The sequence below is a fragment of the Schistocerca serialis genome, chromosome 3, assembly GCF_023864345.2.
Source record: "Schistocerca serialis cubense isolate TAMUIC-IGC-003099 chromosome 3, iqSchSeri2.2, whole genome shotgun sequence".
Taxonomy (NCBI): Eukaryota; Metazoa; Arthropoda; class Insecta; order Orthoptera; family Acrididae; genus Schistocerca; species Schistocerca serialis.
This window is the reverse complement of record NC_064640.1, coordinates 95,356,972-95,501,150: the sequence shown is the minus strand read 5'-3', so window position 1 is coordinate 95,501,150 and position 144,179 is coordinate 95,356,972. Positions and strand designations below refer to the sequence as shown.

Sequence of the window (144,179 nt, the reverse complement as noted above, 5' to 3'; positions counted from 1 at the left end):
GACTATCAGTAATTTACAGAACTCTAACTGTTCACTACGCACTGGCATTACCACATTTTCATTCCTTTTTTTTATTTAACGGCTTTTATCAACTCGTGGCCATCGCACTGAATATGAGTGGCGCACACATTGTAAATTCTGGATATCATGACAACATACAATTCGAAGGAAAAGGCCACCAATCTTTTTCTTTTCACTATCTTATTTATTCCAATAAGTTCTATAACCTAAACACACAAATTCTATAACCTACAACAATAACACATGAGAAATTCCGCCCAGTGGGCATGGCTTAACATTGGTGATTCTCTACCTTATGGTCTCGTAATTATTTAACGCTACAGTGCACTTTCTGGGTAGGATGGTGGATCTTTTATTATTTCTCACACTACGACTCCCACAATCATCATCACGAAACTTTCCTCCAGACCGAGCAGTACAAAAGGAACACGCATAACCCACTAATCTTTTGAAACTACCTCGCTACTCTCCCATGCAAACCACACATACCCAAATTACATGACATACACCACACTACAATATGAAATACTATACAGGGAATAGTCACAACATTATCACTTTCAGCTTTCCCACTTCAATTAATATTTATCCCAGTTTCACACGACACTGCCCCACTTCGTAATTCTACTTTCCTACTATGAACTCTGGAGATATATGCACGTCTTCCTGTGCAATGCAAGCCAAGTGGCGTTGCTGGATAGACGGCCGACTCACCTTGCTTCTCTCTCAGAGTTTGAATCTAGCGTCACACGGAATCATATCACGCAAAGTAATATTAAGAACGTATTCATCACACACGCGAGTCCTCAACTGATACCATGGACGAGTACTTCTCTTTATCTTTTGTGTCATACACAGTTTGAGACTCACACGGTACTCACCACGTGGAAGTACTCGCCTCTAATTTCAAGTCCTGCACACGCCATTTCTTAAATATTTCAACTTATGGTACACACGCTATTTCTTAAATATTTCAACTTATTGTACACACGCTAGTAATTCAGCTTAACTTAAGCACACGGAATTATTTCAACTTTCATTGCTACACGTGGTTTCATTGTGACCGTTGGTCACTTCCAAAGATTACTACAATCCCATTAATATTACCTGCCTGACATTTAATTCTCCCCACAAAAGTTCCTGAAATTGAGAAATTATTATTTCAAACTACTCTTAAATATTCCACATGCATACCATGTCTCCACTCTTTTGTCTCTACGGAGCACAACTAAGACAGGTCTTAACAGCACAAGATCCAGCGGCAGAATGCTGAAACATGGCCATTCTTCAGGTCATCTCGCACCTCTGTCGAGGTGGGGGAAGACCATGCTACTGTATTGGTCAGCCACATTTCAGGCGCTCAAAGGTTCTTATGAGCAGTCGCCAGCGGGCTCGTGTGCATGCGCAGAGCTGAATTCGCGTATGAGCAGTGCCTTCCTCCCGCTTCTGGCTACTTGGAGCGTGGCTGTTTGGTGTATGAGCAGTAGCAGCAAGTAGCCAGAGGCTACCTGGAAAAATTTTCCTGGCGCGCCCAAGCTGCCAGATTCGCACATGCGCAGAGCAAGCTGAGTTATAGTGGGGGGTCCTTCCCCACGTAACCCGTGGCTGTGTATATGTTTCATGTCTTCGTTTACAGCTCCCACGTCAAGTGAAAACAAAACAGATTTCTGTGGCTGGGAGCCATCAAGTGAATTAATATACATTCTCATACCCACCAAAGACCAAAATAAGTTAGTAGTTTCAATTTTCTGATTGTATATTATTTCCACGTTATTAGCAACCAACCATTAATGTCTTAATAAAGGTATTTCTGTCCGTTTTATAGAGAAATTTGCTTCAGTTAATTTTTTTTCCGCTGAGGCAGTTAGTTTATTTGAAACAAAGTGTTTCATTCCGCGCTGTTGGCTACTTTCAACGTCGTTCAATTTAAAGTGCAAATTTTCATTTTCTGGGACTAAAGACGTTATACCACAATAAAGAACCAAACATGAGAATACAGTACTGGACCTACAAGAAAACTGGTATCACTAGAACCACATGAAAAGCTGAATATTAGGTACTTCAGAGTCGATCTGGACATAGAAACGTGCAATTAGAGCGGAATGAAGCATTTTAGTATGATATATGAAATTCCAATGCTGCCGGAGTGGTCTCTGATGTCCTGTTCCTTTTATGACACTGTAAGATCTCTTAATGCTATATACATACAAACATACATAAACATTGACTTGAAGCTAAGTGGGCAAATTTGGTCAGTAGTTTTGAACTAAATATTTTGTTTTAAATATAATGACAGCTGTAGCAGAATTTTATAGATCTGCCTTCTGTGAAAGTGTTTTTCGATCACAAAGCACTTGTCTAGTACTTCCTCTGGGCCTGAAGTTATTTCTTAATTTGTGTTTACGTCTTAAATTTATAGAATGCCGTTCTATGCTAAATTTTAGACTGGCAGCAAACCATGTTTTATCGTTTTAACTCGCCACATGGCTTCATATTTATTCCTAGAGTAGAATATAAACTGCCAGTTGTACAGTTTCTTTGCCTCACAGACAACCATGTTAATTTTTTCACATTTTGATATATTCCGGTGTAAGCTACACAAGAAACTGTCTCTTTCTTTGTTGCAAGTAATTTGTATTCCATCCTAGTAGCTTTTTGCAGTGCTGTGTAGAAAAAAAAAACACTCTATTTTGTTGAAAGTCGACATGTTAAGAAACGTGGCTGTTGTACTTAAGGTTTATAATTTATATAATAAACAGCTACCAGCCGCATGTAGCTGGCTGGTAGCTGTTTATTATATAAATTATAAACCTTAAAAAAAAACTGTCAGTCGCCCCTTAGCAAAATTTTACGGTACTTCGAGCTGTGGAGTCTAATTTTGAAATGACATTTTGCCAAGAACTGCTTCCTTAATTGCATCCTTTATCTGTGTGGGATATGATAAAACAATTGCTCTAAGTACAACTCAGTATGTCCTCTCAACAACATTCCGCACGGGCGGCACGGCTACGCATGGTCACGTGATGCCCCACCAGAAATACGACGAAAAGCGTATGAGCAGAGCAAGCACCAAGCACAGGCTGCCTACGTCATCGTAGCTGTGCATGCGCAGTAGAGCCTGTTGTCTGGCGCTTTCTGCTAACTGCTCAAACAAACTTCAAAGCTCCGGTAAGTTTCATCTCCTTGGTTCCACCGAAGGTGGCCAAAAGATCGTCTCAAAGATGATCATATATACACATTCACTATCTGCGGTTAGCAGACGACCATACATTCATTCATTTCACAGATCTCATAAAACTGGATGTAGGGATTTATTTTGTGGGAGTGCACATGTGATCAATTAAATAAATAAATTGTCATTCTTTCCCACACTGGTATCCGGCTTCGCTGTATTAATTGAAATTGAGTTATTATTAGAAAAAATATGTTGTTTAGACAAGAATAATGAAGTATGTTGTACCTATTTTCAATGTCGGTCGGTACTGTACCCTTTCAGTGTATGTGTTTTATTTTATTAATAATCTCATGTACATAGTTACAACTACAGAATTTTAATAGCTAAAAGCATACTTTTCATTTTGTCTTTTCAGATCGGAAGCTTGAGACACATATAATTTCGATTAAGTGGAACATTTAATGGCTTCGTTTCCAAATTTACTTCTTTTTTCAGATTTTTCTAACTGTGCATATGTTAGACTAATTTTTTTGTTGAAAATAATAGACTTTCAGTACCATTTATCAATAGATCAATGTAATTTGTAGTGTTTCATACCAAGTTTCTAAAATATCGCTGGAATAAAAGCAAAATAGGACCATTAAAATATGTTGCAGGCGTTGTAGTACATTATCGTCTGGCAATACCCAAGAGCTGAAAATAAACATAATAATCCCCCCCTCCCCACCCGCCGACATATCTTTGCCCTTAAGAAAGTTTAGCGACATGTAGCGCATTTTTAGTGACCGTTATTTTACATATCTAGTGGATTTTTAGTAACCGTTATTTTACATATCTAGCGGATTTCTTAACGCCAGCTAGCGACTTTACATATTATGCAATGGCAACTCTGGTTGCCAGTGGTGGCATGCTGATCCGTACCTTTTGAATACTCGGGTGCGCAGAGAACCGCTTCTCGGTGGTGTCGTGTGGAGAGGCCTTTTACAGTTACCTCATAAAGTCAGTTCCGTCTCTTTCTTTCTGCATCTACTGATTACTTCTCTGTAATCAAACTGAAACACGAAGCGCGCTTGAAAATGCCAGTGAAACTTGTTAAGCACTGTAATTTGGAAAGTAATTCTGAATCTATACGGAATGTAGGCCTAACTGCTGTTGTGATGCTGCGTGAGGCCAAAACATTATATTCAACTATTGACAGTACTGTCTACCAAATCGTTCAATAAACATTACCTTTTGTTCTGCTCACGCTATTGAATATACATTTTAAATAAAATTACTTCTATATCAAAACTGTAATGCAGTTAAATTAGAATATGCCTGACCATAAAATGTGCACCAACGGGTATTGTTTCTAAACGAAAACAATAGTTGTGGAAAATGCCGTGTAATCTAAACATTTCAATAGCTTGCTTCCCACAGTGAGCATAACCAGAGAAATGCTTTCTCTGTCTATAGCACTGATTCACACAAAAATAATTTACTCCAATATATACAGAAATTAATTGCTGGGAAACAACTAAAAATTGAAGGATCGTGGGATTTTGTTGTTAGAAACAGAAATTAAAGAGAGATCTGATAAAAAAATGACCAATTTTATTCAGAACTAACCATTAAACTGGGAAATTCTGTGACGCTATGCATTACGTTATAATAATCAGATAATGATAAGCTAGTCATGGAGATGACAGATTTGTTCTTTGCTATAAGCCCACACTGTCTTTTAACTGAGAAAAATATATTTCATGAGTAGCCGCTGCAAACTGAATATTTATTTATTAAACCACAAACAATCAATAGGGACCTGTTATCATAAATGTTAACACATTTGCTGCAATCTGACCGAAAAACGTTTTACACGTAGAATACATCTTGTAGAAAATGCAGTCAACGCATTTGGCATTGGGAGAGAATTATTACAAAAATAAACATGCACTTAAATTAAAATCAGCTTCACAGCGAAGTCGATCATTTCAATCAAGGTCGCACTTATAACAATCATCCATCTTTGGCGAATATTTTACAAAAATATCAAAGCTTCATGATTTCCATTATTGCTCTGTTAAAACCACTTTTTCGTTTCCAATAATATACTGTGTATATAAAAAATTGGTTAGTACATTAAACCATTATTTAAATAATTTTACTTCAGTGGGCTGCACGAAGATGTTACACTGTTTCATGGACCAGTTCAGAATTTTAAGAATCCCTCATCTCAGTAGAGTTTTGGCTCGATTTGCCGTTCAACAATTAAAACTCTAACGACCAATAAACTGAATCGGCCGGATAGAGTATCGACTTGTTGACTCATTTATGATAAAATTACAAATGATTCCAAATCAAGAATATCACATTAATAATAAATCGTATTCAGCGCTAATTTTGAGATTACAATTTTGTAGTCTACAATATGAATTTAATTTCCCTTCACTCATAAAATAACAAGTCTGTCAACATGCAGTATATATCTTTGACCTAAGGGTATAAAATTTTGTTTAAATACTTCCCTTTAAATTTTATTACACTTTCAACATAGCATATTAACTTAAAATGACAAACATCTGATATTCTGACAAAAGTCAGTGGCATATGACCAGTCAATTTATACAGAATATACGTTGTATATTTATTGTTAAATAGTACCTTTTATGACGTATTGAATTTTAAATGAGCTTATAGTTTTAACTAAGTTCATACTCAGTGGCTTAAACAAAGGAAGAAAAAGTAAGCATTGCGAAATTATTTCAAACACAATCAATCACAAACAGTTTGAGATGGATTAAGAAAAACATTTCCATAATACAATATTGTCTTCACTTCGTGCTTTTGACTGTGTAGCAAATGCAGAATGATATCCCTTTGTCAGCCAAGACTTTACATAACGCCCAGGTTCATATATAGCTACTGTTGGTCCCAGAAGTCTGATGCGTAATAAACTACAAACAAGGCTGATGTAGAGTGAAGATCTCAATGGTAATGCTGTTTATTCCTGACAAGAATTTTTTGAACGTTGGTGGCTGTACAAGAATAGTTGGCGTTTTCTTCGCTTAGTACTGGTTTCTGACCCTGTTTGTACTCCCTGAAGTCCTTTATTGTTTCACGAGGTCTATTAATCTTAAATCGTTCACACATTCGAAAAATCTCATTTTCTCCGTAAGTGATCGATATGTTTTTAGGCCAGAATTTGGGGTGAATGACCTTCATGTCATTCATAACAACCTCGTAGCTTCCAGATGCATTCACTGTTGATAACAACCTGGATGACAAATTATTTACCAAGCTGTGATAAAACTATTTATCAGAAATCTTAGAAATACTTGTTCTTTGAGAAAGTTCGACACATTGAAAGTTCATATTTTCCAGTGCAATGTTAGCTACATTTGCATGTTGTCCCATGCATCAACCAACCTTTCAAACACTTTTATTAAAAGTTTAATGTCGTTATGAGCTTGAACAAGGTTTACACTTCATCTTTAAAGCTGCAGGGATAGATCGGCCAAGTCTTCTAAGGCATCATACACTACAACTAGGTTGGAGACAAAAGATGTAGATGACAATGTATTACAAAGCCCTTTGTAAGCAGACCGTTGTTTTGAGTCCCGTTCCGTGTCCTCTGATGCTTCTAAAAAATGATTGTACAGAACCCTGTAATGTTTCCATACAGCTTTTACTGCCAATAAACTGGAGGCTACCCAACGAGTGTCAAGCACACGACCGATTTTTAAAATTTCTTGCTGCAAACCTTTAGCAACAACTGCCAGCTCCCTACTGTTTTTTGGACAGCAGCTGAAGATATTTCTAACTTTATCCATGAATATTTTAAAGTGATTATTCCCGTCACTTCTTCTATCGTGTCGCGCACGGCGAAATCTAAACGATGATTCAAACAATGCCAAATGAATAAGTTTGGAAACATTTCCATCATCTGCTTTTGAGAGGCCAGACTTTTTCCTAACATGACAAAAGCTCCATCGCAAGTCAAAGCGATTAAATGGTCTTTCAAAGAGTCCTAGCCTAGACCTAGTGATTCTAACTGCTTTAAAAGCTCTTTCAAGATACCAGATGCTGTTATGTCATTTAGGTCAAAAAGCGTCAAAAAATTGTCATGGGGTTTTCCATTCCTTTTAAAATTGTTCTAAGTTATACAGTCAAGGCGTTTTTGTTTGAAAGAGAAGTGGCTTCATCGAAAAGAAGTGAAAATTTGAAGTCACTCTTATTAGATCTAACATTCTGCGTGGTGTCTGTTTGTTCTATATCGTGTCTCTCTACCACTTTCGCGCAACGACGCTCTGAGCGTGTTTTTTAGGGAATTGACTAGTTTGAACCTGGGACCTGTTGCTGGTAAGGAGACGCCAGATCACACATGACATGTAGAGTTCAGAAGAGTTCAGTGAGGCTAGCGATGATATAACCAAATACCTAATGATTTCAGCGTCAGCTCCACTGCACTCCCTGTAAAAGAATCTTAATACTAACTAAATTTAGTGGAAGGGGTTCAAGGCTTTCCTATTTTTAGTTAGCTGGTAAAATAACGTCGAAAAAGCAGTTAAGTTTACCACTGGAAATTTTATTCTACTCACAAACCATTGTTTATAAATTGCACTATTGAGAAAAGGAAATGTTTTAATACAGGATGATAAAAACCAACTGCGTTCAACAAAAATGTGAACGAATATTCCCTGAGTGGGTTTCCAAGTTCTACAATGGATCGAAGGATGACCTATGCCATATCACATCTATAATCTAGGTTTAAATTAAGTTTCACAAGAGAGAAAACTATCAAAATGGTCGACAGTGACCCTCAATTATATTTAATTACTTATCTAACTTGTCGTAAATTACAGTGGCTGATGTGGCTTCTCAGTAACTATATAACAGAAAAATCATCGCGTTTCAGATTTTTACTTCAAGTGGCAAATGTGAACACCATGAGCTTTAACTGACTATCGACACTAGTATTACGCAAAAAGGGGGTGTAACAGATGAGACTTCTGCAGTTCTGAGTGAAGCTTTATGCGCTGTTATGCGGCATCGCGTGCGTTCATTACCTTGTCGGTGTTCGTCAGGGGGCGGCGGACAGCACAGCTCCGCCCACCTCGCCGTCTCGGAAGCAACTCTCTCCTAACTTCTCCTTACTACAATTTACCGAAGTTGGTTTAAAAAAACTATCTGGCTGTGTTTTCATCTGACCAATCAGGGTCTCAATGTTAACCTTAAGCTCTGTATACAAAAATTCTGTCTATCCAATGAGAAACGTTATACTTTTCGTGGTGGGGCAATGTTTTTAAAGTTTGCAACGTAACAGAGACGCGAAAAAGTCTCACGCTAAAACTTGCAGCTGGTGTGGTCCTTTTAGTGTTATCGTAAGATCTATACTGTTCTTCTGGAGGGCTCTATCTTTTAACATGGGCTGGGGGGTGGTCCTAGCGGTTAGCAGGAAACGTGGGTGTCCGTCCCTTATCGTAGGGCCTTCTAGCTTAACACGGTTCTGCTCTCGGCTTCTGTTCTCGTTTCTCCCCTCGGAACTGCATTTAGGCATTCTTGTGTTAGTCTGTGGTATTCCATTTGCTCACTCGTTACTCGTATTACTTTGGTTAATTTAATGTCACGATTTATTCAGAGCTATGTGACATACTACTGGATTTGCTTATCATGTCAGGGTTTTCATGGAAGGTGTTGGATTTGCCTGACACCTTACATAGAGATGATGTCATCTGTTCAGAAATATGAAGCACTATATTAGAGCAAGCTACATTTGAATGTAGTATTCGGTCCATATCCAAACCATTATTAATATGGAGATCAATTTCTGTCTAAAACTCATAATACGGTCTATTTAACTTTGTTTGCTTATAAGCTGTGCGAGATACACGCTCAGTAACAACTTGTTGCTCCTTTACCAAGGAAGCCACTGAGTTCTGAATGTGATGTTTTTCTGCGTTAGTCTGGATTTTGTCTGCTAAACCGTGAGCTTGAGATGTGCGGAATCTACATCTAAACTGCGGTTTTCATTGCTCTCACTAACTTTTTGTCTTGTAGGTTTAAAGAAGTCACTAATATTTATATAGGTATACACTATTAAATTCTCTGTCCACTCACGGTCACAACGTGTACATAAATACTTCGAACAAACCAAAACAATGCTGTCGGTTCTGAGCAGAACAATTTAACTGCAAGCGACTGACGAACATAGAGTTAGTGAGTAATATTATTGAATATGAATTCCGAAAGTGCCTGTTGAATTGTTTGTTGGCTTCTCTGTGAGGCAGCGATGGCTAACAAGGTAAATCGATTCAAATTTAAAAAGCCGTAGACACGACCTGTTTGAATCGTGGACTACAAAGACTGAATTCAGAAACAGACGTACAGATAGGCAATTATAACTCGAGAACCATTTATGCGATTTACATGTTTCTTTCTTTAACTCACAGATATTTCATTTACTACCTATTATTATATATTTAGGTACTTTACGTAGCACAAGAAATAAGCTGTGGCTATAATTGTAAGTCAAGTCGCAAGAAAGTGGGCTGCCGTCGCGCTCTCTTGCAGTACGCTGCATAAACTATTAGAGCAAAATCATTTGATTTAGTAGTGAATTGTAGACCTCAAAAAGAACCACAAGAAGTCGGCCAGAGCGTATGTTTGTCTTCCACAGTTGAGTCACAATCACACTTTTTCTGCTCTGTAGGTGCTGAAACAGGCGACTTCAGAAGACAAAAATCATCATTATCAAATGGTTCAAATGGCTATGAGCACTATGGGACTTAACATCTATGGTCATAAGTCCCCGAGAACTTAGAACTACTTAAACCTAACTAACCTAAGGACATCACACAACACCCAGTCATCACGAGGCAGAGAAAATCCCTGACCCCTCCGGGAATCGAATCATCATTATCGTTCAACCGTAATGTTTTATTTAGGTACATCTTTTTGAGCTCTACAATCTGATACTACATAACGTGTTGTAGTTCTTATGCACTATGTAACGTATTTCAAGAAAGCATGCTGGCGGAAAACATTTTTACTTCATACAGCTGATGAAATTTAAACGGCTGAACAGACTTTCAGAAATATAGCTAAGAACCGTCCCGATTAAACCAGCTTTCAAATAAAAAAAACGGCTTTAAAATTTGAACTTTCGTTTGAGAACTATGTTGGGGCAGGCAGACAGATTTACGGGTCAAGCATATACACCTCCGTTCTGCATTGGGAGTTCAAATTTGCCCCCGTGGAAGCTCCCCTCTACAGTATAGCGTCAACCATGTTCTAACAAGGGTGCGGGCAGTTAAAGTTGAAAGGTCAAGAGTGCCGTTGACAAAGAGACGTATCGGCTCGAAAGGCTGCCAGCTTTTAGTCATGCGTGCTCCATACTCACATTTGATTAGTAGCTATGACATACATTACGACACGGAATAAAATGATTTCGTGAAAGCACATTATACAGACGTTCACATTCAAACACGGCTTACGTTATTTATTTCTCATTGACACACACAACATGAGACGTCGCCTTGCTACTACATCGCTGAGGTTGCTGGCAGTCGTAAACAAAAGGCGATATGTACCGATCACAACTTCGGAATGATACTCAACTTATCTTGGGTATACTCCCCATTGTCACGTTCACTTGTGCTGGGGCAGCGTAAATTATAGTTACGTTGTGATTTAATACACGTGTACTTTTTCTAATCTCCAGTGCTTAAATGGTAAAGAAAAGAAAGGTACCGGAACGCGTTCCGGCCGAAATTAAGCCCTGCCTTCACTACCAACAGCGTCAGAGCCTAAATAGCGTCATAACAAAGGCGGCAGCCGCCGAAGGCACGAACTCTGTCGCCAGTAAACTAGCACTAAAAAGTTTATTAATTTGGGAATGGTTATTTCGTTCACAGTGTTCATATTTAATTTGAACTTGAGACGTTGCAATTTTTTGTCCTCGACTGGAATTCGAATTCGGATCTCTAGGAATGGAACATATCTGGGTTGCAATCCTGGTCCAGCGCAAACATATTCATAATTTCATTTTACGCCCTAGCATGTGCACACTGACCCGCCACCGAAGAATAATTTACGTATTTGATGTCTGTTCATGAATAGTCAACAATGACGATAGGTACCGTTATTTCTAGTGAAACATGCGAGCATCTCACTACTGGTGAGCAAGCAGTTGATACTTAGCGTCTATTTATGGATGGGAAACAGCGACAGTACGCGCCGCGATCGATTCCCGGGCAAGCAAAACAAATTGTACCCTCATATTGATACAGCTCGCTGCTGCTAAATAACTTCGATTTCTAACATTTAAATTGACTTAGTTAACAATCCGATAACATGCTGGGTAGAAAATCCCGTCACAACATTTTAAATCATAGCATTCTAATTTTCAGCACATGCACACTTGGTTACCGAGCGAGGTGGCGCAGTGGTTAGACACTGGACTCGCATTCGGGAGGACGACGGTTCAATCCCGCGTCCGGCCATCCTGATTTAGGTTTTCCGTGATTTCCCTAAATCACTCCAGGCAAATGCCGGGATGGTTCCTCTGAAAGGGCACGGCCGACTTCCTTCCCCATCCTTCCCTAATCCGATGAGACCGATGACCACGCTGTCTGGTCTCCTTCCCCAAAACCAACCAACCAACCACACTTGGTTACTTGTGAATGAGAGTACATTAAAAGTCTTTCGTGGTTAGTTAACAGGGCGATAATGGTTTTGATGTAGAAGAAATAATTTCGTCATTTCGTTTCAATTGCAGATGTGTTAACTAATGCTGGTGAAAACCTTTATATTTCACGTCTCTTTACGGCTAGTCAGCATTGATGATCGTTGCTTTGATCAAGTCCCGGGCAGGTGTGAATGTGTATTTTAGTTAGTAGTGGCTACGGCTGCTGGGTTTCTGTCCAGATCCAGAACAAAAATTTTCGTCTTGTCATTTATAGTTCAAACATGTAGGCCAAAAATTCTTCATAAATAATTATTACAGTGACGTTACTGATTATACTCCATTAATATTGCGGTTTCTATAGAACGTTTGCCGCTGTTTATCGCGTTTTCTTTGACTAGTTCCTTTAACGACCAGTTTATGCAAAAAAACAATCGTCACTTGGACATTTAGCAGGTGCGGGAAAACCTTATAGGTACAGAGAAAAATACTTCGAGCTGTCATAGACCTTTATTAGTCCAGACATTTTCCCAGAATATCTTTTTCATGCAAACATTTACATTATTTAAGGATTGCTACACAGTTTATGTGCCATAGTTAGTTGTTTCAGATTGTATTGAGATGGTAACGCCTTTGAAAATCATTGTAACCTGTACAAGCATTAGGGACTAACTCATCTCTAATTACGTGCTTTTCTAGTTTTTGCAGTATCGTGGTATGATGTTACATCGCACTGATTGCCTTAAAGAACAGTGTTGTCTAGTGGTCTCTCGTGATACTCATTTTGTATAGTCGAACGACTGTACCGCAAAGCGATTAGAGGACCCGCTAGACAGCTACATTATGTTTGTTGCATGCAAATCACGCGGATCACAATTCAGGGCGTTCGGATACTTTTGCGCACGATAGTACTTCACCAGTATTCTTTTGTAGTCTGTACAAGTATTTTTATGTTGATTCTTTCCTTGGCAAACCACAGTTTCCCATTATTCTTCGTAATAATCGAAGTCTGATACCTACATGATCCACCCACCTACCTGTTCGTTCCTCCGCATATCCACTTCCACCTATTTGTATAGGTTTCCCAGCTCCAAAAGCAACTCATTAATCCTCTAGTAAAATTACTACTATGTTTTTGCGTTTACTGAAGCTTTCAGTCTTCCATTTCTATACCTTAAGAAATAATTACCAGCCTTTGTGACAAGTTGATAATTTTTGTTAGTCACACTAGATATAAATACAATTTTATTGGTTAATACTTTTTGATAGAGAACCATACCATGTGCACAAATTCCATTACTGTAAGTAATATTACTCACAATGTCATTCAAGTATGCCATGAACAATTAGGGTCCTACTATAATTCCTTGGGGCACATCTAATTACTTCTGTAAGATGGAATAAAGATAAGGAATCAACGAGAATGGATAAAGAAAGAAGTAGTAGAGTTATACAAATTCTACAGCTTCCTGTATTGTTGCCCGATCTCGTCCCTGCCTCTTTCTCCAATTATATCGTCAATGATGTCATGTATTGTTGCCATATTTTTCATCCCCCCTCCACCAACCATCTCATGTAGGCCAAATTCTCTATGAATAAAATGGCGAGAAATAAAAAAAGGGCAGGAAATTCAGAATAGTCCAATTGTGCTACAGATTTTCTCCCTACTCCAGTAACATTCCTACAGAATTAAATTTAAAATGGCTGGAAATTTAAAAAATCCACCATGGGGAATTGTCCTGTTGGTGATAAAATTAAGAATATTCAGAATGACAGACCTGTGGAATACAAGCACTGCCCTGCGACACCAGAATCCACGATGGCGATGAGGGAATATGCCTGCGGCCCAAAGGTTTCAGAATCCCTGGTGGCGATTCAAGATCTACATTTACATTTGCATATAAACACATACTTTACAAGATATTTCATGGTGCTATAAATAGTCATGTCCCCTACTGTTCCACTCACAGAGAGGGTAAGGGAGGACTGACTGTCTATATGCCTCTGTATAAGCCCGAATTCCTCCTCTCTTGTCTTCAGGGTCTTTAAACGTAATGTATTTTAGCAGCAGTAGAATCATTCTGTAGTCTGCTTCAAATGCCAATTCTCTATATTTTCTCAATAGTTTTTCAGGGAAATAATGTTGTCTTTCTTCCAGGGGTCCCCCTTTGAGTTCATGCAGCATCTCCACACTACTTACATGTTGACTGAGCCTACCGGCAAAAAATATAGCAGCACAGCTCTGAACTGCTTTGATGCTTTTCTTTAATCTGGCCTGCTGGGGCTCCCATTCATGTGAGCAGCACTTAAGAGCTGGTCGTACTACTAAACTTTCCTAAAATCCTCCCAGTTACCCAAAGTCGACCATTCACCTACTTACTTATTTAATTTCATATTGCCTTAGAGCGTTATGTCTAAATGTTTAACTGATATCACTGTGTTAAGCAGTATACTAGTAATGCTGTACTCGAACGCCATGTGATTGTTTTTCCTACTCATCTTCATTAATTTACATTGTTATCCATTTAGAGCAAGGTGTCATTCATCAAACCACCAGAAATTTTATATAAGTCATCTTGTATCTTCATACACTCACTTCCCATAGGACACAGTGTCATCAACTGGCAGCCACAGATTTCTGCTCACCCTGTCAGTCAGATCATCCAGTGTCTCTTATTTACTGAACACAACAGGACTGTCAGTGGCTAGTCTTCCCTTCTACTAACCGAATCTGATAAATCTATTAAAACTTGCAAAGCCAGGAAGGATAGAAATAATGAAATATTACTTATTTTTTTATACAGGGAAGTAGGAAGAACAGATGGCTGAATGTGAAAGTGATTTGGAGGTATGCAGAGTATAAAATTTAGTAGTCAGATCTACCACATCTGGCACCAACAATGGCTGTAACCTGACTGAGCATCGAGCCAAACTGAGCTTAGATGATAGGTACGAGTATGCGATTCCACCAGCTTCAACACATGAACAGATGTTTTTCATAGGTCAGAGATCTTGAGGATGTGCAGACCAGAACAATAGTTAAACAAACCCTGTACTAAGGTAGGCTAGGACAGCAGAAGCTGTATGCGTTACCTTCTTGAAAGATAGCATCACAGATACCATGAAGATACGGCGCATACACCTGACTTAAGGCGTCAGAAATGTAACAGCACCTGTCCAAATAAATGGCTGTGCAAACCTCAGGTAATCATGTTGCATACGCAATAGCACATCAAGTAGTGGAGCAAGTGGAGTTGCAGATCAGACAATAGGTTTTATAGTGTTTCTTTTTATGGATTTAATGGAATTCATGTGTTTTGAAAACATTAGTATGAATTGAACTAAAAACCCTTCACATATGAATCTGGTTAAATGTGAAACACCAGAATCTAATGTAATGCTTCGCCGGAGGCTCTACTTCTGCAGAATAAAACATGAAACAGAAAAATTTTCGTTATCGTTTTATTCCCTCATTTAATTGTTATGATTTCTGCACTCCATCTGTATCACTGCCTCAGACCAGCGAAATTTTACATGGAGACATTGTTAGGCAGCTAATGACCGATCTGAAACATTACACTTTTCGCATGTAAACATAGCTCAGTTCATGCATAGAAAAGATCGGAAAAATGATCTCAGGGATGTATGGATTTGACATGATGGATTAAGTGAAGAATGGGTGCTATCAGTGTTCGTTCATAGCCACCCATCAATGCTCCTGCAACTTCTCTCCAATGAGGCATGAAATATTACCTTAAAAAACTTGTAATGAGAATACAGTTTCACAAGGACGGACTAGAAAGATGCATCGAAATAATAGCATGGCTGCTTAACATAAATCCACCATAATTATTCAATTGAAATAGAAAAGCATGATCATCACTTAGGAAATACATCGGCTATGATGACTAAGGAGAGAGAGAGAGAGAGAGTTAGTGAGGAACATTCCCTTTTTACTTAAGACAAGAGAAGGAAGTTAGCTCTCTTGTTCCAGAGAGAGCAAAAATTAATTACCTATCATTGCTTCTCAAAGACGAGCCGATAACATATAATGAAATCTTTCGCTGACATATAGTTTCATACTATTTTACACATTTATTTACACAGATAAAATCATTTATCGTTCTCAAAGAATATCCATCACGTTTGAAGCTATTTTCATTGCTTGTCCTTACACGAGATTCTTCAGTTTCTGTCTACATGTTTCACATGAGGGTCAAGTTCAACGTAACTCTTATTTTCAGTCCTCCTCCCCACCTCTCTACTCCCCTTCTCCTTCCCCCAGACGAGATGTATGTAATGACAGTGTCTATTCCACTGGCTTTGTAAGTCAAGGCTGTTGGTCAGTCCCCTTTGAGCAGCCCTTCTATCTATACTTGTTGTTGTTGTTGTTGTGGTCTTCAGTCCAGAGACTGGTTTGATGCAGCTCTCCATGCTACTCTAGCCTGTGCAACCTTCTTCATCTCCCAGTACGTACTGCAGCCTACATCCTTCTGAATCTGCTTACTGTATTCATCTCTTAGTCTCCTTTACGATTTTTACCCTCCACGCTGCCCTCCAATGCTAAATTGGTGATCCCTTGATGCCTCAGAACATGTCCTACAAACCGATCCCTTCTTCTAGTCAAGTTGTGCCACAAACTCCTCTTCTCCACAATTCTATTCAATACCTCCACATTAGTTATGTGATCTACCCATCTAATCTCCGTTATGCGATTTTTCTGTTCTTGGTTTGGGAGGGGACCAAAATACAGGATCATCAGTCTTGTCCTTGCTTTGTCAGTTATTCTCACAGAGAGTTACAGTGTTGATTAGTGCTTTGTGTGTGTGTGTGTGTGTGTGTGTGTGTGTGTGTGTGTGTCTGCATGCCAGGGCAGCTACTCTGGCCACAGTCAGGCAGCTCGGGTCTTAATCACCTGTATAATTAATAATGCAGTATTACTCTGACCAGACGTAATCGCCTCGGATACTTTCCCATTCACAGACAACCACTCACACACTCACACACACACACACACTCACACACACACATTTACAATATGTGATCCAGCACTGTAAGGCTCTGTCAGAATAATTTGCATGACAAGACCGGAAAAATCGCATAAACGATACAGATCGCAGACCTCCTCGAGGGAACAAACAACCCAGATTTATGCTGCTGATACCAAGTTCTGTAGGTTAGTGATGTATACTATTACTCTCCCCAGAAAAATATTCCAAACATCTACTTAGGAAGGAAATTTAGTGTCACATACACATTAAGGGACAAATCTGAGGTGGTATTTAGGCATTTCCAACATTTTGGGCACTTTTTCGTAAATCGTAATGTAATTTAGTTTGATAGCTAGTGTCTACACGAGTTATTTGAGACATATACTTCATGACTTGGTGAACAGCTTGCTTCACGTGGAATATTTCGTCTTTCCTCTGTTGTAAGGATTTTAATACGTCAGTGTTGTAGAGAGGTCAGGCGAATGTGATAGCTTGTGTATGACACACTTTGATTAAATGTTCGTCTAAGAGTGTACATCACTTTTATACGTTGCAGTCCACGCTGAATTTCCGAGAGAGGTGGCCATTTCCTCTAGCACTCTGCCATATGTGATAGTGTTGTTCTCACAATTGCTGTGTCAGTCTTCCAGCAATAACAAATTCTAATTTAATGTTACCTCTGTTGTGGGCTGCACCTTCTGTTTGTATGCAGTTTTATTCGTCAACTAGTGCTCCTGATAATTTCGCCAAGTTATATTGGCTGTAGTATTCAAGTTATCTCTGATACACACGCATTTACTCCACAGTATTGTGTAAACCGATTTAAAAATGTTGCAGTCGATTTACCATGAGAATGGCGGTAACGCTGTGAGCAGAAATATCTGAACAACAAATAGTAATATCCTGGATGGATGCCAGAAAGATGATGGAATAAGGAAATTCTCGTTCAACGCCCTTATTTCTGACAACAATTCGGGATGCAAATTAAGAGCCGTCGTATTGGTTGTCTTATCTATCATGCTATCGAAGCAAGTTGGTCCAGACAGTTATAGGAACGTGAACTTGTTCATGTGAAAGAGTACAGCTATGTCTGCAACTGATTTTGGAATATCAACATAGAAAAGTGATAAAAGGAAATACTGTCATGATCAAGTGCGACAGTTTCGGTTGACGTTTGTAAGTTAGGTAATTACTAGGGAAATGGAAAAGAAAATACCAGTTTAAATAGTGACACAAAACAGTTTTAAGATAAATATATTTGAAAGTCGCAGTATTCTTACTTTTCTTGTGTCTTTGTCCCACATCGACACATGATTAGCAGGGTTAGGAACAGATACGGCATAGTTAATTTAAGGGATGATCAGATGACCTTCCTGCTATGACCCCGTTACTTCCTGGAATGGGATATGTGTAACCCAACTATCTGCTTCAGTAGCAGCGCAATGGCAGTACAAGTACAATTTGTTAGTGCACGTTGTATACATTCAGAGCAAAGCACACATTCAGGGGCAGACCTGGGGTTCTGTTAATTGACTTAGGGGCTTCTGAGGGTTGATTTATGCCCTCCTGGAGATAGTCTATCCTTCTGAGAAACCCCTTCATCCATCCTCCTACTCCTTCCCACCCCTCTGGGACATCCCCAACCCTCCCCCTTCCCCATCACCAATACAATAACACTTTTGATATCATTTTAATTGACTAATTAATTAAATTGATCCATTAATAAGGCCATCTTGGTAAATCCCACAGCCCTCCCGTCCAGCCCGCCGCGGTGGCCAAGCAGTTCTAGGCGCTCAGTCTGGAACCGCACGAATGCTACGACCGCAAGTTCTAATCCTGCCTTGGGGATGGATGTGTGTGATGTCCTTAGGTTAGTTAGGTTTAAAGAGTTCTAAGTTCTAGGGGACTGATGACCACAAATCTTAAGTCCCATAGTGCTCAGAGCCATTTGAACCATTTGAATCGCCCCTCCACTCCCCCCACTCCCCCTACCTCATCCAAAAAGAAAATAGGTTTAACTTGCTCAGTCATGCAAAGTTGTTGCCACGGAAAGTGGAAGTATTACCATGTACAGCAACTACATGTCCTAATTATGTAATTACGCTGCTGCAGATTGTAGGTGTAGTCTTGTTGGAAGGTTTTCATGTGTGTGCTCACCTTGACATGCAGGGATCGACTAAGCTACTGCACTATACCACCGCCAGAAGACGTGTCACCACCTCCCTTCCCACGACTCTCAGAATTAACTGGGGGAAAAAAATGCTGGTGAACTGGAAGCATCCAATGACAGGAATTTCAACTACATCACAGAGAGAGTAATAAGATATAGTTTATTTATAAAATTCAATTTGGGGGGGTTGGTTCTCTCTTTATCTGGCGGGAAAATCTCACCAGTCACTGCTGTTTTGGAAGATGAAGGTCTTGTAAAATACATCAAAATGAAGTAAATAAATCCAAAAACGCTCAGTCCGTGCTAGTGTGTTGGACTGGAAGGCGCAGGTATTATTTTGTCCAGCAACTACACGTCCTAATTACGTAATTACACTGCTGCAAATTGTAGGTGTTGTCCTGAAGTAAGATTTTTGTGTGTGTGTTCACCTTGACTTGCAGCAATCGACTGAGCTAGTGCACAGTGGCACCACTAGAGGACATCCCCCTACCCACCCTTCGCCCACTCCCTAATCACTCTCCCAGAAAAAACTTGTGGGAAGAAGACACAGTATGTGATGGAGAAAAGGATCTCACGACACGAAATTCAAATCAATGTCAATAATACATTGATGCATTTTTCTTTATTTAATTAGTTTGCGAGAGACAGGACTCTCCCACTTGGGTGGAGCTCACATCTGCAGCCACCATCCCAGCTTCCCATGACGAAATAACTGTAAGCACAAAGGAATGGAATAAAGTGCGGTATAGTAGCCGCCATTTGGGGCAGTATAGAGCTCACTTCTGAAACCCCCTTTCGTCAGAGTATCGCTTACCAGCCTTATTCTCATGAATCTTCCAGTCTTTTACATATAGCATTTGAATCCACATGATTTCCATGACTAACAGATGTGCTCCGTCAAGTCGCAGACTCCTGCTAATTCTCTGGAAATCCCAGCACATCCCGACAGCACTTTCCCGTTAGTTAGAAGGCTGTCTTGTCCTCAATTAGTCACTGAGTAGGTACAGGGCTATCACAATGAGTAAAACAGCTCACTAATGTACAGGAGGAAATTCACACCCATGCAGAGTATACACAGTCTGCACTAAGAATTTCAGGAATTCATCGCTATCGAATAACGGTCTAAAATATCACCCTATACATGTCCTGATCACCTTTAATGCATTCTGATAGTTACTATGTTAGAAATATGACACTTTAATGGTGTCATCTCTCTCTCTCTCTCCCTCATTATTTTTATAACATCCAATGCAGTAAAACTATGAACTATAAGAACATTGCTAATGTCAAGTGGTAGAGAACTCAATAAGATATTATATCATCTCTCTCTTTCAATATATCGAAAACAATTTCCATCTGATTGTTGACGTCAAGCATATTAAATGTAGACCTATCGGTCCATTGGAGACAGACTAGTGTAAAGTTTTGTCACCCATACTGTAGGACGACCATATCCCATAGACTATCAATCACAAGAGAGGGTTACTCTTATGCCCTTTCATAAGCAGTCTGACACACTGTTTTTCTGCTGTAATACAGCCAAGCAGTGTATGACTACAGCTTTGTACACCGCCATACAGTTTGTTTTTCTACTATGACTTTGAGGTCAGAAAGCTGGACATCGCGTGGTTTAAGTTGATCTGCTCCCACGACACGCACTAAGTTTGAAATAAAAGACAGAGGCGGTGTTTCTAATTGACAAAAGTGTGGAACACATGACAATATATGGAAACTGGAAGACACTGCAGCATTGTGGAGCATTTTCAAACATTTATCTGAAGTTGATGACCTCTACATTTAATCTTGTCTTCCACAGTGATGGGGTAACAGATGTCTTGGTGTTCCGTTTTTGAAGAGACTCAGCGCATTGGTTCCTCATATTGGTGATGCGTATTCCACTCAGGTATGTGATCTCCATTTCGGAGTCCTAGGTGGTAGTCATCCTGACCCCCAAATCTTTCGATGTTGTGTCTTTCAATTTTATAACTTACACTGCATAACCACGTGTGGAACAATGGATATTCTACAGGACTTAAACCCATAGAGCACGGATAGTATGCACCATCAGTTGTCATTCCCACCGGTGGAGGAATGGAACGATTTTCATACATCCTGGCAAGCATGTAAGTACCCTTATCACTCTATTTTTTATCGTATTTTCATCAATTTTACTTATTTTCCATCCGTTCTCGTAATTTTATCGTGTTTTCCGTAATATCAACTCATTTCACTCAATTAATCGATATCCAAAACCACTCTCGACGAGTTGTCACGTTTGCAGAACGTCTTAATGTGTTTATCGTCATTAAACCTGTTGGCTAAGGACCCTGAGCAAAACTCTAGATGGCCTCTCTCTCTGCATCTCGTAACTCTTTTCTGTCTTTAACCAACCCTCCCCGCAACATTGTCTGTGATTTAATTTGGAACTTACCAGAAGTAGGAGGGTACTATAACCACGACATCTGATGTCTCGTGAAGGAGCAGAACGAGCTGAGTTCCACATGATCAACACGCTTCGATATTTTGTTTTTTCAAAGTGTATAATACGTGTTCCAAACTTTTACTGACCGATGCTAGTGATATAGACCAATATTCTCATTACAAACAGTAACTGCCATTCTGCAAAGACTGGTAGCAATCTGACTCGCTTCACTTGTCCAGTTACACATAATCTCTCTAGATGCTTGTACACTGAGGAGATTAGCAATGCGTATTGGTGTATAGTAGATATAAGCCTAATACATTTGAGAGTACTGTGGCGACATAACAGATGATTAAGAAGAACAAGAAGAAACATATGATTAATGCATAATGGAGGTCCAGAAGGAAGGAGTTTGAAACATTTTATGTGAGTCACTTATGCTACCAATTCTGCAAAATAGTTGTAGTATTTGGATTCCATACCAGTAAGTTAGTGGGAAGCACAGGCACCGACTCCATGGGGACTGAGGGGGCCCGAGCCCTCTCAAAAATTCATTTGTGAGGGCGGAGCCCCCCCCCCCCCCCCCCACAATAATGTAAGAAAATTGTTAGTTACATTATGCTTCGTAAGATCACAAAATTATCTTGGAATTTTTTATTTTCCTTGTTTGACGATAGTTTTACCTTTTAAAATACATTCAGTAATGAATTAAAACAAATAATTATTACGGTAGTGAGCAGGTTAACTGAAAACGAGTGGTTCTAGGCGCTACAGTCTGGAACTGCGCGACCACTACGGTCGCAGGTTCGAATCCTGCCTCGGGCATGGATGTGTGTGATGTCCTTAGGTTAGTTAGGTTTAAGTAGTTCTAAGTTCTAGGGGACTGATGACCTCAGAAGTTAAGTTCCATAGTGCTCAGAGCCATTTGAACCATTTTTTGAAAACGAGTGGTGTGAATCATGATAGTGTTACGGTGCTCCGGGCACGTTTAGAATTTGTCCCGGTGCGCTAACCTTCCGGTAAAGTCTGGCGCGGCAGGCCAGCGCTGCGGCTGCGGCGACATCAAAAGGACTGGAGCAGAAGCGCCAGGAACCCTCCTTTTCACGTCGCCTTGGCGCTTCGAGACATTACGACGCCACGGCTATATGGAGCACACCATGCTGTCGGAGTCATACAGTGTGGATAGTTTTGTTCAGTGCATGCTGCAGACGTATTTAGTGTTCCGACTTTAGTGTCTAGTGGACTATTTTATATGACTATATTTTATTCGTTTACTTTAGTCTCTTAGTGTATTGTGAACTAAGTTTGCAATGGACAAATTTGTTATCAAAAAGGCGCCCTTGTAAGTTGATGATACAGCAAATCAACCTCCAACAATTATTGTGTCGTCAATTGCTTCGTCGTCTTCAGGTGAGAACCATTCACAGCCGAAATCTGGACAATCTGGTAAGGGAAGATCATTTCAGAAGTCTTGGCTAGAATATGAAGCATCTACCGGATTTCCGATTAACCCTCTGCCAGGCACTTAAATGTGATTTGCAGAGTATCCATGTAGATGTAGATGTAGATAGATGTACCGAAAAAGCTTTTTGCAAAACCTGCAAAGAGGCGGATGTTAAATCCTACTACAATTTTCTTCAAAAAAAGAAAATGCATTTACTTCCGTAGGGTTTTCTAACTGGAAAAAGGCTCTGGAAAAATTCCGACTTCATGAAAATACGTTTACGCATAAAGAAGGTGTTCTGAAACTAAATTCTATGACTAACCGAGGTGTGGCATCCAAACTGAATGAACAGTTAGATAGTGATATAAAGAAAGGCCGTTTAGCTTTTCCGAGACAATTTTTGCTACTGTATAATTTCTTTGCCGATAAGGATTGCCGCGCGGGATCAGGCGAGCGGTCTCGGGCGCTGCTGTCATGGACTGTGCGGCTGGTCCCGGCGGAGGTTCGAGTCCTCCCTCGGGCATGGGTGTGTGTGTTAGTCCTTAGGATGATTTAGGTTAAGTAGGGTGTAAGCTTAGGGACTGATGACTTTAGCAGTTAAGTCCCATAAGTTTTCACACACATTTGAACATTTTTTTGAACATTTGATAAGGATTAGCAATTAGAGGGCACGAAGATGTAAACTCAATTTTTTTTTGAATTGTTGGAACTCCGAAAGAATAACATACCTGAGTTTAAAGATTTGTTAGGGCGTTTTGGGTATAAGTGGATGTCCCACGAACATTGATCTACTAGGAAAGTCTGTTGAGAAAGGTATTGGCTTCAGTTAAGAAGACTCAACATTTTTCTATTATGGTTGACGGAACAAGTGATTCTTCGATTCACGAACAAGTGTCATTTTTTATTTGTACTGTCGATGATTCCTTAATCGTCAATGAAGACTGTATTGGCTTATACGAGACCTCCAACGCTGAATCGCAGACTCTGTTTAGTATTTTAAAAGACGTTTTTGCTCGTCTTGATTTGACAATGGATAACGTAAGAGGACAGTGCTATGATGGTGCCTCGAATAAGAGAGGTAAGTTCAAGGGGCCCAAAAAAATTTAGTTTTGGATTTAAACCAAAAGCACGTTATGTGCACTGCACTGCTGAAAGTTTAGACTTGACAGTTGTAGACAGTCTCCACCATCTTACGTCTATGAAGGATATTATAACTTTAGCCAAGGATTTAATAAGCACTGTAAGGGAATCCAACAAAATGATGGCACTTTTCAGATGCATACTCTGTGAGAGCGCCAACGACCAAGCTGGTCTACGACCATTTTGCCCGACTCGATGGGCTATGCGAGCTTCTAGTATCTTGAGAATATTGAAAAACTTTGAAGAACTTCTAGAGTGTTTCTGAAACATTTTCTGCAGAGGACAAAACAGAGGGAGGTTACAAATGTGCAGGCTACCTTGAGTCGCTGTTACAGTTCAAGACTTATTCCTTTTTGCGACTTTATTGCCATGCAGTGAACCCAGTAGAGGATGTCAATGAAAAAATTCAATGCCCTCAGCTAAATGTTGCTGATCTGGAAATAAATATGAGGGCTTGATTTGTACAATTGAAGGGAAGGCGTGATAGTTTTGAACACTTTTGGGAACTGTGTTTAAAAGGAAAACCTTCACAAGTTGATGATCCTGTATTAGTTATTTTCAAATACTTAAATATTTTTAGGTTGTAAGACCCAATTAAAACCCGCTATTTGCATACTTTCTGACTGAAAGTATTAGTCATACTGTATTAACTTTATTTACTGTACTAAAGCATTACCTTTGAGATGCTGTTTTTATTTAATGAAAGCTGAGCCTTATTCAAAGTAAGCTTGAGTTAGCTATTTCACTTATTAACCAAGGTGCTGTTACTGTGCAACAGCAATATTTTATGTTTTATTCTTTTAGTGATAGTTTAGGATTTATTTAAATATGATTTCAGTCTTTTCAGAGCTATATATTCACTGCTCCGTAATAGTCTGTATGCATGATTATTACTGTAAATTAAATTAGCTTTTTACGAAAATACCGTGCGTGTTTATGTTTCGTTTCTTTTTTCAAAGCCAAAAAATGAGTCAGGCTTGTCGAGTCTCCCGGAGTGTCGAGTAATCGAGAGTCCAGTTTTCGGGGTTCTAATGTTGATCATATGACTCTAAAATGCTTAAAAACACTTTAAAACTCACTACTTTTCATCTAAAACTCAGAAAATTTCCCGGGGCAAGACCCCCAGTATGCCCCCCCCCCCCCAATATTTTTTATAATATAAGAGAGAAATGATCGTACAACATAAACACACACTCCTAAGGCTACATGGTTCTGCATTTAAGCATGCTATAATGTTAAGGCAGTGTAGTTTACGATATATTAGTTGTATAGAATGAAACGCTGTTAATACTCCAAAGAAGGAAATATATTTCCAGCACATGACATACATTCATCCTGCAAGTTTTCTCTCCCATTAACTACGGTGACAAAACTTCAAGATGATAAAACTACTTCCTTCTTTATTACAGAAAAACACAGATTGTTTGTGATACGTGCACAATATACCTTCCAGAGGTGTATAGAGCCCAGTGCTCACATCCGATTACAATTCAGAAATTATGCTATACTTCCATCAGTCCTATAAAATGATCGTCGTCAATGGAAAATGCATAGTTTATGAGGAAACAGAGAAATGCATAGCAGCGGTGTTTGATAGGTGAAATTACACATCACGCTGCACTAACTCCACAACAAAGACAACTGTCAAGCAAATGTACACACACAGGATTTGCAATACTCACAAACCTCTGTCAGTGACTTTGAAAAGGAGTTTGAAACATTATACGTAAATCACTTGTGCTAACAATTCTGAAGTATTGCTCTGGTGTTTGGTGTCCATACCAAGAAGATATAGGAAATGGAGAAAAGATCGTGGAACATAAACACATTTCAAGGCCGCAAACGGTTCTGCACTTACACACGCTGTAATGCGGTTTTTTTGGTGGTAAGTTCCTGTGGGACCAAACTGCTGAGGTCGTCGGTTCCTAGGCTTACACACTACTTAATCTAACTTAAACTAACTTACGCTAAGGACAACACACACAGTCATCCCCGAGGGAGGACTCGAACCTCCGACGGGGAGAGGAGCTCAAACTGTGGCAAGGCGTCCTAGACCGCGCGGCTACCAAGCGCGGCGAAATTCCAGTTTCCGACCTATTCGTTGTGTGACATGCAGTACTGTTAATGGGACGTGTACATGAATAACTGTCAAAAAATCGATTTTTTAATTTTCATCTTAATAAATTTTCTGTAGTTTTCTGAACGAAAAAAAGTTTAGTTCCACGAAAATGGACCACAGGAAGTACCAAAATTAGAGGAATTTAAAATTGGCTGCATGCACCACGACGTCACCATGGCACACAGAGAGCTCTGTTAAAAATAATGTTTTGCTCTCATTTGTTTCGTTTTTATGACTTTTTAGTCCCTTAAACTGGCTAACCTGCGAAAGATTTACAGTTGCTTATCTTTTGCTATACAGAGAGTTTAGTAATTGTTTGCTCTTGTTTTGGCGCGAAACTTTTGTTTAAAGTGATGAAATTGTGTGTGTGGTTTCTTATTCAGCTGCTGCTCAGATTTTTTTCCCATAAGTATATGCTCCTATTGCTTACCAGATGTGCTTCGTTATTTCTGTTTATACTTTCACCTGTGATATATACCGACAACGCTATCAGGCCATCTACAAACTATAGCTTTTGGATATTTATTTTTCTCACCCCAGTAATACGTTATTCGTTATTTGACAGTGTGTCGCGTGCAGGTAACATCTTGGGCCATAAGAGTTTCTCTTCTCTACCTACAGAATGCTTCTCCCCAGCAGCGTCATTTATAGACGACCAGCTAGCAAGTTGTGCGTCCGAACCGCAACTATCCACCACTGACAGCTCTACACACATAAACATAGGGACTCTGCAGCATATTACCAATCCCGAAGTGTCGATTTCAACCAATTGTACGTTATTTTCGACAGTGCTACAGCTCTGCAAATAGCGAAGTACTCTTCGCAAAACGGTTCTGCAGCAGGTGTAAGCACATTTAAATTCATTCTCCTAAAGAGCGTAACATCTTTGATATAATTTATATTACCAATATTTGTAACAAGATTGTCTAGATTCTCCAGTAATAACAATCATGCAAGGCGTCTCGCTACGCTTATCACACCCCACTTTATATTCTAAAGATCCACATGATCACCTCAATCGCCCTATTTTGTGTGCTATAAGTCCTTTGGGTAGAGGGAGACATTTCTTCGTGAGTATCTCTCTTATGTACGAGACAGAACAGCTCATTAGTCTGACAATACAGTATACCACTGTACCTGAATCCATACGGTGGCTTCCTACCTCAAATTTTAAAGTTACATTGCATTTGCTCTGTATTCTTTATGTCCCCCTCCTCTCTATGTCCCTCTCCTTCCCTCTGGAGCTCCATTACGGATAAACAACACCTTTTATTCTTAACCATCTGTTATGTCACCACAACACTCCCATATCTACTATGCCAACCTCGCACTTGGATGGGTGCCGTCAGTAAGATTGGTGCGGAACAGTCTTCGCTGAATAGCAGTTGCACGCTGTTTCTTCACGAGGCGTGGAATGTAGCGGGTACAGTACCCTCCTACTTCTGGTCAGGTGCAAATTAAAAAGACGACAGTGTTTCAGGAAGGGTTGGTCAAAGACAATGCGGAGGATCTTTCGATATCCAACTTTATCCTATGAATGCAAGAATATTCTGTGACTCCCAACCACGCGCATGGTCTATGCACGCTGGATATGTATGTATGTACGTAAGAAGAATTTGTGGAAGGAAAGGAAGGATACTGCTTAATATCCCCTCCATGACTGCGAAATTGGAGATAAAGAAGGTCTGAGTGGACAAGTATCTGCTACGTAATGTCACGTCCTTTTCGAAGGAACAAGACCGACATTCACCGCAAGTGATTCAAAAAAGAAGAAAAGCACGGAAGACGAAAATCATGATGCACGAAAGAAGATATGAACCCTGTCACTCCAGAATGCAACTCTAATACGAGTATTCAGAACGTCGTGTGTAGAGGAAAGGTGCCTATTATGCGATAGTTCCCTAATATGAGACACCCCAACTGTGCTCTTGTTTGGGGTTGCACTCTGGTGGAGAGTTTCTTAAACACTTCTATTGTGTGCCAGACGACGACACAGCGAGTAGGAAACCATAGTTGAGCCGGACACAGTACGTAGAATGAGATTTTCACTCTTCAGCGGAGTGTGCGCTGATATGAAACTTCCTGGCAGATGAAAACTGTGTGCCCGACCGAGACTCGAACTCGGGACCTTTGCCTTTCGCGGGCAAGTGCTCTACCAACTGAGCTACCGAAGCACGACTCACGGCCGGTACTGACAGCTTTACTTCTGCCAGTACCTCGTCTCCTACCTTCCAAACTTTACAGAAGCTCTCTTGCGAACCTTGCAGAACCAGCGCTCCTGAAAGAAAGGATATTGCGGAGACATGGCTTAGCCACAGCCTGGGGGATGTTTCCAGAATGAGATTTTCACTCTGCAGCGGAGTGTGCGCTGATATGAAACTTCCCGGCAGATTAAAACTGTGTGCCCGATCGAGACTCGAACTCGGGACCTTTGCCTTTTGCGGGCAAGTGTTCTACCAACTGAGCTACCGAAGCACGACTCACGGCCGGTACTCACAGCTTTACTTCTGCCAGTACCTCGTCTCCTACCTTCCAAACTTTACAGAAGCTCTCCTGCGAACCCAGCAGAACTAGCTCTCCTGAAAGAAAGGATACTGAGGAGACATGGCTTAGTTCCGCAGGAGAGCTTCTGTAAAGTTTGGAAGGTAGAAGACGAGGTACTGGCAGAAGTAAAGCTGTGAGTACCGCCTCTGAGTCGTGCTTCGGTAGCTCAGTTGGTAGAGCACTTGCCCGCGAAAGGCAAAGGTCCCGAGTTCGAGTCTCGATCGGGCACACAGTTTTAATCTGCCAGGAAGTTTCACAGTACGTAGAAGTTGATAGAAAATTTCTTGTGTTTTGAGTTTTTGCGACATCGGTGTTGAGACAATATTTCAGCTTAGAGGTGAGTGGATATTACTGCAATATTTTAATGTTGTTATTTGTAACGGTATTACCTATAATTATTGACAACTAGGTTCATTTTCCAACGAACGTTGTTAGCAAGTACGTGATTCTTTGTGTAAGATGGCGAAATTCCTAATATGCGATAGTATGGGGATCCAAATACGCGACAGTGTCGCATATTACGATACCTATCGCATATTGGGAGCACTCGTTCTCTCACGATTTTTTGTGATGTGTTGGCAAATATGCCAACACCTTGTAGATAGAGGAGGCCGAAATGCACGCTATCTAACGCAGACGGGCGTGAATTCTGAAACAGGATAAGTAGTGAATGCTAATAAGAAAAGTATGCAGCTCCTCGAATACTTAACTTTTATTCCTTCATGTGAATACAGCATTCTTGATGAGACATTTCATACGATAACTATCAAACTATGTAAGGCTAATGGCGCCTTGCTAGGTCGTAGCCATGGACTTAGCTGAAGGCTATTCTAACTGTCTCTCGGCAAATGAGAGAAAGGCTTCGTCAGTGTAGTCGCTAGCAAAGTCGTCGTACAACTGGGGCGAGTGCTATTCCGTATCTCGAGACCTGCCTTGTGGTGGCGCTCGGTCTGCGATCACACAGTGGCGACACGCGGGTCCGACATGTACTAAATGGACCGCGGCCGATTTAAGCTACCACCTAGCAAGTGTGGTGTCTGGCGGTGACACCACATTCCTCCCCCGCAAATCGGCGAACGGTCGTGTTATAAGGCTTCCGCCCGCCGTGGGGAGGACCCCATGTTGACGTATGCGATGAGGTGGGGAGCCTAACAACAGGCGAGGCTGTGCCACCCGCACCCGGCAATTTGGTCCGAGGGGAGCTAGGAAACGCCTGAAAACCTAGTCCAGGGTGCACGTCAACATGTGGTGTATGCGCCCGTAAAGAGACAGGAGGGGCCGAAGGGTCGACCTCCATTGCGTCGGGGTATCCGACGCGCGATGACGTCATGTGGTCCGGAGCGGGCAAGAGTTCCATGGCGGAGGACAGCTGGTCACGGGAAGCGATCGGCGGCGCGTGACCCAGGGAGGCGCTTGGCGGCTGCAGCGAAGCGTCGAATGCGGGCGGCGCCGGCGGGAGAACAGGCGGCGGCGGCTGTGGCTGCGGCGGCGCGTCGCCATGGGGCAAAATGGAAGGCATCGTCGGTAACACCTGGGGATGAGGCGAGCCAGTAGATGGGTCCCCAGGGCGCTGACCGGACGGCACCGTCGCTGAAAGCAGACGGGGAGCGGCAGAACCCGTGCGATGACAGAGGCGCAGCTGATTGAGATGCCGACGCACCTCACCAGAGGCCCCCAAAACCAAATACACCGCGCGGCCGAGGCAGCGAAGAATGCGCCCTGTGAGCCAACGCCGTGAACCTCGATAGTTGCGATAAAATACAACGTCGCCTGGAGCAAAAGCAGAAGTCTGCCGCTGCACAGGAACCTGATGCGGCGGGTGCAGCAAAGACATCAAGGTACGATGAGGACGACCGTGGAGCAACTCAGCCGGCGAGCGACCATCTCGGGGCTGAGAGCGATACGAAGACAAAAAGAGCAACAACGCGTCCTCCCGAGAATGCGACTCTTTCAACTTCAACATCTGTGACTTGAAAGTCCGGACCAATCGTTCAGCGGCACCGTTTGAATGAGGCGAAAACGGCGCGGATGTCAGATGTTGAATACCATTGGCCTGGCAGAATGACTGAAATTCTGCGGACATGAATTGTGGGCCATTGTCGGAAACAATAGTCTGCGGAAGACCTTCAATGCAAAAGATAGCAGACAACGCTTGGATGGTGGCAGAGGACGTCGTGGAAGACATCCGGACAACAAAAGGAAAATTACTGAAGGCATCGACCAGAACCAACCATCGAGCATTCCAGAATGGACCAGCAAAATCGATGTGCAAGCGTTGCCAAGGGGAAGTGGCTTTTGGCCATGCAAAGACTTTCCGCGGCGGTGCGGATTGTTGTTCGGCACACGCCATGCAAGAAGAACACATATTCGTAATCGCAGCATCGATTCCGAACCAAGTACAGTGCTGACGAGCAAGTTGTTTCGTTCGCACTATACCCCAATGTCCTTGGCGAAGAAGCCGTAAGACAGAGGACTGTAACGAACGTGGGACCACGACTCTGGACTGATCATTATCAGAACGCAACAACAAAACACCACGTCGTACAAAAAGTCTCTCCCTATGAGCAAAAAATCTGCGAACCAACGGATCCTCGATCCGAGACTTTGACAAAGGCCATTGCCTAGCAACAAAACGCAAAACGGTAGCAAGGACAGGGTCAGCAGCTGTGGCTGTAGCTACACGACGAAAATCAATCGGAAACGATTCGACCACTTCATCGGTTTCCGAATCAATGAACATGCAAGCAAGGTCGGAAGAATCGAATGCTTTATCCTCAGCAACAGGCAAACGGGACAACGCATCGGCGTTTCCATGCTTAGCAGTGGACCGATACAAGATATCGTAGCGGTACTGCGAGAGGAAAATAGACCAGCGAATGAATTTCTGCGCTGTACGCGGAGGGACAGGCTTGTTCGGATGAAAAAGCGACGTCAAAGGTTTGTGGTCTGTGATGATGGTAAAGTGACGACCATACAAGAAATCATGGAACTTAGTAACACCAAACACGAGAGTCAAAGCTTCTTTCTCTATCTGTGAATAATTTCTTTGCGCAGACGAGAGCAATTTTGACGCAAAGGCAATAGGGCGATCATGCGAGCCAACTTTGTGCGCAAGCACAGCACCGATCCCGAATTCCGATGCATCTACCATCAACAAAAGGGGTTTCTGGGGATCGAATGGCGTAAGGCAAGTATTAGAAAGCAACGCTGATTTCAACTGGCGAAAGGCGCGTTCGCATTCCGTCGTCCAGACGAACGGAACACCCTTACGGCGTAAGCTATGAAGCGGAGCTGAAATAGAAGAGGCATTGCGCAGAAAGCGATGATAATAGTTAATTTTACCCAACACACTCTTTAGCTGTTTCATATCCTGTGGCGAAGGCAAATCTTGTATGGCACGGAGGTGCTCTGGACTCGGATGTATGCCTTGGGCATTGATGACATGGCCCAGGTAGGGTAAGTCACGAGCAAAAAACACACATTTGTCCTTCCGCAAGCGAAGACCATGTTGGCGCAATACCTGAAATAATGTTCGTAGGTGTGCTAAATGCTCGTCTGCCGTCTTTCCGGAGATCACAATATCGTCCAGATAGTTCGCAGCAGTAGGGACGGACGCACAAACAGTTTGTAAATATTGCTGAAACAATGCAGGGGCGGATGCACACCCGAATGGCAGTCTTTTGAATCGGTACAAACCAAGATGCGTGTTAACCACCAAGACGCGCTGGGATTCGGCGTCCACTGGGATTTGCAAGTACGCATCTGCTAGGTCCAACTTGGAAAAGTATTGACCCGGGCACAGTTTATCAAAAAGATCTTTCCTGGCGGGGTAAGGGAAAAGTTGCAATCACGAGTTGTGGATTCACTGTTGCCTTGAAGTCCACACAAAGTCTCAGTTTTCCGGAAGGTTTTGGCAAAATTACTAAGGGTGAGGCCCAGAGAGACGCTTGCACACGTTCAATTACACCCTGTGATTCCAAATCGTTTAATGTTCTTGCGACCTCATCACGCAATGCGTGGGGAACATTGCGCGCTCGGAAAAATTTCGGTTGCGCGTTTACTTTCAGTTCCAAATGTGCTTCATAGTTTTCAGCGCAACCTAAGCCCGTTGCAAAAATGTCTGCAAATTCTTCACATAGCCGAGAAACACTGTCTGAAGGCACAGTCTGATTCACTGATAGGACCTGATTTACTATAGACATGTTAAACAACTGAAATAAATCTAAGCCAAACAAGTTCACTGCAGTAGACGAACGAAGAATGTAAAATGACACAAGTTGTGTTTGTCCCTTGTATGTTGCAAGAAGGCTGCACTGTCCTAACACAGGAATTTTCTGTCCTGAATATGTAGTTAGCTTAACATTTGCGGAACGCAACGGAGGTGTGCCCAGATGTTTGTACGTGTCGTGATTGAGCAATTAAACTGCAGCTCCGGTATCGAGCTGGAATGGTATGACCTTGCCATTAAAGTCCAAATCCACAAAAAGTTTATTAGCCTGCTGACGACAAGAGCGACTGTTTTGTGCAATTTGAACAGACACTGGCACAGAAGCACTTGCTGATTGACGTGATTTCCGGCGGCGTCGACGCACACTTTTTGCGGGTCGAATACAGGCACTGTTTGAGAAAGAGGCACTGGACGAAGTGGAATTAACTACATGAATGTCCATGGGCGAAGGTCCACGAGCCTGAGTGTCCTTGGTTCGATTCCGGCGCGAAGCAAAGGGCCTGGAATGATTGTGATTGGTTGATCGGAGCTTTTTCTGGCAAACACTTTGAACATGTCCTTTCTTATTACAGAAAAAGCAAATAGCTTGGCGTGACGGGCAATTTTCACGCGAATGTCGAGTAGCACACCGCGGACATGATTTCACTGCATTTGTATGCTGGCGCGGCACACCTGGTTTAGAGCGTGGCGGCAGCTGTGCGGACGTGCGCGAGGGCAGTTTACCGGGCCGTGCTGCGCGCCCGGCGGGCCGGTTAACGTTACACACGGCTGGCGAAGTTGCAAATGATTCCTGAGCAAAGTCAAGCGTGTCTTGTCTATCCAATATGTCTATCACTTGTTGAAGGGAGGGATTGACTAGTTTCAATATCTGTTCCCGTATGCGAACATCAGAAACGTTCTGTGCAATTGCATCACGCTCCATTGTATCTGAATAAGGGAGTCCACATTCACACTCAAAAGCACAATCCCTTGTAAGGCCTTGCAATGTTGCAACCCACTCCCTATTAGTTTGACCTGCCGTACGTTTTGTACAAAAGAAAGTATACAGTTGTGCAACGACATTGACTGTTTCTTTGAAATAGGTGTCCAATGCCGACAAAATTTCCTCGTAGGACAGAGTGGCTACGTCGCGTCGGGGAAACAATTTCACTATCACACGGTAGGTGGACACACCGACACAGGATAATAAGTGAGGCTGCCGCTCATTACCTTGAATTCTGTAGGCGGCGAGATGAAATCCAAACTGGCGTGACCACTCGGTCCATGTCTCTTGCGTTAGGTCTAACGGCCTAAAAGGCGGTGCAACTGCGAGTTGTGGCTGCGGTAGTGGTGAAGCAGCGGCTGCCGCATCGGGTTGCAGTGCACGTTGACCCTGGACGAGCTGTCCAAGGGCATCCAATAACGCCTGCGTCTGCTGATTCTGCAAGCGATAAAATTCGGACAGTACATCTGGAGATGGTGGCGAAGCCATGACACAAGTAAATGTAAGCAATTAGAAAGAACAAGACCCTTTCCGTTAAATCGTCGCCAATGATGTGTTGGCAAATGTGCCAACACCTTGTAGATAGAGGAGGCCGAAATGCACGCTATCTAATGCAGACGGGCGTGAATTCTGGAACAGGATAAGTAGTGAATGCTAATAAGAAAAGTATGCAGCTCCTCGAATACTTAATTTTTATTCCTTCATGTGAATACAGCATTCTTGATGAGACATTTCATACGATAACTATCAAACTATGTAAGGCTAATGGCGCCTTGCTAGGTCGTAGCCATGGACTTAGCTGAAGGCTATTCTAACTGTCTCTCGGCAAATGAGAGAAAGGCTTCGTCAGTGTAGTCGCTAGCAAAGTCGTCGTACAACTGGGGCGAGTGCTATTCCGTATCTCGAGACCTGCCTTGTGGTGGCGCTCGGTCTGCGATCACACAGTGGCGACACGCAGGTCCGACATGTACTAAATGGACCGCGGCCGATTTAAGCTACCACCTAGCAAGTGTGGTGTCTGGCGGTGACACCACATTTTGTATGTAATTTACGCAATACTATCATAAGATAACAATATTTCATCATTTATTGTAGTAAAATTTTGGCAACTGCGTTGATTTTAATTCGATTAAATTATGATAAACAGGGATTACTTTGACTAGTCTTATGATCAGAAATTGGAATGTTTTCTGCAACTTGATGGATGTTGAACCTGCAGGATCAATATGAGCTTGTCATCCAAGTGGCTGGATACAAACTCACATTTTTACTCAGTGGTTTGATCATTTTGTGAGTCATGTAAAGCCATCTTCAAATGACCCTGTCATTTTGATTCTTGATGGGCATTATTCCCCCACACAAAGAATCTCGATATGTTAGATAAAGCACGTGAAAACAATGTTTATGTTGTATGTTTTCCACCTCACTCAACGCATAAAATGCAGCCACTTAACGTCGGATTTATGGGGCCTTTGAAAACCTACTATGCCCAAGAGATAGAAACGTGGTTGGCAAGTAACCCAGGTCGTGTTATCACTCCATTATTAATAGCCAAGTTATTTGGGGCAGCTTACAACCGACCAGCAACAATGGAAGCATCTGTGAATGCCTTCAGAAAAACAGGTCTCATCCCATGCAACAGAAACATCTTTAGGGAACATGAATTTTCAATTCATCGCCATGCTAACGCTCTTCAGGAAAGAGATGCCAAAAACGAAAACGAAACTACTGGTGGTGATGGTCAAGCTGTCAGCCCGGCAGACATCAGACCTCTCCCACACATCGCAAAACCACCTGGAGTTAGTCAAATAGGTCAAACATCGCGTTCGTGCTCTGCTGCGTTACTAACTTCAAATCCTTATGTGAAGCAATTCCAAGAATGTAAACAGAAGAAATCAGAGGCTGAAGCTAAGAAAACAGCAAGAAAGTTATTTGGGGAGAAGAGTGGAAAATCTTCCAGTCGTAGACCTAAAGCAGAAGAATCGTCTAGTGACTCGGCATCTGATGTCCATCTTGATGACAGTGGGGATTCAGACAGCAGTGATGACGATGATGCCGAGTGTCTGTTCTGTACTGGGCGCTTTTCTGAAGGCAAACACGGGGAGAAATGGGCACAGTGTACGAAATGTTATCGCTGGGCTCACGAAGATTGCGGTGTCACAGAAGACAATTTTGATTTCCCCGGATGCTGTAAATATAAACCTAAGTAGTGTGAAATGAGTGAAGGATAACAGAAATGAATGAACATGTAAAAAGTTTATTTTCATACGTCATTATTATGTAATAAAATAATTACAGCAAAATATTATTACTGTCTCATATTAGGAACCTTGATCTCATTTCTACGAAATGCCTTGTTTGTGAAGATTTAATAGCTACTCTGAAAGATTGTTTATTATTGCAAATACGATAATTCTATGATAAAATTAAATAATGCAAGATCTTATTACCATCATAAAAAATACAATTGCATTTACTTTTAGGTCTTTCAAATGGGCTTACAAAAGTGTGTCTCATATTAGACACCTTTTCTCTATCTCATTGTGTAGTTTCTGGATTTAAAATTCTGTCTTCAGACGCATAATACTACGCCATTTCTTGCACTTATCAGCCAACATATGCATCAGATGACGCAGTCAACAAGACTCTATGTATGTAACTCGCTTGAAAAACGTCACCGTAAATTACAGTTAAGAGAGTTTTGGGCCTGAAACGAGATTATTAAATTATGGAAATAGTCTAACACGGAAAATAAAAATTGATCTATTTGGAATCACGACTTTTGCTTAGACTTATTCAGCGAATAAAAAATATTAATAAAGTGAAAAAACCGCTGGATGTCAGATTCTGGCAGTGATTCGTTTAGGAAGCGCGAAACACACGAGTAAATATTTCTCGTAAGGCTTGTGAGGTTTAGAGGGCGTGGAAACATGGGAGGAGGAGGAGATTAGTGTTTAACGTCCCGTCGACAACGAGGTCACGTGTACAAGCTCGGATTAGGGAAGGATTGGGAAGGAAATCGGCCGTGCCCTTTCAAAGAAACCATCCCGGTGTTTACCTGAAACGATTTAGGGAAATCATGGAGAACCTAGATCAGGATGGCCGGAGACGGGTTTGAACCGTCGTCCTCTCGAATGCGAGTCCAGAGTGCTAACCACCGCGCCACCTCGCTCGGGGGAAACATCAGAATCAGTTGCTTGTAGAAGGTTACCCGTATTCATATACGCTCTTCAGATTGTTTACAGTTAAGAGACTAGCGGGCAACCCTCAAAAGTTACTGATTTCGGTGGAAGGGTTGACGCGAAGATTAGAAAGAACAGACGTTTCACAATGACGACATTTGTGTTTCAATCACGGTGAAAATAGTGACCGAAACAGTCACCTGTTGGCTATTACAACAGGCGGCAGACATCTACCATGAGACTGTGAAGAAAAACTAGGATGGCGCTGCTGCAAATGTCCCAACTGAGCGAGGTAGCCCACTGGTAAGCTACTGAATTCATATTCTAAGGACGATACTTCGAATCAGCGATTCAAGTTTTTCGTGGTTTTCTAAATCACTTCAGCCACTGTCGATTTCCTTCTCCTTTATTCCCCAATCCGAAGTTTACTCTGTCCCTCATGACATCACCGTCGACAAGACGTAACATATTAATGTTCCTCTCTTCCTTTTATAAATTCCTGAGCTACGGAGGTAACTGTAAGAAAAAAAATGGTTTAATTGGCTCTGAGCTCTATGGGACTTAACATCTCAGGTCATCAGTCCCCTAGAAATTAGAACTACTTAAACCTAACTAACCGAAGGACATCACACACATCCATGCCCGAGGCAGGATTCGAACCTGCGACCGTAGCGGTCGCGCGGTTCCAGACTGAAGCGCCTAGAAACGCTCGGCCACCAGCGTCCAGCGTAACTGTAAGAAATATAAATAATGTTATGCACTTGCATGAACGAAAACTACCATTGTTGTAGCGAATTTCGTGTTAAACTTATTTCCTTACATCGAATCGGATCTCCTATTATTGAAGACTCTGATACTTAATGGGACAGGGCGCCTGCAGTCCCGGACGGCAGAGGTCACATCAATCGCTTTAATAGCGCAATTTTCGTGGAGCAGGCGACGCGATTGCCGGCACGGTGCCTTGTGAAAGACTGCATCCTAATTCTCTGCCAACCCTTGTTAGGCTCGATTAAAGTGACCTCAGTGTCGAGTGGATGCCGGCCGCTGACAAAACTAAAATGGCGAGGGAGGCTGGAGCAGTGGCGTGACAATTCTGCCAACTGGCGTGAGAGCGCCAGATTGGAGCATTATCCTATCACCAGCTGGAGGGTGCCGGCGGGAAGTGCAGTTAGTGTCGTTATTGAATAGAAGGGCCGCGGGAGCGCAGGAGGGCACGCCGGCACTTCACTGTGGGCCATGGAACGACCTGCAGCCATCATGCTTCTCGTCCTGCAGCTCTGCGCTGCCCTTGTTCACAGTTAAGTCCCACATTCTACTCACAATTTAGTATTTAAGGTGAAATTTCTGACTGACGCATGTTCCGACGTTAAGCGGTATGATATTGGAAATTTGCCTGATACGTGTTTACATGAGACGAGACATCAACAGAATAATACTAAATCTACAATTCTTAGTCTCTTCCAGCATGCTGGATAGCACTGGGCAACAACTTACTACGATCCAACGAAATAACAAAGTCGTCAGAGTTGCACAGAAGTTTGTTTTTGTTTAAATGGCGACCATGCAGCGCTAGACCATCGTATGCAAATAGTACCTTGCACCTGGTCACCCATACAAGCAATATAGCCAGTGTACAAACATTATAATGTTATGGTATGACTTATGTGGATGTTTTGATAATGGACTGAAGTCCGAAACTGGTCGCCAGTTGAATAAAAACCAAGTTCTGTGCAATTTGTTCGGTTTTGTAATTTCAATGTACAATTCTTACTCTACCTAGCTCACCTGTACATAATTTGTAAAAGTTGTCCATAGCAATAAATTTACCCTAAGTGTGAAATTGTTGATGTGCAAAGACATTACCCCAAGACAGTTTCAGAAATACCAGCGTCAGTAATTAATTCTAAGCGAAACTGTGCAATATGAGAAGGTAAATAGATACCTCCTTATTACTCACTTTTAATTTAATTGCGGCACAGTTGCAGCCTAAGATGCGATTTTCTCCACAAGTGCAACAGCCCTTCCCTTACAATAATTCATTGCCTGGTATTAACATTTTCTGCTTTGGTTAAGTATGAGCTATGTCGTCTTTATCTGTGACAGTCAGTTACAGATAATGCCATTCTTCACTCGACAGTGTTTCGGGACTTTTTTTTTACGAAGAACGATATTTCATTTGGGAACCTGCCTAACATTTTCAGGCAAATGTCGTACCGGTCTTGGACGGCTCACCTGAAGTTTTCTGGCAGATTCCTAGCTAAAATATCGTGCGTTGCAGGAAACAAGTATCGACTTCACTCCTGGAAATGTTATCACCGTGAAAATTTCAAGATTCGTAATAAGGTTACTGATCGAAATCTGGGTAAAAATAACAAGAAAATCTTCAGGGCATTCGTGGATTGTGTTTTCATTTATAAATGTCAAATATTTTCGGTTAAAATAAAGTTACCTTTGTTTTTATAACTGTTAAGTGAGAACTGAAGGAAGTGACCGAACCATCTTTCAACGTATGAAGATAGACCATTATATTATGTGTGACATTCTATGTGTCCCACTGAGAGGGGTCGCTGACATGCGGAAAGAAGTCAAGAATTTAATTTAATTGTAATGCAGGGTCATGAACGATTATAGAATTAAAATGCTAATGTTAATTTATTATAAACTGCAACACCAGCTTTTAAGAGATCCTGTAAAGACACTATTCAGTGGAGAGGAAGGCGTTGCCCAAAAGAAAGGTCAAGACTTCGGCGTTAATCTCGACTACATATTTCATGCACTCTGACAGGGTGTACCCAAATATCTGACTCCGTTCTACGCAAATATAAAACCTCTGAAAACTTTTGAAAACTTTATTTGATCCTAGTATTATATTCACACCTTGATCTATTTTTTAAGAAAAGAGAATATTGATAACGAAGAAGAATATTAATGATTATACGTATTGTGAAACGGTTGCCAGAATAACAAGTTAACTGAAGAAGTCTCTGCAGTATGATCTTAAAGTAATACCAACTGTAATTCTTTCAGCATCCTTCTATATTCTGTTAATATTATTGTTGTATGTCAGCTTTGACAGTGGCAGAATATAATTTTCTTTTTGATATTCAAATATTGGCTGCCGAAACGTGTTATCTACTGCTACACTGCAGAACAATAAATATACCTCCATATCAACAGATTTTCATGCATTATTAATCAGCCGCATGTGTGCTACTTCTTGACTCTGTGGACGAAGAAATCGGGTAGAGTTGCTGATTTCCGAACTTCTGCACGCTGTTTCAGCGAGACACCACACCTTTGATGCTAACTGATGAGACGTTGAGGTCAGCGACCGCAAAGGTGATAATTTAAGTCAGCGGGCTATATGCAGGCATCCTTTCTCGTCATTATCACCATCATCATCAACAACAACGGCAGCAGTAAATTAAACCCGACACTCTAGTGCATGGTCAGGTAACACAATACCATTTTCTAATAGAATTACACTTAAAGACATCTGGCATGCAAGTCGTCAACTGGAAAGATTTATAGCAGGCCATGCGCTGACAGAAAAAATTATATGATATCGGTCTGCACAGATACCTCTGCCCGCTTAGAAGAGTTGCCGATAACGAAAGGATCACAGGTTCGTACCTGCCATTTTTTCATGTTCTGCAAGTACTTCGATTTTGTAATGTTCTGTGGTTTCTCATGATGACCGCATTGTATAATGCAAATAATGTTCCCATATTACTTCCGTCAGCCGGACTGCTAGCGTTGGCTGCGTTCCACAGAAAATACTTGGATATTTGAAGAATAATAAATGAAGATTAACTACGGTACGTAAAGTGTTGACTAGCAAACTGTATTAGACTGGGAGTCAGATACTTGTCTACTGGATATTTTGGTCAACGAAAGGAAATGACACATTCGCCATGACTTTAATGATACACTACTGGCCATTAAAATTGCTGGTCCCGAGTTCGAGTCTCGGTTCGGCACACAGTTTCAATCTTCCAGGAAGTTTCACATCAGCGCACACTCCGCTGCAGAGTGAAAATCTCATTCTGGAAACATCCCCCATGCTGTGGCTAAGCCATGTCTCCGCAGTATCCTTTCTTTCAGGAGAGCTAGTTCTGCTAGGTTCGCAGGAGAGCTTCTGTAAAGTTTGGAAGGTAGGAGACGAGGTACTGACAGAAGTAAAGCTGTGAGGGCGGGGCGTGAGTCGTGCTTGGGTAGCTCAGTTGGTAGACCACTTGCTCGCGAAAGGCAAAGGTCCCGAGATCGAGTCTCGGTCCGGCACACAGTATTAATCTGTCAGGAAGTTTCATATCAGCGCACACTCCACTGCAGAGTGAAAATCTCATTCTCGTTCATGTTTCTCCGACAAATCTGCTCACGTATCACACCACTGTTGCCGCTCTGAAAGTCACTTTATTTCTTGCACACTCACAGTCACACCACTGCCACGGTGGCTCGCCGCCTGCGCGTGTTCTCCCCGTCAGCTTCACTGCTATTGGCGGCACGGAACCGCTGTCGGTAGGCAGATAGACGACGGTTGTGCTCGCAGTCTCCCCAGATGTACTCGTGGACTCTAACTCTGCAGTCGGGACTGACAGCCAACCCCTTACTGCAACTGCTACCAAACTGCACCTGTACCGATTAATCTGGTTGCGGATGCGAGATATCACTCGCCACCCACAGTCGCTGCCGTACTAGGTCCTCCTACGTCGCCCACGCAGTCCACACTGTGTCGTGCTGTCGTAACGGGCGAAACGATATAGTTTTCACCCTTCCAGATACAGTCTCCGGTTCGTTGCTGTTTGCGACAAATTTTCGTAATGTGTAAGACTTGTAATGATTCGTTGATTTGATAATGTTAAGACCGTGTTGTCGGCAGCCGCAAGTGGTCATACAACACCGGAATCCGTGCTTCTCCGTTTCATAATCATATCTTCCTCAAATTAGTGGGCTGCAGTTCCTTTTTGTGAACCAAAAGCAATAAAAAAGTCCTGGACGTAAAGTGCATATCAAAACTGGTGGACTGTAACTGGGAATTTTTTGAAAAACAATAAAAATTGTTGCTAATCGTTTATCGTCCCTCTGTTAATATCTGTGCATCCGTCAACACGTAAATTACCTTTCATTTGCGGCCCTCTTGCCAGTTCAGTAATTAATCACACACTAGACGTTTAGAGGAGAGTGAAGCCTACACCAGTCTTAACATTCCTAACATACCACAGTCAGCCAGCGAAGATGTTGTACGTCACAAACACACGAACGCGTTTCTCCATTACTAGTTGTTAATACTCTTCAAAGTTTCTTTGTACTACTTGGCTACGGATATTTACTAGGATTTAGGAAATCTGGAGTCTATTAGCAGCAAATTTTACTGATGACTCATGAAAGTAGCAATTCCCTGCATTATTCTCGGCCAACGAGAGTATGTACTTTGTCTCCAATGACGCCTTTACAAATATTCATTTTCTTCCCCTTATTTAGTATGGTACGGCCTGTGAACAGCCTCGAAAATCACCGTTGTTGATTTATTCACGCACGATGTCTTGCAAACAGCACAGGAAATTGCAACAGTAGATTAATTTTTTTCCTAGGTTTCCTAAGACGTTCGACATTGTACCACACTGTCAACTAATAAATAAGATTCGATCATAAGGAATCTGTTCACAGATATGTGTTTCACTCGATGAAGTTTTGACTACTAGAGCCTAGTACGTTGTACTAGCTTGCTAATGGTCAACAGAAACGAAAGAAAGATCGCATGTGTCCCAAGGAAGCGTGATAAGACAGCTAATGGTCTCAGTGTATATACAAATTCTATCAAATACAATCAACAGAAATATCAGAGTGTTCGCTGACGACACTGCTGTCAACAGTAAAGCAACGTCATTGGATGATGGTAAGGAAGGATTGAAGGCTCGATTTTAACTCCCCGTCGACGTCGAGGTCATTAGAAACGGAGCACCAGCTCGGAATGCTTCGAGGATGGCGAAGAAATTAGGCCGTGCCCTTCCCAAGAAACCATCCTGACATTTAACCGGAGTGATTTAGGGAAATCACAGAAAACCTAAATCTGGATGGCCAGACACGGATTTGAACCGTCGTCCTCCAGAATGCGAGTACAGCGTGCAAACTATTGTGCCACCTCGCTCGATGATGAGCGTAAGGAGACGGAGAAAGATTTGTAAAAATTTTCCCCAATGTGCAATGAATGGTTCCTCTCCATAAATAAGGATAAATGAAGAGTACCTCCTATTGCTTTTGTCCCACACCGGCTCAGTGCCGGCCGGCATGGTTGTTAACGGATGTGACATAATTAGTTATGGCGTGACTGGATAACTTTTCTGTTACACCTCCCCCCCCCTCCCGGACGGAATATACGTATCCCAACTGTCTGCAAGTAGTGCTATTCATGTGACTGTGAGTGAAAGTTTCCCAAATGTTAGTGAAAGGTGTAACTGAGACAGGACTTGGCTAACAGTCCGATATTCACCTAGTGGGATGTGGGATATCGCCTATGAACTGCATTGGGGCTGGCACATCGTCTCTTGTCCTTAACCCACCGGGCGGATTCGCTCCCTGACTAATGCACCTCCCCATCCCAGTAGCGGCGCTTTTACACGCACGTCTATTGGGGCGGGTGGGTAAATGTGAGAGTACATCCATAATAAAGATAAATAACCTGGTAGTATTCGATTACTAGACTAAAGGTAAACATCTTGGTCACATCACAGTGTTTAAATACATTACTGGCCATTAAAATTGCTACACAAAGAAGAAATGCAGATGATAAACGAGTATTCATTGGACAAATACATTATACTGCAACTGACATGTGATTGCATTTTCACGCAATTTGGGTGCATAGATCCTGAGAAATCAGTACCCAGAACAACCACCTCTGGCCGTAATAACGGCCTTGATACGCCTGGGCATTGAGTCAGACAGAGCTTGGATGGAGTGTACAGGTACAGCTGCCCATGCAGCTTCAACTCGATACCACAGTTCATCAAGAGTAGTGGCTGGCGTATTGTGACGAGCCAGTTGCTCGGCCACTATTGACCAAACTTTTCAATTGGTGATAGATCTGGAGAACGTGCTGGTCAGGGCAGCAGTCGAACATTTTCTGTATCCAGAAAGGCCCGTACAGGACCTGCAACATGCGGTCGTGCGTTATCCTGCTAAAGTGTAGGATCTCGCAGGGATCGAATGGTGGGTAGAGCCACGGGTCGTAATACATCTGAAATGTAACGTCCACTGTTCAAAGTGCCGTCAATGCGAACAAGAGGTGACCGAGACGTGTAACAAATGGCACCCCATACCATCACGCCGGGTGATACGCCAGATGACGAATACACGCTTCCAATGTGCATTCACCGCGATGTCGCCAAACACGGATGCGACCATCACGATGCTGCTGTAAACAGAACCTGGATTCATCCGAAAAAATGACGTTTTGCCATTCGTGCACCCAGGTTCGTCGTTGAGTACACCATCGCAGGTGCTCCTGTCTGTCATGCAGCGTCAAAGGTAACCGCAGCCATGGTCTCCGAGCTGATAGTCCATGCTGCTGCAAACGTCGTCGAACTGTTCGTGCAGATGGTTGTTGTCTTGCAAACGTCCCCATCTGTTGACTCAGGAATCGAGACGTGGCGGCACGATCCTTTACAGCCATGCGGATAAGATGCCTGTCATCTCGACTGCTAGTGATACGAGGCCGTCGGGATCTAACACGGCGTGCCGTATTATCCTCCTGAACCCACCGATTCCATATTCTGCTAGCAGTCATTGGGTCTCGACCAAGTCGAGCAGCAATGTCGCGATACGATAAACCGCAATAGTGATAGGCTACAATCCGACCTTTATCGAAGTCGGAAACGTGATGGTACGCATTTCTCCTCCTTACACGAGGCATCACAACAATGTTTCACCAGGCACCGCCGGTCAACTGTGTATGAGAAATCGGTTGGAAACTTTCCTCATGTCAGCACGCTGTAGGTGTCGCCACCGGCGCCAACCTTGTGTAAATGCTCTGAAAAGCTAATAATTTGCATATCATAGCATCTTCATCCTGTCGGTTAAATTTCGCGTCTGTAGCACGTCATCTTCGTGGTGTAGCAATTTTAATGGCCAGTAGTGTATGTAAGGGCTAGGGATAATACTTTGAAGCTATATGAAGTGGGACAAACACGTAAAATATTTAGTAGAGGAGGTGAATAGAAGACTCTGATATATTGGAAGCGTTCTGGGAATGTGGTGTATTTCTGTAACGGAACCCACTTACGAGTCGTAAGAACGACTAATTTCAGAGAATTATTGCAGCATGTGGATCCCGTATCTATTAAGTGTGGCATAAGACACAGAACAAATTCGGATCCATGCTGCTAGGTTCACAGCAGACCGATAAAGTACACATGAAAGAACCTGAATGGGAATCTCAGGAAGGAACGAGATGTTGCTCCCGTGAAACTTAACTGGGTAAATTTGGAGAATCTGTATTAGATGGGTGCTGGTCGACAGTTCTGCTGTCGCCGTCGTAATTCTCAGACAAAGATCATGAAAATAACATGAGGGAAATTAGGACACGTACAAAGACATTTAGAGAGTAATTTTTCCGCAGCACAATACGGGAATGCAAGTGGACATAAAATCGCGGTTTTACAGAGTACCGTCCGCCATGGACCGTGTAGTGGTTTGCGGAATATACATGGTATTCAAAGTCTTTGTATCAAACGTCTGGCGGTGACAAATCACGTCACAGAGAACGACTTCTGTTAGAGAAAAGATGTTTGCCGGCGCTTCCTTGAGAGGCGTCAGGACGTAGGCACTCTGTGACGTGAGTAGGAATTGCGTGTTGCCTATAATCCAGTCAAAAATGGTTCAAATGGCTCTAAGCACCATGGGACCTAACATCTTAGGTCATCAGTCCCCTAGACTTAGAACTAATTAAACCTAACTAACCTAAGGACAGCACACATATCCATGCCCGAGGCATCATTCGAACCTGCGATCGTAGCAGCAGCGCGGTTCCGGACTTAAGCGCCTAGAACCGCTCGGTCACAAATGCCGGCGATATAATCCAGTCATCGGCTACACTTGAATGGGTAGTGGGTCGAGCAAAATTGAAGCTACTGGTTCACTTCTAAAATATCCCATTGATAAGGTTTTCGTGTTGAAAATCGCTCTTTCACTTTACTGGAGTAGGGGGTATGCAGGTGCTGCACACCTGATATGTACACACTACTAGTTCTGTGTAGACCTAGGACTGATGAGGTCATTGAAAAGACACCTAGAGTCCCCGGCAGCGTCAGCAGACATTTTGTTTCGAACAAAAGAGTTTCTGAGGGCGTGATCTTTCCCACGTAGAGCCGGCCACGGTGGCCGAGCGGTTCTAGGCACTTCAGTCCGGAATCACGCGACTGCTTCGGTCGCAGGTTCGATTCCTGCCTCGGGCATGGATGTGTGTGATGTCCTTGGGTTAGTTAGGTTTAAGTTAGGTTTAAGTTCTAGAGTACTGATGACCTCAGATGTTTTGTTCCATACTGCTCAGAGCCATTTGAACCATTTTTTTCCCTCGTAGACGTTTGATGCATAAACTTTGAAACAAACTACAAATGTTTATCTGCACTCTCATCTGATTAGCTGCTAAACAGACTCCTGCCATCCTGCATCAGACACGTTAATCACTAGTCTCGGCACTGTGATATGCTAACACAAAATATTCTCATCATTTTTGCAACCCCAAAAACCATTACTATTCTGATTCCAAGAAGAGATCGCCATCATACCCCTACCAAACACGAGCGATGTCTGATATTTACCCATCTTTTCGAACTTTAATTCAGCATCATTTTCTCGAAGGCTGGTTTGAACATCCACGTTGGCATGCTTCACCTAAAGACTGTATCTTCTCGCCATCCGAATATTTATTAATAAAGTAACCCTGCTAGTTACATAGCCAACAAGAATTTGGTTCGGATCGAGACCTTTCAGTGGAAAAACATACATATCACTATTGCTCCAAGGCCCTTCTTCCTCCTCGAGGATATTATGAGCTGAAGGCATTGACCTAAATACCTGCTATCAGTGAGGAAACATCTTTACATCGCCATTAATACCCAATTATTTTTGTTGTTGTTTTGGTCTTCAGTCTAAAGACTGGTTTGATGCAGCTGTTCACATTAGACTGTTCGATGCAGGAGTCTTCGTCTCTGCATAACTACTGAATCCTGCATCCATTTGAACCATCTTGCTGTAATCATGTCCGCCTCCTAAAACTTCTCTTCATTAGCAAACTGACTATTCCATGATGCAACAAAATGAGTCCAAACAAATCATCCCCTCTTTGGGCACTATTTTTAGTACCTGCAATATCTTAACTGCACCCACTGCATGACCTGTAATTTCCCTATACGTATTTGCTATATTAATCACTGTCTTTTGCCTCCTTTTCGAGCCTTCAATTGGTACATTATCATGTTTCTTCCACCTACACTCTTGTACATTAGCAGCATATTTATTGTTGGCCATTTCTTTCAGGAGCACTGCACGCCGGCAATTTCAGTAACATTACATCAACTGGGCTGTTAGGTGGCCTGGCCTTCCTGCTTCAGACATAGTCAAGTCTCCATAATGTGACTTTTACAGGCATCTGTTCATTTTTCATCACTGGTGAGTCTTTATATTTTTCTATCCAAACATGTGTTTATTCCATATAGTTTTCCTCTGCGGGCTTATTTCAGCTCCTTTTTTAGGTCCATACCCATAGCTCACAGTGCTCATGTATACTGCCTGCATCTGCTACCCATAGGAATTTTTGAAGTTGTCTCTTGTAACCATCAAATTTAGATTTTTCTGGCAATTTGAATGCCATCTGAATGTTGGGAGACCATACATTTTAACGAAGCAATCTTAAATTAGTTATGTGAGTAATTTTTACCTTATCTTTCTGGTTAACTGCCCTATTTTTACCATTATTATACCTTGTAATCCATGTTATATTTTTCATAGTTGTATGCACTTGTGGATGCAATCAAATCATCACAAAACCAATTCTGTATGACCCTGTAATAAAGGAGCTGCTAGCAGCTAATATGACTACCAAAAAGTTTTTTAGAAGATTTAAGTGGCATTTAAATTTTTTTTTAATATTTTGTCATGCATCTAAGCTGTGGATGCCCAAACCTTTAAATCGTAATATCCAAAAGAGAAAACATTATATCTGTATATTGCCCTATATAATGCGCTTTGTTCTCCAGGTGATGAGTGATGTGTCAGGGGAGTATCTTATCAGTACATTGTAATTTAATGGGTGCTGCCATTAGTAATATCCACACTTAATGGTTAATTGTTGTTATATAAATGTACAATATTAACAGTTTCACTACATTAAAAAACATACAATCATCTTTGTAATTTATTTCCTGTTGCCTGTACAACCACTGAAATTCTAGATTTTGCATATTTTGTTTTAAACAGAGCAAAGCTGGAAATCTTGACACTTGTTGATATTGCATCAGCGTGCAAGTCGCCCAATGTGGTGTCGACTGAATTAAGACTTGCACTTGGCGGCCAAACTTCCCGGATAGGGGCCTCCCGGCCAACGATGCCATACGCTCATTTCATTTTATTCCTGAGACACACAATTCAGCCACTTACATTAGAGCAGTTATGGAAAATACAAGTGAAACAAATGGATGCTATGTTCTCACACAAGATACTGATGTCTGGAGACAGTCAGTGCACGGAATTCGAGATTTAGACCTTACGATTTGTGACTACCCTGGTACCAAGGCAGCTAACTACCTATGCTCCTGCCACACAAGACGATGACTGGTACGTACAGTAGTATAAAAACTAATTAAGTAGCTTCATTAATTACCTGCATTATTAAATGTTTGTAGTGAAGGACATTCAGGAAGTATATGCCATGAAATAAATCCTGTTTATCTAATGAGTTTTACATTTTTGTGGCTTAGGTTTTGTTCATCTCATGATGTACACCTGAAAACCACTTGGTTCATGTGAAGGAAACATGTTAAAAATTTGTATTATATTTGCTGTAATATACGTAATATAACACCAAAATGATATTTCTGTGAATAAACACCTAGGCCTATTTGTACATAGTTGGATAATTAATCAATTTGATCCAGTTTAAATTTATGAATTCATTCACTGAGGAATAACATTCCTGCACCAGTGGCTTGGGTAGCTTTATTTGCAGTGGGCCTAATTTAATTTGCATTAAAATGCTCCCTTTCAAATTTATTATAAATCATCCTACTCATACAGAGTGGAGCAAGGATATACAGTTTGAGATAGTCCATGGGCTGCATTAAACTTTCGTTGTTTCCTATATCATTAATTTATAGGACAGCAGTTCTTACATTGTCAGATGGTGAAGTTCCTGTTTCCCTCTTTATTATATTCAACAACAAAAAAATTAACAATTCATAAATAGTTGATGGTATACAGATATCAGAAACATTTAACGAGCACTTTTTAACTGTCGCTTCTCAAATAGGTTGCAGTGGTGAACTAAGTGAAGCTGCAGATAACCTGAAACTTTATCTCCCTGAAATTTCTAATGATATAAATGTATCACCCATAACTGTCAATGAAATCAAAAAAAATAAGTCACTCATTAAATAGTAAAAGATCTTCAGGTATAGATAACATATCTAGCAAGCTGTTAAAAGCCTGCAGTAATGAAGTAAGTGTAGTATTGGTCTCATTTGCAATACATCCCTTTGTGAAGGAGTTGTTTCAGAGAGGATGAAATATGCCATTGTGAGACCTCTTTACAAGTCCGGCAATGCTACAGATGTCACAAATTATAGTCCTGTCACTTTATTAACAACATTTTCAAAGGTTCTTGAAAAACTGTATAATAGTATTATGGCCCACCTAGATAACCATAATATTATTAAAAAGTAGAACGTCTGGTTTTCAAAATGGGGTTTCAAGAGAGCGAGCCATATACTCATTCACAAATTATATCTTGGAGTCTATCAACAGTAGGAAGTCACCAGTTGGGGTTTTCTGTGACCTTTCCAAGGCTTTTGATTGTGTAAACCACAAGATACTGTTAGAGAAGGCTTATCATTATCAAATCAAAGAGCCTATAGGTAAGTGGTTACAATCATTTCTCAAAGGCAGGAAACAAAAGGTGGTCCTACATAGTTGCAACATAGGATCTCTTAATACATTGGCATCTGATATCACCATTTTAAAATCAGCTTATTTTGATTACTTTCACTCATTAATGAGTTATGGCACAATCTGCTGGGGTAATCAAAAAGTTTCAAAAAAAATCCCATGAGCTCAGAAGATAGCAGCCAGTATTATATGTGGTATTCTCCACAAACCTCTCCATACAGTTACGAATACTGACAACAACAAGAAATTTTGTCATTATAAAATGTGCTCAGTATGAAATAAATTGTTCATACCACAACTATAACAAAAGAGGTAAGGATGATCTCTATTCTTAACTAAAAAATTTGTCATTGTACAGAAGAGAGTAAGGTATGCTACTATTACGACCTTTAATGCACTGCCTAATTATATTAAATGTACAAAAGAAAATTAAATGCTATTCAGTTGTTGTTGTTGTTGTTCTTGTTGTCTTCAGTCCAGAGACTGGTTTGATGCAGCTCTCCATGTTACTCTATCTTGTGTAAGCTTCATCTCCCAGTTCCTACTGCAACGTACATCCTTCTGAATTTGCTTAGTGTATTCATCTCTTGATCTCCCTCTACAATTTTTACCCACCACACTGCCCTCCAGTACTAAACTGGTGATCCCTTGATGCCTCAAAACATGTCCTATCAACCGATTCCTTCTTCTAGTCAAGTTGTGCCACAAATTTCTCTTCTCCCCAGTTCTATTCAATACCTCCTCATTAGTTATGTGATCTACCCATCTAATCTATTTTGCTACCATGTCAAAAATCAGAAGAGTTCTCAGAAGATATGACATTAACTGTGTTTTTTGACCAACAGCAAAACTGAGGAACCCATTGGGACATTCTTCTGTAGAAGCAAATTTCGAAAGCTTCTATTCTCTTCTTGTCTAAACTATTTATCGTCCATGTTTCACTTCCATACGACTTCCTGACGCTTCAACCATTATCAGTTACTTTGTTCCCCAAATAGCAAAACTCATTTACTACTTTAAGTGTCTCATTTCCTAATCTAATTCCCTCAGCATCACCTGATTTAATTCGACTGTATCCCATTGTCCTCGTTTTTCTTTTGTTAATGTTCATCTTACATCCTCCTTTCGAAACTCTGTCCATTCCATTCAACTGCTCTTCCAGGTCCTTGGCTGTTTCTGACAGAATTAAAATGTCATTGGAGAACCTCAAAGTTTTTATTTCTTCTCCATCGATTTTAATTCCTGCTCCAAGTTTTTCTTTTGTATCCTTCACTGCTTGCTCAATATACAGATTGAATGACATCTGGGATAGGTTACAACCCTGTCTCACTCCCTTCCCAACCACAGCTTCCCTTTCATGCCCCTTGACTCTTATAACTGCCATCTGGTTTCTGTAAAAATTGTAAATAGCCTTTCGCTCCCTGTAGTTGACCCCTGCCACCTTTAGAATTTGAAAGAGAGTATTCCAGTCAACATTGTCAAAAGTGTTCTCTGAGTCTACAAATGCTAGAAACGTAGGTTTTCCTTTCCTTAATCTATATTGTAAGATACATCATAGGGTCAGCATTGCCTCACATGTTCCAACATTTATGCAGAACCCAAACTGAACTTCCCCAGGGTTGGCTTCTACCAGCCTTTCCATTCGTCTGTAAAGAATTAGTGTTAGTACTTTGCAGTCGTGACTTTTTTTTTAATAAAATAAGAGAAATCAGAGCTCGAACGAAAGATTTAGATGTTCCTTTATCCCATGTGCTGTTCGAGAGTGAAATGGTTTGACGAACCCTCCGCCAGGCACTTAAGTGTGAACTACAGCTTCCCTTTCATGCCCTTTTACAAATTGTAAATAGCCTTTTTCTCCCTGTATTTGACCCCTGCCACCTTTAGAACTTGAAAGAGAGTATTCCAGTCAACATTGTTAAAAGCATTCTCTGAGTCTACAAATGCCAGAAACATAGGTTTTCCTTTCCTTAATCTATCTTCTAAGATACGTCATAGGGTCAGCATTGCCTCACATGTTCCAACATTTCTGCGGAACCCAAACTGAGCTTCCCCAGGGTTGGCTTCTACCAGCCTTTCCATTCGTCTGTAAAGAATTAGTGTTAGTATTTAGCAGCCGTGTTTTTTTTTAAATAAAATAAGAGAAATCAGAGCTCGAAAGGAAAGATTTAGGTGTTCATTTTTCCCATGTGCTGTTCGAGAGTGAAATGGTTTGACAAACCCTCCGCCAGGCACTTAAGTGTGAATTGCAGAGTAACCATGTAGATGTAGATGGAGATATAGGATCTACACGTCATAACCAATAGACAGTGGTCAGAGTCAACATCTGCCCCTGGAAATGTCTTACAATTGAAAACCTGGTTCCTAAATCTCTCACTTACCATTATATAATAAAGCTGAAACCTTCCAGGCTCTTCCATGTATACAACCTTCTTTCATGATTCTTGAACGAAGTGTTAGCTATGATTAAGTCATGCTCTGTGCAAAATTCTACCAGGCAGCTTCCTCTTCCATTCACAACACCCATTCTATATTCACCTACTACGTTTCCTTCTCTTCCTTTTCCTAGTATTGAATTCCAGTCCACAACTCCTGGTATAGTTGCGAGCGTTGCTGCCTCTGGATCACGGGGACCCGGGTTCGATTCCGGCCGGGTTGGGGATTTTCTCTGTCCAGGGACTTGGTGTTTGTTTTGTCCTCGTCATTTCATCATCATTGTCATCATCATCATCATCATCATCATCATCATCATCATTCGTGACAATGGCTAGATTGGACTGGGTAAAAAAAATGGACTGTGTAAAAATTGGGTCTTTGAATGGGCGCTGATGACTGTGCAGTTGAGCGTGCCACAAATCAAACATCGTCAACATCATCATCATCGAATTCCAGTCACTCATGACTATTAAATTTTCGTCTCTCTTCACTATATGAATAATTTCTTTTATCTCATCATACATTTCATCAATCTCTTCGTCATCTGCGGAGCTAGTTGGCATGAAAACTTGTATTACTGTGGAAGGCATGGGCTTTGTGTCTATCTTGGTCTCAATAATGTATTCACTATACTGTTTGTACTAGCTTACCCACACTCCTATTTTTTTTATCCATTATTAAACCTATTCCTGCATTACCCCTTTTTGATTTTATATTTATAACCCTGTATTCACCCGACCAGAAGTCTTGTTCCTACTGCCACCGAACTTCACTAATTCCCACTATACCTAACTTTAACCTATCCATTTCCCTTTGTAAATTTTCTAACCTACCTGCCCAATTAAGGGATCTGACATTCCACACTCTGATCTGCAGTTCGCCAGTTTACTTTCTCCTGATAACAACGTCCTCCTGAGTAGCCCCCACCTGGAGATCCGAATGGGGGACTATTTTACCTCTGGAATATTTTACCCAAGTGGACGCCGTCATCATTTAACCATACAGTAAAGCTGCATGCTCTCAAGAAAAATTACGGCTGTAGTTTCCCCTTGCTTTCAGCCGTTCGCACTACCACCACAGCAAGGCCGTTTTGGTTAGTGTTACAAGGCCAGCTTGGTCAATCACCCAGACTGTTGGCCCTGCAACTAATGAAAAGTCTGCTGCCCCTCTTCATGAACCACACATTTGTATGGCCTCTCAACAGATACCCCTTCATTGCGGTTGCACCTACGGTACAGCTATCTGTATCGATGAGGCACGCAAGCCTCCCCACCAACAGCAAGATCCATGTTTCATGGGGGGGGATGTACGTTAAAGTAATACCTGCTTGACCATCCACTGTACTCCTCAGATGAATTCTTCTCCAGAAATAATTAGAAGTTCCCATCTATACTTTTAATGCATTTCTTGAATAAAAAGATATATCTTGTTATTCAGTTATTAGGTGAAAGATACAATACTATGTTAATGTTAGACAGTGAATTACAGTACTAGATAAATGTTAGCTAGTAAATAAGAAAAATTGATACTTACTATTATTTATATTATTGTACTATGTTACTATTATTCTGTAGTGTTGGAATTGTAATACATTTATATCGGATATCGAGTATGTTCGAGAAATATCGATCGTGGTGACAGATGTTTGTGTATATATATGTGTGTGTGTTGAGGCGCATTAGTCAGTCTTCGTGCGCCTATTTTAATAAAGTCAACATGTGTATATTTTAAATAAAGTGTTTTAAAAAGTAAAAGTGAGAACTTGATTTGAAACATGGTAGCAGTCCGTGGTTCTTGAAAAGAAAAGTAGAAGTTAAATATTATATTGTGGCCGTCGCGTGTTATTCAGAAAGTTCGACATGGCTGATATAACTATTCCTGTATTTGATGGCGAAGACTATGGGAACTGGAAGCAGCGGATAATCATGTACCTAAAAATGAAGAAATGCTATACAGTGACTACGAGGGCAAAAGTGAGTTCAGACAACGAAACGTGGGATGAAGAGGACTTGAAGGCTATCAACTATATTTATGGTGCAATCACAAATAAGCAACTAGAATTCGTGAGTGACAGAGAAAGTGCTTTCGAGATCATGAAGAAATTTGATGAATTATATTCGAAAGAGTCTACAGCCCTTCAAATATTATGCAGAAACAAGTTGGACAAATTGAGGTTAAGTGATTACAGTGATACGGGGACATTTTTCAGTGCATTTGAAAAAACTGTAAATGAGCTGAAATCTGCAGGCGCCAAAGTAACGGAAAAGGAGAAGTTAAATTATATGCTGCGAACGTTACCAGAGTCAATGAGCTATATTGGGGACTTAGTGGACGTCTTGAAGGAAGAGGACCAGACAGTTGAATACGTTAAAAGTAAGATTCAATTATTGAATGCAAAAACTGGAAATGAAGAGGTAAAATCAAATGCATTTCACACAGAAAGAAAATTGAATTCAAGAAATCAGGAGCAAGTATGTTATCGATGCAGCAAAGCAGGTCACTTCAAACGTGATTGTACCCAGGGAAGAACAAGTAACAGAGGCACATGGCATCGTGGAGTACATTTTCAAAGCAGCGACAGAGGTAATGGAAATATGCAGCGTGGAGGCTATAGCAATGTACAGCGTGGATATTACGGCAACATGCAGCGTGGAGGTTATGGCAGCAGGCAACGTGGTCGAGGAGAGCAGCATGGTTTTAGCAGCGGTCGGCATCACAGCAAGCAAGGTTACCATCAGAGTGATCATGGTATGAGTAGTTTTATAACAGAGGTTAATTCTATGATAGGTCAAAATAGAACAGTAGAGTCAAGTAATAACAATCAAATTCAAATCAATTGGTTATTAGACAGTGGCTGTACTGATCATGTTATTAATAATGAGGAATATTTTTCTAAGAGTATAACTTTAAAACAACCTATAAATGTAAAAATTGCTGATGGAAAAATTTTGCAAGCTACTAAAGTTGGTAATGTAATTAGTAATTTTCCTGTCTATGATCAAATGGTTCCAATTAATATGCGAAATGTTTTCTTTGTAAAAGACATAGACAAAAACTTGATCAGTTATGCTAAAATTACAGATAATCACAAAATTGTATCGGTAGGGAATAATGCAAAAATTTTTGATAAAGCTAATGGATTGATTGCGATTGCATGGAAAGAGGGTCGGTTGTATAAAATGAGTAGTACTATTAATAAAGGAGAAGTTAATGTTAATGTTATGAGTAAAGACAATAATATGACAGCAAAGGAAAAATGGCACCGCATTTTGGGACATGTTAATTTCAATTATCTAAATACTTTATGTAAACATCAATTGTTAGATGGGGTTCCTTCAGAACTAGAATCAGAATTTATGAAATGTAAAATCTGTATCGAAAACAAAATGCATAATGTTCCTTTTAAAAATAATAGAACCAAAGCAAAAGAAATCTTAGAAATTGTTCACACAGATCTAAATGGGCCTCACTCAACTACTGGAATGCATGGGGAAAGATATTTTCTTTCTTTCATTGATGATTACAGTAAGGCAGCTCGTGTTTACACCATAAAATCTAAAGATCAAGTATACAAATGTTTTGTAGAGTATATTAATGAAGTTGAGAATCTCACTGGGAAAACTGTTAAAAAGATAAGATGTGACAATGGGAAGGAATATTTAAATGAAAATGTCTATGAATTTGTGAGACAAAAAGGAATTGTATTGAATGCTTGTCCACCTTATGTGCATGAGCTTAATGGTACTGCTGAAAGGTATAACAGATCCATCATGGACATGTCACGGTGTCTGCTAGCCGAAGCGCGAGTAGACAAGAGATTTTGGCCTGAAGTGGTTTGTGCAGCAGCATACCTCAAAAACAGAACTTTAGCTAACACCATTGAAAAGAAAACTCCTTATGAGATATTACTGGGAAAAAAACCTAATGTTAATCATTTGAAGTTGTATGGGAGTAGAGTTTTTGTAAGAGTACCTGAGCAACTGAGAAAGTCGAAATGGGATAGGAAAGCCGATTTGGGGGTTTTAATGGGTTATTGTGAAGTAGGCTACAGAGTGCTAATAAATAATAAGATAGTTGTTGCTAGACATGTGGACATTGTTGAAAGTGGTGTTAAATGTATTGGGTTTAAAGATTATGATTCAGTAAGTGAATATTCTAGTGATTCTGAACACGAAAGTATAGAAAATGAAACTGAACTAATAGAAAAACAGAAGGAAATTGAGAAAAATGAAAAGCTTTCTGATAATCATGAATCAGAGAAAGTACTTGAGTTGAGGAGATCATCTAGAGAAAGAAAACCAAAAATATTAAATGATTATGTTTACAGCAATTTTATTTATGTAAACTTTTGCAGTGCAAATAGTCCGGAAAGCTTTGAGGAGGCGATTAACAGTGCCGAATCAAATTATTGGGAAAAAGCGATGAATAAGGAAATTGATTGTTTGAACAAAAACAAAACATGGGAATTAGTAGATAAACCAGTTGATAAAGAAGCCATTGATGTAAAGTGGGTTTTCACAAAGAAATCAGAGGGTGTTTACAAAGCAAGATTAGTTGTCAGGGGGTTTCAACAAAAAGAAATCGTTGAGGATATTTATTCTCCAGTAACCAATATGCAAACATTAAAGATTTTGTTGTCATACTGTTGTCAAGAAGGTTTGGTTATAGAACAAATGGACGTAGAGACTGCGTTTCTAAATTGTAAAGTTTTATCTGAAGTTTATGTAAAGCAGCCAAGAGGATATGATGATGGTACGGGTAGAGTCTGTAAATTGTATAAAGCATTGTATGGTTTGCGAGAAAGCTCACGAGCTTGGTACAATTGTCTTGACGAGTTTTTAAGAAGTTTAGGTTTTAAAAGGAGTAAATATGATTATTGTCTTTATGTATTGAGAGATGGAGATGTCTTGATTTATTTGATTATTTTTGTCGACGATTTGCTCATTTGCTGTGTGAGAAAAGAAAAAATTGTTAAGATTAAGAACTTATTGTCAAAGCGATTTAATATGAAAGATTTAGGTGAGGTAAAAAGATATCTTGGCATCGATATTAATTATGATTATGAAACAAGAGTTATGAGTTTGAGTCAAGAAAAATACATTGATTCGTTAGCTGCGAAATATAAAATTGAAGATTCGATCTTGTACAAAACTCCAATGGAAGTAAATTTAAAGTTAGAACCAGCGTATGAAGATTGTAATGACGTTAGATATAGAAACTTGATAGGTGCACTCTTGTACATAAGTTCGGGTACTAGACCAAATATTAGCTATAGTGTGAATTACTTGAGCAGATTCCAAAGTTGTTACAGTAGTACTCATTTTAAATATGCTTTGAGAATTTTGAAATATTTATATTTAACTAAAGATTTGAAATTAAACTATTGTAGGAATGAAGGTGCTGAGATATTAGATTGTTTTGTGGATTCAGATTGGGCAGGTGATAGTGTGGATAGAAAGTCAACTTCTGGTTATGTAATTAGATTATTTAGTAATGTTGTATTTTGGAAGTCAAGAAAACAAGCGAGTGTCACAAAGGCTTCAACTTTTGCAGAATATGTAGCATTGTCTGAAGCTGTTAGCGAGGTGAAACTTGTACATGATATTTTAGACATTTTTAATGTTAAATTTGAAAAACCTATTGTCATATATGAAGATAATTCAGGAGCATTAAATATAGCGAAGTTTGGTAATTTCACAAAGAATTCAAAATATATAGAAGTACATTACCATTTTGTGCATGAGTATTATTTACAGGGACTCATTGATATTGTTAAAGTAGATTCGAATGAAAATGTTGCAGATATATTCACAAAGTCGTTATGTAAAGAAAAATTCATTAAAATTAGGAATATGTTAAACATCGCGATATAAATGTAAGGAGGCGTGTTGGAATTGTAATACATTTATATCGGATATCGAGTATGTTCGAGAAATATCGATCGTGGTGACAGATGTTTGTGTATATATATGTGTGTGTGTTGAGGCGCATTAGTCAGTCTTCGTGCGCCTATTTTAATAAAGTCAACATGTGTATATTTTAAATAAAGTGTTTTAAAAAGTAAAAGTGAGAACTTGATTTGAAACATGTAGTTTAATTTTATTTCTATAATTGTACTGACATGTTCCTCCTCCAAGCAAATTACTTGCATATACAGCTCCATGGAATGGAATACCAAACAAAATAAAATAAAAAAATATGTATGAAAAAATGATTTTTCTTACATAACTCATGTCTAGTTGTAATGGGGTCTTCAAATGCTTAACATTCAATGATTGGTCTTCAAAACAGTTTTTAATCACTTATTTTAAGCAAGTTGCAGCAAATGCTTTGTCTACACCTAAAGTTATAAAATATCACTTATCTTTTTACGTATTTTATCGGTGGCCTCATTGTCTCCTGTGGGCTATGGTGCTAGTCTTGAATCCTATTTCTGATAAAAAGAAACATCAACTGATGAAAGAATGTGCTATGCATGTGGATGCCAATCATTATTCAATAAAACAAAGCTTATGACCTTTGAAAACAACTATATTCACTAAAATCTGGACACACTAAACTATTAATGAAAGATACTTCTACCCATAGCACTATTACCAAAACACATTTTCTCCATTTACAATTGCTCTTCTGTCAAGACAGTGCATTTCAACTCACATCCTTGTCAAGACTGTACAATTGAGAAGAATGTAGATATAATATAAAATCAGTTTACAACATTGTCAATAATAATCAGTGACAGATCTTTGAAATATTGATAAAAATGAATTGACAGGAATTTAAATAAAATGCTTCAACTTTAATTCAAATATTCACAATGTGACTATTTAAATATGAGACAAGCAAATTTTTTTATAGATATATGTATTCCCAGAATTCCATCCATATGCATGTATGGGAGGGATTCTGCTAGTTCTGTGATGCAGCAAGTTAGATATTAATGAGAATGAAATTTCTTTCTTTTGTACAAAATAAACTATAAAATTATACAAAACTGAATAGTACAAAAATTTTATAATGTACAGTGTCTTACATTCTGCTGTATGTTCTGAAGTCCATCCTTCAGTGCATCAGTACGTCATTGTAGTGTCTTACTTCACTGAGTCAACACTTCTTTGCCTCACAACATGTATTTTGGCATTTATTCATATAATTTTATTTTGGTCATGTGACAAACGGTACAGATACAGGACAAGTCACTAACGAATACTAATATATATATATATATATAAAAAAAATAGAGGGGCACATTCTACGTGGGGAAAATATATCTAAAAACAAAGATGATGTGACTTACCAAACGAAAGCGCTGGCAGGTCGATAGACACACAAACAAACACAAACATACACACAAAATTCAAGCTTTCGCAACAAACTGTTGCCTCATCAGAAAAGACGGAAGGAGAGGGAGATGAAAGGATGTGGGTTTTAAGGGAGAGGGTAAGGAGTCATTCCAATCCCGGGAGTGGAAAGACTTCACCCTAGGGTAAGTCCTTACCCTCCTTACCCTCTCCCTTAAAACCCACATCCTTTCATCTTTCCCTCTCCTTACCTCTTTCCTGATGAGGCAACAGTTTGTTGCGAAAGCTTGAATTTTGTGTGTATGTTTGTGTTTGTTTGTGTGTCTATCAACCTGCCAGCGCTTTCGTTTGGTATGTTGCTGCTCAGCTTCTCCTGCAACAATATTTTGTCTTTTGTATGACTGCAGAAATGTTTTCTTTGCACTGGAGATTTTTATACCTGTTGTGATCAAATTTTTGTTTCTAGTCGGTTTTAATTTACGTTTCTTAAACAGGAAGGCTATGTCAAAATAATATTGATATATTCCATGAAAGTTATTATACATTCTATTTACATCTGTTTCATTGAGCACTTCATCCCATGTTTCCCAGCTTAATAGAGGCAAAAGTTTACTATATTACCATCACTGTGATCCCAGCACTGAATGCACAGAACTAGGTTCCGTACTATAACGCACAACAATTTACAGTCTAACCTACTAACTGAATTAAAAGTACTTGAATTAATTGACAACTATCTCAAAATTCGTATGAGATGAAATTTCTCAACAATGTTAGACAAACTTTATAACAAAAGAGACTTTATCATTCAGCAATTATAGAGAATTCATACTGCTACTGAAGAAGAAAAATGAGCTTTCATGTATCCCACACTAAGCAGCAAAATGACCACTCACTGAAAATAAACAACAGGAATTTAAAATTGGTTGATGATGTGAAATTTCTAGGAATATATCTGTCAAGTGACTTAAAATGGAACACACATATTAAAGCTACACTGTCATCACTCCGTTATTTGCTACAGATACTTAACACAAGCTGTAACAAGTAACAGATATGTCATAAGCATTTCCAGTCAGCAATCAAATGTGGAATTATATTTTGGGGGAATGCACCTTGTAGTCAATCCATATTCGAAACCCAAAATGAGCTATCAGCATCATTTGGAATATAAAGAAACAATATTCATGTCATCCACTTTTCCCAACATTAAAGATACTGAACATTCCATGCTTGTACATATTTGAAATGATTGTCTTTAAAGAGAATATTTAGGAACCTCCAATACATATCATCATAACAGCTCTGTGCACACTCATGCAACAAGAAACAGCAATAACATCCATGTGTCGTATGCCAGGACATCAAGTTATCAGAAATGTGTTCTTCGTAGAGGTGCGCTATTATATAATGACCTTCCTAACAACATCAAATTATTAAAGGAAGAAAGCTTGTTGAAACGAAAAGCTTAAGTCACTTCTGTTGGATCACAGCATCTACTCTGTAAAGAAATTCCTCACCAGCTGAAGTGGAAGCCTATAATCTAAAATTATCAAATGCAGTGTAGGGGTCACATGTGTGATAAATCACACTAACTACATGTATGACATTGTATTAACATAGCCATTTGAATTTACGTCAAACTTGTGATATGATGATGTCTATTCGTTGTTATCATAATTTGCATTCACATCAGAACTGTCCAGAGCTGTCACATGTGATACATTCTATTACTGTATATTATTATCCTCTGCATTATTTAGTGACAAGTGATGTATATGTACCATATGTCACATGACCAAAATAAATGCCAAAATACATGTTGTGAGGCAAAGTTTGACGACTCAGTGAAGTAACACACTACAATCACTGTACGCAGCAGAGAAGCACATACTGATAGAGTAAAGAATGGACATCAGAACACTGCTTGACCTCACAGAGGTTCCAAAGAAATAAACTTATCATAAGCACTAAAAAATCAGTATCCATGAGCTTTCATACATACCACTCTAAGACACTATATATTATAAAATTTTTGTAATATTCAGTTTTGAAAAATTTTATAATTTATTTTGTACAAAAGAAAGAAATTACTTTTTCATTAATATCTAACTTGTGGCGTCACAGAACTAGCAGAACTACTCCCATACATGCTTATGTGTGGAATTCTGGAAGTACATATATTTATAAAAAATTTACTTGTCTCATATTTAAATATTCACATTGTGCATATCTGAATTAAAGTTGAAGCATTTTATTTAAATTCCTGTAAATTCATTTTTCTCAATATTTCAAAGATCTGTCACTGATTATTATTGACAATGTTGTAAACTGATTTTATATTATATCTACATTCTTCTCAATTGTACAGTCTTGACAAGGATGTGAGTTGAAATGCACTGTTGTGACAGAATAGCAATGGTAAATGGAGAAAATGTGTTTTGGTAATAGTGCTATTGGTAGAAGTATCTTTCATTAATAGTTTAGTGTGTCCAGATTTTAGTGAATATAGTTGTTTTCAAAGGTCATAAGCTTTGTTTTATTGAATGATGATTGGCATCCATTTGCATAGCATATTCTTTCATCAGTTGATGTTTCTTTTTATCAGAAATAGGATTCAAGACTAGCACCATAGCCCACAGAAGACAATGAGGCCACTGATAAAATACATAAAAAGATAAGTGATATTTTATAACTTTAGGTGTAGACATGGCATTTGCTGCAACTTGCTTAAAATAATTGATTAAAAACGGTTTTGAAGATCAATCATTGAATATTAAGCATTTGAAGACCCCATTACAACTAGACATGAGTTATGTAAGAAAAAACCATTTTTTCATACATATTTTTTTATTTTATTTTGTTTGGTATTCCATTCCATGGAGCTGTACATGCAAGTAATTTGCTTGGAGGAGGAACATGTCAGTACAATTATAGAAATAAAATTAAACTACAGAATAATAGTAACATAGTACAATAATATAAATAATAGTAAGTATCAATTTTTCTTATTTACTAGCTAACATTTATCTAGTACTGTAATTCACTGTCTAACATTAACATAGCATTGCATCTTTCATCTTATAACTGAATAACAAGATATATCTTTTTATTTAAGAAGTATGTATGGAACTTTTAATTATTTCTGGAAAAGAATTCATCTAAGGAGTACAGTGGATGGACAAGCATGTATTTCTTTCATTTACATCTGAATAGCATTTGTGTTTGATTTAAAAGAAATACAAGTATGCTTACTATCTGAGACGCAGAATTTTTTATTTAATTACAAATTATATTAATATCACAGAGAATATTTTGTTTCTCAGACTTTAAACCAATTTTAAGTAAATAAAACTGCCTGAAGCAGAAACATATCTGTTATTGCTACCTTTTGTGTTCACGAGACAGCACTCTAAACAATGTTACAAAGTGAAAATGCAGATTAAAGTAACTCTAGGGCAAAATTATTTGTCCCCAGTTAAACACCAATAAATCCTTTCACTCTCCATCAACGTTAGATTGTTACTACATTGAGTTCAGTTGGAAGTATAAGCTCACTGCAGTGTTTCTTCCCCACAGAGATATTGGAACTTTTTAAAAAAATAAAGTTAACCAAAATGAGATATCAGATATTTTAATTTCCTGTATTCTAACCTTGGTTGAAAATGGGTTTATATCATTTGGTGAGGAGCTCATGAAAACCATCAAAACATTTTTAATAATGTATGCAGAAACTGATTGCTCTAGCTAGCAAATGTTGCTGTAAAGATATATATTTTACATATCTTGTTTTCATTAAAACAACTCTGTTTGTTTTTTGGGCATAGGAAACTAGTTAATGTTGAGTCTGTGAGAGATATATTAGAAGAAATTGAGGATTATCTGAATAAGGCAAGTTCTGCGATAGCCATCCTGCCTATACATGAGTTCCCCTCTGGGTTTGAAGGGCATGTCAGCAATTATCACCAGTTTGTTTCATTGGTATATTCAGTACTTGCTGAATTTGTGTTGCTGTTCAGAAATATAAGCCACAGTTCTATTCTAGCTTAATTCTGGAAAGCTGGACAGAATATAATTGTGGCACACAACAATTCTGAGACAATAAAAGGTAACCAAACATTATTAATACTTCTGAGTGGAATTTATTCCACAACTTGATTCTAGACTAACAGTGTAGAGTGACACATTTACACAAAATATATTACTGATACAGATCACAAAAGTTCTTTTTTTATATAAATACAAATAAAAATGTTTTATTCCTCTGTTGAGCATATTTACATTCAGTTGGTGTTGCCAATGTTAACTCAATAATAATAACAATAATAATAAAATAAACTTCAACATGACAAATTTATTAACTAAAATATAATAATCCAAGATGGATACAATACATATTTGTACAAATGTCAATAACAACAAGAAGTTTACTAGTAGATCAATTACAGGATAAATGAACTACATAGTTCAGTGGATGACAAATAAATAATCACACAGATAATTAACAATAAGTGCATGAAACAGTAATAAAATAGTTGCTCAGTGTGTCATGTGTACAGTTTGCTGTTAATTTATATAGTTTGTGCTCATAAGGAAAGTGGGTCATTTATCACATACTCAAGGAACTCTTGAGCAGAGTAAATTACTTTACTTTTGATCCAGTTTGAAAGATCAGCTTTAAATTTATTTACTGGCACTGTGTTGGCATTTTCAGACAATTTGTTGAAGTAGACAGGACCAAGATATTTGCACCTGTTATGTGTCTTTGCAAGCCTGTCATATGGCATATTAATTGTATGTCTACTTCTTATGTTATGGTCAGGAACTGTTCTCCTTAAGTCAAATTTACTCAGATTCTCTTTAACAAAAACAAGGCAGTTGTAAATATACAGGCTAGGCACTGTCATTATATTTAGTTTCTTAAAATAATCTCAACATGAGTCATATGGGCTAATTTCTGCTATGCACCTTATGGCTTTCTTTTGCCATTTAAACATGACTCATATACAGTGAGAGGATGTTACACTCAAATCTTTGTCTACACATACTTTTACCAAATTACCCACACACAGTAATCAGGCAAAATGCTATGGATCACTACTGTTCTTCATCCCTGTGGTGAAAGCCATAGAATAATTTACTTTCACAGCTATTACGGCATTTAATTTTCAGGCTGTACTTTTCATTATGATGTAATACCGTAAAGAAAAATTTGTGTCAAAAGTCCAAAAAATACACTTCATGCAATGGTTTTTGTGTTGTGTACAGGAAATTTATCATGGTTGTATGAAAAACATTTTCCAAATTTTTTCCACAGCATTCATTTTGCTATTTAGCAAAATTTATGGTCTGAGTGAACCAAAAGCATCACTTCATATCCAAAAAAAGTCATCTCCACCTCAAAATACTCCTGTAAGTACCACTGTCAAAGTATCTACCACGCACACACACACACACACACACAAACACACACACACACACACACACACACACACACACACACACACACCGAGTGCAACACAGCATGTGTTAGGATTTATAAATTCACAAAATCATCTTTTACTTCCGCCAAAAATGATAATGTTTCCATCACTCTAAGCTACATCACACATTCATCCTCCTCACCTTGGGTTTAGGATAGCAGTACAGCCTTGAAAACGTTTCAATATAAGGTACTGTCACTAGGTTCTGTATGTCAACTGCAATGGAAGTATTCCAAAATAGTTCCACAAGAATGTCTTAAAATTAGTTTTTACATTAAAGGTGTTTAGAGTTCAGTTATTTCTCTCAGAAAAATCCAAAGAATACCAGAAGAATAATTGTTATTCAGTGAGTGTCTGAAGTTTACACTTATCAGTACCTTTGTTAACAAGGGATCAGGGCAAATGTAAACCACAGAGAATCTTTCTTACCAAATGAATGAACTTATTGATCCCTAGAACCATGAACTGTTAAGAGTCACTCAGGCTTTTTCTCTTTTACTCATTCTAATGGAAAATTGGTATGATGCTGGTGAATTCTGCATTTTTTAAACTACTCATAAGTATTGCCTGGCATTGCACAGGGATTATTCAATGAGATATGAAGACATTTGGTGATACCATGTAGATGTGAATTCATTTGAAAAGTAATTAGTGCCCATCACATATTAACACCACCACACATCACAGGTTCTCTCAACAGAGGCCAGTTCTCTAAATTTTCTCAATAGTGTTTCACAAAAAGAATCTCATCTTCTCTCCTGGGATTTTCATTTCAATTCACAAAGCATCTCCATAATACTCATATAGTGATTGCACCTACAGATAACAAATCTATCAGCATGCCTCTGAATTGTCTCAATATCTTCCTTTAATTTGTCCTGGGAGGGGCACCAAACAGTTGAACAACACTTAAGAGTGGGTCACACTAGTGTTCCATACACAGTCCGTTTTACAGATGAGCCGCACTGGCATAGAACTCTCCCAATAAACTGACGTCTATGATTCTTCTTCCCTACTACTGACCTTATGTGCTCATTCAGTTTCATATTATTGCAGCATTAACCTTAGATATTTAATAAACATGATTATATCAAGCAACACGGCCTGATAGGTTAGCTGAGAGTACTAATGCGCTGCTTCCTGGATTTGGGTAGGTATGCTGGCCCCAGATCGAATCCACCCAGTGGATTAATGATGTAGATCAGTGTGCTGGTCAGCCTGGATGTGGTTTTTAGGCGGTTTTCCACACCCCACTAGGTGAATACCAGGCTGGTCTCCACATCCCTTCCCAGTTACATGACTCACAGACATCTGAAACACGTTCACACTATTTCATGCTTAACACTAGATGCAGACAACTGCGATACACTGATTCCGTCCCGAGGGTGGCGGCAGGAGGGGTATCTGGCCACCCCTTTAAATTAACCATGCCAAATCCTTTTGTAACACTGCAGGACAAAAGCAAAAGCGTAAGAAGAAGAAGAATTATATCAAGCAGCACACCATTAACATTGTGGTCAGATATTACAGTGTTGTTATTGCTTCTCATCTGTATTAACTTTCATTTTTCCACATTTAGAAAAAAACTGTCATTCATGATGCCAAATAGAAATTCTGTCATCCTGTATCCTCATACAGTCACTCAATGATGACACTTTCCTCTATATGGCAGCACCAACAGCAGGTCTGCTGCTTCCTGGATTTGGGTAGGTGTGCTGGCAACAGATCGAATCCACCCAGTGGATTAACGATGTAGATCAGTGTGCTGGTCAGCCTGGATGTGGTTTTTAGGCGGTTTTCCACACCCCACTAGACATTTGAAACGTGTTCACACTATTTCATGTTTTACACTAGATGCAGACAACTGGGGTACACTGATTCCATCCCAGGGGGTTGTGGCAGGAAGGGCATCCGGCCTCCCCTTTAAATTAACCATACCAAATCTGATTGTAACACTGCAGGACAAAGTTACATCTTGTTACTCATCTGTCTGTCATCTCATTTATGTGCAGAGAGTACAAAAGCAGTTTCACCACACTTCCCTGGGGCACTGCTGACAATATCCTTGTCTATGATGAACAACACTGTACTAACAATAGAATATCTCTATACTCCTACATGTTAGTCATCTTATGCCAACAAAATTTAATCAAGTAATTCTTTTTTCTCTGCATTTTCTCTTTGCTGTTCTATGCCATCACACTCTCTCTCCCTCATACCTCTCTCTTCATATTTTATTTCCTATGATTCAGTACTTCATCTGTGTGTGACAAGATGGTTGCAGTGGTTAAGGAACTACTTATTATTTAGGAGGAATGTGTGGAATGTCGACTGTAATCTGTTGAAGTATAGAAGGTACAGTTTCCAACATACAGGGTGGTCCATCTGAAGTTTTGGATGAGATTATCTCAAAAACTATACCTCAGGTAAAAACAGTTGGTAAGACAAATGATACATCAAATGATACTACACGTGACCTCCAGCCCCCGCCCCCTTGGGTGGGGCAGGGAGCAACTTTTAAATCTTATATGGAAACACCCATTTTTTATTGCAGATTCGGATTCTCCATAAAAAAGTAATCAAGTTTTGTCTGAAACATTTTTTTTAAACTATTGACAGAGAAAAATTAAAATAGGGGAAGAACTCTAATTTATTTAGAATTATCAGAGAAAGACACATCAAATTGATAAAAAAATGTGCACAAATTCTTTCGTTACACCAAATTAAGCTATTTTTGTACAAAATGTACTGTATCCTACTTTTAGCGTTATCCAGGAACAATGACATGGACATAGTAGAATGATGTTCCCATGGGGTGCTTCATTCGTGTGAGTCCCCTTGCCTCTCATAATTTGGGGTGCTTAATTAATGAAATTGGCCACGAAGTAGTTGTTCAATATTATTCCCATTTGCTTCAATGCATAAAGTCAATCTTCTACAGAAGTTGTCCACAGTTTTGAGCAGCTCATCCCATGGTATGGCTGCACATGCTCTTCGAATGAGTTGCTCCATATCATTTCATGTTGTGGGCTGTCTTTCTTAAACAATATTTTTTAAATAACCCCATAAGAAAAAATCAGGAGATGTTAGGTCTGGTGAACGTGGAGGCCACTGAATTGGTCCGCCACGCCCTATCCACCGACCAGGGTACTGTAAATTTAAAATGTTCCCCACATTTTTAGCATAATGGGGAGCTGCTCCATCCTGTTGGAACCACATTCGTTGCCTAGTTTCTAAATCAACATCTTCCATTAGCTCCAACAAATCATTACAGAGAAGTTGTAAATAAGATTCCCCAGTAACATTTTGGTCAAAAAAATATGGTTCTATCAAGTAACCATTTAGAATTCCACACCAGACCATTAACGACCATTTGTGTTGATTGTCAATGGGTCTGTTCAAAATGGCTCTGAGCACTATGGGACTCAACTGCTGAGGTCATTAGTCCCCTAGAACTTAGAACTAGTTAAACCTAACTAACCTAAGAACATCACAAACATCCATGCCCGAGGCAGGATTCGAACCTGCGACCGTAGCGGTCTTGCGGTTCCAGACTGCAGCGCCTTTAACCACACGGCCACTTCGGCCGGCTCGATGGGTCTGTGCCAGTGTGGATTGACAGGGGACCAATAATGACTATTTAATTCCCCATTGGTTTTGAATGTGGCTTCATCAGTGAACATAATGCATCTAAAAAAATCATTGTCACCTCTTATCATTTCCAAGGCCCATTTGCAAAAATGCACACATATTTGCATATCTTTCGGCATTAGTGTCTGTGTCGGTGTGTTATGATATGCATGATAATTATGTGCCTTCAAAATCCTCAAAACAGTTGATTTTGGTATTCCAGTTTGTCTCTGAATCGCACAACTACTAATTTCAGGATCCAGTTGAACACAGGCGAGAACAGTAAGGGTATGAGCAAGATTTTCAGTGTATTTGCGATGACGAGGTGGACAGTGCATGTATCCATTTCGAGCTCATTGAGTGCAATTTTGAGTAATAAAATTAACATCATATCAACAATCTCTGTAGGAGGATAGTAAGCCAGGTTTCGCTAAAGAATAATTTCAGATGGACCACCCGGTATATATTATCCTCCTGGAGCAAAAAGAAACCTTGCAATAAAATTATACTTTATGGGTATTTTGTTGTAGGATTGCAGGATCCAATTATGCTCACTGTACATCATATCATATGTAGGATTTTATTGGTCTGAACCGGTACATATGTGTTTACAGTTTTGCATCAAGACTACAGATTACTCCAAAAAGCTTACAAAACAAAGATGATACGCGACTTGGTCGATAGTCGCCACATTAGCCCCCTGCTGTGTGGGGTAGCCATGCGGCCTAAGGCACCTTTCCACGGTTTGTGCGGCTCCCCCTGTTAGAGATTCTAGTCCTCCCTTGGGCATGGGTGTGTGTGTTGTCCTCAGTGTAAGTTAGTTTAAGTTAGATTAAGTAGTGTGTAGGCCTAAGGACCAATGACTTCAGCAGTTTGGAGTTTGGTCCCATAGAACTTTTCACGAATTTCCTAAAATTCCCCCCCCCCTCCCCCCGGCCCTACAGTGTGGAGCACAAAGACAAATATGAGAGTGCATACATGTAAAGGAAGCACTCCAGGGAGGGGGGGGGAGTTTGTTTATACAGAAACAATACATGACATTTGTAAATGAAGTCCTCGAGCCAGAGAGGGGGGCAGATGGTCCTGCCTGACCAGGCAAATCCTTGTACAGCAGTGGAGGATCCAGGGAGGGGACAGTGGATTGTGAGGAGCCAGGGTAGTAAATCTGAATGCCTGTTGCGGTATGAAGGGCTTTGACTGTTGATGGTTCAGTACCAACAGGCAAGGGGATAGAATGGAGATGGTGAATGTGGGTCAAGTTGTCATTGGGGAAGCTGCCTTGTTCGTAGAACACATTATCGGGGTACACAACAAAAAACACTTTAGAACTACAAATGAAATCAGTGTTGACATCAACTACCACTCCTGTAGAGGGGGTGACAGAATCTCCATATGAATCATTGTCGGTGACGTCACACATTCTGAGGTTGGCCCATGATACATCACTAAATCCTAACAGGGGAGAGGCGGAAGGTTGCCTGCAGGAGAGGAAGTCATCACACACGTCACTCTGTAGGGTAATGTCACATGCACCTGTAGCACTGGCACATGACTGGGAGTAGGTAACAGCACATGTGTGGGAATGGTTCTCACTTACCCACAAACCATCAGTAGATACCTCATGTGAGGCAGGTGTAGCAGGAGGGGAGGCTGGCTAGGTGGAGTATCGAGCAATTCTCCTAGAAACCATGCCAGTTTGAGGTGGCAGACAATACAGCTTGAGGTGTGCCATTAATGTGCATTTCAAATGTGTTGTTATGCCCCAAGATGACTTTGTGTGGGCCCGAGTATGGAGGGCAGAGCGTCCGTCGGATTGTGTCATCATGCACCATGACGTGAGTGCATGATGCTAAGTCCTTGGTAAAGTTGCAGATTTGATCCAGAGTGAGTGAAGGCTCGACTATCTCTACCTGGAGTGTGAGGGGTCCTCAGTGTAGTACTTCCACCAGAGATATGACAAGATCTTCTTTGTACATGGCCCAAACATCTAACATTACCTATGGTACGGCGTCAGCCCACTCCCCTCCATTGCACATCTGTGAAGCTTTAAGTGTTCAGTGCTAGCATTTGACAAGCCCCTTGCTCTGGGGGCAGTATCCTGTTGTCCTGAATCATTTCACCTCGCACAGTTCACAAAACTGCCAGAAGAGAGTGGACTTGAACTGGCAGCACTGGTCAGTGGTGATAGAAGCTGGTCAGCCAAAGTGTGAGATCCACATTAATAAAAGGGCTCAGGCCACCGCATCAGCTGTGATAGTAGTGAGGGAAATTACCATCATCCAGTGGGTAAACCTGTCGATGGCAGACAGTATGTAATGAAAAGGGCCCAAGGGGGGTAGCGACCTGATGATATCGATGTGTATGTGTTGAAATCTTTATTTTGCCACGTCAAAAATACCCATGGGGGCTGTGCACGATGGCCTAATTTTGCACACTGACAATCCACACATGCTCACGCCTAACTGCGACATTGTTTTATCATCCTGGTACAAACAAAACATTTGGATAACAGACATGTGGTGGTGCATATGACAGATTGTACTAAGTTGTAAGTACTATTAAAAATGTTCTGGTGGAATGGTGCAGAAATCACCGGACGTATGCGTCATGTTGAAATGTCACACGAGATGGGTGACAAGAGTCCGTGAAGCATCCGTAACTCAAGTTTGAGTCCTGTTTTAGTATGAGAGTGCAATGTGGCAAGTCCAGTATCATTTGTTAGCAATCTAGGGAGTTTTCTGAGGTCCAGTTGTGAAGATAACACTGAGACACAAGATAACAAATCGGCAATGCCATTGTCTTCCCCAGTGTGACATATGTTGGTCGTAAACTGGCATATGAGGTCCCTATGATGGAAACATCTCAGGGATGAGTCCTTGACTGGGTTGCAGAAAGTGTATATGAGTGGTTTGTGGATGGTAAATACCACAAGATGGCAACCTTCAATATCATCTTGGAAATGTTTGATAGTGGTGTAAATAGCAAATAGTTCCCAGTCGAAGGTGAACGGAACTCAGAGATTGCTGAAGTACCACCCCCACTGCTGTATCACTCATGTCTGTAGTACGCAAGATCAGAGCATCAGGCGTGGGGTGAGCAGGCATAACACCCATCTGTAAAGCTGACTTGCAGGTTGCATGTGACTGCAGTCCATGTGACTGCCTGAGACCCTGAAGTGTTTTTGCCTGTGAGAGTGTCTGTCAGTGGGGCTTCTATATTGGCAGCATGGGGAATGTGTTTACATAGCAATTTACAGTTCCGAGGAAGTGGCAGAGGCCCTGAAAGTCTTTGGGCAGAGGCACCGTACTAATAGTCTCGACCTGTTTGGGTAGGAGTGAATGTTGTTGGCACAAACCACGTGGTCCAGAAAAGTGACACTAGTGTGGCAGAGTTGTGACTTAGCATTGTTCACAATGACACCATTTGCTTGTAAGAGTTGTAAAACCGTATTTCAGTGGAGTTCATGTTCCTTGAGTAAGGAAGAAAACGTAAACAAGTCGTTCAGGTATGCATTCATGAAGTTCACTTTTTTAACCAAGAAGTCAATGAACCATAGGCCAAGTCTGTGTGGTGTTTTTAAGGCCAAATGGCATAAACAGATACTCGAACAATCTCAACAGGGTGATGATGGCAGTTTTTTCAACGTCGTTGGATGCCTTTGGCTGTTGGTGGTACACCTTGTGACAGTCAATTACACTGAAAATTTGTGCCCCATGCAGTTGGGAAGCAAAGTCTTGAATATTAGTGATGCAATAATTACCTAAAATTGTTATGGTGTTAAGTGCTCGATAGTCTCCACAGAGACGGAAAGTGTATCTTTCTTAGGCACCAAATGAATGTGTGACGACCAAATACTAGATGAAGGGTGAATAGTTTAATTGTCTAAAAGTTCCTGAATAATGACTTTGGCATGTTTAAGTTAAATCAACAAGCTACATCAAGAGCCACCAGCTCTTCTGAATCTGTTCAGTAGCTGACATCTCCTCCATACAGGGAAGAATTGAAACAATTCAAAGAGAAGAAAGCTGTAGTGGAATCAAAACAGACAGAAGCTAAAGTTTTCTTCTTGAAAAAGAGAAAAATGCAGGAAATATAATCTTCAAAGTGCTTGGAGTCTAATACAGGTTCAACTGAGGACAGTGTTCAGATGAACAGTGTGAAGAAGAAGACACTGAATACCTCTCCTGCAGTGGTCATTCCTCTGAAGACTAACATAGAGAAATGGGCACAGTGCATGGAATGCTATCTCTGCACTCCTGCAGAATTTTAACTTGAAAAAGAACTTTTGTGTGCTATCTCTCATGACCTGCATATACTGAGATATCCTGGCAGTAAATGACTGTCTTCTAACCATCTATGACACAGTGTGTAATCATGTTTGACATACCTCAACTATATTCTCTTTACACTTGCCAATGCTTTGAATAGGTAAGTCTCAAATTGGTGTCCTTGATCTGTTGTAATGCATACTGGTATACCAAACTCAGTGATCCATCCATGGAAAAACATTTTTGCTACCATCTCGGCTGTAATTTCTTTCATACGGAAAGCTTCAGGCCATCTTAAAAACTGATCCACGACTGTGAGGCAGTAGCTGTAGCCTTTTGACACTGGAAGGGGACTCACAATGCCTATATGAACATGTTCAAAGTATTGACTTGGTGGCATAAATGCGCCTAATGCTGCCTTGATAGGCCGAGTGATCTTATTTTCTGGGACTCCATGCAATTCCTGACAAATATCTTACACTCTTCATGCATTCATGACCAGAAAAACTCAGTTTGACTAATTTTGCTGTATCCATGACCATGGGATGAGCCAGGTTGTGCACTGATGCAACTGCTTGTGATTGAAATTGGTGAGGTGTGAATGGTCATACGTTTGTGCCAGATGCTTTGCAGTACAATACAACATTTGTTTCTGGTAAAGTCATGTGTGGTAACTTCGATCCTGTTGGGTTATCCAATAATGTGCATAACTCATCATCATGCTGCTGAGATTGAGCTAGGATCTCGTAATCAGTTGCGGTGGTAATAGCGTCAACATGTGAGAGAGCATCTGCTGACACATTTGACTTTCCTTGAAAATAGAGTACGTTAGTCATAAACTGGCTAATATAGTCCAAATTTCAAAGTTGTCTTGGTGATGCTTCTCTGCTTTCATACTGAAAGCATATGTCAATGGTTTATAGTCCATATAAATGTTAAGGTGTCGGGCTTATAACGAGTGCCGGAACTTCCTAACTATGGCATATGTGGCATACAGTTCTCGATTGTAAGTTGCCCAGCATTGTTGTGAAAAATGTCAGTGGCTGCCAACTGTGTTCCACTTGTTGCTGAAGTATGGCACCAGTGGACGTAGCTGATATATCTACCATGAGCACAAGTGGCTCATGTAATACTGGATGAACAAATTTTGTAGCCACTGCTATTGCTATTTTTACAACTTGGAAATCAGTATCAATTTTGTCTGTCCATTGTACTTCATTATTTGGCTGCAGTGCACCTTTCTGAAGTTCATTCAATGGAGCTGTTATTACTGCATGATTGCATATAAACCGATGATATAAACTGCCGATGCCAAGAAAATGACATAGCTCTCTAACTGCATCAGGATGGGAATACTTGGCTATGGCTTCCACCTTATATTTAGGAGACTGGATGCTAGAAACTGAACCTCTGTTACCCCAAGGTACACTTTGCAGGGTTAAAACCAGCCATTTCATATGTAAACAATCAAATATCTTCTTTAAATGTTCTAGATGTACCACTTCTGAAGCAGACATCACTAAAATGTTGTATATGTGGACATAACAGAAATCCAGATGTCTTGTGATTTCACTCATAAAGCATTGAAATGTATGCACCACATTACACAGTCCGAAAGGCATTCTCACAAACTCAAAAAGACAAAAGGTTCAGTTTCTAGCATCCAGTCTCCTAAAGGTAAGGTGGAAGCCTTGTGTATGTCTTCAGTTGGAACAGAGGTTTGCTAGTATATTTATGTATTTATTTACATGTCTAGTTATGAAGGACCAAACTGAGGAGAAAAACTCCAAGGTCATGGAACGTGTCAGTACATGAAATTAAAACATAAAAATAATAACAGATAAAATAAAATGTTTATGAACCCAAAAAAGACAAGCTATAAGTTTAAATAAACAGAATCAACAATATAACACAGGAATCATCTTAATTTTTCAAGGAACTCCTCAACAGAATAGAAGAAGTGACCCATGAGGAAACTCTTCAGTTTCCATTTGAAAGTATTACTGCTATGATGTTTGAATTCTTGTAGTAGCTTATTGAAAATGGAAGCAGCAGTATACTGCACACATTTCTGCACTAGAGTTAAGGAACTGTGATCCAAATGCATACTGGATTTCTACCTATTATTAACTGAGTGCAGCTGCTAATTCTTTGGAATTAGCTGATATTGTTAACAAGAAATGACAATAAAGAATATATATATTCAGAGGCCAATGTCAGAATATCCAGACTAGTGAACAGGGGTCGACAAGATGTTTCTGAACTTACATCACTTATTGTGTGAACTGCCCATTTCTGAGCCAAAAATGTGCTTTGAGAATGGGAGAGTTACTCCAAATATACCATATGATAGAAATGAATGAAAATAAACAAAGTAGACTAATTTTCACGTTGAATGATCACTTACTTCAGATACCGTTCGAATAGTAAAAATGGCAGCATTTAGTCTCTGAACAAGATCCTGAACATGAGCTTTCCACAACAGTTTACTACCTATCTGAACACTTAGAAATTTGAACTGTTCAGTTTCACAAATTATGTGCCCACTCTGTGAAATTAAAACGTTGGCTTTTGTTGAATTGTGTACTAAAAACTGTAAAAACTGAGTCTTTCTGGGATTTAGGGTTAGTTTATTTTCTATAAGCAATGAACTTATGTCATGAACTGCACTATTTGAAACAGAGCCAATGTTGCACACAGCATCCTTTTCTACCAAGCTAGTGTCATTAGCAAAGAGAAATATTTTAGAATTACCTGTAATACTAGAGGGCATATCATTTACATAAACAAGGAACAAGAGTGGCCCCAACACAAATCCCTGGGGCACCAACCATTTGACCCTACCCCACTTGGATCCCACATCACAGCCATTCTCAACACTGTGAATTATGACTGTTTGCTATCTACTGTTAAAGTAAGAGGTGAACCAGTTGTGAGCTACTTCCAGTAATTTTCGGGTTTGCAGCCAGATCCCATCAACATTCTGCCACGATATTTCAACCCAGATATATCCAGTCATCCTCAGATGAGTAGACGAAGTACTAAAGAGACCTGATGCAGTCATGATATTTATAGTGAATTCTGCACATGGGAATCGTACTGGTGATTTATGGTGCTTACGTTAAGAGGTGAAATGCGCGAGGTGCCCAAGTTGTGTGTGCTGCCCTTAGTGGTGGAGTAAGAGCAAACTAACAGATGAGTATCAACTGAGCATGTCGATTCCATTGAGACCACATAATTTTAATAATTGGATTCCAATTTTTATCCAGCTGATGCCATTATCATGATTCATTAAATTATCATCAAGATGTGTTTCCATGGATTCTTTAATTACAGAGTCCCAGAATCTGTAAACTGGTGCTAACATTTTGATATTATTGTATTCCATTGAATGTCCTCCCATGGAAATGCAATGTTCTGCCACTGGTGATTTTAAAGGTTGCTGCAGATGGGTGTGACTTTCATGTTCTACACAGCGTTTCTGGACTGTTCGTGTCGTCTGACCTATGTATGCACAGTCACACTCGCAGGGAATTTTATAAACACCTGCCTTCCTCAATTGTAAATTGGCTTTAATGGATCCAACAAAGGCCTTGCTCTTCGCTGGTTGACAGAAGATGACATTAATATCATTTTTCCTAAGCAATCTGCCTATTTTAGAAGACACGTTCTCAGCATATGGAAGGAACGAAGTTGATTTATAGTCGTCATCAGTCTCCTCAGAGCGTTGCTTCCTGTTATTATAACTGTGCATGGCCTTCCGTATGTAATGCAAAGTATAGCCATTTTCTTTAAAAACCTTCTCCAGAGACACTAATTCTTTGTGAAGCCTATCAGCATCTGATATTACATGTGCCCGATGAATTAAAGTACTGCACTGCACTGGCCATTTGTGCAGGATGATGGCAGCTGGACGCCTGAAGATATAGATCTGTATGTGTGGGTTTTCTACACAACGAATGTCCCAAAGACCCATCATTCTTATGGTGTACTAACATGTCTAGAAAGAGTAAAGTCGCACCTTTCTCAATCTCCATAGTAAACTCAATGTTCTCATGTAAAGAATTTAAATGACAAATGAATTTTTCCAGTTCTTGTCTGCCATGAGGCCATACAGTGAAAGTATCATCTATGTAATGTCAGAAAACTGTAGGTTTTAAGATGACAGACTCAAGAGCTTTCTCCTCAAAATCTTCCATAAAATGATTGGCCACCACAGGGGGAAAAGGGACTCCCCATGGCAACACCATCAGTTTGCTCAAAAAATTCATTATCAAATAAAAAATAAGTTGAGGAGGGAGTATGTTCAAATCATCACTGAACAAGTTACCAATCAGATGTTGCGAGTCAAATAAAGGCACTTTGGTAAAAAGAGAGACTACATCAAAGGTCATTAGTATATCCGAGCTGCTCAGCTTAACAGTCTTTAAACGATTGATAAAAGCCTTGGAATTAAGTATATGGTGGCAGCACTTCCCCACATATGGCTTGCGTAAGGAGGCCAGAAGTTTTTCAGTCGAATAAGTAAAGCCACCAATATTACCCACTATCAATAGTAGTGGAACGCCATCCTTATGAAACTTAGGCAGCCCATAGAGTCTTGGTGGAACAACATTGTGTGGTCTCAGCCTCTTGATAAGTTGTTCAGGTAAAGAGCTATCGTTCAAAAGAATAACAGTTTTTTCTGGATATACGTCTCATTGGGTCCTTATTGATTTTGCGATACATAGAATCACTTAGTTGACTATATATCTTCTTGTTGTAGGCTTCCCTTGTCAAAAGGACCATAGCATTACCCTTATCAACAGGAAGTACGACTGTACCAATATCTTCACAGAGGTTGTGAAGAGCAGCCCTTTCTGCTGGAGAGATGTTACTCCAGTGTGTCGCACATTTCAGCAAGGTACGACACGATTTCTGACAAACTTCATCTGCAGTATCCGCGGAAAGACATCTAATAGCCTCCTCAATAGAACTGACGAAATCCATTAAAGGGGTGAAGAAGGCGTAGGAGCAAAGTTTAAACCTTTCGCAAACACTGACGTCATTGCACAGTCAAATAATTTCTCCATGAGATTCACAACAGATCGTCCAGAAGGGGCTCCTTGTGGTTTATGTATTGCGAGACAATTAAAATTCGTACTTTGTCTATTTGTAATAGCCCTGTAGACCCATGCTGCCTTGGCCCAAGTTACATACACCACACACCAAAATATCATGGCAGAATATTGATGGGATCCAGCTGCAAACCGGAAAATTACTTGAAGAAGAAATACGCTGGGAAAATTTCAAGAGTCACAATTGTGAGCTACTCTCCCTATTCCATAGTGGTCCAACTTATGGAGCAACATTTTGTGATCAACACAATCAAATGCCTTAGTTAAATCAAAAATTTGCCAAGCACTCGAAACCTTTTGTTTAATCCATCCAGAACCTTACAGAGAAAAGAGAATATCACATTTTCAGTTGTCAAACCGCTTTTGAAGCCAAACTGTACATTTGCTAGCAAATTATGTAATATAAAATAATCAAGGTGACATTACATATTGTTTCTAGTGAAATATTCCAGTAAAAGTTTCATTCACTGTTTTAATGTCATTGAGTGTTCCAGTGGCCACTCAAATTTTTTATTTTAGCTAAGAAATTGTGTGAAGTTTTGGTGGTATCGGCATTCAGTATTTTTGATGGAGTATTTTTGATATACATGCAGAGCCTTTTCAATAGCTTTAGCAAGCACTGATGGCATAGAAATAGGTCTAAAATTGTCTACATTATCCCTTTGTCCCTTCTGGCTAAGTACAGGGCTAACATGAGCAGCACAGTCCTTTAATATTCTGCTAGGCACTCCAACATATCCACGAGAGTTCTAAGCCTTCAGTGATTTAATTATTGATTCAATCTTCCCCTTGCCAGTATCACACAGGAGTATTTCAGACATCACTCTCAGAAAGGCATTTTCCAAGAGAGTCATATGATTCACTGTAGTTTTTATTTAATTCAGCAGCAATGCTCACAAAATGATTTTTAAATACTGTACATATAGCTGACTTATCAGTAACAAATATTTTTACTATAAACTGACTTTATATCGTCGACCTTGTGCTGCTGACCAGACACTTCCTTCACAACTGACTACATGGTTTTATTGTTGTCCTGTGAATTATGTATTCTATTTGTGTACCACATACTCTTTGCCTTCCTAATAACATTTTAAGTGCCTTACAATGCTATTTGTAATGGGCTGCTGTAGCTGGATTGCGACTACTTCTAACATTTTGATATAATTCCCACTTTGTTCTACATAATATCCTTATCCCACTAGTCAGCCACCCAGGCTGCCTTTTACTGTCAGTACCCTGTTTACAATGTTCTAATGGAAATCAACTCTCAAAGAGAGTGAGAAATGTGTTAAGGAAAGCATTATATTTGTCATCTATGTTATCAGCACTATAAACATCCTGCCACTCTTGTTCCTTAACAAGGTTTAAAAAAAGTCTATATTGCCATTGGATTAACTTTTCTACATAATTTGTAATTGTATATAACATATATAACATTTGTTTGACTACAAAAGCCTTTTAGTGTCAAAATTTGTGCATCATGGTCCAAAAGGTCAATCACCCTTTTAGTAACAGAATGCTCTTCTAGTAATGAAGAGTGAATAAAAATATTGTCTATGGCTTTGCTACTGTTCCCTTGCACCATGGTTGGAAAAACACAGTCTGCATCAGATCATATGAGTTTATGAGATCTACCAACATCCTTTTTTTGCACAGTCATCTACAAAATTAATATTGAAGTCAACACATATAACTAATTTTTGGTACTTCCTGTAAAGTGAACCAAGAACCCTCTCTAGCTTGAGCAGAAATGCTCTGAAGTCAGAGTTAGAGGACCTATAAACAACAACAATTAGAAGTTTAGTTTCACTAAATTCAACTGCCTCTGCACAGCATTCAAATACCTTTTCAGTGCAGTGCCATGATACTCAAATGGAATACTGTTTTTTCACATACATGGCCACTCTCCCACTCCACAAAGAACTCATTGAGAAACAGCCAGCTAATCTATATCCTGGTAAAGAAAGCCTCCAAATTATCAAATTATTTAAGTGATGCTCCGATATACCAATAATGTCTGAGTCAACATCTATAAGCAGTTCACTAGCTTTCTCTCTAATACCTTTTATATTTTGATGAAATATGCTAATTCCATCACTACTTGGATACATGACCTTTTCTGAAGGTGATTCCTTCATTAGAGAGACATGCTTTAAGCATGTATACCCATCAGCTGACTTCAGTCTAAAAAAGGGGCAGCTCTAACACCAACTACTACAGGAATTTTTCCATGAGTGATCCCACCACCACCACTACACTGTTATCTACAAGCTTTGGCAGCATCCCCTTCCCATACCTATTGAGGTGCAGGCTATGCCTAGTGAAACCCGATCAATTGGTAGTCTCAACTGGCACCACTGGAATGTGACCCATGCCCTCCACCATCAGTGCCTTCTCCAGCCCCATGTTAACACACCTATCAGCAGCATTAAGATGAGGTTAATCATGATGCTGCAACAGTTGCATGAAGTGCACATTAGTGCCACCAGTATGAGTAGCTGTCTTTACCAGGTCACCACTTACGTCATAGTCCCCATTCGTATCAAGACTATTCCCTGCTCCAGCCACAATCATACCTGATCCTCTTTCACGAAATTGCTACATAGCCCCCCTGTGTTGTCAGTCACCTGAGTCAACCCTGCACTAGGCTTCACAATGCTGGTGACCTGGTACTCACTACCCAACTGTTACTGCAACTGCTGGCCCACATCTATACTGTGCGAACTACCTAGCTACAGAACCTTCTCCTTTCTGTTAGAATTTGCAACTGACTTAGGCTTCCTAAGTGCTGAGTACTGCTGCATGTTTCCTATTCCTACAGCTACAAGAGGCTCCTCTCCACTCATCTCTGACAGCTGGTCAAATCTATTGCATATATGCAAAGTACAGGGCTATTACAAATGATTGAAGCGATTTCATAAATTCACTGTAGCTCCATTCATTGACATATGGTCACGACGCACTACAGATATGTAGAAAAACTCATAAAGTTTTGTTCGGCTGAAGCTGCACTTCAGGTTTCTGCCACCAGAGCGCTCGAGAGCGAAGTGAGACAAAATGGCGACAGGAGCCGAGAAAGCGTATGTCATGCTTGAAATGCACTCACATCAGTCAGTCATAACAGTGCAACGACACTTCAGGACGAAGTTCAACAAAGATCCACCAACTGCTAACTCCATTCGGCGATGTTATGCGCAATTTAAAGCTTCTGGATGCTTCTGTAAGGGGAAATCAACGGGTCGGCCTGCAGTGAGCGAAGAAACGGTTGAACGCGTGCGGGCAAGTTTCATGCGTAGCCCGCAGAAGTCGACGAATAAAGCAAGCAGGGAGCTAAACGTACCACAGCCGATGGTTTGGAAAGTCTTACGGAAAAGGCTAAAGCAGAAGCCTTGCCGTTTACAATTGCCACAAGCCCTGACACCCGATGACAAAGTCAAATGCTTTGAATTTTCGGTGCGGTTGCAACAGCTCATGGAAGAGGATGCGTTCAGTGCGAAACTTGTTTTCAGTGATGAAGCAACATTTTTTCTTAATGGTGAAGTGAACAGACACAATGTGCAAATCTGGGCGGTAGAGAATCCTCACGCATTCGTGCAGCAAATTCGCAATTCACCAAAAGTTAACGTGTTTTGTGCAATCTCACGGTTTAAAGTTTACGGCTCCTTTTTCTTCTGTGAAAAAAAACATTACGGGACACGTGTATCTGGACATGCTGGAAAATTGGCTCAGGCCACAACTGGAGACCGACAGCGCTGACTTCATCTTTCAACAGGATGGTGCTCCACCGCACTTCCATCATGATGTTCGGCATTTCTTAAACAGGAGATTGGAAAACCGATGGATCGGTCGTGGTGGAGATCGTGATCAGCAATTCATGTCATGGCCTCCACGCTCTCCCGACTTAACCCCATGTGATTTCTTTCTGTGGGGTTATGTGAAAGATTCAGTGTTTAAACCTCCTCTACCAAGAAACGTGCCAGAACTGCGAGCTCGCATCAACGATGCTTTCGAACTCATTGATGGGGACATGCTGCGCCGAGTGTGGGAGGAACTTGATTATCGGCTTTATGTCTGCCGAATCACTAAAGGGGCACATATCGAACATTTGTGAATGCCTAAAAAAACTTTTTGAGTTTTTGTATGTGTGTGGAAAGCATTGTGAAAATATCTCAAATAATAAAGTTATTGTAGAGCTGTGAAATCGCTTCAATCATTTGTAATAACCCTGTACAGCTGTCTGAATATCTCCTCCTCCTAGTTGCCTTCTTATCAGTTCCCATTCTCAAGCACTCTTCACCCTCCTCAACCTATCTAGTTCCTCCTTTGTGTCTTCTAACTGCACCTGAAGGACACTGATTTTATGCTCCTGCTCCTCTATCATCTTATTCCTGCCACATATTCCGCATTCTCAAGAGAGGATCTCACTGGCTTCCCCACCGCATTCCCCCTGGGTGAAAATACTTTGAACAAATCTCACAGCATAACCCACTACTCACAAACCTACTACAAAGCCTGCACTTTTCACTCATGGCAAAGTTTTAACAGTTACTGTAAAAACTAAACATCTATGTTACCTAAGTTCAGTAACAACAGTAGAACTATTTAAAGAACTAACAATAGTGGTCTCAAAAGTCTCTTTCTACTAAAAAAGCAAAAACTTTTATTAATACTGCTAAACCACAACTAATGCCGATACCACCAAAACTTCACACAATTTCTTAGCTAAAATAAAAAATTTGAGTGGCCACTGGAACACTCAATGACATTAAAACAGTGAATGAAACTTTTACTGAAATATTTCACTAGAAACAATAGCTAATGTCAGCTGAAAACTACAGCTCAAAATTTACTAAACAGCTTCACCACACAGACACCTCTAAAACACAAAGTGCACTAAGTCAATAGTAGAGAATATTGTCTTACTGTATATGTTGAAGGTGAAATCTTCTATGTGTGGCAGCAGATACCGCTCAGGAGTGGTCTTTGCCTTGAGTTCGCTGTAACAACACAAGGGCACTTTTCATTATTCTTCTTTGGAATCACATGTAACAGGGCTGCCCAACTGCCACTGGAAGCTCGACAGATGCCTTCTGTCAGCATGCTACAGAATTCCTGCTTCATGACTTTTAATTTTTCCAGCATTAGATGCTGAGGACATGCATAGATTGGTGGTCCTGATGTGGTAAGGATATCAGTTCTGTGGTGTGCTTCACTGTTGCCATGGTCTGCGACTGTTTTATGATCTTAGGGAACCTCCATAACAGGTTTATTTATGGAGTATCTCCTGAAGTTGTGTGTACTGTTGTCTGAGTGACACACCATACCTTTCCTTAGCTATCCAGATTAGCAGCAGAATCTATCAGCTGCAGATGTTGTAGGTCAATGACCAGACTTTAATAAGATAAGAAATCAGGTCCCAGAATAGACTGCGATACATTGGGGTGTAAACTGCCATTTGAATCTGCGACATAATCTGAGATTAAGTACTAGTGTCACGCACCCATATGTCGTGATCTTGGAGTCACTGGTGGTGAATAGACAGTAATTATCACAGTTGCAATGTGGTAGTTGGGTTGCCAGGTACACTGACTCTTCCACCCCTGTGTCTACCAGATAATGTATTTTTGTGTTACAGTCTGTGACATAAAGGCAACATCTGCTTTTGCCAAGAGTAGCTGCTGCAGATATGCACTCTGTGTCATGTTACCATTTGCATGGTGGCAAATATTTTTGGGCATTGCTGCCAAACTTCTTATGGTACCAGCAGACATAAGACATTGTAGGTGATCGACGATGTAGCCCATGATGAGTGTGCGACGTTTGCAGTGTAGTGATTTGTGTGGCCAGTTTAGCTAACTGTGACTGCATGGATGAAAGAGTCACTGCAGGCATATTGTCTTGTTGTGACACTAATGATGACACACTCACAGAGAGATACATTTCCACTAATCTGTCTGCTGTCTGTGTTAGTGCATTTAAATCATCAGTGCAAATCGTTAAAATTTTCTGTGTATCAGAAGGTAGGCATGACAACCAGGTTTTCATAGTACATCATCACTGACTGTATTACTTGTCAGTATACGTAGACTTACAAGAAGCTCCAATGGGGTGCGATCGATGAATTCTTCCATTCATAGAAGTTTTTCCAATTTCTTTGCCACTGACTGGGATAGCATTTTTGATGGACGCATATGTTTGGTATTCGGCTGTATAGAGAGGATGTCTTTTACTTCTGCAGCTAGATCTTCATTTAGTGCTGTGACAACATAGCTGTTTTTGGTTTCATCTGATGATATCTGTGGTAACACGAACTGGTTCTCCAGTTGTACAAATCACAATACAGGGTTATGTTGCAATTTGATTGCAGTTCTGCTCATCCTACTGCCTGCAGGTGGTTCCACATTTATTGTTCAGCCTGTCATTCCAAGTGCGAAAATAAGTTCAATGCAGTTGGCAGGGAAGAAACAAGCCTGTGAGTTGTGATGCAGTATGGCATGATGGAGACGGTATGATTGTACTGATGTAACACCATCACCAAAATTTGTGGTTAACTTTAGAGAGTTAATGATTTATTTCCACATATTATATTACATTAATACTTGCATGTATAGATACATCAGATTCCTTAGTACATGAAGCACAGTAGACTAAACTAGTTGAAAATCAAATAATAACACAACACATAGAATTGTACATGTCACGGAGTATTTACGCACATTGCCATTGTGCTTGTCATTGTGGTCTGATGCTCTACAAGGATATGTGACCACTAACTACTTCAGTAGAATTCCAGAGTCTCAAACATTGTCTTGCAGCCACCACATAATTACACAGATATGCTATTATTTGTTTATTCGAGACAGAACCACCTCAGCATTTTGAATAGATAAAATAAAGTTTTATAATGTACATATAAAACAATATGCAGTAATTGTATGCAAGCACAGAAAATCAAATCGATCTGTAAATGAAATTTTTACAATAAGATGGAAAAAAATGTGCTTCTAAAAGTGTGTTAGATGTGGTGCGGTGCAGTTCCCAGTGTGTGTTGCATTACCATATATGTGAGCTGTACGTGATCAAAAGCATCTGAGGTTATCAACACATGTAGACAGTTTTGTTTTGCCAGCTGCACGTGTAACTGTAATTCATCTAATTATGGCAGCATACTGCTGAAATGAGGCTTGCTATTAAATATTATTACAAAGTGACTGAGGCAGTGAAAATTAAATCCCTGTCTAGGTATTCTATTTTATGAAATGCATGTTTTACGAGTGTATTCCAGGAGAACTGCAGCAAATTCTTTTTTGTTATTTCTGTTTTTGCTACTAATTCCAAATCATGGCTCATTTTCAAGAAGTACCTGTGTAAAATCAAGAGAACTATGATGTATGGACACTGTTTACTTGCATTTATGGGCCTTTAATGTTATTTATCAATGATAACATTATTTGGCTTTGTCATATTTATAACTAAAGTGTGCAGTTGTCATATTGTCAATCTATTTTTATGACAGAAATGTAGTTTGTGACTAGACCTACATTACACAAACCAAAAACATCAAAGGGAAAAAAACCTTATTACAGTTTTTCACATTCAGCCAAATAGAAATATACAAACTTCTCAGTCTCATAGAAATAATGATAGCCCCAGACCTGCAGAATATTTCTCAAAAAATAAGTTACTCATTCATTATTACTAGTCTTAAAAGTAGTGTTTGTATAAAGAATAAACTACAAACAGTAAACCTAAGACACTGAATAGGCAGAACTCAAAAACTATAATTAGGCACACATGAACATGATGACATGCATTAGACAGGAGAGAGAGATATAAAGCCGGTCACTCAGACCCTTGGTTGAGAGGCACCCACCCCATCATCATTGTAGTTGGAGTCTGAGTGACCTGTTTTCTATCTCTCTCTCCTGCCCAAGGAAAGAATTAATAGTTCTGAAAGCTAGTAAATTATCATACCTTGCACTTTTGTGAAGGTCTATTGGTAGTATTACACATTTCGTCTCATGAAGGTAAGCATGAGCCCGCAATTCTGTCTCTTAATTTAGTAGTTTTCTCAGTTACTTTCTTTTGATACTATTTATATGAACACTGGTGATCCAAAACATTATGACCACTGCTTGCTGTGAGATTTGTGGTATGAGAGATGGTAAGGAAGGTGCAGGGATAAATGGAAAATTGTTCCAGTGATGATATGGGCTGCAAGTCTACTGACAGACTGTGTGGGGTGGCGGGTAAAATTATTAAGTTGTTAATTGTACAGTTCACCATCTTTCTCAAGCGAGCCTGGCAACTAATTTTGTGATCAGCCAAAAAGCGAAGAGAAACATACTGACCTAAGTTTCCAGTCTGCATGACCACAATCTGGTCCAGCCCAGGAACCTCTGAGAGGCCATAGCGTACGGATCTCCGTGCTGGCACGTTCACAGGAGCTCAGTCTGTAAGTTCACCTGATAATGGTGACATGTATGATCGCCGAAATATTGTGCCCATTGGACACTGTAGACCGGCAGTACACCCATGGATATTTTGATTGAAAATAAATGTTCAAAATTAATGTTCACCATAGAAGTGGAAATAATAGTCACCACTTGCCACGCAGATTTATAATTCTCACAGATGGCATACTAACAGTTACTTAGTGAATTTTAAGTGATCCAGGATGGTGTTCAATCCTTGCAAGTTCACTATTCATTTTTACCGCAAATACATGATCGGTCACAGTCCAGCTCTGACATCATCCAAGACAGAGCGCAATCTGACATTTAACAGACTTGAATATTACAGTGGCTGAGTGCAAAGTGAACCTTCCTACTGCCTCTCAGGCTGTATTTATATAGGTGATGGAGCAGATGGCTGAGGGAACATCTGTTGTCTACTGCTTTCTGCATACTGAAGCAACCTCAGAATGACCACTTTCTCGCGTACATAATCTTTAATATCACAGTTATAAATTAATTCAGAAATTTCTTAATTTTTACATACATTCAGATAAGTTGTTTAAAAGCACAGAAAAAGTTTCAGCTTGCTTGAATGAAAACTTTCCCTTCTAGAATTTTTATACTGGAACTAACGGTAGATCATTACCTCTGAACCATACATTTACTAGAACTTGTATTGGCTGTCATTAACACTACAACTCTAAAATTTAGTATAGCTCTATTAATTGGTAGGTTTTCTCATCTGTCTTAACCAAAATTTTCTACTCTTAAAATTACAGGTGCTTAATCTACTACATTTAGATATATTTTAGTTACAAAATTAGTTTTTACTTTATTACTCAAGAACTATAAGAGGTAGCTTAACATGGTCTCTCAGTTATTATTATAAGGGTGAACTGAAGCATAAAACAAATTTTTACCCTTTTAAGTCCAATATTTAGCACTTTTGATTTTTCCTAAAAGCATGGATTCTGGTGTTAATTTTTGTTCTATAGTTTTTAAACTTGTACCACTTATTTATGGGTTCTAATGACATATTGTGACCAAATTCTGGCCTTCTAGCTTTATTATTTAGCGCCACTTATTTTTCTATTAAAACAGCATGTTTACATAAACTATTAAGTCTAGAACATAAAGACTTACTATTTGAAACACTAACATATATTTTTAACAAAGTTTTAAATGTGAATTTTGATTTTTAATTTCATACTTAATTGTGGTGCAATACTTGCATGCTACACACAGACACGTTAAAGGTGACGTGGCCCTACCAGCAGTGAACTGGGGTAAGTCCTGGCCCACTCGTTCACCTCTGTATCTCACATACGATACAGAGCTTGCTTTGCTTCAACTGTTGTGGCCCAGTTGCCTGGAAATGAGAATCTCAGAAACAGTGAAGTTGCTTAGATGCTGGTAAAATACTGTTATTATGATCTATGCAAACTGGCTGAATGACAGTGAAACAGGGTGTAGCTGAAAAGGAGTCGGATGTCAGTACCTCATCATAGAACTTGGAGGTCAGAGGCTCTCTCACTCTGTAAAGCTGTGCATGGGACAGACTGTGGCAGATCTGGTCACAGAGTACAGTGCTGGTGCAGGCACAAGCATTTCAGAGCACATCATTCAGTGCACATTTTTGAACATGGGGCTCTGTAGGAGACGATCTCTATCTGTTTCTGTATTGACCCAATGACACTGTCAGTTTTGATTGTAGTGGGCACAATATAATTGAGATTGGACTCCTGATTGATGGAAATGTGTTGCCTGGTTAGATGATTCACATTTCTCCAGGTTGATGGATGTGAATGGCTGCACTGTTGTCCAGAGAAAGTGCTGCTCCAAATGTGCAGTGCGCCCTGGGCCCAGGTCAATTAGGGCAGTATTTCATTATGGAGGACATTCACTTGGATGTCCATGGGGCCTGTGGTAGTAATCAAAGGCGCCATGACAGCTGTGGACTACATAAACATTACTACAGATCATTTGTATCACTTCATGATAAATATCTTTCCTGAGAGTAATGGTATCTCTTGGCAGGATAACTGTATGTGCCACTAAGCCAGAATCATGGTTTAATCATTTGAAGAGCGCAACAGGGAACTCACATTTAGTGCTGGCCACCAACTTTGCCTGATTCGAGCCAGATGGAGCATATTTGGAACACCACCAGATGCTGTAATTTACTGGAATTATGTGGTTTCTGCATAGTCCATGGTGTCATAACCCTCTGGAAACCAACAAAAAACTTGTAGAATCTATCTCATGCAGAATTCTTGCATTCAAAAAGCAAACCAAGATGTTACTAAGCAGATGTTCGTAATGTTTCTGTTCATCAGTGTATGTGTATTTATATTGGCTATTTATATACTACCACTTGAAAATGAGGCAGGCTCAAAATGGGTAGTGGAAAATTAAAATAACACAAAAAACTCTGCCAAAGGCACATTGTATCAAATATGCATTTCATATAATTTACCGAAGTTGTGGAACAGTACAAATAATCAAAGCTGTTCCAACTTATGTTTCCCTAAAATACTTCAGAAAGTAGACAGAATTGTTCCTTAAATAGTCATACAATGAATTATAACCCCACAACTTCATCCAGCGAAGCAAGTAATCCAGTTCTAATGACAGAAGTTATAATGAGACAGTAAAATTTAGCTAGTGTAGTTGTCTACATTGTAAAAACAAAGATGAGGTGACTTACTGAACAAAAGTGCTGGCAGGTCGATACACACACAAACAAACAACACAAACATACACACAAAATTCTAGCTTTTGCAACCAACGGTTGCCTCATCAGGAAAGAGGGAAGGAGAGGGAAAGATGAAAGGATGTCGGTTTTAAGGGAGAGGGTAAGGAGTCATTCCAATCCCGGGAGCGGAAAGACTTACCTTAGGGGGAAAAAAGGACAGGTATGCACTCGCACGCACACACATGATGTGTGTCTGTGCGAGTGTATACCTGTCCTTTTTTCCCCCTAAGGTAAGTCTATAGTTTTTAACACATGATGTGTGTGTGTGTGCGAGTGTATACCTGTCCTTTTTTCCCCCTAAGGTAAGTCTTTCCGCTCCCGGGATTGGAATGACTCCTTACCCTCTCCCTTAAAACCGACATCCTTTCATCTTTCCCTCTCCTTACCTCTTTCCTGATGAGGCAACCGTTGGTTGCGAAAGCTAGAATTTTGTGTGTATGTTTGTGTTGTTTGTTTGTGTGTGTATCGACCTGCCAGCGCTTTCGTTCGGTAAGTCACCTCATCTTTGTTTTTATATATAATTTTTCCCACGTGGAATGTTTCCCTCTATTATATTGTTGTCTACATTGTAATTAACACTACATCTGTCTGTTTTTGTTGAACTATGTTTTTCTTTTTATTTGGATTGTAATAAATGTGTGACTGCTGAAGTCAACTGTAGTTTTTCTTTAATTCTTTATTCAGTCCTTAAATTTCAAATTTTCAACTACTTGACACAGTTTTCCTGCCTCAGTTCACCTTTCTTACATAACTAGTCTCTGTAACAATCAGTAATGATGTACAGGACATAAAATCCCGTCTGAGGCCTGCGATCATTTTTATGTTAATAATTGGCAACCAATGCTGTACAATTGCAATAAAGTCATGAGCTGTTCAATTGACTCTTTTATTAGAACATGTTACGCGTTTCGGGATTACACCCATCTTCAGACTTCACAAACTTCAACTCCTTCCTAACCAACCAGGCGTACAGCCTTGACAACTCAAAGAAAGCGTCAAATAACATATGACTGTGACACAAGCAGTCTTGAAGCTTCAGTTTGCAGTATGGCTGCATTCTTCCTGCAAGACTTCATGCCAAAATTGCAGTTGATATAGTTTTCTTACTGATCTGTAATGTAGGGTACTTTCTGACATCTTCTGCTTCTACTATTACAGGTTAACTCTTTATATTACACATGCAACATTTTCACCTGGCTATTTTTGAGTGGCAACTAGTGAAGTTCGGCGGCAGGAGAAACAAGACTTTTGGTCAGGTGAATACAGGGTTATAAATACAAAATCAAATAGGGGTAATGCAGGAGTAGGTTTAATAATGAATTAAAAAAATAGGAGTGCAGGAAAGCTACTACAAACAGCATAGTGAACGCATTATTGTGGCCAAGATAGACACGAAGCCCACACCTACTACAACAGTACAAGTTTATATGCCGACTAGCTCTGCAGATGGTGAAGAAATTGATGAAATGTATGATGAGATAAAAGAAATTATTCAGGCAGTGAAGAGAGACAAAAATTTAATAGTCATGGGTGACTCGAATTCGAGAGTAGGAAAAGGGAGAGAAGGAAACATAGTAGGTGAATATGGATTGGGGGAAAGAAATGAAAGAGGAAGCCATCTAGTTGAATTTTGCACAAAGCATAACTTAATCATAGCTAACACTTGGTTCAAGAATCATAAAAGAAGGTTGTACACGTGGAAGAATCCTGGAAATACTAGAAGGTATCAGATAAATTATATAATGGTAAGACAGAGATTTAGGAACCAGGTATTAAATTGTAAGACATTTCCAGGGGCAGATGTGGACTCTGAACACAATCTATTGGTTATGAGCTGTAGATTAAAACTAAATAAACTGCAAAAAGGTCGGAATTTAAGGAGATGGGATCTGGACAAACTGATTAAACCAGAGGTTGTACAGAGTTTCAGGGAGAGCATAAGGGAACAATTGTCACAAATGGGGGAAAGAAATACAGTAGAAGAAGAATGGGTAGCTCTGAGGGATGAAGTAGTGAAGGCAGCAGAGGATCAAGTAGGTAAAAAGACGAGGGCTAGTTGAAATCCTTGGGTAACAGAAGAAATATTGAATTTAATTGATGAAAGGAGAAAACTTAAAAATGCAGTAAATGAAGCAGGCAAAAAGGAATACAAACGTCTCAAAAATGAGATCGACAGGAAGTGCAAAATGGCTAAGCAGGGATGGCTAGAGGACAAATGTAAGGATGTAGAGGCTTATCTCACTAGGGGTAAGACAGATACTGCCTACAGGAAAATTAAAGATACCTTTGGAGAAAGAAGAGCCACTTGTATGAATATCAAGAGCTCAGATGGAAACCCAGTTCTAAGCAAAGAAGGGAAAGCAGAAAGGTGGAAGGAGTATATAGAGGGTCTATACAAGGGTGACGTACTTGTGGACAATATTCTGGAAATGGAAGAGAATGTAGATGAAGAGGAAATGGGAGATTCAATACTGTGTGAAGAGTTTGACAGAGCACTGAAAGACCTGAGTCGAAACAAGGCCCCGGGAGTAGACAACATTCCATTAGAAGTAGTGACAGCCTTGGGAGAGCCAGTCCTGACAAAACTCTACCATCTGGTGAGCAAGATGTATGAGACAGGCGAAATACCCTCAGACTTAAGGAAGAACATAATAATTCCAATCCCAAAGAAAGAATGTGTTGACAGATGTGAAAATTATTGAACTATCAGTTTAATAAGCCATGGCTGCAAAATACTAACATGAATTCTTTACAAATGATTGGAAAAACTGGTAGAAGATGACCTCAGGGAAGATCAGTTTGGATTCCGTAGAAATGTTGGAACACGTGAGACAGTACTGACCCTACGACTTATCTTAGAAAATAGATTAAGGAGAGGAAAGCCTACATTTCTAGCATTTGTAGATTTAGAAAAAGCTTTTGACAATGTTGACTGGAATACTCTCTTTCAAATTCTAATGGTGGCAGGGGTGAAATACAGGAAGCGAAAGGTTATTTACAATTTGTACAGAAACCAGATGGCAGTTAAAAGAGTCGAGGGACATGAAAGGGGAGCAGAGCAGCGGTTGGGAAGGGAGTGAGACAGGGTTGTAGCCTCTCCCCAATGTTATTCAATCTGTATATTGAGCAAGCAGTAAAGGAAACAAAAGAAAATTTTGGAGTAGATATTAAATTCCATGGAGAAGGTGTGCCGATGACATTGTAATTCTGTCAGAGACAGCAAAGGACCTGGAAGAGCAGTTGAATGGAATGGACAGTGTCTTGAAAGGAGGATACAAGATGAACATCAACCAAAGCAAAACGAGGATAATGGAATGTAGTCGAATTAAGTCGGGTGATGCTGGGAGAATTAGATTAGGAAATAAGACACTTAAAGTAGTAAAGGAGTTTTGCTATTTGGGGAGCAAAATAACTGATGATGGTTGAAGTAGAGAGGATATAAAATGTAGACTGGCAATGGCAAGAAAAGCGTTTCTGAAGAAGAGAAATTTGTTAACATCGAGTATAGATTTAAGTGTCAGGAAGTTGTTTCTGAAAGTATTTGTATGGAGTGTAGCCATGTATGGAAGTGATACATGGACAATAAATAGTTTGGACAAGAAGAGAATAGAAGCTTTCAAAATGTGGTGCTACAGAAGAATGCTGAAGATTAGATGGGTAGATCACATAACTAATGAGGAGGTATTGAATACAATTGGGGAGAAGAGGAGTTTGTGGCACAACTTGACAAGAAGAAGGGACCGGTTGGTAGGGCATGTTCTGAGGCACAAAGGGATCACAAATTTAGCCTTGGACGGCAGTGTGGAAGGTAAAAATCATAGAGGGAGACCAAGAGATGAATACACTAAGCAGATTCAGAAGGACGTAGGTTGCAGTAAGTACTGGGAGATGAAGAAGCTTGCACAGGATAGAGTAGCATGGAGAGCTGCATCAAACCAGTCTCTGGACTGAAGACCACAACAACAACACAGAAAAATAAGTTTTTATACAAAATCATGGAATTTAAACTTTACTATTAGATAAAAAATCTTTGTTGTTGTGGTCTTCAGTCCTGAGACTGGTTTGATGCAGCTCTCCATGCTACTCTATCCTGTGCAAGCTTCATCTCCCAGCCTACTGCAACCTATATCCTTTTGAATCCATTTAGTGTATTCATCTCTTGGTCTCCCTCTACGATTTTTACCCTCTACGCTGCCCTCCAATATCAAATTGGTGATCCCTTGATGCCTCAGAGTATGCCCTACCAACCGATCCCTTCTTCTAGTCAAGCTGTGCCACAAATTTGTCTTCCCTCCCATGCTATTCAATACCTCCTCATTAGTTATGTGATCTACCCATCTAATCTTCAGCATTCTTCTGTAGCACCACATTTCAAAAGCTTCTATTTTCTTCTTGTCCTAACTATTTATCGTCCATGTTTCACTTCCATACATGGTTACACTCCATACAAATACTTTCAGAAACAACTTCCTGACACTTAAATCTATACTTGATGTTAACAAATCTCTCTTCTTCAGAAATGCTTTCCTTGCTATTGCCAGTCTACTTTGACCATCATCAGTTATTTTAGTCCCCAAATAACAAAATTCATTTACTACTTTAAGTGCCTCATTTCCGAATCTAATTCCTGCAGTATCACCCGATTTAATTCGACTACATTCCATTATCCTCATTTTGCTTTTGTTGATGTTCATCTTATATCCTCCTTTCAAGACACTGTCCATTCCATTCAGCTGCTCTTCCAGGTCCTTTGCTGTCTCTGACAGAATTACAATGTCATGGGTGAACCTCAAAGTTTTTATTTCTTCTCCGTGGATTTTAATTCCTACTCCAAATTTTTCTTTTGTTTCCTTTACTGCTTGCTCAGTATACAGATTGAATAACATTGGGGATAGGCTGCAGCCCTGTCTCACTCCCTTCCCAACCACTGCCTCCCTTTCATGCCCCTCGACTCTTATAACTGCCATCTGGTTTCTGTACAAATTGTAAATAGCCTTCTGCTCCCTGTATTTTACCCCTGCCACCATTAGAATTTGAAAGAGAGTATTCCAGTCAACATTGTCAAATCTTTTTCTAAGTCTACAAATGCTAGAAATGTAGGCTTCTCTTTCCTTAATCTATTTTCTAATATAAGTCGTAGGGTCAGTTCTGCCTCACGTGTTCCAACATTTCTGCGGAATCCAAACTGATCTTCCCCGAGGTCATCTTCTACCAGTTTTTCCAATCATTTGTAAAGATTTCTTGTTAGTATTTTGCAGCCGTGGCTTATTAAACTGATAGTTCAGTAATTTTCACATCTGTCAACACATTCTTTCTTTGGGATTGGAATTATTATATTCTTCTTTAAGTCTGAGGGTATTTCGCCTGTCTCATACATCTTGCTCACTAGATAGTAGAGTTTTGTTAGGCCTGGCTCTCCCAACACTGTCAGTAGTTCTAATGGAATGTTGTCTACTCTTGGGGCCTTGTTTCGACTTAGGTCTTTCAGTGCTCTGTCAAACTCATCATGCAGTATCATATCTCCTATTTCATCTTCATCTAAATACTCTTCCATTTCCATAATATCGTCCTCAAGAACATTGCCCTTGTATAGACCCTCTATATACTCCTTCCACCTTTCTGCTTTCCCTTCTTTGCTTAGAACTGAGTTTCCATCTGAGCTGTTGATATTCATGCAAGTTGTTCTCTTTTCTCCAAAGGTCTCTTTAATTTTCCTGTAGGCAGTATCTATCTTACCCCTAGTGATATGCACCCCTACATCCTTACATTTGTCCTCTAGCCATCCCTGCTTAGCCATTTTGCACTTCCTGTCGATCTCATTTTTGAGACATTTGTATTCTTTTTTGCCTGCTTCATTTACTAAATTTTTGTATTTTCTCCTTTCATCAATTAAATTCAATATATCTTTTGTTACCAAAGGATTTCTACAAGCCCTTGTCTTTTTACCTACTTCATCCTCTGCTGCCTTCACTATTTCATCTCTCAAAGCTACCCATTCTTCTTCTACAGTATTTCTTTCCCCCATTCTTGTCAATCATTCCCTAATACTCTTCCTGAAACACTCTACAACCTCTGATTTTTCAGTATATCGAGGTACTATCTCCTAAAATTCCCACCTTTTTGCAGTTTCTTCAGTTTTAGTCTACAGCCTTTCCATTCGTCTGTAAAGAATTAGTATTTTGCAGCCGTGACCCTTTTTTTTCTTTTTTTTTTTGATAAAATAAGAGAAATCAGAACTAGAAAGGAAAGATTTAGATGTTCATTTTTCCCATGTGCTGTTCGAGAGTGAAATGTTACAGATGTAGTGTGAAAATCGTTTGACGAACCCTCTGCCAGGCACTTAAGTGTGAATTGCAGAGTAACCATGTAGATGTAGATATAGAATCTACAGGTCATATAACCAATAGACTGTGGTCAGAGTCAACATCTGCCGCTGAAAAGTCTTACAATTTAAAACCTGGTTCCTGAATCTCTGTCTTACCATTATATAATCTATCTGAGATCTTCCAGTATCTCCAGGCTTCTTCCATGTATACAGCCTTCTTTCGTGATTCTTGAACCAAGTGTTAGCTATGATTAAGTTATGCTCTGTGCAAAATTCTACCAGGCCCCTTCCTCTTTCATTCCTTACTCCCATTCCATATTCACCTACTATGTTTCCTTCTCTTCCTTTCCCAACTATTGAGTTCCAGTCACCCGAGACTATTAAATTTTTGTCTCTGTTCACTATCTGAATAATTTCTTTTATCTCATCATACATTTCATCAATCTCTTCATCATCTGTGGAGCTAGTTGGCATATTAACTTGTACTACTGTGGTTGGCGTGGGCTTTGTATCTATCTTGGCCACAATAATGCTTTCACTATGCTGTTTGTAGTAGCTTGCCCATATTCCTATTTTCCTATTCATTATTAAACTTAGTCCTACATTAGCCCTATTTAATTTTGTATTTATAACCCTGTATTCGCCTGACCAGAAGTCTTGTTCCTCCTGCCACCGAACTTCACTAATTCCCACTATATCTAACTTTAACCTATCCATTTCCATTTTTAAATTTTCTAACCTACCTGCCCAATTAAGGGATCTGACATTCCACGCTCCGATCCTTAGAATGCCAGTTTTCTTTCTCCTGATAACAATGTCCTCCTCCGTGCCCAGAAATCTGAATGGGGGACTATTTTACCTTCGGAATATTTTACCCAAGAGGACGCCATCATCATTTAACCATACAGTAAAGCTGCATGCCCTTGGGAAAAATTACGGCTGTAGTTTCCTCTTGCTTTCAGCCATTCACAGTACCAGCACAGCAAGGCCGTTTTGGTTAGTGTTACAAGGCCAAATCAGTCAGTCACCCAGACTGTTGCCCTTGCAACTACTGAAAAGGCTGCTGCCCCTCTTCAGGAACTGCACGTTTGTCTGGCCTCTCAACAGATACCCCTCCATTGTGGTTGCACCTGCGGTACAGCTATCTGTATCACTGAGGCACGCAAGCCTCCCCACCAACGGCAAGGTCCATGGTTCATTGGGGGGAGGGGGGCAGGGGATTTTCCTGTATAATATGTGATTTGACAAAAATTCACTGATCACATATTATGGTTGTTGACCTGCAATTTTACTGGTGGTAAATATGGTACTTCTATAATGAAAATTTGTAACCTTCACATATCCTCATTGAATGATAAGCTTAACTTTTGTAATTACTTTAAACGAGTATATATTGTCAACGCCATTATTATACCATTACATGGCTCTTATGTGGCACTATTTTCATATGTACATTGTTTTAGTTTGATATGTTTTGCAGGTTATGGTACATTTAGTCTTTTTTTTCCTTATGCTTTACTCATAGCATGTTGTTTGTTCACAGTGCTACATGGTGCCAACATTGAAATTATCTTATCAACTACTTGTTCTTCCTAATTTCAGCAGTGATCAAATTATGTAATTTGAATGTAGAGGTGGAGAAAGGAAAGTAAAGGGAAGCCACTATTGATATCAGGCTGCATCTGGACTTTATGCAGAATCAGCAGCAATGAGAGAAAATGTGTGCCAGACTAGGACTCAAACCTGGGATCTCCTGCTTTATAGGCAGTTGTGTTAACCACTGTGCCATCCAGACACAGTGCACACAAATCGACAGGTTATCTCAGCATGCTCCACAGCTGATTCACGATCCCATGTAGCACCACTTATCTGCAGTCTCCATCGACATCCTCCATTCTCACTAATTTTTGATTCCTACTGGAGGTCGAACAAAATTTGCATCCTCACTGAAGACAGGGGATTCATGGACCATCAAGGTGAATCAATTATGTGATTGCATGGTGTCTGTTCTTCTGGATATGTCTGAAAGAACTGACACCATGCAAAATCTGCAGCTGAGGGTGGAGGGGAAAGAAAAGGAAGTAAAGAGAAGGCTGCATCAGGACTTTATGGGGAATGAGTAGTGAGGAGTGGAACTGTGTGCTGGTCCTGGACTTAAACCTAGGATGTCCTGCTCACTACACAGCTGCATTAACCACTGCACCATCCAAGGACAGTGTTTATTACAAACGCATGGACTATTTCAGCATGCTCCCCTGCTGACTCACGTTTCCATCTAGCACCACCTACCCACAGTCCCCATCCATGTTCTCCATGCTTATTAATTTTTGATTCCCTTCACTGCTCATTGAGATGAATCAATTGTATGAGCATGTGGTGTCTGTTCATATGGAAATGTCTATTATAGCAGGAATGGAGAGTGTTGCTGCCAGCAATGTTTCTGACATGTGGAAACATCTCCAGACCTGGGATCACAGTTGCTGTATCAAGTCAAAGATCCATGTCAGAATGGTTTGGGGTGGGGGAGGTTGAACTAGGAGGGTTGGAGAGGTCAGTGTTCTCTTCTGCTGTTAGCACCTAGTCCAGTTCAAGCTGGTGGTGGGATAAAGTTGTAGGTTTATTCTTCTGCAGTATTGAGAATGTTTGCTGCCCCCATCAGAGTACCTTGTATGGGCTGGTGCATGGATGCTGGAGTGCAGTGTGGACACTGTCATCATGTAGCATTATGTGAGAGCACTCACTTAGCCCCTTGTGGACATGTGTAATTTTCACTTGTGCAGTGAGTATTGACACATGAACATAGGGGGGGGGGGGGGTGTAAGTGAATAACTTATCAGTTTCACATTGCAAAAATACATTATTAAACATAAGAACACAAATGAGACAAAATTTAACAGGCAGGTAGCCTAATATGGAATAATATATATTTCAATCCTAAGATGTCTCTGAATCTCTCAGTTTTAATACTGCTAAGACCTTTAGTTAAAATGACTGCAGAATTGTCATCAGTCAACATATACTTAAACTTAAGAAAACCATCCAAGACAGTCTGCCTGACTTTATGATAGAGCACTCTGAAATGTTTGGTTCTTCTGACAAACCCTTTTTCTTGGTTATCTCAATGGACCTGTGTTGTCAGCATTGACCTGCAGGGGTAGTCTAACAAAGTCAGAAAACTTGCTCTCATGTAAAAAATATGCAAACCATTCCGCCTTCTTACATGCCTCATTTGCAATATATTCAGCTTCTACTGTGGAGGTGGTTACAATGGATTGCCTTTTACTCTTACAACTGATTGCTGCTCCAGCTAACAAAACTGTGTACCCTGTTACAGATTTACTATCAGCTGGGTCATTTTTCCAGTCAGCATCACTGAACGCACTAGGACCAGAACAACTGGCATTGAAAAATAAACTCAAATCTTAAGTTTTGCAGATAATGAAACATTCTTTTTACTCTAGCCCAGTGAAACACTTGGCTTAGAGTTGAACTGACTCAACCTTCCTGCAAAAGCAATATCAGATCACAAACAACCCACTGCCTTTTGGTATAATTTATGGTCAAATGGCTTCTCATTCTCATCTTCACCAGCATGGTTGTCATTACATGGAGTAGCTATACCCTTCAGTTGTGCATTTTAAACTATCACAATGTATGCTGAATGTAAATAGTTTGGTTTAATTTCACTTGCCCTTGAGGCTGCTCAATCTTAAGTCCTAAAATAAACAACATCTCATCCATTTCTTTAATGCTAATGTCAGATTTCAAAACATTATTGAATTTTGCAGTTCTCTCTTCCTCAACTATTACAACACCATCAAAATGAATCCCAATGATCTAAGGATCAGAGAAGAATACACAAGGATGTTATTTTCACATTGTTCCAAACCTAAATTTTTCATCACAGAGCAGAAAAAGTCATTCCAATCCTTACCCGTTTGGTGAAGCCCATACAAACTCTCATTCAATAAACACACTTTATTCCCCACACTAAACAATTTTGGTTGTTCCATGAAAATGAGGCTATTAAGATAAGCAGTTCCTGCATCAATGTGTTTGATTTTCCATCCGATAATTACTACAATCACTATCAGAATCCTCAAGCTTCTTTGTCTCATTACTGGGCTGTAGCTTTCCCAGTAATCTACTCCAAATATTTGGCTATAACCCAAAGCTACTAACCTTGCTTTAACTTCAGTTATCTCACCTTCTCTGTTTCTCTTTGTAGTAAACACCCACTTACTTCATATAACACAATCAGCTTTTGAACTGTCAACAAATTGCCATGTTTTGTATTGTTTTAGGCTACTTATCTCCAATTCCACAGCTGTACACCACTTGTCCATGTGAACCAAGACTAAATCTTCTTCTGCTGATGTTGGATTCACTTGACACATGGTAGCAAAAAACATGCAAAGAGGCACAAACCAAATTTCTTATGCTTCACCAGATGTGAAGACTGCTGTAACGTTGCTTCACTATTTGCACTAGAAATTTCACTTTCCAACAATGTATAACACTCCTCACACACATCATTATCTCTACTGCTGATAACTACAGCACCTTCAGTATCATATCCAACCCTGGTTTGGTTCCCATCTCCTTGAACAGCTGGTGACTCAACCGCATCATCTGCTACAGGTTCTGCTCTCCTTGGTGGTGTGTTATCATCACCAGGAAAGCTCAACCACACAATTCACATTTTCCTTTATACTTAGTGACTCCGCATACTTTGGGGTAAAGCTTCTCTGCCCACCTGGCTGTTGCTTCATTTTCCACTCATTGATGTGGTTTGTTGTCATGGGGCATCACTGTATTGTTATTTGCTTTGTGATGTGTTGGCAAATGTGCCAACACCTTGTAGATAGAGGAGGCCGAAATGCACGCTATCTAACGCAGACGGGCGTGAATTCTGGAACAGGATTAGTAGTGAATTCTAATAAGAAAATTATGCAGCTCCTCGAATACTTAACTTTATATCGTTCTTTGGTTTACATCGTTCTTGATGAGACATTTCATACGATAACTATCAAACTATGTAAGGCTAATGGCGCCTTGCTAGGTCGTAGCCATGGACTTAGCTGAAGGCTATTCTAACTGTCTCTCGGCAAATGAGAGAAAGGCTTCGTCAGTGTAGTCGCTAGCAAAGTCGTCGTACAACTGGGGCGAGTGCTATTCCGTATCTCGAGACCTGCCTTGTGGTGGCGCTCGGTCTGCGATCACACAGTGGTGACACGCGGGTCCGACATGTACTAAATGGACCGCGGCCGATTTAAGCTACCACCTAGCAAGTGTGGTGTCTGGCCGGTACACCACATTCCTCCCCCGCAAATCGGCGAACGGTCGTGTTATAAGGCTTCCGCCCGCCGTGGGGAGGACCCCATGTTGACGTATGCGATGAGGTGGGGAGCCTAACAACAGGCGAGGCTGTGCCACCCGCACCTGGCCATTCGGTCCGAGGGGAGCTAGGAAACGCCTGAAAACCTAGTCCAGGGTGCACGTCAACATGCGGTGTATTCGCCCTTAAAGAGACAGGAGGGGCCGAAGGGTCGACCGCCATTGTGTCGGGGTACCCGACGCGTGAAGACGCCATGTGGTCCGGAGCGGGCAAGAGTTCCATGGCGGAGGACAATTGGTCACGGGAAGCGATCGGCGGCGCGTGACCCAGGGAGGCGCTTGGCGGCTGCAGCGAAGCGTTCACTGCGGGCGGCGCGGGCTTGAGGACAGGCGGCGGCGGCGGCGGAGGCGGCGGCGGCGGCGGCGCGTCGCCATAGGGCAAAATGGAAGGCATCGTCGGTAACACCTAGGGATGAGGCGAGCCAGTAGATGGGTCCCCAGGGCGCCGACCGGACGGCACAGTCGCTGAAAGCAGACGGGGAGCGGCAGAACCCGTGCGACGACAGAGGCGCAGCTGATTGAGATGCCGACGCACCTCACCAGAGGCCCCCAAAACCAAATACATCGCGCGGCCGAGGCAGCGAAGAATGCGCCCTGTGAGCCAACGCCGTGAACCTCGATAGTGGCGATAGAATACAACGTCGCCTGGAGCAAAAGCAGGAGTCTGCCGCTGCTCAGGAACCTGATGCGGCGGATGCAGCAAAGACATCAAGGTTCGATGAGGACGACCGTGGAGCAACTCAGCCGGCGAGCGACCATCTCGCGGCTGAGAGCGAGACGAAGACAAAAAGAGCAACAATGCGTCCTCCCGAGAATGCGACTCTTTCAACTTCAACATCTGTGACTTGAAAGTCCGGACCAATCGTTCAGCGGCACCGTTTGACTGAGGGGAAAATGGCGCGGATGTCAGAAGTTGAATACCATTGGCCTGGCAGAATGACAAATTCTGCGGACATGAATTGTGGGCCATTGTCGGAAACAATAGTCTGCGGAAGACCTTCAATGCAAAAGATAGCAGACAACGCTTGGATGGTGGCAGTTGACGTCGTGGAAGACATCCGGACAACAAAAGGAAAATTACTGAAGGCATCTACCAGAACCAACCATCGAGCATTCCCGAATGGACCAGCAAAATCGATGTGCAAGCGTTGCCAAGGGGAAGTGGCTTTCGGCCATGCAAAGACTTTCCGCGGCGGTGCGGATTGTTGTTCGGCACACGCCATGCAAGAAGAACACATATTCGTAATCGCAGCATCGATTCCGAACCAAGTACAGTGCTGACGAGCAAGTTGTTTCGTTCGCACTATACCCCAATGTCCTTGGTGAACAAGCTATAAGACAGAGGACTGTAACGAACGTGGGACCACGACTCTGGACTGATCATTATCAGAACGCAACAACAAAATACCACGTCGTACAAAAAGTCTCTCCCTATGAGCAAAAAATCGGCGAAGCAACGGATCCGCGATCCGAGACTTTGACAAAGGCCATTGTGTAGCAACAAAACGCAAAACGGTAGCAAGGACAGGGTCAGCAGCTGTGGCTGTAGCTACACGACGAAAATCAATCGGAAACGATTCGACCACTTCATCGGTTTCCGCATCAATGAACATGCAAGCAAGTTCGGAAGAATCGAATGCTCTATCCTCAGCAACAGGCAAACGGGACAACGCATCGGCGTTTCCGTGCTTAGCAGTGGACCGATACAAGATATCGTAGCGGTACTGCGAGAGGAAAATAGACCAGCGAATGAATTACTGCGCTGTACGCGGAGGTACAGGCTTGTTCGGATGAAAAAGCGACGTCAAAGGTTTGTGGTCTGTGATGATGGTAAAGTGACGACCATACAAGAAATCATGGAACTTAGTAACACCAAACACGAGAGCTAAAGCTTCTTTCTCTATCTGGGAATAATTTCTTTGACCAGATGAGAGCAATTTGGACGCAAAGGCAATAGGGCGATCATGCGAGCCAACTTTGTGCGCAAGCACAGCACCGATCCCGAAATCCGATGCATCTACCATCAACAAAAGGGGTTTCTGGGGATCGAATGGCGTAAGGCAAATATTTGAAAGCAACGCCGATTTCAACTGGCGAAAGGCGCGTTCGCATTCCGTCGTCCAGACGAACGGAACACCTGTACGGCGTAAGCGATGAAGCGGAGCTGAAATAGAAGAGGCATTGCGCACATTCACTCACACCTTGTGATTCTAAATCGTTTAATGTTCTTGCGACCTCAATCACGCAATGCGTGAGGAACATTGCGCGCTCTGAAAAATTTCGGTTGCGCGTTGACGTTCAGTTCCAAATGTGCTTCATAGTTCTTAGCGCAACCAAGGCCCGGTGCAAAAATGTCTGCAAAGTCTTCACACAGACGAGAAACACTGTCTGAAGGCACAGTCTGGTTCACTGATAGGACCTGATTTACTACGGACAAGTTAAACAATTGAAGGGTGCACTGTCCGAACACAGGGATAAGCTGTCCTGAATAACTTGTTAACTGAACATTTGCGGCACGCAATGGAGGTTTGCCCAGTTGTTTGTACGTGTCATGATTGAGCAATGAAACTGCAGCTCCGGTATCGAGCTGGAATGGTATGACCATGCCATTAAAGTCCAAATCTACAAAAAGTTTATTGTCCTGCTGACGACAAGAGCGATTGTCTTGTGCAATTTGAACTGATACAGGTACAGCAGCACTTGCTAATTGACGTGATTTCCGGCGACGTCGACGCACACTGTTTGTGGGACGAACACAGTCACTGTTAGCGAAAGTGGCACTGGACGAAGTGGAATTAATTGCATGAATGGCCATGGGCGAAGGTTCACGAGCCTGAGTGTCCTTGGTTCGATTCCGGCGCGAAGCAAAGGGCCTGGAATGATTAAGAGTGTCTGATCTGAGCTTTTTCTGGCAAACACTTTGAACATGTTCTTTCTTATTACAGAAAAAGCAAATAGCTTGGCGTGACGGGCAATGTTCACGCGAATGCCTAGTAGCACACCGCGGGCATGATTTCACTGCATTTGTGTGCTGGCGCGGCACACCTGGTTTATAGCGTGGCGGCAGCTGCACGGACGTGTGCGAGGGCAGTTTACCGGGCCGCGCAGTACACCCGGCGGGCCGGTTAATGTTACACACTGCTGGCGAAGTTTCAAAAGAGTCCTGAGCACAGTCAAGTGTGTCTTGCCTATCCAATATTGTCTTCTTTCTTCATATTTACTACCTCCCTCTTCTTGGATATAGTGTTAATTACACCATTTTTGCAGTGTATTTTTTCTGTTCCCCCCACGATTCCTTCACTAGTTTTAAAGTGTCAGTTGTCTCTAGGTAGTGGTTTTCAACCAACATTAGAATGATGGACAAGGCCTTCTCACTTTTTTTTCTTTTTCTCCACATTCAACTGATCATAACATGTTCCAAATCCATGTTGTATGGCATCCCATGCCTCATATGTTGTATCAGTGAATGAGCGTGAATTGCTCACACAAAATAGTTATTGCTGCATAAGTAATCAATCTTCACAGATGGTTCCATCATTCTGAATTGTTTCCCTTGTTGTCAGCTAAGGTAGAGCATCAGATACATCGTCATGAATTCTTGTACCTCCTGTTCTTTTTTCATTGAACTAAAAAACACTCACCACACTTGTGCAATGAGCCCATAACCTATCATAATTTTTACTTGTGCAGTGAGTGTTAATGCATGGATGTTGGTGGGTGGTTGAATTAAAATATACATATCATCACTGCTGATAAATGTATCACAGAAAACACACACATACAATACACAGTATGGCACTACCATCACACCACCTTCTTCTCACAGACATGTTTTTTCCACAGCCTACTCAAACTGCACCCAAGAAGCACATACAGGGAAGAGAAGCACGCATTTGAAACCATTGGCTCCTGAGTGCTCTGTAGCCCATGGACATGCAGCTGGGGTATTGAGGGAGTTCTTGATGTGGTAGCACCCATGGTAGACTTTCTGTCCACTGTGCCATTTTTTCACTAACATGTTGCTCTGTCAGTGGTAGGCCATTGTTTGGAACCACTGGACATTGCATACTTTGCACAGTTCAGTGAAGAGGACGGATTTGAATTGCTGGTCCTGACCAGTTGTCATGGATAGGGGGCAAACGAAATGGGAAATCCATCTGTTAATGAAGGTCCATTTTGTTGATTCAGCTGTTACGTCATGTGAAGGTGTTGCTTCTACCCAGTTGCCAATAAGATTTGTAGCCTTTGGACTCAATTAGGGGCTGACTAAGTCCACACACGGGAGTGTCCTTTAGGTACCGTGAAGATGCCTTGTGGAGGGGATGGGTGCCATCCAGTCTTGCTGCACTGACATGCCCTCACCCATTTCCTGCAGTCTGCTTTAAGCCGCAGCCAAACAAAATGTTCTGTGATGAGCCTTATAGTGGGGCAAATTGAAAGGTGTGACAGATTATGAAGGCTGTCAAACATTGATTTTCTGAGTGGGATGGCGATCAGTGGGCATGTTCTTCCCTGCAGTGTATTATATCAAACTTTGAAATGAGAGTCAGGTAGCTGTATTTGTTTGAGTAAGAGCTTATGTAAGTGTTCGTCATGTGTCATGTTCTTATGCATTCACTAGGTCCTCATAGTTTATTAGGATACTGATGGTGTAGATATGGGATATGTATTCTGCCACCATATTTTCCACTCTGTTCACGTGCTGAATGTCTGTTGCAAACTGAACTATAAGGTCAAGGTGCCGGAAGTGGTGGAGTGATACGTCCAAACCAGGATTGAGAATGGTGTACACCAAGGGCAGTGATCAGTGTAAAGTGTGAGAGGGTGGTCCTAAATGTCCTCTCTGAAACACTCATAGAGGGTGAGTAGTTTGTGGTCGTATATGGATCACAACTTTTGCAATCCCTTCAATATATGTGAGAAGAATCACAAGGTTTGCCATCCACTGTTAATTGTATGCTGTAGGACAGTGCTAATGGCAGTGTCACTAGTGTCAGCAGTGATTGGCAGTTTTGCTGAGGGGTGGGCCAGGGTCATGGCCCCCTGTAGTGGCTGTCTGATAGCCTTGAAAGCATGTGACATTTCTTTGGATCATGGAACAATTTGGTTGCCCTTGGTGTTGGTTCTGAAAAGGACGTTAGTGAGGAATGCCTGGATTTTGGGTGCCTGCCAAATGTGGTGCCCGTAGAAATTTACCATTCCTAGAAATACATGTAGCTCTTTGTAGTTAGTGGGCATGGGAGTGAACTGGCTTCCTTCCTTTGTTCTGTTGGCCTGATCCCTGATGACAAAATTAAATATCCTAGGAATGTTAGTCAAGTGGCATTTTTTGGTGTTGATGACTATATCTAGCTGCTCTAGGATATAAAAAACTCACTGTATGTGACCTTCATGCTATTGGGGCATGGAAGAATATATCACAATGTTGCCCACATAAGGGAAAGAGAACAGGAATGTGTGTAGAGGAGAATCGATGAATCACTTCTATGTTTCACATGCTTGTTTTTGTTTTTTTTTTTCTTTTTGAGTCTGAATGGCGTAAATAGATTTTCAAATAACCCAAAGGATGTGAAAATGTTAGTTTTAGCAATGTCTTCAGTCGTCATTGGTACCTGCTGATATGCTTTTCACAGTCAATGATGCTGAAGATCATTGCACTTAATAATGCATGTCCAAAATCCTGGATGTTATGTACCAAGTACAGATTAGGAATTGCCTATGTACTGAAGATTCCATGGTCCCTACACATTCAAAAGGTACCATCTTTTTTATAGGCCATATGTACAGGTGAAGCCCAAGAGTGGATGATGCCTCAGTTGAGGAACTCATCTATAGCGGCTTTGGCGACTTGCCATTTCTCAAGGGAGAGATGGCATGCTTTGCAGGAAATGGGTGGTTCCTCTTTTGTTATGGTGGTGACACGGAGGGGGGGGGGGGGGGGTTGGGGTAGAAAGACATGTCTGTCAGTCTGTCATACTCACTTGTTGTACAAACACTGACTGTAATGTTACTTGTTTCACTGTCACTATCCTGTTTGTTTGTAGTGTTTAACAAAGGTGACTGTTTTCTTTTGGCATCCCTGAAGATTCAGGCAGATCAGTGAAATTTTGGATGGTATCCACTGCTTCTTTGCAATTGTGGCAAGTGTGAGTATCGCCAGTAGTTTCCATGGAGTCCAGGGTGAACATTTTCTGGGTCAACGATTCCTTGAGATGATGGTATTAGTTGCTGTTGCCAGGGATGGAAGGCATTTTCTACACCCTGCTATGGAGATCCTTGACATGTGCCATACAATTGCTGCATTTGTGTCCTGAGGTGGTAGTTGTTCTGCAGTGGTGGTAGGTACAGTCTGAAGGGCTCTAAGTTGTAATTCTTCATCTGCTAATTGATTTTGATGCTCAAGCAACGGCCTCTGAAGGGATGAGTTTTCTCATGTAGTGAGAGGTGTTCTTTCCTTGTGTCAATGTATTGTTGATTGGTTTCTGGCAGCTGATTCTCACTGGATGATTGTAGCAGTTGGAGCCTGTGTACCGCTGAAAAGTAAGTGTACTCATGTTGCTGTGTAGCTGGGGGCATTAATTGTTCTATGGTGCCCTTGATAGTGACATTAATTGGTCTGCAGAGCAGTACTCTATCCCATAAACCTGGCAGACATGAAATTGTCATAGTAAATTGGCCACAATCAACGGTTCATTGACATTGGGTCAAAGGAATGCCCATCTGAACTGTTGGCCACTGCCAAGGTCAATGTCATGGATGACAATGCTGTAAATGCGAATGATCAATCTGTTTGCTGTTTGTAGTGTAGGTGCAGAGTCAAGGGGTGTGAGGGGGTAGTGTGGTATTCAGGATTGTACTGATTTCTGACCCTGGGTCCACCAAATAGTGGTGTTTTGTGCGATTTTGGTGTGATGTGTTGCTGATGGGTGGGTGAGACAAACTGGTGTGGTTCACCAGGTATGATGTGAGATGAACTTTGTTGATGCTGCAGTCTCTGTTGCCTAGTGAAGGTCATGGGAGGTGTTTTGGTATTGGTAGGGTTGGGAACACTTGAGCATGGTGGTGCCTAAGTGGGCATGAAACCAGCACTGCTGTTCAGTCCATTGTTTGTTGTCGAAAACCTGCAGTGTGAGTAGCATCATGTTGTCTGTCATTGTCAGCTAGGGCATCAGCTGTAATCAGGAAGGTCTGTTAGCAGTCAGTTGTGGCTTGTTGGGTAATGAGATAAGATGGCCGCCACTGCTCCACATGGGATATGTCAGAGAACCTTGAGTGAGGTCAGTACTGTTCAGTGGGGGTGACTTGGAGAGGGTAAGATAGCTGCCACTGCTCCATGCTTCACACATCAGGTAACCTCAGAAGGGGTTGACGTCATTCAGAAGCCATCTGCCAACTGCAACATGGCTGCCTACATCATGTGCTGCCGGTGGCTGCTGGTTAGGGTGGGTAGCCATTTTGCAAAGTGTATATGCAGTCTACTAACTGTAATTATGTGTAATCTGCTAATCGTAATTTATGATCCTATGGGAGTCCTCTGTTGCATATTAGCACAGCTTGTATTTTGTGTGGCAGTGTGCTTGACCATGTGCACCATAGTAAAATGTTGGGCATTAGGAGGGATCCATCACGGTCCATAAAAAATGCCACAAATGCAAAGGTGGTCACCTGTTTAACTATTACACATGGATGGTTTGAAGAACTTGTTGTTTGGTGGTCTTGTGTAGCCTCAGGAGCAACACTGTCTTAGCTGATTTGTTAAATTTAAGTGGAGACAATATAATGTCACTATATCTCTGTAGAAAGAGATCTACGAATGAATAAAGCTACTACTGCTACTACTACTACTACTACTACTGATGTCAGAGAGGGCATTGTTCTTTATTATTATTATAACCTTTATTACCAATTCTATGTCATTCATCAGCCACAGCTGGACAGACAGCATCAAGATACAACTATACTATGATAGTAATTTATACCGCAAGACATATTTAAGTTCTAAATTAGATTACAATATCATAACTATAAAACAGATACAAGTATATAATGAAATTAAATATAACGGTCGCTGTTGGAGTCATGGAACTGAGCTGCAGCTCAAGTAAAAACTATACTATTACCAGAGAAGAATTCTTCAATACTGTAGAAGGGTTGCTCTTTTAGCTTAGACAAAACAGTAGTTAAACTGCTCCCATGGTAAAGACTGAATTTAATCAGGTAGAGCATTAAACAATTTTATGGCCACCACTGGGAAGCTGTTTTGTGTCTTTGCTAATTGACACCTTGATATGTCGATACTGTCTTTTTGTGAGTGCTGTATTTGTGAACTTCATTTCTCTTTCTGTAAATATCATGGTTTCTCTTTATGTGGAAGAGGCAGTTCAATATATACTGGTTGTAAATAGTCAGAACTCCTAACCTGGTGAAAATTGGTTTACAGTGGTCTGCTTTTTGCTTGAAGTATTGATCCTCATTGCTTTCTTTTGCAGTAAAAGCACATTCTTGCAGCCTGGAGGATGGCCCCAAAACAGCAGCCCATAACTGATGTGGCTGTGGAACATTGCATAGTACACAGTTAGAAGGTACTGTTCTGGTACTATACTTTACAATTTCCTCAAGAGGTACAGGACCTGTGAAAGTTTGGAACACACATGTTTGGTGTGCTGTTGCCAGGTTAATTTGGTATCAATGAAAAAGCCAGAAGTTTAACGTCTGCAGCATTACCCAGTGCTACAGTATTGCTGAGACTGCATATCATCCTCTCAGTGTTTCCTTCATTAATTTTCATTTTGCTCATGGTAAACCAGGCCTTAGCTTCATTGAACAATACTTCTGCCTGTTGGACTGCCTGTTCAACATTCTCTCCTTTTGAGAACAAGGTAGTATCATCTGCAAACTGCAAGGTGTGCCCATTGGAGCCTATGTCATTTACAAAGACAAGCACCAGCAGGGGCCCTATTACCGATCCCTGTGGCACACCATGCTGTAGCTTCTTCTCACCTGAATCAGCTCCTTGCACAGAGACAATCTGCCGTCTCTTTGTCAGGTAGGATTCAAGAGTTTGCTGGACAGATCCCCCTATACCATATGTTTTTAGCTTTCTGAGCAGGCCTTATGTGGGATGCAGTCAAATGCCTTACCAAGGTCACAGAGTACTAGTGCTACAGACTCTTTGTCTTCAAAACCCTGACTTATGTTTGTAACTAAGACAAGTACAGCTGTTGTTGTTGACCTGCCCTTCCAAAAGCCACGTTGTGCACCATAAAAGAGACTATTTCCTTCAAAGTAACTTAATAGTTGTTCTTTCATTATCGATTCCATCACCTTCGCTAGTACTGGTATTGTGGTGTCACCGCCAGACACCACACTTGCTAGGTGGTAGCCTTTAAATCGGCCGCGGTCCATTAGTATACGTCGGACCCGCGTGTCGCCACTGTCAGTGATTGCAGACCGAGCGCCACCACAAGGCAGGTCTAGACAGACGTCCTAGTACTCGTCCCAGTTGTACAGCCGACTTTGCTAGCGATGCTACACTGACAAATACGATCTCATTTGCCGAAACGATAGTTAGCATAGCCTTCAGCTACGTCATTTGCTACGACCTAGCAAGGCGCCATTACCAGTTTATATTGAGATTATTATTGATGTATCAACAAGAGCGATGTTCTCCAATTGTGGATTAAAGTTAAGTATTACATCAACTATGTACTTTATTTGCTACTATATTAATTACATTTAACTGTTCCAGACCTCACGCCAGTCTGCGTGTAATTAAACGCATGCATTTCGGCCTCCTCTAGCAACACGGTGTTGGCTCTTCTGCCAACACAGCAGGTATTACGGATATGAACCTGTAGCTTGACACTTCATGAGGACTGCTTTTTTTGTAAACAGGCACTGTGTGTGCTACTTTCAGGCAGTCTGGAAATTCCCCTGCACGGAGGCTTTTATTTATTACTACTGCTAATAGCTGTGCAATTTCACTGATTACAGGTTTTAACATAGTACAGGACATACCATAAATATCAGGGCTCCCTGAAGATTTGTAGCTTTTTACAATTTTCATTATTTCTTTTGGATACACTCTCTTCCACAATACCATGCTGCATTTATTCTCAAATTTCACCGCAGCTGCAGGATCTATTCCAAAGTCGGGAATTTCAGCTACTGTGTTTTCGACTATTTTTATAAAATAGTCACTAAACTCATCTGGACTGCAAGAATTAGAGGAAGAGGTGGGTTTTTTTCGTGTGCTCATTAACTAGGTCCCATGCTGCTTTACAAGGATTGTGAGTTTCTTTAATAAATCTGGCATTGCTTTCCTTCTTTGTTTTTTCTACTTCCTTTCTGTAGATCCTTTTGGTCTGTAAATGACTAGAGTACAGTCTATCCTTAATATCTATATCTTTAGCAGCTTTGACCTTGTCATTTAGTATTTGGACAATACATTTTACTTTGGCTAGTCTAGGAGTATACCACCTCTTTACTTTGTTAGTTTTTTGTCTACATTTTGATTTAGCATTTGAATATCTCTTGGGTTTTAATGGGAAATGTTCATCATATTTCACTTAAAGGGTCTGGAACATGTGATTGAATGCAGAATTTGGTGGCAATTCATCAATTATTTGGTGCCAATCTATAGAAGACACTGTAGTTTTGAAATCATCTAAGCTTTTCTTGTAAAAACTCTATTTCTGAATACAAATTGTTCATACAATTAGGTCTGTGTTTTTTGTAGCCACTTCCTATGATGGGTTTGTATTTCCACGGCATATTTGAACAGCAGCTACGAAAGCAGGAAGATATGTTAGTCGTGTATGTAACATAAATATAGAATTATATAGTATTAATATGACATACTAATAGATTTAGTTATAGTTGGGTGAATGGAAACACCAGAATTCATATGTTTCTATTCACACAGCAAAGTTTGTAAACATAACCCAAAGTTTGAAAATTCACACACCTGATTTCATTGAAAGTGAAACAAAAACCAGCCCTTACTGTTTTATATAGATGTTATGTGTAGTACTTATAATGCCATTAACTGTTGTATGTGGAATGAAGTTCAAAGTATGTAGGAATACAACTTAAAATCTACCGACACAAACACTAGGATAAACATCAACCTACAATGCTGCCACCCCTACAAAACATAATTTCCTTGTTAGTCTGAAGTGTTGCCAACCAAAAAACAATAATAGTTAAAATTAATGTCCAGTACAACCTTATAGTATTCTAAGTAATTGTGTACATGAAGTTTTGTTTCTATTCACCCTGCAGTTACTATTCACCCCATTTTACGGTACTCATAACATACAGTTAACACAAAATCATTTCCTTTACATTTTTTTTTAGATACTGGTACTTTGCTTTGTGAAATTTTTTTTTATGAAATGAGGTTTAATTGTCTCATAATCCACATAATCTAATTAATTTAAAATTAATGTAAATCATTTGATTCAGGTGCAGAAGACTCGTCAAACTGTGGTAAAATTTCACCACAAAAATAGAACTGCTGATTTTAACAAAGAGCCTAATAATAATACTGATAATACAGTTTTGTTATATGTACATAAAATGACATCTAACAGTTAATTACCCATTGATCGAATTATATTTTCATTCTCTATGAATTCTTCTATTGAATAATAGAATTTCTTCCACTGCCTCGTTTTTAAAATTTTTGGCGTTATCGACAGTAATTCATAGAAATGGTCATGCTAATCATTTGTATCCGACACCATGTTTACATGTGCTCCCAAATTACGTAAACCGATTATCCAACACCAGTTTTGGTTTGTCATACACTCCTGGAAATGGAAAAAAGAATACATTGACACCGGTGTGTCAGACCCACCATACTTGCTCCGGACACTGCGAGAGGGCTGTACAAGCAATGATCACACGCACGGCACAGCGGACACACCAGGAACCGCGGTGTTGGCCGTCGAATGGCGCTAGCTGCGCAGCATTTGTGCACCGCCGCCGTCAGTGTCAGCCAGTTTGCCGTGGCATACGGAGCTCCATCGCAGCCTTTAACACTGGTAGCATGCCGTGACAGTGTGGACGTGAACCGTATGTGCAGTTGACGGACTTTGAGCGAGGGCGTATAGTGGGCATGCGGGAGGCCGGGTGGACGTACCGCCGAATTGCTCAACACGTGGGGCGTGAGGTCTCCACAGTACATCGATGTTGTCGCCAGTGGTCGGCGGAAGGTGCATGTGCCCGTCGACCTGGGACCGGACCGCAGCGACGCACGGATGCACGCCAAGACCGTAGGATCCTACGCAGTGCCGTAGGGGACCACACCGCCACTTTCCAGCAAATTAGGGACACTGTTGCTCCTGGGGTATCGGCGAGGACCATTCGCAACCGTCTCCATGAAGCTGGGTTACGGTCCCGCACACCGTTAGGCCATCTTCCGCTCACGCCCCAACATCGTGCAGCCCACCTCCAGTGGTGTCGCGACAGGCGTGAATGGAGGGACGAATGGAGACGTGTCGCCTTCAGCGATGAAATTCGCTTCTGACCTGGTGCCAATGATGGTCGTATGCGTGTTTGGCGCCGTGCAGGTGAGCGCCACAATCAGGACTGCATATGACCGAGGCACACAGGGCCAACACCCGGCATCATGGTGTGGGGAGCGATCTCCTACACTGGCCGTACACCACTGGTGATCGTCGAGGGGACACTGAATAGTGCACGGTACATCCAAACCGTCATCGAACCCATCGTTCTACCATTCCTAGACCGGCAAGGGAACTTGCTGTTCCAACAGGACAATGCACGTCCGCATGTATCCCGTGCCACCCAACGTGCTCTAGAAGGTGTAAGTCAACTACCCTGGCCAGCAAGATCTCCGGATTTGTCCCCCTTTGAGCATGTTTGGGACTGGATGAAGCGTCGTCTCACGCGGTCTGCACGTCCAGCACGAACGCTGGTCCAACTGAGGCGCCAGGTGGAAATGGCATGGCAAGCCGTTCCACAGGACTACATCCAGCATCTCTACGATCGTCTCCATGGGAGAATAGCAGCCTGCATTGCTGCGAAAGGTGGATATACACTGTACTAGTGCCGACATTGTGCATGCTCTGTTGCCTGTGTCTATGTGCCTGTGGTTCTGTCAGTGTGATCATGTGATGTATCTGACCCCAGGAATGTGTCAATAAAGTTTCCCCTTCCTGGGACAATGAATTCACGGTGTTCTTATTTCAATTTCCAGGAGTGTATAAACACTTCAAAATCTACTCCAGAAATCCGCTTCCTACTGCCGGTTTTACACTTCCACAACTAATTTTCGCTATCATGTAAACGCACAACAGTTTTTGAAATATGATTGGGCTCTCTGGTTACGACTTGTTTTAAAAGATTTCGACTAACATACACTACTGGAAATTGAAATAAGAACACCGTGAATTCATTGTTCCAGGAAGGGGAAACTTTATTGACACATTCCTGGGGTCAGATACATCACATGATCACACTGACAGAACCACAGGCACATAGACACAGGCAACAGAGCATGCACAATGTCGGCACTAGTACAGTGTATATCCACCTTTCGCAGCAATGCAGGCTGCTATTCTCCCATGGAGACGATCGTAGAGATGCTGGATGTAGTCCTGTGGAACGGCTTGCCATGCCATTTCCACCTGGCGCCTCAGTTGGACCAGCGTTCGTGCTGGACGTGCAGACCGCGTGAGACGACGCTTCATCCAGTCCCAAACATGCTCAAAGGGGGACAGATCCGGAGATCTTGCTGGCCAGGGTAGTTGACTTACACCTTCTAGAGCACGTTGGGTGGCACGGGATACATGCGGACGTGCATTGTCCTGTTGGAACAGCAAGTTCCCTTGCCGGCCTAGGAATGGTAGAACGATGGGTTCGATGACGGTTTGGATGTACCGTGCACTATTCAGTGTCCCCTCGACGATCACCAGTGGTGTACGGCCAGTGTAGGAGATCGCTCCCCACACCATGATGCCAGGTGTTGGCCCTGTGTGCCTCGGTCGTATGCAGTCCTGATTGTGGCGCTCGCCTGCACGGCGCCAAACACGCATACGACCATCATTGGCACCAAGGCAGAAGCGACTCTCATCGCTGAAGACGACACGTCTCCATTCGTCCCTCCATTCACGCCTGTCGCGACACCACTGGAGGCGGGCTGCACGATGTTGGGGCGTGAGCGGAAGACGGCCTAACGGTGTGCGGGACCGTAGCCCAGCTTCATGGAGACGGTTGCGAATGGTCCTCGCCGATACCCCAGGAGCAACAGTGTCCCTAATTTGCTGGGAAGTGGCGGTGCGGTCCCCTACGGCACTGCGTAGGATCCTACGGTCTTGGCGTGCATCCGTGCGTCGCTGCGGTCCGGTCCCAGGTCGACGGGCACGTGCACCTTCCGCCGACCACTGGCGACAACATCGATGTACTGTGGAGACCTCACGCCCCACGTGTTGAGCAATTCGGCGGTACGTCCACCCGGCCTCCCGCATGCCCACTATACGCCCTCGCTCAAAGTCCGTCAACTGCACATACGATTCACGTCCACGCTGTCGCGGCATGCTACCAGTGTTAAAGACTGCGATGGAGCTCCGCATGCCACGGCAAACTGGCTGACACTGACGGCGGCGGTGCACAAATGCTGCGCAGCTAGCGCCATTCGACGGCCAACACCGCGGTTCCTCGTGTGTCCGCTGTGCCGTGCGTGTGATCATTGCTTGTACAGCCCTCTCGCAGTGTCCGGAGCAAGTATGGTGGGTCTGACACACCGGTGTCAATGTGTTCTTTTTTCCATTTCCAGGAGTGTAGATGGAGTGACTATTTGCACGGGGAAGAAGAAGTAGAAATATTACACCAAGTATGAATATGTCTACTTCTAATATTTAATTAAGGAGAAATAGCGATTGTGTCGACTAAATCAGAAACTGGAACAGCTAATTTTCAGATGCCATATTTGACAGAACTAGAAAAATGCGCTTCAAGCCTTAACACGTAAACACGACAGCGAAAAACGGTTTCCGAAATTTGGTTTTGTCTTCTGGAAGGTGTGTTGCATGTAAAAGTAGTGTTAAAAGACTAAAAATGTTAGCGGAAATATTTTACTGAATGTGTAGTCTCTTCAGCTCTACATAATTTTTGGCAGTAATTTCAAGTTCTTTTCACTTTTGTTAAGACCATTTTATCCCACTTTTTGTCACTGCAGTACCACTTTGGGTACATCTGTATAGGCATGAAGTGCCCATTATATAGAGGTAGCACGTCATAATAATTTATTGGTGAAAAACTGCTAACTAAAATGTAGTAGTAGTCGTAGTAGCTTTATTCATCCGTAGATCTATTTTTACAAGGATATAGCACAAGTCAAAGTATTTACATCAGAATCTTGCGATGTCTCTAGTAACCTTGCCATGTGTTCGCCACATCAGTTAAAACTACATTAACACCTCAAACCAGATATTATGTGCGTATTTTACGTTCATAATTATGGTAATTCTGAACGTCTGGATCTCGGTAAGAGATTATGACATCATAAAAAGGTTTTAAGGTTCCCCTAGAACATCACCTTAAGAACATATGGTAAAAATTTCGGCAGTTAATCATGAATAGAATTTATGTAAGTGGACATACCCACAATTGGTAGTTTTAGTATCCAAAAATAATGGTTTTTCCGGGTTTTCTCAGGAACCTTCCATGAACAAAAGGTGCTTTCATAAGCCATCTAAGGTCCAACCGAAACCATACTTAACGCTCAATTTGCTTGGGCTGGTGGACGTGTGCAATGTTTAAATTTTGATCCGGTATTGTAGGATAGCTACAGCATACCTTATCTTCCGATAGGTATAAAAATGATCGCTAGGCAAAGGGCTATCCACGACACTTGAACTCTTTATCTTTGCGATCAATAGAACCCGAGATATGACCCCACCAAAAAAATCATTTTCGTGCACAGCTTTTTGGAACATATTGGTACCGTGCACTGTCATGTGTTAATTTAATACCATGCTAACATAACATGACAATAAACGTAATTTTTGTGTCATCCATTCAATATTAAGACTAAGGGGTTACTATTCAAATAAACCTGGTTTGTAAATAGCCTGTTTCTAGTAGCGTTTTTCATAGAATAAGGATAATGCTCCTGGAGACAGATCTGTTAGGGTAAAAACATTTTTTAAGACTAGAAATGTGACTTTATATGTGCCGTAAAGTATAGAATAATGTTCACATACTCATTTAAGAACTCACTTAAATATATGGGGCAATGAGAAAGTTTCCATTTGAAGGCTGTACAGTTCCGAATTGGTATGGCAATCAGGCAAAACCGCTGGGAGCACTGAGGCCATCATCTCACTGATGCACCAAGTGCAAGGTACCCATTTGGTAAAATACCATGTCCTGCTGAGCAAAGATGTGCATAACTGTCTGCAGCACCTCCTTGTCTGACAGTAACTTTTGACCCTTCAACGCCTTTTTTAAAGGACTGACAGCGTGATAATCACATGGGGAGAGATCAGGACAAGAGGGCTGGTGCTTGATTGTTGTTGTCTGTAACAGATGAGGCTCGCCTCTCAGATCAGCCAGCATCTTGTATCGAATTGCGACCAGCTTGGAAATTGGTATACCATTCCAAAATGGTGGTTTTCGACAGACATGCTACCCCATGCACAGTCTTCATTCTCCAATGGATGCCTACAGGTCTTTGTTCTTTGGTAGCCATGAAAAGAATAATAGCATGTTGTCCCTATTTATATGTCTTTGGTAATGACATGGCCATAGTTCATGTTTCGTCATTTACCACATGCACGATGGAATGACATAAATGGTGCACTAATCCCTTGCCTACGTATTAGAGTCTCACTACGTTGCATGTACGCTGCATTAATGCAGTAACTTTTTGATCGCCCGTTATACATGGATGTAATTACTATGCCCACAGGACTTGCTGTGTGGGGAAAGTGGGGAGACCACAAAGACGTCCTGTTTAAAGTGGATATATAATTTTGCTTACACTTCATATTTCATTTTAGTAATGAGAGATTGCAGGGCACTCTCACTTTTGATTCGGTGTAGGGAATACGATCTACTGCGATTTGACTTCATGCATTATGATGAAATGGTGGGCAGCATTAAATGGTCTTGTTTGCATGCTCTAGGGAAAGAAATGCAGTAAGCTTTACCTTCGTTCAAAGGAACAGGGTTCCGACTTAAACGACTGCAGTAAAAGCACGTCGTTGGTGGGCAGACAAAGCGCGTTTTTTCTGGAGAAGGGTGAGGAGACATTTTCAGACGGCCGCATGCCACAGTTGCATTGTGCAGAAACACATTAAGATGGCGTCGGACGACAGACAGAAGTCAAGGTATACGGCCTAGCGTCGAAAAGTCGCCAACAGCTCTTTGTAGGACGGGAATAAAGCAGAGGATGGACCGTTGTTAGTGAGCAAGCCGCCAAAAGAAATATAAACGTTCTGCAAATTTCCGTGGTACAGGGAAACTGCCGCCCAGTCGTCCAGACTCTGTTTCAAAACATGTTTTGTCAATGAACGAAGCTGTTTGCAAGTTTATGGCTGTTCTTTGCAAACTTTGAAATGAACGCAACAGGGGAGATAGTTAGCTGTTTGTGGAGGGCTGTGCTTCCACCCTGTATTGTGTTAGCAAAAGACACGGCAAACGTTTGGTAAAGAGGCCACAAAGCTAAATTTTTTTTCCGTGTTATTCCAATTAACTTTACAGTCTCTGATTGGTCAAATCGGTTTGCAGTGCAAAGACCATTCTCCGAGCTGAGAATGCCGGGCTGCAACTCGTGATTGGCTTGTGCGAAAGTGAGGGAAGTCAAAAAAGAGAAATGCGCTTTTGGAACCGAGCTGAGGAGAAAACAGAGAGAGAGAGAAAGGAAGAAGTATCACTCTTGTACAAGTCTCTTGTATTGGCGCTTCACTAGTAAAGAACTGCAGGTCTCTACCTAAATGCCGAGACTAGTGTCCTTTGCTAGTGTGCCCCTTAGAGCCTGCGCCAGTCACCTTGTGAACCATCAGAGGTACTGCTTGTATCACCACGGTCACAACGAGTGACGCGTGCTTGTACTTATTTGTCTTAGGTCGGCCGTCTAAACATTTGACATATTCTGACACGCACATTCATGGCACGGGGTCAAATTGGTTTGGCAGACCAGCAAACGGGTCCACCTGCACACTGGAATCCATCGGGGTGTAAGAGGCTCGTAGGGAAGTACTTGCGTTCTGAATGAACCGTGCGCAAGACCGAGTACTTGCATTTTTCGGGAACATGCATTTAATAACAGACTGCCACCGTCCATGACTTGAGTCGCGGAACGCATCGTGGTGTGCTGCCTTGACCAGCAAGACGGTAAAGTATTCGCCGCTGCGACGAAGGACCATAATATATATTTCTCAGCACCCTGTTCTTTCGAACCATATTTTTCCCTTTTTGTACGGTAGAATATAGATGCTTGGTGGTGGCGTAGTTTGATGCCGAAACCTGGATTAACATGTATGAAGTGAGATAGCACGAGTAGTGTTCTGGTCAGCGTCGTGTGTCGATCCCCAGCAGATCACTTTGTCCACCATAGATCCCAGGTTAATAAGGCGTTTGTTAAATAAATTCTTTTTTGTATGATGTTTCCTTAATAATTTTGTCGTCTTGTCATATTTAAGATAAATAAATCGATTGTGAATTAGACTACAACTTCTCCCTGAGTTCTGATTAACAGTTGCTTCGCATTTTTATGGCAGTCCAGATCTGAAACATAAGGAGTAGCTTTTTCACTTGGTGTCCACTGCGTGGATCTTTTACTTCATTAACAATAATCGTCTTTCATTTAGCGCACCGCTGCCAGGATCTCGGTCCTTGGCACTTCTGTGATGCTGTCAGTTTGCGTACTTGCCGATCAGGTGCGCATTATTAAGAAAAATATGATTCATTAGTATGCTGTAGATATTTAATGCTCTGATTGTGTTATTTGTGTGTTTACTTCTTTTATTCGTAGTGCATTTGTGTCAGCGACTTCTGTGTCATTTGTCGACCGATTTCCCGTCGTTGCTAACGGCGTTGTCGAATTATTTTTGTGGTGTTTTCTATTGTATTTGCTTTGTATTTGGTTGTTTTTTATTCTGAATCTCATGTACTACTGTCTTTGTATTATACTGCGTATATCTTGTGAGTAAGATAATAGGTTGTCCACGTGTTACTCGAATAAGTTAAGTTGTTGTTAATTAACAATTTGAATGATAACGAGAAGCAGGGCTAGAGAAGTAGACTGAGAGTGGGAAAATAAAGCATACGTCATGGAGGAAGAGCGCAATGAAATGGTTGAATCACAGTTTGAACGTAGGGAGGCGGTGCTGTTGAACGGAATTAGCAACAACGAGGTCGCACAACAAGGAAATCAGGGAGACGAAAGCGATATGTATTTTCTTGAGGGGACAGACAATGTCAGATCGCGTGTGGTAGAAGATGTGAGCGTACCACAACATACCGAGGCAGATGTGATTGTTAGAAATCCGGACAGGGAAGACAAGGCGGTATCAGAACGCAATGATGCGGACACAACACCGGAGAATTCGTGTATGAGTTCGAATGACCACGATGCGGTGGGAAACGAAGAGGACTTCAATCTAGTGACATTTTTAATGGGAATGGAGAAGAAACTTGATGGACTAAAAATAATGGAGAGGAAATTAATGAGACGACGACGGACATAAAAAATATCGGTGCTCAGGTAAATCAGATGCTGGAGGAACACAAGTCATGGGCAAATAAACTCTAGGAAGACCTTCGGAAAGTAAACATCAAGGCAATGAAAGGTTTAAAGATTGCACATGATGCTAAGAAAACGACAGAGAGTGCCAAGACAGTTGCAAGTTTCGCAAGACGAGTAGCAGCTGAAGCATCGAAGGCGAGTAAACGGATGGGATTGCAAGGACGTGAGGCGGTGCTCAATTTGAACAAGAAGTTCGAAAGCTTAGAAAAGTGACAAAATGACGCTGAGCAGTGCATCGACACAAAAATACGTGAAGCCACGGATTTTCATGCGACAGCGGCCATGGACAAATTAGAATCTGAGCTGTGCAAATTAGGCACAGGTCAGGTGGTAACAACTGCAGCTCCAGTGAGCGAGACTGAAGTGGTCCGGACTCTCCTTTCGTTCAAAGCGCAACAGGAAGCGATCAACACGCACATAGAGAAGAAATTGGAGGAGGCGCTAAGGAAACAAATTCAAATGCGACCAAGCGCGAACGCAACAGCACCTGAAATAAATTCAGTCGGGACGGATAACTGTACACCGTTAGCGGCAAGCAAAGGATATGATGAGATGAACGTCGCATTTTCTCCAAGCCGAGGAGGGAGCACAAATGAGGGGACGTCGAACGAGGACAACTTAAAGGTCAGTAAAGGAATTCGTATGGTATCAGTTGACGGTTGTATGAAGCTGTGTGGGCAGACCCTACTGACACACCTGTCAAAATGGTTCAAATGGCTCTGAGCACTATGGGACTTAACATCTGAGGTCATCAGTCCCCTAGAACTTAGAACTACTTAAACCTAACTAACCTAAGGACATCACACACATCCATGCCCGAGGCAGGATTCGAACCTGCGACCGTAGCGGTCACGCGGTTCCAGACTGAAGCGCCTAGAACTGCTCGGCCACACCGGCCGGCGATTTTCAACACTTCCTACAAGTCCGAAAATTCGAAATTTTCCGGGATGAGGGTAATTTTACTCACCCACAGACTTGGATATCACAATCTGACATTTCTTTACCACCAAATTGGCCATTAAAATACAAGCTGGACTTTATTTGCGGACACTTGCAAGGGTCAGTTGCGGAGAAAATGCGCGGAATACCAGCAACGTGTAGAAGTTACTAGGAGTTCAAGGACAGCTTCCTAAATATCTACTGGTCCAAGGAGACGCAAGAGCGCATAAAATACGAGATGATTGTTGGGAAAGATTTCGAGAGTTCAGGCTACAAAAGCCCTGTCAAGTTCCTTGATGCGATGTTTGACAAGAACCAATATCTTGGCGTACCATGCACTACCGGTGAAATAACTCGTCATTGCTACACCAAACTTCCGTCAGCATATCAACAAGTACTAGCTGGCAGGTGTAATGTGGAGCTCAGTACTTTCCGCAACACACTTTATGAATTAGAGTACGCATTCGAGCAGAGATCATCAGAGAATACAGAGGAAAGTCTGGCAGATACGTCGCAAGCCATATTTCGCGTCCACAATATAACCATTACAATAATAGGAACGGAAATGCACGGAATGGAGCGCCCTACGGAAACCATTCACGGTCGGGAAATTTCGAAGTTGAACAACGAAGAGGCTGGAATGGGAACCGCAATAATTATGTACTGCGCAACAGAGGCTGGAATGGAAGGAGGAATGAAGGCTACGGACCACAAAGCATTGGATGGCGAAGCCATGGCTCCAGTTTCGAGGAAATTGAAATTCGGGGGCCGAACCCCAGGTAGAAGTGCGCAAGGAAATGATAACCAACATCAATGACTAGTTAAGAATGCAGAAGAGGCACAAATCGTATCTGCAACTAAATTCGGACCCAGCCTCATCAGTGTTATTACATACGACGATATTGAAGAAACGTTGCTCGAAGGAAGAGCGGAGTTCACTCAAAATGACGTGCAGCCAATTGTTATGGTAACCATAGGAAGGAAGGAAGTTAGAGCAATCCTGGATAGTGGTAGCGAGATTTCGGCCATTGCGGAAGAGACGTATAGACAATGTAAGGGACTGGAAGACTGGGCGGAACTATCGGTAAAGAAACAAAGAATAAAAGGAGCAATAGTGGGGAAAGTAACTGAAGTAAACATGCAGACAAGGCTGGAGCTTCTTTTTCAAGGTCACCTGCTGGTGGGAAACTTCCTGATCGCCCCAAAACTGACAACTGAGTTGATTATCGGAACCGATTTTCTACACGAGTATAATGCAATACTGGATCTAGGACGTGGTACAGCGACATTATATAAGGATAAAGGCATCATGCTTCGTTTCATTGATCGGGGAACGCGAGCGCAAGTCCCGGCGAGGTGCCTTAAGATCTGCACAGGTTCAGATGACTGGCATTTAGTGAAGCGGAAAACAGTGCCGAGAGACGATAGGGATTACCGCTATGACCGAGACGACACGAGGACGACGTCCGTCATGCGATACAAGAGAGGGTTTGTGGTATTGACAATATTACCGAAGAGGAGAGGGCAGAACTACAAACTGTGCTACTGAACGACATGGAAGTGTTCCGACCTAAGACAGGAGCGATCAATAATTTCCAGTATGCGTTCTGTGTCAAAGAACATCAGAAGTTCTTCGTCCCACCTTATCCCATTCCCATCGCATACCGAGAGAGGGTCCTAACAGAAGTACGGAGGATGCTGCAAGAAGGGTGTGTCCACATACAATAACCCATTGCGAGTAGTTGAAAAGAAAGATGGATCGATACATTTGGTGCTTGATTCGAGGCAAATCAACATGATAATGTTGCCGGAAACAAACCGTCTGGAGAAGTTGGAAATCTCTTGCAAAGATTTCATGGTGTCAAAGTGTTTTCGTCCATTGACCTCCATCAAAGTTTCTGGCAAATTGAGTTACACCCTTCGTGTCGTCAATACACGGCTTTCCTAGTTGAAGGACACTGCTATCAGTTCCGGCGATTGCCCTTTGGCCTCAATATATCGTCCGCAGCATTTATCAGGGGGCTGAACGGAATTTTGTCGGAGAGTCTGAAGAACGACATCACGTCCTACGTTGATGATATCCCCGTCGCAAAGCCCTCTTGGGACGAACACAACAAGGTCCTTGGCGAACTACTAGGAACACGGTGTCACAATTAATTTAGAAAATTTATGTTTCGGAACGAGGAAGGTGGATTTTCTTGGGCACGTAATTTCAGCAGAAGGAATACCACAAAGATGCTATTGTGGAGGCACCCATCCTAGTTCACCCTGACCTAACAGCGGATTTTTGCATGTGGACTGATGCAGCGAAAACAGGTCTTGGCGTAGTAATATTCCAGCAAATTATGGAAGAGGGGACATTAGTAAACAAGACCATAGCATTTGGGAGCCGAGTCCTTACAAAGTGCGAAAGGAATTATTCAGTAACAGTTGGAGGCAATGGCTGTCGTGTGTGCTTTCAAAAAATTGAAATATTTCCTGTTTGGACACAATACCCATGTCTTTACAGACCACAGAGTGTTGGAATTTTTGCTGTCGGCAAAATTGGGACACGACAGGCTGACATGGTGGGTTTTATTCCTACAGCAATTTGACTTCACAATCACACATGTCCCGGGAAAAACAAATGTGATTGCGGACGCACTTTCACGTTCACCAATTGGAAGACCAGATGAAAAGGGGGAAGATGCGGAGGATAGTCACTTTAGTCTATTCTATCTGGGGGGAGTCGCTTTCGAGAACTTCATGACTGCATCATTACGTGATATAAGAAGAGTACGATTGGAGCCTTTGTATACCAGACGAGCCAGTCAGTAAGCTAATCTCGTACACACACTTAAGTTATTGTCACTTTGGACCACGGAAATGCTTCCTTAAATTGGAGGACCTGTGTCATTTTAAACATATGGAAAGACGCGTAAGGAATGTTCTGTCAGTATGCAAGACCTGTCAGAAGGCAAAACCTGACAGCCAGGCAATGAAGGCACCCCTCCATCCAATCGTTCCAAACAAATTGCGACACATGGCGGCCGCGGACTTAATGGGACTGCTCCCGGTCATTCGGCGTGGTTTCCGATACATTTTAGTCGTCGTTGAATTAACATCGAAGTTTGCTACATTTGCTCCGTTACTACGAGCCACGGCAGTCACTGTTTGCAAAGCGTTAACGAAAGACTTCCTAGAGCAAGTAGGCAGGGTGGACAAAATTATTACCGATAACGGTGCTCAGTTCAGGTCAAAACGATGGAAGGACACTCTGGAGAGATATAGGATGGCACCCATCTACATATCGGGACATCACCCGAGTTCGAACCCCGCCGAACGACGGATGAAGTACCTGGGAAATCTGTGTCGTATCTACTGTAATCGACAGCACGGCACATGGGACGTGATGTTACGGGATTTCCAAAATGTTGTGAATGAACTTTCCACATGGTTTCACTCTCTTGGCACCGATAACTGTATTGAAGAACAGAAATCCAGCAGAGAAATTACGGGAGCTAGTGGAATTTCCCGGCGGAAACAGATTCCGCACCAAGAGATAATCGGGATGGCTCTGGAAAGGATTTGGGAAGCTGGAAGGAGAAGGAAGGAGCGAGAAGATAAGAAGGCTCGGGTCCGCGAATTTCACGTTGGACAGAAGGTTCTCGTCAAATCGTTTAGGCTCTCAAATAAACAGAAGGGACAGTGCCAAAAGTTCTACAGTGTGTGTAATGGACCGCTTCGGATACGCCGTGTCGCGCACGGGAAGGCATATGAGCTGGAGTTCCTGAGATATGGAAGATCGGCAGGAGTGCAACACATATCGCGCATTAAACCCTTTATTGAATAAAGCTGGCGGTCACGACAGCAGCAGTTACAGCAGGAGGAATGAGTAGAGAAGAAAATAGAAAGGGGGACATACGATGGTCATTTTCATATTCTGAACAAGCCGTAGATAGTTTAATGCTCGGGGATATCCGAACATAAGCATTGTAGCATAAGTTTTTTTAGTTATGATAACTTTAAAGATAACAATAATTTCTTTAGATATTTTTGTGATACACCATGGTCATTAGCATAGAAACTTCTCCCATTACTGCTAGGTGTAAGAGTTGGCTATACAAGTATTTCTTCGTAACATGTAGCAAGTTTATAGATGTACAGTTGGTCATCCCAGAGCTGAATCAATTAGAGTTGTTGAGAGCAGAGGTGTGCCGATAACACGATGGAAACGTCGTCGTTTATTTGTGTCCTATTTCGCGTGAGTAATATGTTATCTTAGCAGTTTTGCAGTTTGCACGGAACGACAGGATCAGCTGTCGTAACAACAATGTTCGAGTACAAAAAGATCACGAGTATTGGCGATGGAATTCTTCTCGGAACATCTTAGAGATCAGCTACTAGCATATTTCTTCTCTTCACTGTGTATGCATCACAGTACACGCCCTGGAACGATTCGGCATATAATTCATAGTATTGTGCGTGAGAGGGCGTCGTTGAGATTAGTTTGCGAGATTCTTGGAGGTATTTTGGAGGATGGTCGTGTAATGTCCACGCTAAATACGTGTAGTCTTTCTTGTGTGTCGTCACTGTGGTTTGTGACTAGTGCCCAGTGCAATGTGTCTTTGCTGTGGGCTGTTTATTGTTATCGCCAGTGGCGCGATGTATTTGTGGTGTGTTTTTGTCTGTGGATGCCGCCTTTGGTGTGATGTTTCTCGCGAATTGGATATTTTATTCGAGTATGGTTACGCAGATGAGCTAACGCGTCTAATGCGGTTGTGGTTCACTGTGATTTTATTTTCGCTTGTGGTTTTCGCATGTGGTTTCAGCACTGTTGTGCAATGATATTCGTGTGGAATTTTGCGAGTAAGTTCGCAAGCACCTGAGTGGTTGATCTTGGGCGATAGTTTGTACTATGTGGCGTGAGCACGGAATGTGCAAGTCACATTCGTACGTTTAGGCAGAGTGAGTGAGGCACAGATCAATTTGTGAGAAAGAGAAGAACGGAAGATGTGTAGCTTGGTAGTCAATTGTCGTTAATATCTTGTGCTTTATGTTCTTTCAGGAGCTGGAGCGGAAAATGTTGTACACCAACCTGAGAAAAATTTGTGTCAGTTTCAGCAAAAGAAAAAAAAGGAGAATTTCGCCACAACTGTTTTAGGAAAGAACAGCAAGCAGATTGGTGACATCGGTTCTCATCCAGATTCATGCCATACACCACTGTTAGTGCCACCTTAATGTCCACAAGAACGGGAGTATACTAATTTGTATATCTTTAGCAGTAATTGGATAGCATGAATAAGTAGTATACTTAGATGGAATGAGTATGACTGAAGTGAATGCGTAGTGTATGCCGGCTTAGTATTTTTTGTGCATGAAAGGTTATGGGAAATTAACACTACACTATCATACAGTACAACACCTCACCACCCCTTAAGATTACAAAGAACTTTAATCATATAAAATTATCACTGTAATAATATCAAATTATTTATGTAATAGAATAGGATTATATATTAGGCATCGTCAACCCTTTTATTCTTTTATTCTGGGAGGAATCTTTCATTATAATTCATTGTATTTATGTTGTACACACATTTGTAAAAACACGGCACTGAATCTTGTTGGAAGGATTGTGCAGACTATTTGCGGCTGAGTTGATGGGGATGTGTGAGGCGTTTTGGAGAGGTTGCTGACCTTGCGGAGCGGCGACATCCACTGAAGTGGACTGGGCAGAAGGGCTGGCACACATGCTGGACGGTCAAGGCCACACGGCAGTCCTGCGAGGATGGCAGACGCTGCAGGTGGTGGCCGACTTAGCGACCAGCGGACAGCTGGTAAACATGACATCATCGGCTGCGTGGATAAGGCCTCCAGCTGTCAACAGGGGCCTGGCGCGGGCGACAATGGAGCAGTTTCACTGCTGGTGCTACTACAAGGTCCCGAGGGACCCTCCCAATGAGCGGAAGACCAGAGACCGGAGCCTGCAGGATGCACTTGAGGTCCGCTGAATGAAGGTATTACGTGTCTGGAGACATGCTCGACCAGCGGGCAGCTGGTAGACACGACATCATCAGCTGCGTGAATAAGGGTCCAAAGCGGGTGAGCCCCTTCTGGCCTCCAGCAGTCAACAGGGGCCTGGCCCGGGCGACAACAGAGCACTTTCACTGCCGGTGCTACTAAAAGGCTCCGAGGGACCCTCCCAATGAGTGGAAGCCCGAGACCGGTGCCAGCAGGACGCACTTGAGGTCTGCTGAATGAAGGTATTACATGCCTGGAGACACGCTCGACCGGCGGGCAGCTGGTAGACATGGCATCATCAGCTGCGTGAATAAGGCCTCCAGCTGTCAACAGGGGCCTGACGCGGGCGACAACGGAGCACTTTCACTGCCGGTGCTACTACAAGGTCCCGAGCGACCCTCCCAATGAGTGGAAGCCCGAAACTGGAGCCAGCAGGACGCACTTGAGGTCTGCTGAATGAAGGTATTACATGCCTGGAGACACGCTCGACCCGCAGGCAGCTGGTAGACATGACATCATCAGCTGCATGAATAAGGGTCCGAAGATGGCGAGCCCCTTCAGGCCTCCAGCTGCCAACAGGGGCCTGGCGCAGGCGACAACGGAGCACTTTCACTGCCAGTGCTACTAGAAGGTCCCGAGGAACCCTCCCAATGAGTGGAAGCCCGAAACCGGTGCCAACAGGACGCACTTGAGGTCCGCTGAATGAAGGTATTACGTGTCTGAATACACACTCGACGGCGACGGCAGGAGGTGTTCACCTCAAACCTGGTGTCCAAATGCTGCACAGGTCTTCCCATGAAAGTCTTCAACAGCGGCCACGCATTGCCGACCACCACGTCATCCAAGACGGTCAGTAAATGAGACGCCAATGATTGCTGCCAGAGACAAGTTCCCGCTACACGGTGGGGCTGCCTGTACTGCACATGCCAAGAAAAAAAAGCTGTAACTCACCTTGGCAAACTCATCCCATATAGCTGCCACATCCAACCTGTTGTCTGACATGTGTAGTGCGGTGTTTTCGTGTGAAAACTGAAAATTTATAAAAATTATTTTGCGCTCCCTAACGACCTTTGAGAAGGGAACTGTAGGAAGCTTTGTTCTGATTGTTACCTTATGTATGTTTATTTATTTTTATTTTTTCGTATCTGATATGTGCCTCACTGTTTCCATCTTACACATTTACATGTTTCCTCTATGTTTTGCTATGAAGTTTTATTTTTGTTAATGGACTCTTGTATTATTTTGGCATTTGGTGTAAAGTTTCACTTGGTTTTATGACACTCATATGTTGTTTGGTTGTGTTGATACTTATAACTTTACATTTAAGGGACAAATTTACACATTTTAGATAAATAAGAAGCACAGATAACTCGTAAAATTTAACCTAGTAATAGTTTCTTCTTGGATGAATGTGAGAGCGTGTGTAATCAAAGTTCTGTCAAGGAATGAATGTAGCAATGTGTATAATTGAGCAGGGGTAGTAATTTTTCCAAGGGGCAGAGAATCCTCAAGACCACAATATTATATTCAAGTTAGGGAATAACCTTCTCTGAGCCCAACTTCAGGATGAATGAGTAGATAAATGTCTGCATGGCCCTGTAACCGTTTAATAATTGTTATTTAAATCTGGGTCTTCAAGAATATGACCTGATGGTATACTCATCACACTTTATTTTTCATTTAATTTTGTGGGCGTGCAGCAGAGAGGGTATGGATGACCCCTGGTTGAATGTGGTTAAGACAGGGTATAACACTGTGCTGGGATTTATGGTGAAAGAAAGGTTGATTCATGTTCATTTCTTTGATAATGTCTCTTCTAAGTGTCACAATTTATCCTGTTCCGTGTCACACTAACCTTTTAAAGTGCGACACTCCTCATGAATAAATTTGAGAGGAACGGGGAGGTTGTGAGAGATTTCTGGGTACTCTGACTTCTGATTCGGTGTAGGGAATAAGATCTACTGCGATTTGACTTCATACACTATGATGAAATGGTGGGCAGCATTTTACGGTCTTGTTTGCATGCTCTAGGAAGGAAATACAGTAAGCTTTACCTGCGTTCACAGGAACAGGGTGCTGACTTAAACGACTGCAGTAAAAGCACGGCGTTGGTGGGCCGACAAAGCGCGTTTTTTCTGGTGAACGGTGAGGAGACGTTTCCAGATGGCACCCTGTTCATTCGAACCATATTTTTCCTTCTTTTGTATGGTAGAATATAGATGCTTGGTGGTGGTGTAGTTTGATGCCATAACCTGGATTCATGTGTATGAAGTGAGATAGAGCGAGTAGTGTTCTGGTTAGCGTCGTGTGTCGATCCCCAGCAGATCACTTTGTCCACCATAGATCCCAGGTTAACAAGGCGTTTGTTAAATAAAAAAATTTTTGTATGATGTTTCTTTAATAATTTTGTTGTCTTGTCACGTTTAAGATCAATAAATCGATTGTGAATTAGACTACAACTTCTCCCTGAGTACTGATTAACAGTTCCTTCGCATTTTTATGGCAGTCCAGATATGAAACATAAGGAGTAGCTTTTTCACTTGGTGTCCACTGCGTGGATCTTTTACTTCATTAACAATAATTTTTTTTCAAGTAATACTTCCAAAAGGTTACCGATCAGTTCCCTGATATTTGACACTTACAAATTATGTCTCAAAGCGTGCACTTTTGAGAGTATTTTTGTTTATGTTCGTCTGGAAAATAGCAAACACTGATAACACGATAAATTGATAATATAATAAAACTGAAAACTGTTGAAGTTAGCAAAATCACGTAAATGGAACATGGTGGACTTTATTTTTGTTCCATAAGCCAAAAGCAGTATAACTAGTTCTACATTTCTTGTGTCATTTCAGTGGACAGCATGAGAAATGAAATAGTGAGCTCTGTGGTCTGTCGTGGTGAAAGAAATACTGTTGGTCGAAATCCCCTATAGCACTGACATTTGCAGCTTGTGCTACAATCTGACCAGTTACTGTGATGGAAATGATACAAGGACGTAACATAGTGTCGTGAAAGCACGTTACAGTGATGCTCATGTTGACATCTCGTACTTATGAGAAATGAAATTAAATAAATGGCACAGCATAAGTTCCAACAGTTCCCTGTGTTGTGACTACTGGTAATGCAGTGCCACTTAGTGTCAGCTCATGTAGGTTTCCAGGCACTATGACAAGTATTAGAAGGCACTGCTTTAAGAAAAGCCTTGTACATCCGCTCATGTAGCCCCTGCAACGCACGCCAATGAAACCAGCACAACATGCCTTTTGTGGAGGGCAGCCTCCATGTGAGGTGTGAAAACCCTTTTTTGTCCTTATCTCTGCTCTCATTGGAACAGTGCTGATTCACATGTAGTAAGTAGTTTATCTATCAAATTTGGTTAAAATTGATCCAGTGGTTCAGGATTCCATGCTAACCTTTTCACCACAGCTTCACCCACATATGCACTTAACACGTTATATTGTACACTTCACCTCCTCCCACCTTTCTGTGTCCCCTTCTTCCTCTCTCCACCTCTCTGTCTATCTCATCCTTCCAATTCCAACTGTGTATTTCGTACCCCCCACCCTTTCTCTCTCTTCATCTTCTCCTGATTCCTCTATTTATTCATCTCCTCTTCCCCCCTTTCTCAGATCATATCTTCCTCCCCATCCTCATTTTCCAACTGCCCACTACTCAACTAGACCTTTCACATTCCTCCTGTATTTCCCCCTTCTCTTCCCTCTCTCTGACCATCTCTTCCTCCCCCTCTCCCTGATTATCTCCTCCTCTCTCTGTATCTGTCCATCCCTTCCTCATCTGCCTGTCCAGACTCCTACACCTCTCACTATGTTCACATCCTCTTCCTCCTTCTCCACACTCTCTGTGTCCATCTCCTCCTCCAACTCTCTCTATCCATCTCCTCCTCCACCTACATCCAGTTCCTCTTCCCCTCTCTCTGTCGTTCCCCTCTTTCTGCACTATGACTGTCCATCCCCTCCTGCCCTCTCTGCTTGCCCATACCCTCCTCCCCCTCTCTTATTATCCATTCAATCCTGCTCCCTCTCTCTGTTCATCCCAGTTCTCCCCCAGCCATGACCATCTGCATGTGTAGCCCCTGCAAAGTAGGCTGATTAAGCGGGCTGTTATTACTCGAACAATACATCTTTCATGCAGAGCAGCCTATGCATCAGGTGTATGAGAACCATTTCTTGCACCTGACATATAGTCTGCCATGCAAAGCAACTCAATAAAGATGGCTGATACCAATGTAACAAGAGATGCTTGTCCTGCAGGGCAGCCTACAGATTGGGGGCAGTAGAACTGTTTCTCTCTGATGTGTAAGCTGCCCAGGCCGATAAGGCAGGCTGATATTATTCCCACATAGTTAGTCTATCATACAGGGCAGTCTAAACAGCAGGGATGGAGAAAACACGTTTTTGGCCTTATGTTCACTTGTAATGGAGGTAGGAGTATATAGACCTCACGGTGCTGATACTCAGGAAGTTTACTGCATGTGTGCCAAATTTGATTAAAATCAATTGAGGGGTATGGGAAGAGACTCTTGACTTACAAGTTCATCTGTAGAGCAATACACTTGGTATGGATATCGCGAATACTTTGTAAAGTCACCTATATGTGCCACAGTTTTTCTACTACAGTGATTTCGTTTTCATTCACTTGTATCGGAATTGTCAGTATGCAACCATTGTTCCAGTTCTAAATACTGAAAAGGTCTCTCACAGTTAAGCTACTAATACCTTGTAATACCGTTCTGACAGAAAATCTTGTACCTGAACAAAACTGAACACACACACACACCATCCCAAAAGGTAAAAATATCTACACCCTTGACCACTAGCATGAAAAGTTCTGCAGTCCCCATAATAGTTTCCTCTTACTCTGTCGTATACACTCCATTCCTGTGTGGGATACTTGTGGTGGTAAGTACATGACCCGTTATTTTCTTGCTGGGATCTATCTCCCCATCCATGACACTGCATCTCATTCTTTTCTGGGGTCATGTCGTTTCTAGGCAGTGGGGTATTATTACATCTTTGTGCATTGCTTTATCTTTCCACTCTCTACCTGTTTCTGGCCATGCTCTAAAGTCTAATTATTGGCTGCTAATAAATCTAACTGAAACCTGGACATGCTCTAGTATATTAACGTCTGTTTTGTAATTACTATTCCTGTACTGATATGGGTAATTTTTTTATGATGGTTGAAACCAAGTCAGATTGTTACAGTGGATTGTCTAAGTACAAGTTACTTTCTAAGTGTGCTAGAAGAATTTTTTTTTGTAGCTTTTGCAACCGCTGTTTGGAAGATATCTACCTATAAATGAGACTTTCCTTATGCAATTCTGTGCACTAGTCAACCATTACTGGTTCATGAAAGAGCCTATAAATTTGTTGTTGGTATCACTTTAGGACTTCAAGAAGTAAGTTACACATGACATCTGACGCTGCTACGCAACAAGAGTGTCGCATTGTCAGAAGAGAGCACATGTTCTGGGTTTTCCTGCAGACACAAAAAGCAGGTGCATCACGATGTGCTAATGAAATGACATGGCAGCTGAAAACGCATTCCAGATTTTAAGTATACAGGACAATGCAGTTCTTGTGGGTAAGCTGTCCAGATTACACAGTGAGTCTGTGAAATTTTAGCGATCTATGGACCATCCTTCCATAGTGAAACAGTGTAAACAATTTGACTAAGGTCGCCCAAATGTGGGTGATGTTGATCGGAAAGTCCAGATCTCGTACCATTCAGTTTCCATCTTTTCGGAAAGCTCAAAGATGATCTGAGGAGAAAGTGATTTTTCTACGATGATGACATTCACACAGCAGTTCTCAAATGGCCACGTGCCTAAGGTTTGGATTTTTGTGCCAAGGAATCGAAAAAATGGCAGAATATTCCGAAAATAGTTTACACACGCTTGGTGACTGTGTTGAGAAATAATGTCATGTACCTGTGTCACTTTGTTGTGCAGTGCAGCACTAAAAAATTACCTGACCTGCAATAATAATGTTTTTTGAGGGGACTACTTTTTGAAGTCCCCTCAAACAATATGACCCCATTCTCATTCGCAAGACAACGCTTCATCTTCTAATATGCTAATTACGCAACCAACCCGCTTCTTATCGTCGCGTTGAGCAGGTAATATTCCCTCAGATTATTTTATAAAGACAACGTGCTTGCCTCTGGTCGAAAAATTATGAAATTTTCATGCTCTTAAATGCTGATAGTTAGAGATCTCAATGGTCATATTATTTTTCCTACCCATACCATACCTCAGGTCACTGCTTAATTTCTGATCCAACCTGACTGACATAAATGGCTATTCCTTCTAAATCTGCGCCAGACCTTTCAACTTTATTGAGAATCTCTTTCAGTTTTAGATGAAATTTGAGTGCGTTTCCAAGATACGTATTTTTGATCACCTTTAATATGTTAGTTAAATCAATTTCAGCAATGGAGACCTTGCCAAATTTTGAATCCAGCTGCTCATGATTTAGCAGGCCGAAGTGGCCGAGTGGTTAAAGGCGCTGCAGTCTGGAACCGCACGACCGCTACGGTCGCAGGTTCGAATCCTGCCTCGGGCATGGATGTGTGTGATGTCCTTAGGTTAGTTAGGTTTAAGTAGTTCTCAATTCTAGGGGACTTATGACCACAGCAGTTGAGTCCCATAGTGCTCAGAGCCATTTTTTTTTTTTTTTTTTTTTTTTGCTCATGATTTACATTACAGTTTGCAATAGTTTGCTTCTGATCCTTAATGTCTTGGTAACATCAGATTCCCAGCAACAAATTTTAAGCTCATCAACTTCTATTGTTCGCTTATTATTAGAAAAATTTGCTGACAAAACACAATTATATAATTTCTTCATTCCCTTACATTCCTTAAGGAAAACAGGTTACGAAACTGATTTCCCCTTGCAGATTATCAGTATTTTCATTTTTAATTCAGTTTTTAATTTTTCAATTGAACCTTCAAGACCGGCTGCTTTTTTTCTGAGATTCTGCTAGTACCTCCCTGAGAAACCTACTCAACAGCTTCACGACCAGTGACATTTACCACACTGCTCTCAATTAACTATTTACTTTCTTTTTCAACAGCTATAGTGTCTGCTGACAATGCGCTATGATTTATTGTAGTTATACAGGGCGATCAATCGTGAACACAATCGCGTTTGCAGCATCTGACCCGCTGGCATATCCTGTTCATGTGTCCCCAGTGCGGGTGGCCGGAGGTCTGCAGTAGATTTAGTATGGTTTGCCGCGTAAGTTATTTCTAACATACATGGCATAAACACGTAAACAAAAACGTAAATTACTCACGTATATTAAGGAAGGAGATGCTGGAATTGCCTCCCTTCATTGTTCAAACATTTCTGAAATCTGCTTAGGAGATTACTTTAAAGTTACAAATTGCTCTGCACAGCTATGCAAAGCTTGCTGTGCACCTTTGTTGTGACGAAGATGAACGATCAGCTTACCAGAAAATTTATTGTCAGCTTCTTTACCGAGCAGCTAGTGACACAAGGTCGTACCACTAGGACATGTCGACAGGTAGCCACACCATCACCACTTTGTAGTTGTTTCCAACTGCGCAGGTAGCGCGCGCACGCGATCGCTCGCGTGCGCGTGCACGCACTCACACGCACACACACACACACACACACACAAACAAAATACATCCGTTGATATCTTCTCTCCTGAGCAGTTGATATTTGGAGCTACTACCCCACATATTATTGTATTAATCAGTTAAAATCATAGCTTTTGTACTGATAAGTGATAGCTTTTGTAATGAAAAGTGGGGCAGCCGCTACTAAAAAAAGTCTACAAATCTCATCAATCCACCTGATTGAAAAAGTCAGCGAAATTATAAATTGAACAAAATATGTAAGTAATTGACTCAGAAAAATTATAAATTTTAACAATATATGAAAGTGATTGAAAAGCAGTCAGTTACGAATTTTTAACTGAATTTCTCTCATGTACAAAAGAAAAATTAAAAAATGTATACTCTAAATATGTTGTTGTTGTGATCTTAAGTCCTGAGACTGGTTTGATGCAGCTCTCCATGCTATTCTGTCCTGTGCAAGCTTCTTTATCTCCCAGTACTTACTGCAAGCTACATCCTTCTGAATCTGCTTAGTGTATTCATCTCTTGGTCTCCCTCTACGATTTTTACCCTCCACGCTGCCCTCCAATGCTAAATTTGTGATCCCTTGATGCCTCAGAACATGTCCTACCAACTGGTCCCTTCTTCTTGTCAAGTTGTGCCATAAACTCCTCTTCTCCTCAATTCTATTCAATAGCTCCTCATTAGTTATGTGATCTACCCATCTAATCTTCAGCATTCTTCTGTAGCACCATATTTCGAAAGCTTCTATTCTCTTCTTGTCCAAACTATTTGTCGTCCATATTTCACTTCCATACATGGCTACACTCCATACAAACCCTTTCAGAAACGACGTCCTGACACTTAAATCTATACTCGATATTAGCAAATTTCTCTTCTTCAGAAACGCTGTCCTTGCCATTGCCAGTCTACACTTTATATCCTCTCTTTTTCGACCATCATCAGTTATTTTGCTCCCCAAATAGCAAAACTCCTTTACTACTTCAAGTGTCTAATTTCCTAATCTAATACCCTCAGCATCACCCGACTTAATTCGACTACATTCCATTATCCTCGTTTTGCTTTTGTTGATGTTCATCTTATATCCTCCTTTCAAGACACTGTCCATTCCGTTCAACTGCTCTTCCAGGTCCTTTGCTGCATCTCACAGAATTACAATGTCATCGGCAAACCTGAAAGTTTTTATTTCTTCTCCATGAATTTTAATACCTACTCCGAAATTTTCTTTTGTTTCCTTTACTGCTTGCTCAATATACAGATTGAATAACATCGGGGAGAGGCTACAACCCTGTCTCACTCCCTTCCCAACCACTGCTTCCCTTTCATGTCCCTCGACTCTTGTAACTGCCATCTGGTTTCTGTAGAAATTGTTAATAGCCTTTCGCTCCCTGTATTCTACCCCTGCCACCTTTAGAATTTGAAATAGGGTATTCCAGTCAACATTGTCAAAAGCTTTCTCGAAGTCTACAAATGCTAGAAACGTAGGTTTGCCTTTCCTTCATCTTTCTTCTAAGATAAGTCGTAAGGTCAGTACTGCCTCACGTGTTCCAATATTTCTGTGGAATCCAAACTGATCTTCCCCAAGGTCGGCTTCTACCAGTTTTTCCATTCGTCTGTAAAGAATTCGCGTTAGTATTTTGCAGCTGTGGCTTATTAAACTGATTGTTCGGTAATTTTCACATCTGTCAACACCTGCTTTCTTTGGGATTGGAATTATTATATTCTTCTTGAAGTCTGAGGGTATTTCGCCTGTTTCATACATCTTGCTCACCAGATGGTAGAGTTTTGTCAGGACTGGCTCTCCCAAGGCCGTCAGAAGTTCTAATGGAATGTTGTCTACTCCCGGGGCCTAGTTTCGACTCAGGTCTTTCAGTGCTCAGTCGAACTCTTCACGCAGTATTGTATCTCCCATTTCGTCTTCATCTACATTCTCTTCCATTTCCAGAATATTGCCCTCAAGCACGTCGTCCTTATATAGACCCTCTATATACTCCTTCCACCTTTCTGCTTTCCCTTCTTTGTTTAGAACTGAGTTTCTATCTGAGCTCTTGATATTCATAGAGGTTATTCTCTTTTCTCCAAAGGTCTCTTTAATTTTCCTGTAGGCAGTATCTATCTTACCCCTAGTGAGATAAGCCTCTACATCACTACATTTGTCCTCTAGCCATCCCTGCTTAGCCATTTTGCACTTCCTGTCGATCTCATTTTTGAGTGATTTCCCTAAATCACTCCAGGCAAATGCCGGGATGGTTCCTTTGACAGGGCACAGCCGACTTCCTTCTACGTCCTTCCCTAACCCGTTGAGACCGATGACCTCGCTGTTTGGTCTCTTCCCCCAAACCAACCAACAAACCTCATTTTTGAGACGTTTGTATTCCTTTTTGCCTGCTTCATTTACTGCATTTTTATGTCTTCTCCTTTCATCAGTTAAATTCAATATTTCTTCTGTTACCCAAGGATTTCTACTAGCCCTCGTCCTTTTACCTACTTGATCCTCTGCTGCCTTCACTACTTCATCCCTCAGAGCTACCCATTCTTCTTCTATTGTATTTGTTTCCCCCATTTGTGACAATTGTTTCCTTATGCTCTTCCTGAAACTCTGTACAACCTCTGGTTCTTTCAGTTTGTCCAGGTCCCATCTCCTTAAATTCCCACCTATCTGCTGTTTCTTCAGTTTTAATCTATAGTTCATAACCAATATATTGTGGTCTGAGTCCACATCTGCCTCTGGAAATGTCTTACAATTTAAAAACTGGTTCCTAAATCTCTGTCTTACCGTTATATAATCTATCTGCTACCTTCAAGTATTTCCAGGATTCTTCCATGTGTACAACCTTCTTTTATGATTCTTGAACCAAGGGTTAGCTATGATTAAGTTATGCTCTGTGCAAAATTCTACCAGACGGCTTCCTCTTTCATTTCTTTCCCCCAATTCACATTCACCTACTCTCCCTTTTCCTACTCTCGAATTCCAGTCACCCATGACTATTAAATTTTTGTCTCCCTTCACTACCTGAATAATTTCTTCGATCTCATCATACATTCCACCAATTTCTTAATCATCTGCAGAGCTAGTTGGCATATAAACTTGTACTACTGTAGTAGGTGTGGGCTTTGTGTCTATCTTGGCCACAATAATGCGTTCACTATGCTGTTTGTAGTAGCTTACCTGCACTCTTATTTTTTTATTCATTATTAAACCTACTCCTGCATTACCCCTATTTGATTTTGTATTTATAACCCTGTATTCACCTGACCAAAAGTCTTGTTCCTCCTGCCACCGAACTTCACTAATTCCCACTATATCTAACTTTAACCTATCCGTGATGACTAGGTGTTGCGTGATGTCCTTAGGTTAGTTAGGTTTAAGTAGTTGTAAGTTCTAGGGGACTGATGACCATAGATGTTAAGTCCCATAGTGCTCACAGCCATTTGAACAATTTTTTTAACCTATCCATTTCCCGTTTTAAGTTTTCTAATCTACCTGCTCGATTAAGGGATCTGACATTCCACGCTCCGATCCGCAGAACTCCAGTTTTCTTTCTCCTGATAACAACGTCCTCCTGAGTAGTCCACGCCCGGAGATCTGAATGGGGGACTATTTTACCTCCGGAATATTTTACCCAAGAGGACGCCATCATCATTTAACCATACAGTAAAGCTGCATGCCCTCGGGAAAAATTACGGCTGTAGTATCCGCTTGCTTTCAGCCGTTCGCAGTACCAGCACAGCAAGGCCGTTTTGGTTAGTGTTACAAGGCCAGATCAGTCAATCATCCAGACTGTTGCCCCTGCAACTACTGAAAAGGCTGCTGCCCCTCTTCAGGAACCACACGTTTGTCTGGCCTCTCAACATATACCCCTCGATTGTGGTTGCACCTACGGTACGGCAATCTGTATCGCTGTGGCACGCAAGCCCCCCCACCAACGGCAAGGTCTATGGCTCATGGGGGGGACTAAGTATACACACATCAAACAAAAGTTTCGCACCACCCCGATTTCCAGAACTTCTGAAGACAGACGTTCACTGTGGATATTGTGACACAGACACAGTCACTTTGACTGTTCAGAGATGTCACTAAACCTGCCCAATGATGCAAACAACCACCAGGAAGGAGGTACAAGGCTCGTGTTGTCTGTAGTTCAACCATGCCTAGAAGGTCAATACCTCGGTTCGATCGCATCCGCATTGTTACTTTGTGCCAGAAAAGGCTCTCAACAAGGGAAGTGTCCAGGCAAGTCAGAGTGAACAAAAGCGACGTTGTTCGGACATGGAGGAGATACAGAGAGACAGGAACTGTCGATGACATGCCTCGCTCTCGCCGCCCAAGGGCTACTAATGCGCTTAACTTCACTCCCGACGTCCATTTTTGCAACCATGACACCATGCAGCGTGGTACAGATGGGCTCAAAAACACGCTGAATGGACCGCTCAGGATTGGCATAACATACTCTTCACCGATGAGTGTCGCATATGCCTTCAACAAGAAAGTCGTCGGAGACACACAGTCCAGTGAGTGCAGCAAGCTGGAGGTTCCCTGCTGTTTCGTGGTGGCATTATGTGGGGCCGACTTACGCCGCTAGTGGTCATGGAAGGCACCGTATTGGGTGTACAATACATGAATGATGTGTGTATAAATCTAATAAAAAATATAATCTTGTTTTTCATTTTTAAAATCTAATAAATTTTTTGTTTTATAAATTAGCTTCCATATCTAGTATTCAAATAATCACAAACTATACAAGAAAAATACCCATTTTCTCACTTTTAAAAAAATCTAATAATTTTTTAATTCTTCTTTTTAACATAAAAGTAATAAAATTTTTATCTTATAAATTATCTGCCCAAATCTAATATTCAGAACCTATATAAACTTGTATCTTCATTCTTAAAAAATCTGAATTTTTTTATTTTCAACTTTTTCTTTAATCCGAAATTTTTTTATTTTTAGAAATCTATTAAATTTTTTCTTTGTAAAAGAGTAAGCAATGAAGCATTTTCATTGTGACTAAATGCTCTACTTATCATGAACTTTTTAACTGTTGTAAAGGAAACTCCGCTGTGATTCAATTTTGTGACGATTCTAAGGAGGATGATTGAAGGGGACGTACTAAATTAAGGGAAGATAATTTCATTAATTTTATAATAAAAAACATCATCAAGACAGATAGAAGAATCAGTAGAAAAAATTGGAAACAATTACATTATTATAATATTGAATATAGTGATAAAGTTTTTGAGAATGATAGAGCTGAACAACTGAAAGAAATTTCTCCTTCATTTTTTGTCTGTTTCCTGTCTTTTCTTCAGTTGTTTTGAATTCTTGGAGGTATGTACCGTCTATGCAACCAATTGAAGGCAGTTTGTTTGTTGCCACACACGTTTTGCTTCATTTATTTGGGAAACATCATCAGTGGCGTGTAAATGTAGTACCTGGTATATATAATATGCTGTTACATTTTACCGTATCTTTATCTTTTTTTTTAGGTTAAAATCAACTTTTGTAGTACAAAGTTCGTAATGTGAACTTATCATTCATTGTTGCCTACGATTTCTAGCACTGTTAACTCTTATGTGGTCATGAAGATGTATTCGTTAGTTTCCATACTCCAGCTGGCTGATTTCTGGCGTTCATTCACTCACACTTGTTGCATCACTTATATCACTTGCACTTTCCATTTTATAATCAACATACGTGTATTTTCGATGTGTACTGGTAGTGTTAAAAATTATCGTTTTGTGTTTCTCCTTCTTTTGTTTGTGTTGTGATTTAATTTTTGTTTTCTTTATATCTGTTATATATATATATATATATATATATATATATATATATATATATATATATATATATATATATATATATATGTGTGTGTGTGTGTGTGTGTGTGTGTGTGTGTGTGTGTGTGTGTGTGTGTGTGTGTGTGTGTGTGTGTGTGTATTTTGCTGTGGAAATGTTTTATTTTATTTTATATTATTTATTTACTTATTTATTTCTTTTAATATATGTAAATATGTGTGTATATGTGTGGGGGGGGAGAGAAGGAGGGAAGGAGATTCATTAATTGTTTATTCTGGTTACATTTAGGTTTGTTATTGTTTTGATGGCTAGCATGGTCAGAGAGTTATTGCTTATACAGGTTATGTTGTTGAGTACCTTATTTTCCACTGCGAGAGCACTTTGTACGTAAAAGTTTTCTTGCAGTGTCAGGAGCTTTTTGTTGTGAGTATTCAGTGTGATAACTGTCATGTCACATTCCATGTTGGGTGGGCAATGTCAATGTTTTATCACGTGTCCAGCGATGGTAGAATGGCTATTTTCATATCTCCATCTTCTTACATGTTCTTTATATCTAGTTTTGTAGTTTATTTATCTGGTTTGGCTGTTGTTTGCAAATGTGATTGGAGTGTGTTTCTTGTTCTGTAAACTATGTGTAATCCCTGTTTATTTTGAATAGTTGCTAACTTGTGTATTGTCTTGTGTTTGTATGTAAGAGTGTAACGTCTTTTCCTGTTTCTAATGTCATGAGTGCTGTTGTTTTGTGTTTCCATGTGTGCTGTAGTGTCTGTGGGGTTCTTTGGTGTTTGTGTTCTCTGGTTGTTTTGATTTTTCTTTAGTTACATTTTAGTTTTTTTGCCGGAGTTTTTGTACTATATGGGTGTTGTAACCATTGTTTGTGCCATTGAGTTGTATTGTTTGTAATTGGTCTTCATAGTTTTCTTCGCTGAGTGGGATGTTATTTAGTCTGTGTAACATGTGTCATAGGCCCACTAATTTTTGATTTTTGGGTGGTTGGACGAAGCATGTATAATTATGTCTGTGGCTGTTAGCTTTCTAAAGATGTCATATGTATGTTTATTGTTGTCTCTCTTTATTGTTATTAGTTTTATTGTGGTGTATTGAGGTGTACGTTTTCTCAATGTCAAGAGAGATGAGTGATGCTGTTTGTAGGGCATGTAAGTCTTTTATTTGTGTTACGAGTTCATTTGTGTTTTTCACTGTTCTGCTATTTTTCATTTCGTAATGTTGAATTATGATTTTGTTCATGTGTTTTGCCACATGGTGTGATGGCACATTCACGAAATTAACAGGCCTCAATGGAATACGGGGTTTGTGGACCTTGGGTTGGCTTCTGAGTGTTGGTGCTTTTGGGTTCTTCTGTGGGATGTGTTGTTTTTGATTATCTGTGAGTATGTATCTGATGTCGTTGAGGTTGTTTTTTATGTATGTCTGGAAGTTTACTGTTCAATTAGATTTCGGTTTTTTAGTATTGTTAGAGGAGATGAAATCTTTAGGTTTTTCTGTATATTGTTCTTTATTATCAGTACTGTGTTGTTCACTTTATCACCTCTTGTGACTATGATGTTGCCGGCCGAAGTGGCCGTGCGGTTAAAGGCGCTGCAGTCTGGAACCGCAAGACCGCTACGGTCGCAGGTTCGAATCCTGCCTCGGGCATAGATGTTTGTGATGTCCTTAGGTTAGTTAGGTTTAAGTAGTTCTAAGTTCTAGGGGACTGATGACCTCAGCAGTTAAGTCCCATAGTGCTCAGAGCCATTTGAACCATTTTTTTTTTGACTATGATGTTGTTAGCTCGTAGCTTTTCTTTTAATTTCTTTGTGGCTTTTCTTCTATTTGAAGTTTACTGTTTTGTTCTTTCTTTGACATGGTGATTATATTATTTATTTCTTGCTTCACTAGTTTCCATGTTAGCCCAATATTTATAGTGCTATTTTCTTTTTCTCTCTCTCTCTGTCAGGGTGTTTTCTGTTCCTACAATTAGGTTTTCTACCTAGTGGTTATCTATTTTTATACTGATGTTGTGTTTGAACCCTTTTTTCTAATAGCTGTGTTTCTTTCTCTTTTAATTCTGCATGTGTGAGATTTATTAATTTTGTGTAAGATTTGTTGTGGTGGGCGTGCTGCACTTTGCCATGCTTTTTCTTTCTGGTTATTTTTATTATTGAGTGTTATGATTTTTCGTTCATGTTTGTTTTGTGTATATTGCAGTGTGCTTGCTGTGATGTATTCAACTTTTTGTTCAAATGGTTCAAATGGCTCTGAGCACTATGGGACTTAACATCTGAGGTCATCAGTCCCATAGAACTTAGAACTACTTAAACCTAACTAACCTAAGGACATCACACACATCCATGCCTGAGGCAGGATTCGAACCTGCACCGTAGCAGTCGCGCGGTTCCAGACTGAGCACCTAGAACTGCTAAACCACCGCGGACGGCTCAATTTTTTGTATTACCTTCATTATCACTGTTGGGTTGTTAATAAATGCTAATAACTCAAGATGTATATCATATAACATCCTATTAAGCATGAATTTCTTAGTATAAAGCGATTTGATTTCATTTCTTAACCAAGTCTTTTCTGCAAATGATTTCATTGTTTGTGCTACCAATGAGCTGTTTCTA

The 144,179-nt window shown here is 41.0% G+C and overlaps 1 long non-coding RNA gene across 1 annotated transcript; it reads left to right on the top strand.

Moving 5' to 3' along the window:
- The first annotated feature begins 47,836 nt into the window (after positions 1 to 47,836).
- On the top strand, positions 47,837 to 127,304 carry LOC126469761 (uncharacterized). Its single transcript, XR_007586066.1, has 3 exons — positions 47,837 to 48,001; positions 48,556 to 48,912; positions 127,173 to 127,304. It is a non-coding gene; the product is annotated as an uncharacterized LOC126469761 (long non-coding RNA).
- Positions 127,305 to 144,179: the final 16,875 nt, after the last annotated feature.